Here is a 122,143-nt window from a genome sequence, read left to right as displayed (position 1 = left end):
GAAATAAAGCCTGATTTGCGTGTTCAAAACAGGTGACAAAATGGGTGTATTAACCATATCTTTTATTTTCTGTATTTTGATGCTTTGACATCTGGGGCCTTGCTGTCTCTGGAGAGTCTGCCTTTCCCAGGACAGCAAGTTCCTAGAGATAGTAAGTAACTTGCTCTTGAGCAAATATAAACCAATTGATGCATAGCCTGTCCCCCAACTCTTATACTCTAAGCCACTACCCACCTGCCCTAATCTCCCAGGGCCAGAGACCAGACAACTGCAGATAGCTCCTGCACCCTGAGCCTGCTGAAATGATTTAGACTAGTCAGTCTCAGCCTGTTTACCCTGCCTTACCTGTTCCTTCCTATGGAAACCACAGGTCCTTGCTCATGGTTGTTCCCTCTCCTTCTACCTTCTTACTGAGCCCAGTGCTTCCCCAGTGTGGCCCACAAAATGGTGTGGCATTCCTCCCACCTCTTGGGGATTGTGATGAACAAATTGTCTTTTCAGTGGCAGTCACTTTCTGATCCAATGGTCTTACATTACCTCAACTTTTCTATTAATACACTATATTTTAAACAATGGTGATAGTGAGTATAGACAACTCTTTTAGGGCATTTTGCTGTAAAGAGGAAAAGAAAAATGGGAAAACTAGAGGGGAATATGGGATCAAGATATTACAATATGTCTGCATGTTGATAGTAATGATCTTACAAAAGTAAAAAAAGTAATGATTGAGGAGGAGAGTGGAATCCAGTGCAGAAATGAAGTAGCTGATCTCAGACAGGTGTGTGGATAGTTCATTTATTTTAACAGGAAGGAAGACAGAGTGCAGATGCAGGTAGATACATAGAGTTGGTGGTCAAAGAGGTGACTATTCTCTTCTGTTTGCTTTTATCTTCTTGGTAAAATGAGAAGCAAGCCCATCAGCTGGGACTGGGGAGACAGGTGTAGATGTGCAGAGACAGGAGATGTGGCCTGGAGAATGGAAAAGAAAATTTATTAGGATGAGGTAGTCAGATTGCCAAGCAGCAGCAAGGGCCCATTTGAGGTTCAAGATCATAAGTTTTAGGTGACAAGAGTTTGTGTGTTTTTCACAAGGAAGTTATATGGAATAAACAGAGTTTTCATAGACTTGTTATTTTAGAACACTTTTAGATTTACAGAAAAATTATAAGATAGTACAGAGATTTCCCATATAACCCACACCCAGATTCCCCTATTAATAACAGCTTATATTAGCACGGCACATTTGTCACAATTAATGACCAATCGTCGTCGGCAGCCGTCCGTCTTGAGAGACGATGGTGTAGCTTCTTAAGAGTCTATCTGCACCACCGAGAATGGTTGTGCAGTCCGACTCGGGAGTGACACGGTATCTGTCTCCTCCCGTGTTGAATCGACATCTTGCGATGACGCTGAAGCTACAGAGCCTGGGCAGGGTAATATGGAGGGTCTGCTGTTGCCCATGCAGTAGACCCCCCCTCTCTTCGCAGCTGAAGGGTCCAAGGGAAAGACGGAGTCAATACAGCTTGGCTTCAGGTGCGCCGCAGGAGTTGCCGGTGTTGACAACGTCAAACCGCCTTAGGGACTCCGGCTCCGGATTTTCTGTCGGGGTTTACTCCCTTAGCCTTTCCCCTGAAGAGGTATGCCGCAAGGCAGCGGAGGTTTTTTGGAGTCAGAGTTTTCCTTCTCTGATGTACCCTGACTGGAAGATCGAACCAGCGACACTTAGCTCGCAGGCCGACGCTCAATCCACTGAGCTAAACCAGCCAGGGCAGTTAATGACCAATATTGGTACATTATTAACAATAGTCCTTACTTTACTCAGCTGTCCTTAGTTTTCATGTGATCTCTTTTACCTGTTCCATTATTCCATTCGGAATACATTACATTTAGTTGTCATGTCTCCTTAGGCTCCTCTTGCCTTTGGCATTTTTTCAGATTCTTCTTGTTTTTGATGACCTTGACAATTTTGAGGAGTATCTGTCAAGTATTTTATGGACTGTCCTCATTTGGGGTTTGTCTGATGTTTTTCTCACGATTAGACTGTGGTTATAGGTTTTTGGAAGGAAGACCACAGAAGTAAAGTTCCATTTTCATCACCATATCAAGGGTGCACAATATCAGCATGATTTAGTCCTCTTGACATTGACCTTGATTATCTGGCTGAGGTAGTGTTTGTCAATGTTTTCTGCAGTAAAGCCACTATTTTTACCCCTTTTTCTATACTGTATCCTTTTGGAAAGGAGTCAGTATGTGCAGCCCATACTTAAGGGGCAGGGAGTTATGTCGCTTTTTATATAAAATATTTGGGTTATTCTGCACAAAGATGTGTCTATTCTCCCTCATTTATTTATATATTCAATCATTTATATAAGTATGCAGTCATGGATATTTACTTTATAATCCAATACTACTTTATCTTGTTGCTCAAATTGTTCCAATTTGGCCATTGGAAACTTTCAATTGGCTACTGTGTTCCTTTGACACAGCACTGGCATTATGGGAGTTTTTAATTGCTATTTTTGAGCACTTCCTTATTTTCGACACTAAGATGTTTTAGGCTCATTTTATATATTTCTTGCTCCCATCCAGAATCAGCCATTTATCCAGTGCTATTCATTTTTTAAATTTATTTTTTATCTTTTTAACTTTAAAATATTACAAACATAAATATACAGTTTAGTGAATTATTATAAGGAACACACCCTTCCAGTGTTGTGCTGGAGCTGGTTCACACAGTCTCCTAAGAATTGTTTGTTCAGTCTCTTCCCAACCTCACATGCAATGACATCATGTTGGTAGCTTGAAATTGGCCATGGTGGTAGTATTTACATGATGGAAATCAGGAAATGCTATAAGTCAGGACTTTCTTTTCCCCCTAGAGAGCCAGTTGCTAAATAACAGCAAACCACTGCTTGTAACCATCATCCAAGTCAAGAATAAAACCACAAGTTAATAAATAAAACTTTGCCAGCCACCCCAGTAACCCCTCCATGTATCTGAACAGAGCCCTCTCTCACCAAAAGTAACCCCTATCCTGACTTTTATAGTAACCACTTCCCTGTGTTTTTTAAAATGATTTTATTATCCATGTGTCCACCCCTATATACTATGGTTATTATCATACATTATTTTTACCCTGGTATTTATTTTTAAGGCCTTTAATCTACAGACTTCCTCTCCATCTCTGTTTTTTGAAGAACAGTTTCTCTGTTGAAGCATGTGGGCCATTTTTTTCTGCAGGCTTTCTGCACTCTGGAGCTTACTGATTGCATACTCATGCAATCAAGTTGTATGGAAGTCTGACAACCAAGGAATTAAAGAAGTCACATTCATCCAGACAGGTGGGAAGGGGGGAGTCGCGAAGATGCAGGGAGAGGCACAGAGGTTTGGAGACATGGAAACACCTCATGGGCAGTCATAGCTCCCACGTGGTGGATAAAAATCAGGAGGGATACCTCGGAGCGAGGGATCCCAGCCCCACACCAGATGACGCAGCCAGGGTTCCAGTGCCAGGAAAAGAAGTCCCCATAACTTCTGACTGTAACAGCCAGTGGAGATTGGGGTAGAAGAAGAAACTTGGGAGAGTCCTCTTAAAGGTCCTGCTATGGACTCAGGATTTATGCAGACTCACTCCCTCTGAGCTTCAGCACTGGGGAAGCAGCTGGAAGGGCATTAGTGGCATATAGGGAGAAACTGAAGTGTCTGGCATGAGGGCAGGTGCGGGGCAACAGCTTCTTCCCGAACAAAACTCCAGAGGCCAGGCAGCAGCATTGTCCCCTTTCTGAACCCTCCCCCCCACAGAGCCACAGAGTGGCAACACCATATCGGAGACTCCATCAACCTGGTTCACACAGGTTGCCCCGACATGGCGTTACCTAAGGCTCTACCCCATCCTGCTTACCGGTGTGCCTTTTACAACAGGTTATGCTACTAAGACAGGGAGTCAGAGCAGCTCTACCTAATACATAGAATCAAACACAGAGAGGCATCCAAAATGAGGAGACAAAGAAATATGGCCCAAATGAAAGAAGAGAACAAAACTCCAGAAAAAGAACCAAACGAAATGGAGATAGGCAACAATCAGATGCAGAGTTCAAAACTGGTTAGCAGGATGTTCAGAGAACTCACTGAGTATGGCAACAGCATAAGAAAAGACTCAGGCAGAAATAAAGGTTACACTAAGTGAAATAAAAAAAAACTTACAGGAAAACAACAGTGGAGTGAGTGAAGCCGAGAATCAAATCAGCGATTTGGAACATAAGGAGGAAAAAGATATTCAATCAGAACAGTAAGAAGAAAAAAAGAATCCAAGAAAAACCAAGGATAAACTAAGAAGCCTCAGGGACAACTTCAAACATACCAACATTCTAATCACAGGAGTGCTGGAAGGAGAAGAAGAGCAAGAAATTGAAAACTTATTTGAAAAAAAAAATAATGAAAGAAAACTTCCTTAATTCGATGAAGGAAATAAACATAGAAGCCCAGGAAGCACAGAGTCCCAAACAAGCTATACCCAAAGAGGACCACACCAACACACATTGTAATTAAAATGCCAAAATTTAAAGATAGAGAATCTTAAAAGTAGCAAGAGAAAAGCAGATACTTACCTACAAAGGAGTTCCCATAAGATTATCAGCTGATTTCTCAAAAGAAACTTTGCAGGCAAGAAGGGACTGGCAAGAAGTATTCAAAGTGATGAAAAGAAAGAACCTACAACCAAGATTACTCTACCCAGCAAAGCTATCACTTAGAATGGGAGGGCAGATAAAGTACGTCTCAAACAAGGAATTCATCATCATCAAGCCATTAATACATGAAATGTTAAAGGAACTTATTTAAGAAAAAGAAGATCAAAGCTATGATCATTAAAATGGCAATAAGTTCACAAATATCAACAACTGAATCTAAAAAACAAACTAAGCAAACAAGTAGAACAGAAACAGAATCATAGATACGGAGATCATCTGGAGGGTTATCAGTTGGGAGAGGGAAGGGGGAGAATGGGGGAGAAGGTACAGGGATTAAGAAGTACAAATGGGCGCCCTGGCTGCTGTGGCTCAGTGGATTGAGCGTCGACCTGCGAGCCAAGTGTCGCTGGTTCGATTCCCAGTCAGGGCACGTGACTAGGTTGCACGTAAGGTCCCCAGTCAGGGCCACAAGTGAGAGGCAACCACACAGTGATGTTTCTCTCCCTCTCTTTCACCTTTCCCCTCTCTCTAAAAATAAAATAAATAAATAATTAATTAATTAATTAATTAAAAAAAAAGAAGTACAAATGGGTAGGTACAGAATAGACAGGGGGATGTAAAGTACAGCATAGGAAATGGAGTAGCCAAAGAACTTATATGCATGACCCAAGTACATGAATAATGGTAGGGGAGACTGCCAGAGGGAATGGAGGATATCAGGTGGAGGGGGCAAAGGGAGAAAAACTGGGACAAGTGTAATAGCATAATCAATAACATATATTTAAAAATAATCCATCTGTCAAAGAGGAAATCTCAAAGGAAGTTTAAAAAACAACACTGAACTGATATGAATGTAGCATATCAAAATTTATGGGACACAGCTAAAGCAGTGTTTAAAAAGGAAACTTATAACACAAAATACTCACATTAGCAAAGAAAAACACCTCTGATGAATAGTTTACATTCCCACCTCAAGGATTTAGAAAAAGAAGAGCAAAATAAAACCAAAAGAAGCTTAAGGGAGAAAATATAGAGCTTGGAAAACAATGAAATTATATTAGAAAAGCAGTAGGGAAAAAACATTGAAACAAAATCTAGTTCTTTGAAAAGGTCAACAAAGGGGAAGGGACTAGTCAAAGAACACGCATGAATGACCCATGGACATGGATAACTATAGGGACTGACTGGGAGTGGGGATGGGCTGGGTGGAGGAAGGCAAAGGGGGAAAATTGGGACAACTGTAATAGAATAACAAAAAATTAAAAGATAATAAAAAAGAAAAGATCAATAAAATTGACAAACCTCTAGCAAGACTGACATATAAAAGGGAAGACAAATTACCAATATCAAGATTGAAACAAGTAATATTACTACAGACCCTGCAAACATAAAAAGATAATAAGAGATACTACAAACAACTCTCTTTTACATGTTTGCCAAATTAGATGAAATAGACCAATTCCTCAAAAAGCAGAAACTATTCAAATTCACCCAATATGAAATGCATAATTTGTATTATTTTATAATTACTAAGAAAATTGAATTCTTATTTTCAAAACTCTCCTAAAAGAAATCTTGAGGCCTGGAGATTCTTCCAAAGTTTTAAAGAAACATTAGAAACAATTCTACATAATTTATTCCAGAAAATAGAAGAGGAGGGAATACTTTGCAATTCATTTAATGAAGTTAAGTATCACTTTGATACCAAAACCAAAGAGAGTACATGAAAGCAAACTACAGACCAATATCCCTTATGAACACTGATGCAAAAATCATTGACAAAATATTAATAAATAGAATTCAACAAAACATGAAAATTGTACAAGTGATGTTTATTCAAGAAATGCAAAGCTAGTCAGTATCTGAAAATTAATGTAATCCACCATATTAACAGGATGAATAAGAAGTTACATCAGCATATCGACTAATTCAGAACAAAATGTTTTAAAGATTCAACACTCATCCATGATAAAACTCTTTATGAACTAAAAATAGAGGGGTAACTTCCTCGACTTAATAAAGGGTATTTCTAAAAATCTATACTTAATGCTCTTCTTTTTGTTTGTGCATTTATTTTATTATTTTTAGAGAGAGGGGAAAGGAGAGAGGGAGAGAAACATCACTGTGTGTTTGCCTCTCACTCGCGCCCCCAACTGGGGACCTGACGTGCAACCTAGTCATGTGCCCTGACTGGGAATTGAACCAGCGACATTTGGCTCGCAGGCCAATGCCCAATCCACAGAGCCACAGCAGCCAGGGTTTAATGCTATTCTTAATGCTGAAAGGCTGAAGGTATTTCCCCTAAGATTGGGAATCAGGCAAGGATGTCTGCTCTCACCACTTTTATTCAACATAGTTCTGCAAGTTCTAGCCAGTGTAATAAGGTAAGAAAAGAAAAGGAAAAGTCATAGACAACAGAAAGGAGGAGATAAAACTATTCCTATTTGCTGATGACATTCTTATTCTCTATGAGAAAATATCTCCAAATCTACAGTAAAATAAAATATACCCAGAACTAATAAGTGAATTCAGCAAGGCCACAGGATACAAGATGAACATACAAAAATCACTTGTATTTTTATATACCATCAATGAACACATGCACATCCAAACTAAAAATAGAATCCCATTTACAATCACTCAAAAGAAGAAAGAGAGAGAGGGAGAAGGAAGGAAGTAAGGAAGGAAAGAAAGGAGGGAGGGGAGAGAAAAAATGAAGGAAAGAGAGAGAGAAAGAAAGAGGGAGGGAGGGGGGAGAAAGAGAGAGAGAGAGAGAGAGAGAGAGAGAGAGAGAGAACGAAAGAAAGGAAAAGACATGTAAATCTAACAAAACAGCAACAGAACTTGTATTTTGAAAACTACAAAACATTGATTAAAGCAATGAAAGAGGATCTAAATAAATGGAAAGACATACTATGTTCATTGATTAGAAGATAATATTGTAAAGATGTCAATTCTCCCCAAATTGATATTCAGGTTTAACACAATTTCTATCAAATTCTCAGAAAGATCTTTTTGTAGGTATAAAAAATGTTTTAAAATTTATATGGAAATGCAAAGGAACCAGAAGAGCTAAAGCAATTTTTAAAAAGAAGAATGAAATGGGAGGAACCTGTCTACTCCATTTTAAGACTGATTATATAGCTATAGTAATCAAGACTGAAGTATTGGTGGAGGATAGAGAATGCAGAAATAGATCCACAAAGATATACCAAACTAATTTTTGACAAATATTTAAAATCTGCTCAAAAGAGGAAAGATAACATTTTCAATAAATGATTGTTGGAGCAACTGAACACCTACAGGCAAAATCCCACACCAAACAAACAGAACAACACCCTTTTCCTAAGTCTCACAGTTTATATAAAAATTAACCCAAAATGCATCAAGGACTTGAATTTAAAACATAAAGCTGGAAGATTTTTAGGGAAAGACATATGACAAATCCTTAAGATCTAAAGTTATGCCAAAAATTCTTTGACTGAATACCAAAAGCATGATCCATAAAGGGAAACACTGTTAAATTGGACTTCATAAAAATTCAAAACTTTTTCTTCGCAAACGACCCTGCCAGGAGGATGAAAATACAAGCCACAGGGTGGGAGAAAACCTCTGCAAACCACACATTCTACAAAGGACTAGTATCTGGCATATATCAAGAACTCCCAAAACTCAGCAGTTAAAAAATCCAACCAATTTAAAAATAGCCAAAAGAGAAGAGGTATTTCTCCTTAGAGGATATGCAGATTACAAATAATCACAAACAAAAATGTGCCATTAGGGAAATTAACTATCATTAGGAGTATTCACTGTCTCTCACACCCCATTTTGCTTTCCTCCACAGCATTTATCATCATGATATGCATCATATATTTATTTGTGTACTTATTATCTGTCTCCATCCAGTAAAATGTAATCTCCATATGGTTGGTGTCTATGTTCTGTTCATTGCTTTTTCACTCTGGCCATGATTTTGCCTGGCAGGTGGTAAGCACTCAGTAAATGAATGCATGCTCTTGTAAGTTTAGATGGAATTCAGCTGATTTTTATCCGTGGAGTGCTGGTCTTTTGGCAAATAATAGAATTTTAATCACTTTTCCATTTTTTTTTCTATGGTATTTGATTTAGTCCCATTTCCTACTGCTTGAGTCTTGGTAATTAATATTTTGTTAGGAAGCCATCCATTTTCTCTACATTTTCAAAATAATTTCAATAGATTTAGACATAGTAGTCTCATAATTCTTTTACTCTTTTATCTATCTCTTTTTTTAATTAGCAAGGGTCACCAAGGGTTTATCTACCTAATTGAGTTTTTTATTGTGGCACAGCATTAATTTTTCTAAGTTTTACTCACTGAATTCACCTTTAACATATTTTATCGATTTTTACGTTCTTCTAATTTATTTTATTTTCTTCTTTTCTAATCTCTTATGTTGTACTAGTTAGGATGAAGGCTAAACTGCTGTAGCAAGGGGCTCCTAAAATCTCCTTGTGATTTCTCTTTCATGGGACAGCCCTGGGTGGGTAGGTAGTCTGCTCCACACAGTCATTCAGGAACACAAGCAAGAGGGGAAACTGCCATTCTCTGGGGGTGCGGGGGGGGGGTAAGCACACTGTATCATGAGGGGCAGTCCTGTCTGTTCCTTGTTTTTGTAAAGAAAGTTTTTTTTTTTATAAATGCAAATATATTTAATTAGTTTGGAAATATCTTTAGACGCAATTCATAGTAAATAATATTGTTTCAGATTGCTAATTTTAAAGGAATCACTATCAGTATCTTTTCGTAATTTTTGCCCTCTCAATCTTTTCATGGGTGGATATGCCAAGTATTTCATTGTCATGTAATTTCAAGTGTATGATAATATTTACTTTTCTTTAATATTTCTAATATATGTTATGTTTCATCCAGTAACATGTTTTCAACAGCATATATATATATATATATATATATATATATATATGCGCTAAAACAACTATTTGTCACTTAAAATATGTTGTTAATCTCTAAAACATGGCCAACACATATAGAAGTTACTAAATATCTCAAGAGAATTTTGGCTGCTTTTCCTTTTGGAAGCATCACATAAAATTTCATCATTCAATTAACACAAAAAAATCTATTCTGCTAGAACCATGGACCAAAGTTCTCAGATCTACCCCCTCAAATGTGTTGTATTTGAGTTTGATTCATAAAATGTTTTTCTTTCTGCCATCTAAGTCTCCTCATTTTATCAGTCATAGTTTTTAAAATTAATGGTATTAATATTAAAGACAAAAGTTAAATGCCTTACCATATTCTTTATACTGGACAATTTATATTATTTTAAAAAATAGAGACAATATGGGAGAAAGATACATATTTATAAATTCAGTGCCCTTTAAGTTTATCATACTAGTTTCCATGGGTTCATTTGTAATCCACTTGGCAGTGCAAAAGTACTGAAGTAGAGATGGGCCAATTGGAATGAAGAAAATGTACTTTAAACACGTTTTTGGTATTCACATAAAAGGGAATGTCTTAGTTAGGCTACCACAGCAATTATTCACCTAATCGTGTTTAAGTTTACAAGATTCACAATAAACGACATGAAGAAAAACCAATGGCTCCGTTTGGAAAAAAGCACAATCTGATTTGAGAGAATCCGTTTGGAATGATGAGAGCAGGGTGTAAGGGGGTAAGGGAGGGAAGGAGTGTGCTCATTTGACCTGGCCAGGGACTCTTTAGGACTGGCAGCTCTTGATCAATACACTGATTTTGAGCCGTTTGGCAAGGGTGCTTCTTAAGTGAAGTGCTCCAGGAAGCTGCTCTGCATCCCATCTTCATGACAAGCTTCCTGCTGCCAGCGTTTTCATGCCAGTTTTGTCCTCTGCACTTGAATGACATTTTCCCCCTAAGTTTTCTCTCTTAATCCTTCTGTGACCACACACCCACCACACACAGATGTCTCTCGCACTGAGCATCTTTTCAACTGAAGTAGGTTCCTGCCTAGATGAGTATTTCTGCTTTATATCTTTGTTTACTGGACTTCCATGCAGTTTGGTTTTTTGGAACTTCTGGTTGTTTCTGGTTTTGAGGTGTTGTATTCCTTCTTAGTTGGGGAGGGAGACACAGTGTGTCTGTCTATGCCTCCATCTTGGCCGGAAGTTGTAAAGAAAGTTTTATTGCAACGTAGCCACCCTAATTTATTTACACCTGCCTATGGCTGCTTTTGAGCTATAGTGGCAGAATTGAGTAGCTATGACAGAAACCAGATGGCCCACAAAATCTAAATTATTCTCTCTCTGGCCTTTTTCAGAAAAAGTTGACAATTCTCTAAGGTTGTATTCTGTGTGTATAATCAAAACTGGGTCACCACTGTACCCTTGATCCAACTGAGGGGGTAGGGAAAGAAAATGGGGAGAATGCATGCCCCACCACCACCACCACGTGCCCAGATAGATGTGGCACATAACACCTCCACTCATTTATTCTTGCTGAGAACTTAGTCACATGGCCACATCTAACTCCAAGGGAACCTGGGGACTGTATTGTAGATGGGCACCACCTAGACATTCCGTGTGCCCACTACTACTCTTACTGAGGTAAAAGGAAAGAGTAGATTTTGAAGGACAGTTACCAGTTCTTCCCAGATATAAACACAAAGTTTTTACTTTTTAATTTTCTGTCTTTCTCCTTTAATAATGAAGAATTTTCAAGTGATAATTATTTTCCAGTACAACTTAAACTTTAAATCAGAAGTTTTGATATGACATTCTCCTTTACACAGCCTTTTTTAGGTATTTTGTAATTTCAGCTTTGATTTCTTTGTAAGTCCAATGAATATTTAAGATTATGTTTCTTAGTTTTCAAGTGGTTACATAATTAGTAAAATCATATTTTATTATTTATTTATAATTTTATTAAGAGAATGTGAATCTAAAATTTAATTTTAAAAAATGTGTTTATATTTTCTTTATGGCCAGATGCATAAAGATTTTGAACATACCTGTGTGTATGTATTCCTTTTATAAATGATGAAGTTTTATTTGATATATATGTTAAGTAAAATTATATTATTTGATTTGATTTTGTGTCCTTTTTATTTTTGCCTTTTATTTCTAATTCTGAAAATGTTTTTTAAATGTTTTAATCTTAAATCTGTGTCCTGATATTAATAATGCCAATTGTCATGCCTTGTTTTTTGTGAGGATGAAGAAAGATAATGGCTGGGGAAGTGATTGTAAACCATAAATAACTGTACATCTGAGTGGTATTAATCTATCTGCTACTGGACTAATCTAAATTGGTGCTGTTTGAATTGTATATTACTGGGAGAATCAGCTCTACCTTATCTATCTTTTTATCTTTTTATCTAACCATCCTGACCAATCATTCTCACCAATCTAATCCTTAATCAGTGAATGGGCTATTTTTACTATTCCTTGCCAATACAAGGAAGAATATTTATACCATTACTATTTTGGAACCTATAAATTATTGAACAAAAAATGTTCACTTTATATTTATTGTTCTACTATTGTTAACTAAAACTAAATAGAGTTTTAAGAAAATCAGCTACCATGAAATATCAAGTAAGAAATACTCAAGTAAGGGCTTAAAGGCAGGAAGCCAGTATTTTAAAATTGTTCTTAAGTCACAACAAAGTTATAATCACAAGAAGTCACATAACAAAACATCTCTGAGCACAAGTTCCACTGGTGTCCATACAGTTGTTTTTATCTTGTCTGCCTCCACTACTTTCTGTCATCAATCTATGCCCTCCTTAGTTTCTTTATATACTTCTGGATTTTCAAAAAGGAAGATCCATTTATTTTGAATCTCACTTTATCCCTTGGGTTTAAGTGTATTTCTTGTTAACATTATATATCAGTTTGAAGATTCTACTGGGACAATATGATTTTTATAGGAGAATGTAACCCATTTATTTCATTTGCATTTAAAACTGATGTTTTAACTTCATGCTTATGTTTAGTATACGCTTACTTGGTATTTGCTTGTACCTAATTTCCTCATTTCTTTGCAGATTTTATGAAACCGATGATTATTTTTTCCACTTATTAGTATGGAACTTCTGTTTCAGTTTTCATTCAACTAGTTTTACTTAGCCTTTCTTTTCCCAACAGTCCTAATCAAACTCATATATCACCACTATTATGTGAAAAGCTTTAGCAGTTTCTCTTTTTTTATTTATTGATTTGAGAGAGAGAGAGAAAAACATTGATTTGTTGTTCTACTTATTGATGTGTTTATTGGCTGCTTATTTTACATGCCCTGACCAGGGACGGAACCTGCACCCTTGGCGTATGGCGACAGTGCTCTAACCAACCAAGCTGCTGAGCCAGGGTGAAAATATCTTCTTTTTAAAAAAGTCTTATTTTAGGGATTCATACAATTCCCATTTAATGTAATAACTGGATAAAATTTAAGTTCTCCACTTATTTTAACATTTACTATTTATCTTTCTTCTTTTTTCTTTTTTCCTTTCCTTACTCCTACTAACCTGGTCAGCTTTCTCATTGTTTCCCTCTTTCCCTCATTAGTTTCGGAGTTCTATTGTCCTTTTCAGTGCTCCTGTTACCATCCTAATCTTGAGATCATAATTTAAAAATGCTTACCTTATTATATTAGAGTAAAATAATAAACATATTCCCTTCCCTTAGGAGGCTTCCTCTCCTCACCTTCTCCCGCCAACAAAACCCACAGAACGCTTTCTGTTCTCCTCCCTCCCCCATAACTCCCAAGCTTTGCTGAAACAGTTGAAAACATTTAGTTACAGCCAAAATGAGCCTTCTTTTTCAAGGACACTAAACTTATATTACAAGTTACAAGTCGTAGTCTCATCATCTGTTCACCACTCTTTTCTCTCCTTTCTTCTCCTGCTCTAGTGTGAATGTTAGTGAGTTAAGAGGACTTCTTCAAGTATTTTCCTCAGATAGGTTACAAAGGTCTTATATTTTCTGAATTCTTGCACATCAAAAGAAAGCTGGAGATTGTGTCTAGCTAGTGAAGGAAGTGTCAAAATCTTCCAAAAGTGTTTAACTGGCTGTTCTCTCTAGGCCAAGAATTCCAGTATAAAATGTGGTGGTAGAAATGGGCTCCCTAATCTCAATGATGATAAATGGTCAAGGCCAGATGGCACTTTAAGTGGTGCATTTACAATAGCAGATGGCTGTAAAGACAGTAATCAGAAATACGGGTATCTTGGTCTGGGTTAATTATTTATACAGTTCTTAAGTATGAACTAGATGAGCCAAGTAAGGCCTTTATTTTAATTTCTATAATAGGTGTCCTAGTGTGGTGAACAAGTGCCTGACTTGAACCATTAACAGTAAAAGATCTGATTCCCAAGCCCAGTAATCCTTGAAGGAAAAGGAAGGAAACTGCCAGTCAATATGGTACAGTGATGTTCTGCTTTGATGTACTGTCTCTGCCCTAAACACATAATAATAACAGCTACAATAGGAAAAAGACATGATCTGACTCACAAACAAAATAACCATCTCTAGAAACCACATACAGTACAGAAATGCAAAGTGGCGAGTGTGGCTGAAGCCGCATGTTATCTGGCTTTTGGATTTAGCAGCTGGTAGTGGCTACAAGTCATTTAGATTCTAGGTAAGTGGAGACTAAATTTAAAGTGCTATACTTAGATGGGGCAGTAAAAGCAGGTTCCTGCTTGAAGTCGGAATCTAAAGAGGAGATACCTCCTCCTCCATATAAACTGCTGCTGCCCACCATCTAAGGATATGGGTTTATAGAAGTGGGCACTTACAGGGATAGGAGAACACAAATCACCTTTGGGGCCAGGAACTGAATCAAGTTCAAGGACTGAACTGTGATATAGCCAATTAATCACCATGTGGCAGGAGCCCAGCAAGACATTATAAGAACTATTCTGGCCCTGACCAGTGTGGCTTGGTTGGTTGGAGCATTGTCCTATGCATCAAAAGGTTGTGGGTTCGATCCCTGGTCAAGGTACATAACTGGGTTGTGGGTTCAATTCCCAGATGAGGCGTGTATGGAGGCAACTGATTGATGATTCTCTCTCACAGTGATGTCTCTCTCTCCCCCCCTCTCTCCTTTTCTCTTCTTTCTTCTCTTTCTAAAATCAATATATGTATCCTCAGGTGAGGATTAAAAAAGAACTGTTATGGGCCAGGAACCATAGGGAAGGGGGACCTGGATGGAGACAACTGCAAAGCTGACAGACAGTGAGGGGCAAAAAACAGGGAGACGTAGAGAAAAACAAATACACCTCCAGTAGCTAATTCATAATGAGACTTAATCAAAAATTTAAAACACAGGAATTAACCTCATACCAACAAAGAAAGAATTGAAATTATGTTTATAGAACAGTGTAACAAAGACTAAATGTAGTTCATGATCAACGAGTTAATTATTCTGATTGCATTAAAAACCATAGTGGCTTAAAACAACAGTTACAACACACATTTGTTTTCCCCATAAAATCTGCAGTTGGGCAGGGCTCTGAGGGGCCAGCCTTCAGCTGGAGAGCTGGGCACTGGCATCACCCACTCTCCTGCCAGACACCGAGGTGTGAATAACCAAACCATTGGGAGCTGGAATCACTGGAGCTCCTCTTATTTCTCTCAATTTCTTTATGTGGTCTTTTCTGCATGGCAGCTTCTAGGCAGCCAGACTTCTAAAAGCCAGATCAGGACATCCAGAGTGTGTGTCTTAAGAAAGAGACTGAACGAAGGGAAGGCTGTCTCATTTTGATGGCTTAGCCTCCCAGCAGCATTTATGCTTCATTCTATTTCTTAGAAGTCAGTCACTAAAGTCTGTCCATTGTCAAGGGAAGGGGAACTAGATCTCATCATTTCATGGAGGAATTGTTAAAGATTTTGTGGCCATATTTTAAATCTGCCACAATCTGCTCTCTAGCCTCAAATTATTTACTTTTCTCCAACAGGCAAATTACATACATCCTTCCCAAGGTCCTTAAAAGTTTCACTTATTACAGCATCAGACTCAGGTTTGAGGTCCAGAATCTTGTCATATAAATTTGGTTGAGATGTAGGGGCAGGGAGGCTCCATGGGAATAGTATCTCAAATGTATCTCCTTGGTACAGTTCCTCAAGACAGCTCCTATCAATCTGAGACCTGAAAATTAAAGAGACTAATGATCTGCACACCAAACATTCAACATCTAATGGTGGAACAGGCACAGAATAACTGCTACATGAGCAATACTCTCATTCATAAATTGGAAAAATAGGATGTACACAGGGATCTGTGGTCTATACAACACTGAAATCCAGCTAGGCACATATTTCCTTGATTAAAGCTCAGCATTCTGTCTGGGATGATTCACCATAGCGCTTGATTACTTCTGGGTTCTTGGGTCTGTCTTCTGAGTTAGCCTTCCTGTTCCATAAAATGTAGCCATTGTGGCAGCTGAGGAGTTTTTGAAGCCTATTTCTTCCCAAAGAATTTGGAGGGTAAAAAGTCTTCTTCATTTTGTACTGCCTCTGTCCCTTTAAGACTTTTTTTTAAAGTATATTTTATTGATTATGTTGTTATAATAGTTCCAATTTTTTCCCCCTTTGCTCCCCTCTGCCCAGTACCCACCTTCCCTCCAGCAATCCCAACCCCTTAGTTCATGTCCATGGGTCATGCATATATAAGTTCTTTGGCTTCACCCTTTCCTATATTATTCTTAACATCCCTCTGTCTGTTTTGTACCAACCGATTAGGCTTCTTAATCCCTGCAACATTTCCCCATTTCTACTCCTCCTCTTTTCTATTCTGGTTTGCTTAGTTGGATTTTGTTTTTATTTTTTAGATTTACTTGTTGATAGTTGTGAGTTTGTTGTCATTATAGCGTTCATAGTTTTGATCTTCTTTTTCTTAAGTCCCTTTGACATTTCATATAATAATGGCTTGGTGATGATGAACTCCTTTAGCTTCACCTTGTCTCCGAAGCACTTCATCTGCCCTTCCATTCCAAATGATAGCTTTCCTGGATAGAGTAATCTAGTTGTAGGTTGCTTTTCATCACATTGAATATTGCTTGCCAGTCCCTTCCTGCCTGCAAAGTGTCTTCTTAGAAATCAGCTGATAGTCCTATAGGCAGCCCCCTGTAGGCAACTCTCCACCTCTCTCTTGCTGCCCCTAGGACTCTGTCTTTATCTTTAACCTTTGGCATCTCAATCATGATGCGTTCTGGTGTGGTCCCCTCTGGGTCCAGCTCGCCTGGGACTCTCCTTGCTTCCCAGACCTGTATGTCCATCTCCTTCACAAAATTTGGGTAGTTTTTCCCATTTTTTTCAGTTCTTGCTTTCTCATTCTGCATTGGTTGACTGTTTTTTTTCTTCTTCCTTACGTTCCAAATCATTGATTTGAACCCTGGTTTCCTTCCCTTCACCATTGGTTTTGTGTGGAATTTTCTTTGTTTCATTTAGCATAGCCTTCACTTCTCTTATGCGTCTGCCATACTCAAGCATATCTGTCAAGCCTGTGAGTATCTTTATCACCAGTGTTTGGAATTCTGCAACTGTTAGGTTGTCTATCTCCTCATCTGTTAGGCTGGCTATCTCCTCGTCAATTAGTTCTCCCACTGGAACCTTGATCCGTTTCCCCCTTTGGGCCATACTTCTCTGTCTCCTCATTCTGACAAGCTCCTGTGTTTGTTTGCCTCCGTGTCCCAGGTAGAGCTGTCGCTCCTGTTAGGTTGTAAGGGGCAGAACCTTAGGGATTGGTCAGTACAGGGTGACCTGTTACACCACTTTGTGGCGCTGTATGTGGGGGAGGGGTCCAAGGGGGAACAATGCCACGTGCCTAGCACTTGCCCCTCTTCTAAGCACCTCTCCCACTTCCACAACGGACTAGCGCCCCTCCAGCTGCTGCCCTGGCCGTCGTTCCCAGAGTGGGTGGGTCTGCGGATGCTCTAGGACTGTGGGAGCCTTTTAAACAAGCTGACTCTGCTGAAAGACCAACAGTTTCCGCCTCCGCCCCAACCCCCACTGGTCTGCACAGTCAGAAGCAATGAGGCTTAATTTTCCCTGGTGCTGGGACCCTGAGTTTTGCAGTCTGGTGAGGAGCTGGAAATGCTCCCCAGGTGTCCCTCCTGACTTTTTAAAATGTGTAACTGCTTGCCGCTGACCCACTGCTGCTGCCACTGCCACCACTGCTGCCGCCACCACACCACATTCTCTCCGCCCTGGCTCTGCCTCTCCTACCTGTCTGAATGAGTATTTCTTCTTTATTTCTTGGTTTGCTGGATTCCACGCAGCTTGATTTTCTGGAACTTCTGGTTCTTTCTAGTTTTGAGGTAGTTGTATTCCTTCTTAGTTGTGGAGGGAGATGCAGTGTGTCTGTCTATGCCTCCATCTCGGCTGGAAGTCCCAGACTATTTTGATACAATTCCTTTAAAAATTTATGGATATCTTATGAATCAATTGATAAATTTCCACTCACAGAAATCTCATTGACTGGGCTTCAAGTGAGGCTGTTGACAGACAACAAGATTCTTAGAAGCCCGAGTATTTAATAGAAAGGATCTATAAGACATGCACATAAGTCCCTTTTTCATTTTGTACTGCCTCTGTCCCTTTCATTCCATACTGATACAATTCCTTAAAAACATCATATGTTTTTTATGAATCAATTTACAAACCCACTCCATTAAAAAAAAATATCCAGGATATATTGCTAATTGAAAAGGCAAAATGTAGAATGATATATATCATATCTGTAATACACCTTTTGTGTAAAAAAGGAGAGGTAAGAAAATATACTCATTGGCTTATTTATGGCAAAAGAAAGAAAGAAAAGAAACTTAGGAATAGACCAGAAACTAATGAGATTGCCTATGGAGGCTAATGGGTGGAAAGCCTGAGGATATGGGAATAAGATAGAAGTGATAAAAGAGGGACTTTTCTTTGATTTACTTTTTAAAATATATTTTGAATTTTAGAACCATGTTAATGTTTCATACATTTAAAGAAAACATTAACAAGGGTGAGAAAAATAATAATAAAGGAACAGGAACAAATGAACCTAGCTATATTTTAAATGGATAACAAAACCACACTGAAAGGAGATAGGGATAATTTGAACATAACATTTTGGCTATATACTCTTAGGATAAAGATTAAAAGCAAACAAGCAAACCTGTAAACAATATTGTGCTCTAAGTTAGTAGTTTAGGTTAGCAATTTTGAAACTACTTTATGTAATTTTATAACTGGGTTAAGTAAATATATTGCGGATAAAGAAAGTTAGGTTCCTCACTATTAAAGATGGGGTTAATATATGAAAATGGGGGAAGGGTATACTGAACTCAAGTTGTTAGATTGAAATTTTTGGACACATGAGTGTAAACTAATGAAGACAAAGACATACATACATACTTTTTCTCATATATCCATAAGAAAACATCAGGTCAATGTCTTTCATGAACACAGAAAAATAATCCCTAACAAAATAGCAGCAACTCAAATACAGTAATATATATAAAAGGATAATACCTGCCAATCAAGTCGGGTTCATCCTAGGAATGCAAGGCTGGTTCATCATTCAGAATCAATCAACACAGAACTTCCAGCCAAGGTGGAGGCCTAGACAGACACAGTGCACCTCCCTCCACAACTAAGCAGGAATACAACTACCTCGAAACTAGAGACAATCAGAAGTTCCAGAAAACAGAGCTACATGGAAGTCCAATACGCAAAGAAATAAAGAAGAAATACTCATCCAGACAGGTAGGAGGGGTGGAGCTGAGGCAGAGAGGATGCAGTGTGGTGGCGGCAGCTACAGCAGCGACAGGCTGGTGGAAAGTCGGAGGAAAATGCAGTCACATTTTTTAAAAAGTCGGAGGGACACCTGGGAGCACTCTGAACCCTAGACCAGACCACGCAACTCACAGTCCCAGTGCCGGAGAAAATAAGGCCTCATTGCTTCTGACTGTGCAAACCAGTGGGGGTTGGGGCGGAGGAAGAAACTGCCAGTCCCTCAGCAGAGTCTGCGTGTTTAAAGGGCCAGCATGGTCCTAAAATGTCTGTAGACCCACCCACTCTGGGAACAATGCCCAGGGCAACAGCTAGAGAGGCGCCAGTCACATATGGAAGTGGGAGAAGTGCTTGGAAGAGGGGTGAGTGCTGAGCATTCGGCATTGTTCCCTCTCCCACGTACAGTGCCACAAGGTGGTGAAAAGGGTCACCCACACTGACAAGTACTTAAGGCTCCGCCCATTCCAATGTAACAGGAGCGACAGCTCTACCTAAGACATAGAGGCAAAGAAACACAGGAGTCTGTCAAGATAAGGAGACAGAGAAGTATGGCCCAAAAGAGGGAACAGATCAAGGTTCCAGTGGGAGAACTAATTGACGAGGAGATAGCCAGCCTAACAGATGAGGAGATATCAAACCTAACAGATACAGAGTTCAAAACACTGGTGATAAAGATGCTCACAGGCTTGACATATATGCTTGAGTACCGCAGACGTATAAGGGAAGAAGTGAAGGCTATGCTAAATGAAACGAAGGAAAAATCCATACAAAACCAATGGTGAAGGGAAGGAAACCAGGGTTCAAATCAATGATTTGGAACATGAGGAAGAAAAAAACAGTCAACCAGTAGAGAGTGAGGAAACAAGAATTGAAAAAAATGAGAGGCTTAGGAACCTCTTGGACAACTTTAAACATGCTAACATCTGAAACTAGGGGTGCCAGAAGGAGAAGAGGAAGAGCAAGAAACCCAAAACTTACATGAAAAAATACTGAAGGAAAACTTCCCCAATTTGGTGAAGGAAACGGACATACAAGTCCAGGAAGCACAGAGAGTCCCAAATAAGCTAGACCCAAAGAGGACCACACCAAGATGAATGCCAAAGGTGAAAGATAAAGAATCTTAAAAGCAGCAAGAGAAAAGCAGAGAGTTACCTACAAAGGGGTGCCTATAAGACTATCAGCTGGTTTCTCAAAAGAAACTTTGCAGGCAAGAAAGGACTGGCAAGAAGTATTTAAGGTGATGAAAAGCAAGGACCTACCACCAAGATTACTCTATCCAGCAAAGCTATCATTTAGAATGGAAGGGTAGATATAGTGCTTCCCAGACAAGGTGAAGCTAGAGTTCATCATCTCCAATCCATTATTATATGAAATGTTAAACGGACTTAAGGAAAAGATCAAAACTATGAACACTAAAATGACAACAAACTCACAACTATCAACAACTGAATCTAAAAAATAAAAACAAAATCCAACTAAACAAACCAGAATACGAATGGAATCATAGGTACGGAGATCATGTGGTGGGTTATCAGCTGGGAGGGGCAAGGGGGAGAAATGGGGAAATGGTGTAGGAATTAAGAAGCGTAATTGTTTGGTACAAAATAGATAGGGGGAAGTTAAGAATAATATAGGAAAGGGTGAAGCCAAAGAACTTATATGCACGACCCATGGACATGAACTAAGGGGGCTGGGATTGCTGGAGGGAAGGTGGGTACTGGGCAGAGGGGATCAAAGGGAAAAAAATTGGGGCAACTGTAACAATATAATCAATAAAATGTACTTCAAAAATAAAAAATAAATAAAATAATAAAAAAAATAAACCAGTCCAAAATCATTCAACATAATTCACCATGTCAGCAGACTAAATAGAAAAGAAACATATGATCATATCAGTAAATGCAGAAAAAGCATTTAGTAAAATTTAGCATCTATTCATGATTTTTTAAAAATTCATAAAAACTAGTAATAGAAAGGAACAGTCTTAATAAAAGGCATTTCTAAAAAACCTAAAATTAACATCATACTTAATTGTGAGAGACTGAATATTTTCTCTTTAAGATCCAGAACAGGACGAAAATGTTCCTAATTACCATTTCTATTCAATATCACACTGGAAGTCCTATCGATCTAGTAAGACAAGAAAAAAAGTAAAAGCATGCAGACTAAAAAACAAGAAACAAAAAACTGACAGGTTCGAAGATGGCGGAGGAGTGCAGGGAGGCTGTACTTTCTTGCTCCCAAGACCTGTCTGTAGTTTGGACAGAACATCTCAGTTAACATCTGGATACTGGCAGGAGTTGAGCCTTGGAACAGCTGGATCAGAAAAAACCATCTGGGAGCTACCTGTTTGGTGAGAATAGCGTAGGAGAAAGGGATGAGACGGGATCTCTGACTGGGTTGGCTTCCTGAGCTGTGGCTGGAAGTACACAAAGACTTTTTAGTGACCACAGGTTTCCCCAGAGAGGAATCGGAAGGAGAGCAGGGCTCTGCTCGCTGGGAGAGCCAGGAGTGGGCCAGGTGGCAACTGGTGCTGAGAGGCAAGAAACAGCGTACTGCTGTGTATGTATGGATGTGTTTTTCTTTTTTCTTTTTCTCTCTTGTTTTTTGTGGAAAGGGGAGGACAGGTTAGGGGTAGGACTAGATTCTTGAGGAGTGCAGGCACAGAAGTGCACTCGCCAACTTCCCAACCCTCCCCCTGGGTCCAGCAAGCACACACAGGGAGGGAACCCCCCACCCCCATCCGCTGGCCCAGGTGCGCAACCAACTCACTGGCCCGCCGAGACCAGGTGCCCCTTGGGCCTGCCCCAACAGGCACAAAATCAACGCACCAGCCACCAGGCACAGATGCCCACCTCCGCTGTGTTCAGGTGCCTGCGGCCTGACCCCAATGGGCACAAAATCAACTCGCTGGGCACGCAGGCCACCGTGCACAGGTACCCCTGGCCCACCCCAATAGGCGCCAAACTAACGCTCTGGCCACTTGTCCAGGTGCTACTTGTGCATGCCCCAGTGGGCGCAAGAACAGCGGGCGGGCCGCAGCTCACAGACACCCACCTCTGCCGCACACAGTTGTCTGGGCCTCGCCCCAAGCGGCGAAAAACCAACTCCCCCGGGCGGGGTTCAGCAGGCGCTAGGCTTGCACACTGGCCACTGCGCGCAAGCACCCTGGCCCTCTACAATAGGTGCTAAATGAACATGCCAGCCACTGCACACAGGTGCCACCCAGGCATGACCCAGCTGGCGCGAGACTAATAGGCCCAACGCCACACCGCCGCCGTCGCTGCGCCCAGGCACCTCTGGCCCGCCCCAATAGGTGTCAAACCAAAGCGCTGGCCGCTGCACCAAGGTGCCACCCGGGCTCGCCCCAGTGGGCACAAGACCAGCGGGCTGGCCACCACACCTAGGCGCCCACCACCAGTGCACGCAGGTGTCCATGGCCCAGTCCCAATGGACACAAAACCAACTCGCCAGCTGCGACACACATGCACAGGCACCACCTGGACCCGCCCCAATGGGTGTGAAACCAACGCGCCACCCACCCCAATAGGCCCACAACAAACCCGCCCACCAACAAGTAGAGGCCTTAACTCCCTCCTCCGGAACAGGAGAGCAACCAGTCTGCCTTAGACCCATCGTCCCAGTGCGCAAAGGGTCAACCTGCCCCTGGCCTTCATGAGGGAATGCATTCGCCTCTGGCTGAGAACAAAGGACAGAGAAATGAACTAGAGGCAGTTTGTAATAAGTTTCGGGTGCTGGCTCTTGAGAAAGAGCTGGGAGAGCAGTGGACAAGGTCCCAGTACAGAAGCATCCCAAGTGCTACGGGAGAAATCACAAGCACACTGCTCCCCTCCAAGTGGTGTCAACTGGAGACAGCAGCTCAACAACTGTATACAAGAAGTTCACACCATAGAAGCAGAAAATAAAAGCAGATCAATCTAAGAAGCAGAAACAAGACCAGTGCCCAAAATGGGGAGGCAGAATACCACCCCACCATACAGAAACAACACTCCACCAAAAAGAAAGGAGGAATTCCCAGAAGGAGGGATCAATAACATAGAAGCAAGCAAGCTATCAGACATGGGACTCAAAACAATAGTAATGGGGAAGCTGAATGAACTTGACAAACTCAAAGAAAACTATAACAAACTCAAGGAGAACTATAAAGAGCTCCAGGGAAGCTATAAGGAACTTACTGAGAAGTACACCAGAATAAAAAAGGACACGGAAACTATCAACAAGAACCAGAAAGAAATGAAGAATACAATTTCTGAACTGAAGAATGCAGTAGAATCAATCAAAAGCAGGCTAAATGAAGCAGAGGACTGGATCAGTGAGTTAGAGGACAATGTAGAAAAAAATTCTCAACAATGCAACAAAATGAAAAAAGACTTAAAAAGAGTGAAGAGGGTTTAAGAGATCTGCAGGACAACATGAGAGGAAACAACATTCGAATCATAGGGATAAAAGAAGGAGAAGAAGAGGAGCAAGGGATAGAAAACCTTATTGAAAAAGTAATGACAGAAAATTTTCCTAACTTGATGAAAGGAAAAGTCATGCAAGTCCAGGAAGCAGAGAGAGAGTCCCAATGAAGATGAACCCAAAAAGGCCTACTCCAAGGCACATCATAATTAAAATGGCAACATTCAAAGACAAAGAGAGAATCCTAAAAGCAGCAAGAGAAAAACAGCAAATAACATACAAGGGAGCTCTGATAAGGCCATCAACTGATTTCTCAACAGAAACATTAGAAGCCAGAAGGGAATGGCAAAATGTATTTCATGAAATGAAAAACAAAGGCCTACAACCAAGAATACGCTACCCAGCAAGGCTCTCCTTCAAAATGGAAGGTGAAATAAGTAGTTTTCCAAACAAAGGAAGACTAAAAGAATACATCTCAACCAAACCAGCATTGCAAGAGATGCTAAAGGGAATGTTGTAAGAAAAAGAAGAAAAAGAGAGAGGGAGAAGAACACAGGAACAAAGGGAAATGAATAAATACCTATCAATAATAACCTTAAATGTAAATGGATTAAATGGTTCAATCAAAAGATGTAAGGTAGCGGAATGGATATGAAAATATGACTCACATATATGCTGTCTACAAGAGATACACCTCAAAACAAAAGATTTACACAGACTGAAAGTGAAGGGATGGAAAAAAGTATTCCAAGCAAATGGACTTGACAAAAAAGCTGGGGTACCAATACTTATATCAGAGAAAACAGATTTCACAGCAAAGGCCATAAAAAGAGACAAAGAAGGACATTTCATAATACTTAAGGGAACAATCCATCAAGAAGATATAACCCTGGTAAACATATATGCACCCAACATAGGTGCACCCAAATATATAAGGAAAATATTGAAAGACTACAAAAAATATATCAACAGCAACACACTCATAGTAGGGAACTTTAATGCCCCATTGTCAACAATGGACAGATCTTTGAAGCAAAGAAACACCAGGGATATTGAGGCATTGAACAACCCTCTAGACAAAATGGACTTAATTGATATATATATAAAACCTTTCACCCCAAAGAAGCAAAATACACATTCTTTTCAAACGCACATGGGACATTTTCAAAGATAGACCACATGGTAGGACGCAAAACAAGTCTCAACAAATTCAAGAAAATTGAAATTATATCAAGCATCTTCTCAGATCACAATGCCCTGAAACTAGAAATCAACCTCAAGGAAAAAACTCAGCTTTTTTTGTCAAGTCTATTTGCTTGGGATACTTTTTTCCATCCCTTCACTTTCAGTCTGTGTAAGTCTTTTGTTTTGAGGTGTGTCTCTTGTAGACAGCATATATGTGAGTCATGTTTTCATATCTATTCCGCTACCCTATATCTTTTTTGTTTGTTTATGGGGAAATTGCATTATTTTTTTTAAAAAATAATTTATTTATTTATTTGTTTATTTATTTATTTTTAGAGAGAGGGGAAAGAAAGAGAGGGAGAGATACATCACTGTGTGGTTGCCTCTCACTTGTGCCCCCAACTGGGGACCTGATGTGCAACCTAGTCATGTGCCCTGACTGGGAATCGAACCAGTGACACTTAGTTCGCAGGCTGATGCTCAAGCCGCTGAGCCATAGCGGTTAGGGCTTATCTTATGTCTTTTGATTGGAGCATTTAATCCATTTATATTTAAGGTTATTACTGACAGGTAGTTATTCATTTCCTTTTGTACCTTTGTTCCTCTCCCTCTCTCTTTTTCTTCTTTTTCTTGAAGCATTCCCTTTAGCATCTCTTGCAATGCTGGTTTGGTTGAGATGTATTCTTTTAGTCTTCCTTTGTCTGGGAAACTCCTTATTTCACCTTTCGTTTTGAAGGAGAGTCTTGTTGGGTAGAGTAGTCTTGGTTGTAGGCCTTTGTTTTTCATTGCTTGAAATAAAAATATGGAACTCTTCAGAAATTTGCATGTCTTCCCTGTGCAGGGGCCTTGCTAAGCTTCTCTGTATCGTTCCAATTTTAGTATATGTGCTGCCAAAGAGAGCATTGGAATATGAAATTTTAAAAAATGCTATTTACAATACCACCCCAAAGAAGTACTGGCAAAATGTGTGCAAGATTTGTATGCAGAAAACTATAAAACAGTAATGAAAGAGGTCAAAGAAGATCTAGATGATTGAAGAGGTATATCCTGTTCATGAATTAGAAGACTCAATATTTGAAGGAATTTAGTTCTTCCCAATCTGATTTGTATACTCAACACAATCTTAATCAAAATCCAGGCAAATCTTTTATTAGATATCAACAAGCTGATTCTAATAGGTACAATCTATAAAATGTATGAAAAACAAAAGAAATAGACAACCCAAGTCTGAAAAAAGAAAAATATACTGGGAAGACTCACATTTCCTGATTTCAAAACTACTGCAGTAATTATGACAGTGTGATACTGATGAAAAGACAGACAGATGGATCAACAGCACACAATAGAGAGGGCAGAAATAAACAAGTGGTGCTGGAAGTGGATGGTAACATGCAAAAAAAACAAAAATAAAACAAAAGGATCTCAACACATAGCTCACACCTTACACAAAAATTAACGTACATGTAAATCATCATACTACACAGTTTAGAAAAAATGTAGGGGAAGGAGTGTAGGACCTTAAGTTTGATGAGTTTTTAGGTACAACTCCAAAAGTGCAATATAAACTGGACTTTACAAAAATTGAAAACGTGTACTCTTTGAAAGACAGTTAAGATAATTAAAAGACAAGCCACAGATTAGGAGAAAATATTGGGTTGGCCAAAATGTTTGTTTGGTTTTTTCCATCTTATGGCTCTAGTAGCACGTAGTGGTCTTTAACTTCATTTGAAACAATTTTGTTATTATATTTTGACAGCTGTCATATACGTATACATTTAAAAAAACTTATCAAAATCAGTGAATGTTTGTATAGTCGTTTTAATATTGAAGATGGAAGAAAATAAGCAACATTTTTGGCATATTATGCTTTATTATTTCAAGAAAGGTAAAAATGAAACTGAAATGCAAAGCAAGATTTGTGAAGTGTATGGAGAAGGTACTGTGACTGATCAAACATGTCAAAGTGGTTTGTGAAGTTTTGTGCTGAAGATTTCTCACTGGATGATGCTCCATGGTCAGATAGATCAGTTGAAGTTGATAGTGATCAAATTGAGACATTAATTAAGAATAAACAACATTCTACCATGAAGAAGATGGCCAACATACTCAAAATATCCCAATCAATAAAGTTATTGGTGAAAATGAAAAAGGGGTATTTTATTTTACAGAAAATATGAAACAGACTTTTGGCCAACCCAATATGTGCAAATCATATATTTGATACAGGATTCATATCCAGAATAGATAATGAACTTTTAAAACTCAAAATAAAATGTCCAGCGAGAGCTCTACCTAAGACACAGAGGCAGACACACATAGGAGACTCTGGCCAAGATGGAGGCCTAGACTGACACACTCTGTCTCCCTCCACAACTAAGAAGGAATACAATTACCACAAACCCAGAAATAACCAGAAGTTCCAGAAAAATAAATGGAAGTCCAACGTGTAAAGTTATAAAGAAGTGGTGCTCATCCAGATGGGTAGGAGGGATAAAGCCAGGGTGGAGAGGTCAAGTTGTGCTGGCAGCGGCAGCTGCAGTGACAGCAGTGGGACGGTGGTAAGCACAGACACCTGTACTTAAGGGAAGGCAAGAACCGCTTGGGGAGCACCCCCGGCTGCAGACCAAACCCATCAGCTTGTGATTCCAATGCCAGGGAAGGCAGACGCCCATTGCCTTGGACTGTGAGGTCCAGAGGGGTGGGGATGAAGCAGGAGGCTCCCAGTCTCTCAGTGGTGAGTGAACGGAAGGAATCCATCTTGGACCCCTGCCCCCACCGAAAACACCACAGCGTGGTGAGAAGGGTTGCCCGGTTGTGATGAGTACAGAGGGCTCTGCCCCCTATAGCACAGGAGGTGTGACAGCCCTGCCCAGGAAGCAAAGGTAAACACAAAACCATCAGGTAGACACAGATCATGATAGAGATCCCAGTGACACAAGCTGACCAGACAGCAAATCTCTAATCTAATGCCTCAGCAGATAGGAAATCTCTCTGAGGCACAGTTCAGAGCTTTGGTTATATGAATGCTTATAGACCTGACAGCAGATCTTAAACAAGACAGTGAAGGAATGAAGGCTAGCCCTGATGAAACGAATGGAACACATACGAAACTAGTGGTGAGGGAAAGAAAACCAGGGATCAAATCAACAAATCAGAACATAGGGAAGGAACAAATAGTCAACCAGTGCAGAAAGAGGAAAGGAAAAGGGAGGACAATGAGAAGCTCAGAAACCTATGGGACAGCTATAAGCGGGCCAACATCCGAATCATAGGGTTGCCAGAAGGTGAAGAAGAACAACTAGAGATTGAAAAATTATGTGAAAAAATAATGAAGCAGAACCTTCCAAACTTGGGGAAGGAAATAGACTTACAAGTCCAGGAAGCATAGTGAGTTCCAAAACAACTGGACCCAGGGAGAACCACACCAAGACACATTATAATCAAAATGTCAAAAATTAAGGATAAAGAGAGAATCTTAAAAGCAGCAAGAGAGAATTACATACAAAGGGGTCCCAATAAGACCATCAGCTGATTTCTCAAAAGAAACTCTGCAGGCAAGAAGGGTCTGGCAAGAAATATTCAAAGTAATGAAAAGCAAAAACCTACAACCACGAATACTCTATCCAGCAAAGCTGTCATTCAGAATAGAAGAGCAGGGAAAGTGCTTCCAGGACAAAGTAAAACTGAAGGAGTTCATCAGAGCCAAACCACTGTTATATGAAATGTTAAAGGGACTTGTTTAGGAGAAAGAAGATCAAAACTATGAACATTAAAATGAAAACTATATCACAACCACCAACAACAGAAGCTAGGAAATTGAAACAAAGGCAAACTGAGTAGGCAACGAGAGTGGGAAGAGAATTATAGGTATGGGGAACATTATAGGTGGAAGTCAGCAGGGAGGGGGAAGGGGGAACGGGAGGGAGATGATGCAGGAATTAAGAAGCATAGTAGGAGGGAGTGGAGTAAAGAGGAAGATGTTGAGAAGAACTATATGCACAATCAATGGGCATGGACTAAGTGGGGGGGGGACAACTGAAGGGAGCGGGGTCACTGGGTGAGGGGAACAAAGAGAAAAGGAATTGGGACAATAACAGCATAATCAATAAAGCATATTAAAATAATAAAAGAAAATGTCCAATTTAAAAAACAGGCAAATGATTTGAACTGACATTTACTAAAGATGATACATAGTTGGCACATAAGCTCATGAAAAGATTCTGTCAACATAAGAAACACCCAAATCTGTAAAGAATTTTTATGAGTTTGTTTGAGCCAAACTGACAACAATTGCTGGGGAGCGAAATCTCAATGGATTATGAAAATGCTCCAGGAAATAGCAGTTTTACCACTTATTTTATATATCAAAATCAAAAGGGAAGATATAAGGGGGTTACATGAAATCTGTTGGTGATACAGTAGGGAGGATAGAGAAAGCAAAGAGGGTAAAATCTCTGAGACTGGATAAAAAGTAAAATGGATAGACACATACTTCTTTTACATTTGTGGGAATAGGATAGTTAACAGTTAACAATGAACACAATACAATAACAATGAGGGGTTGTGTGGTCTGTGCCCTGGTGCAGTTATTGTGCCCTGAAATGGTATGGAAAAGGGAAATTATCCTGACATTCCAAAGGTATGTCATAGTAGATGCAAAAAGACAACAGACAGGCTCAATTAAGGTAAAGATTGACCTTTTTGTGCTTCCTTTAGGTATCTGAGTTTGTAAGGCCTGTCATGCAGGCCTCCCCTGAGTTTCTTAGGTGTAGTATATGGCCCCTTTTGGTCCACAATTCTCAACATCATTGTCATTGGGAATGTAAATGAGGACGATGAGATGCCAGCTAATATCAAAACACTGAGAGGCTGTGGGGTCACATGAACTCTTGTTCATTAATCACTGAAGTGAAAAATATGACAGTTATTTTGGAAGTCAGTGTGAAAGTTTATTATAAAATTAATCATAGATGTATGATACAATATAGTTATTGCACAGAAACTTTGCTATGTGGACAAATTACACAGAAAGAAAAAATAAAAACAAAAAAAACCTTCATGATGCAGGGAAATGCCATAACAGCAAACCAAGGAAACATACCCATAAAATTGAGGAAACTTTCCTAAGATTTTACAGATTTCATAGCTAACAGATTTCAGAGCTTGTTCAGATGCAGGTATTGTAAACCAAGGCAAATAAAATTCACTTGCCAAGTTTATTACACCCCCAAGGGCAACAGATAAAACTCTGTAGTCTTATTGATTAAAAAAACCAGATGGCAGAGTGTAGAGGAAAAACAGTAGCTGGAAAGTGAAAGGGAAGAATCCCAGAAAGGAGAGAGCCAGAGAACAGGAGCCAAATTCTGTGTAATCTTTGCCTAAATATGTGTTGGGCAGCCCAGTTTAGGCTAAATGGATGTCTGTATCACCTGCAGCCCACCATAACGGAGACAGGCTTAAACAAACAAAAAAAGAAACAAATGCAATACTCTTTAGAGAAACATAACAAAATCACGAAATTACTAAAAATACAAAGAAATAGTAACATGTGAATGCCATAAACAAGAGAAACGGTGATCAATAGAGGCTTCACCTGTGAAGGAACAGTCCCTAGAATTAGAAAAGTGTTAGAAGACAACACTCAGAAACATAAAAGTAAATATGCTCACTGAATGAACAAACAGAAAATTTCAGCAGAGACAAAGATATTATAAAAAAGAGCCAAGTGACAATTCTAGAACTTAAAAATATAGTATTGAAATAAAACATTTCAGTAGATGTTCATACAGAGTTATGAAGAATTATAAATGCTAAACTATGTATGCAAAATACTGGAGCTGTCTGGGTAGTGTGGTAGATGTGTGGGTGGAGGAGGTAAAAAGACCCTTTTGTGAGGAATAGGGAATAGGAGGTGAGCAGGGAAGAATTAATGTGTTGTGGGAGTGTCTCAGTGGTAGAAAATAGTTGTTACTGGGGCTGGAGTGGGTCTGCCTCAGGCCACGCTATAGTGCATGGTTTCTTGACTTCATGCAGGGAAGATTTCACAATGTGAGTCCAAGTGATTTTAAGAATACGTTTATTGAAGCTGGGGATGTGAAACAAATGAAGGACGTAGGGTAGAAGAAGCACCAAGAGGAAGCCTAGGCAGTGTTCTGCTTGGTTCCTTAGAAATGTTATATGAATGAAGTGAGCCATGACGGGGCTGCTGTTAGCTCACTGGAATGTCACAGAAAAAGGGGGCATTGGAGACAGGGTCAGGGAGTAAGCCCAGGATGGGCTGCTGCTGCCCACTGCTCCTCTGGTTGCAAGTCTCATGGAAACTATTAGAGTTTAGGAGGAAGTAAAAAGTTCATGCTTGAGAAGGGGAATGAGCATGCTCTAGAGCAAGCCTGTACCAGATCTTTGTCTTGAGGGTTTAAATCTTTCTTCTGCAGGTGAGAATCAAAGGGGAGGGTTTCAGTAGACTATTCATTAGCTTTCCAGGTGTGTTCTTAATATGTTGATGAATCAAAATGAGTGAATAGGGCAGTTTGGGATTATTCTTTGGTTTGCTGTACTGTTTGATTTCTATCTTAGGTCTATCTTGATCTAATTGGGTTTTTGTTATTAATTCCCCTGACTTCATTCATCCTTGTGTTTAGGTGGCACAATTGGCATTAATTGGGTCTCTGTCCTATATCTTCCCAACCAGAATAATTTAAGCTACATATTCTCTGGTTAGGGAGAAGTATAAACCATTTGTTCTCAAATGTCTTTGGTTAGGGAAGATAAGGTCTTGCGATTCACTAGCTGGCTGTAAGTTGTTCAAATCATTTGGCTTTGTATTTTCTTGTCTCACTTTCCCATTCCACTTGCCCAGGAATTTGCCTAAATTCTTACTATCCTGCCTCAATTTTTGTCTACAAATAAAAACGGGAATTGTGTGTGATTGATTCATAAAGCAGAGAAAATAAGACAGTAATGATTAATGAAATGAAAACCTACAAAGGAACACTGAAATTAACAAGAGGAAGAAGTGGAATTAATAACAATCCTAACAGGTTCACAGTCTAAATATAAGTGAACTAAATCAACTCATTAAAAGACAAAGACTATTAGATTCAATGAAAAATTAAAAGCCAACTGTAAGCTATCATGCACACACAAAATTAAAGCAAGCAAAGAAATGTTGATAACATCACCAATGGACTGTATGGATTTTGATATATCAATTAGGTGAGGCTATTGTAAGAGGATGAAAGGGAGGGCTGCCTGCTCCAAGTTGTTTCCTGGGAGAAAACACGCATCATAAAAGAACTACAACATGCAAATGCTATGGCAAAAAAAAAAAAAAAGTGAAAATCTACAGGAAATGGATGATTTCCTGGCAATTCTAACTACCAAAGCTGATCCAAGAATGACTGGAGCACTTAAGTGAGCAATTGCCCAAGTGAAGATCAGAAGGCCAATAGAAACTGACCAGAGGAGGGTTACCCACTCTTTACAGAGCAGCATTGAATTTCTGAAAGTCAAACTATTCTAGAATGGGGGAAAGATGAGTCCCCATTCTCTTCCTGAGGCAGGATAGTAAGAAGCCAGGAAAGTTCCTTGGCAAATGGAAAAGGGAAACAGATGGACAGCTGATTCAAACTGGCTTCAACTAGCACCAACTCACTTGCCTCCTTCTCCTTTGCACAACCACTCCCTTAAGCATTAAGCCCTCAAGACAATGAGATTCTGATCAGCATCACATAACCTTAGGAACAAAGCCCTGGGTCTGTTGATTACAGAGGCTGAGTCCAACTAGAGATAACATCTAGGCCTCAGTTGTGTTTCAGCTCCAGGTTCAGAAAAGCAGCAAAACTAGCTGTAGTGATGCCATGGCTGGCATGAGGACCAGACACAATGACCATAACCCCCTACCCTAGTGCCAACCATTCAGATGAACAAGCATATTTAAGAACACACCTGGAAACTTGATGAATATTCTATTGAGATCCTCCCCTGAGACTTCCATTAAAATTTCTGCCTTTCGAAAACAGATAAAAACCCTATGACAAAGAACCCAGTGTGCTCTCTCTCTAGACTCTAGAGTATGCCCTTGCCTTCTTTCTTCAGACGTGTACCTTTGCTTTCTTTCTTCTAAGCTCTAGGGTCCTTCTTTTGCCTCTGCAACTATTGTTTCCTGAGTCCATGCAGCCCAGTTGGCTCACTTCTGCCTCGGAGGCTTTCTCTAAAGGGCTAAGGCAACTGAGCAGCCCACTCGAATATTCTCTTCGAGTGTACTTCCATTTTGCATGCTGAATATACTTACTTTTGCGTTAAGAGTTCTTAACTCTGAATTCTTTCTTTGCTGAACTCAAGGACTGAGAGCCCACATACCAGTAACACTCCTACCTATCTTCCTGAAGTCAGAATAACTGGAATCAAAAAGCTAATAAATTCGGTAAAAAGGAAAATACGTACCAATAAAAGTTTAACAAAACATTAGCAAATGGAATCCAGTAAAGTATGAATGAGTAAGCAGGGATTATTCTTAGAATTCAAAGGTATTTCAATGTAAGATGAAAATGTATCAGTAAACTAAAGGAGAAAACACATATGGGCATAGCATGTTGAAAAGGCATTTCTTAGTTTTTAGTAAACTTATTAATTCTTAAATGGAATAAAGATGACTGTTCTGCTTGGAGGGTTCCTATAACAGGAGGGGGCTCATATGGGTGCCACACTGATGCTGCCCCCTAGTTGGGTTAAGTCCACTGCCAGCTGGGGGACTTTGCACCCCTCTTTCTGCAGCCAAGTGCAGCAAAGACCTACATGGCCAGGGAAGCTCACTGAATATGTCTAAGAAAGTTAGTGGGGACAGGCTGTTCTAGGGGCTAGGTGGAGGGAAGTGTGAATTCCCTGGAAGAGGAAGCGTACATGTGCTGGAAGCCTGCCATCATGTATAGAGGAAATGCATGAATGCTCCCAGACTGAGTTCTCGCTCTGTACTCCTGCAAGGCCTAAAGTGCACCTCCAAGTCCTCAGATTCCTTACAGGGAAGATCTTAGGGATGGAGACTGGAGGGAGAAAATGGGGGGCAGGGAGAGACCACCCAGCCATGCCCACGCACACCTGGACACTTCTGAGCAGTGTGGGCTGCCTCTATTAGTTCTGGCTCTTCCTAATAGTAAACCCCATTATTTTCATGCCAGTATTTACAGAATATAAAGTTCTTTTTTTTTTTTTTTTTACTGATTTTAGAGTGGTCAGGGAGAAACATCAATTTTTTTTGTTCCACTTATTTATGCATTCATTGGTTGATTCTTATATGTGCCCCAACCAGGGATCAAACCTTGGTGCATCGTGATGATGCTCTAACCAACTGAGCTACCAGGCCAGTGCCTATAATATTCTTGAGGAATAGATTAGTCTATTGGAGAAATGCCTCGAGTGCCCTCAAACTATCAGTAAATATCTTAAATATTGAATCACTTAAGGCTATTGTTAACACCAGAAATGAGAAAGCAATGCATGTCACCATTATTATTTAATATTTTCTTTAAGATTTTAGTAAGTGTAAGAACATTAAGTGAATGGCATGGATATTATATAATACATAAAAGTATCTTTTTTGATGATGGTATGAAGGTACACTTTTGTAAGGCCAAGAGGAAATAGAAGAAAAAATCAACCAATAAGAATAATTGTGCAACTTTAGTTAAGTAGATAGAATAAATGTTAAAATAAATCAACTGCTTTCTCATGTTCTTGCAAGAAAATCCTAGATGTGAAAGATGTGAAACAGGAAAACAAACTTTAAGTTACATGGAAAATTTTAATAAGAAAGACTGAGGATCAATATTAATAATTGTAATATTAAAAGACATTAAACAAAATCTTAAAAAATGGAAAGGTCTTCCATGTTCTTGGATGCAATGATTTATCTATTATGTTACTTCTCTCAAAATTAATACCTAACCTTGGCTGGCATGGCTCAGTGGATTGAATGTCGGCCTGCGAACTGAAAGTTCACTGGTTCGATTCCCGGTCGGGGCACATGCCTGGGTTGCAAGCCATGTCCCTGGTTCGGGGTGTGTGAGAGACAGCTTTTAGGTGTTTCTCTTGCATATTGATGTTTCTCTTCCTTTCTTCCCCTCTCTCTATACAATAAATAAAATTTAAATAAGAAAATAAATCAAAATAATCCTTAAAAAAAAAAAGAAAAAAATTAACACCTAAATATAATGTGATTTCCAATGAGAATTGAGTTACAAAAAACAGGGTTCTTTTTCATAATTGAGTAAAGTATTCTTAAAGTTATGTGGAACAAATGCATAGGAAAATAGCTAAGAGGAGAAACAAGATGGCGGAGGAGTAAGTGGAAGCTACACTAACTTCCTTCCAGAACTAGTCTGGATTTACAACGTAATTTTGGAGAAATCATCTGGAATAACCAACTGAACACCAGCTGGAGAGAAGTCTTATAACCACGGAGAGACAGAAAAGGCCGCTACATCACAACGTGACCGGTAGGAAGTGCGGAGACGCGGAAGGGCTGGCTGGCGTCACACGGGTAGCAGCTGAAGGGACTGAGAAACAGCTCAGCAGCCTGGGATTCCCCCTGAGAAGGGCAGGGTCTAAACCCCCAGCTGGGCTCCCCAGCCTACAGCAACAGAGTGGAAAGTAAAATAGTATCCAGCTGAGAAAAGCGAAAAGCCACAGGGTTTCTTGCTAGCCGGAGAGAAACAGCTGGAGAAAAAGAGCTCTTAAGCGGATCACATATAAAAATATTCTGCCCCCACTTACCCTGGGCACAAGCAGAGGGAAGACAGAGAGGACTGGAAATGCTTGGGGAGAGTTTGGTGTGGTGGCTTTGAGGGGAGAGCTGGGGAAGCGGCCGGCCGGGTCCCAGTGCTGACTCATCCCCACACTGCAGGCAGACCATTCCCGGCCAAGTGGCGTCAGCCTGAGGGGAAGCAAAAGCCCTGCCTACAGGAATTAAGCTGCCACACCCATGATCCTTAAACCTGACAGCTAATCACAGATTGAATAGATTAACGACTAAAGGAGACAGACAAAGGCAGTAGATCCCTGGAAGTCTCCAACAGGCTGCCTAGGCCCAGACTGGTACAGGATCTGACGCCACCAGGGGCAGATCCAGGAAGTGCAGATCATTCTAAGAAGCACCAACAAACAATAGGAGTCACAAAAATGGGGAGACAGAGAAACAACCCCCCATCGAAAGGAAAGGTAGAGTCCCCAGAAAGAGTGCTAAATGAAATAGAGGGGAGCCAACTATCAGATATGGAATTGAAAGCATGGATTATGGAGAAGCTCAATGAGCTCAGCGGAAACTACAAAGAACTCCAGAAAAACTACAGTGAACTCCAGAAGAACTATAAGGAACTTACTGAGAATTATACCAGCATCAAAAAGGACATGGAAGCTATCAATAAGAGCCAGGAGGAAATGAAGAATACGATCTCTGAATTGAAAACACAGTAGAAGGAATTAAAAACAGGCTAGAGGAAGCAGAAGATCGGATCAGCGAGCTGGAGGACAATGTAGACAAAAACTCACAGACAGTGCAACAAAATGAAAAAAGACTGAACAAGACTGAAGAGGCTCTAAGACACCTGCAGGACAACATGAAACGTAATAATATCCGTATCATAGGAATTCCAGAAGGAGAAGAAGAAGAGCAAGGAATAGAAAACCTCTTTGAAAAACTAATGACAGAAAACTTCCCTAACATGAAGAGAGAAAGAATCATGCAAGTCCAGGAAGCACAGAGGGTCCCAATGAAGATGAACCCCAACAGGCCCACTTCAAGACACATCATAATTAAAATGTCAACATTCAAAGACAAAGAGAGAATCCTAAAAGCAGCAAGAGAGAAACAACTAATAACATACAAGGGAGCTCCAATAAGGCTATCCTCAGATTTCTCAGCAGAAACACTACAAGCCAGAAGGGAATGGCAAAAAATATTCCAAGCAATGAAAAACAAAGGCCTACAACCAAGAATACTCTACCCAGCAAGGCTCTCATTCAAAATGGAAGGTGAAATAAGGAATTTCCAAGACAAAAGAAGGCTAAAAGAATACATCTCCACCAAACCAGCACTGCAAGAGATGCTAAAGGGTCTGCTTTAAGAAGACGAAGAAACAGAGAGAGACAGAGAGGAACACGAGTACAAAGGGGGGAAATGACAATGAATAAGTACTGAAAGAAAGAAGGAACTTCTACCATTTGCAACAACATGATTGGAACTAGAGAGAATTATGCTTAGCGAAATAAGCCAGGCAACAAAAGAAAATTACCTTATGCTATCACCTGTTACAGGAAACTAATGAACAACACAAACAAATGAGCAAAATTGAACCAGAGGTATGTAAACAAGGAATAAACTAACAGTAACAAAGGAGGAGATGGGAGGGAGAGAAGGGGTAAGAAGGGGAAGGGTCTAGTCAAAGAACATGTATAAATGACCCATGGACATGGACAACTGGGTGGAGACTGAATGTGGAAGAAGTGGGGGGCAGAGTGCAGGGAAGCAAGAGGGGGAAAAATGTGAGACAACTGTAATGGAAAAACAAACAGAAAATTTTTTAGTGGGGGGAAAAAATAAAAATATAAAGAATAGAAATGCAAGTTCAGTGAATATTAGAAGGACAAGGATTTTCCTTCACACGGTATATTTTTCTCCCTATCTGATCCCTCCAGAGTTTGGAATTCTAAAGAAGTAAGTAATGACCTAACTTTCTTTGCATAAAACTAATAAGACCAGTTGTTAATAGAAGTTTTTTTTTTTTTTTTTTTTTTAACTAAGACTTTGAATGGAATGTCATGCCTAAAGGAGACACGTTGGGCTTTGGTTGTTACCAAAAAGCCCTGAGCAACTGGGACTGACTTTCAAAGGTAATAAAAGTCCACGAGATAAAAGGCCTGGTACCTTGGATGGATGAGCGGTCCATAGCAATCTTTCCAGGGAAGGAATGAAGGTTGTTTTCCTGAAAGATGGCTAGAAGGGACCTTAAGGCACAATGGAAAACCAGGAGGACCTGGAAAAGACAGGTGTTTACAGGCAAGGCTGAATGCCAGGTATGTGGATCTGCTTCTGTGCCTTGAAGGGGAGACTGAAGGTCACCCTAAATGTTCCTTGGGTAAGTTCCAGCAAAGCAGAACTAAAGACCATAAGTGATCATTTGCTGCTCTTGTGTTTATGCAAGTGAACAGGATAAATTAAAAATGGACTTAATGCAGTACCTTTAATGACAAGGAGGGTAATCTTAGGGAGAAAAATCACGATTCAAAGAAGATCACAATGCCCAGTGGTAGACTATAAAGTAGTGCAACTAACCGTCTTTAAAGTTTCTTTTCATTTAAAATTTGTTTTCATTTGAAAGTTAAACTATGTCTGTGGTATTATCAAAGATGTTTAATTTACAGGCAAGAAGAATGTCAAATGCCTTGCAACTGGATGTCTTTCCGATAAGACAGTCCTACAGATTTAGAGACTTGTATGTGGGTTATGTTACATAAATTAACGTGTTTTCTGTTTTCAAAGGGCATAAGCCTACGATCTCATTACCTGAGTGATTGTCTGTACATATAGGCCTCACTTAATCCTGTCTGCATTGCTGCCTCCTGAGACTCAATGGTTTGGCTGAACTAAGTGGCTGGGTTGATGAAGAACGGGGTGGTCTGTGGGCTTCACTTTAAAACTGGTTTCTCTTTTCTATCCTAATGGCTTGGACAGAAAGAGCCCAGAGGCCTGAGAGGGGGGAAACCTAAAATATTTCCCTCAGTCCAAACTAAATATAATGGGCAAAAGGGTTTTGGACAGGTGAGATGTACCTGGCACACCTTCCTCCAAAGAAGCCCTTCTTTTCCCTAATGTGGGACATTGAAAAATTAATACCTGTCTTTTGTCATCTAGTGGTTACGGATTGAATGATGTCCTTTAACCCTGTTGCCCCCAGAATACAACAAGGATGCCAGCCTGTTAAACCAAGCATGCCGTTGTCCAGAGACAGCCAAACAACCTGGAGTCTGCACGATCCTTCCCCATGTGGGAAGGCCACCCTCCCCTCCACACCCCTACTCTTATTAGGGATTTCTTGACCCACGGGTAGGTAAGACGACGACCATGCCCAGCTTGAAGCAGCTAGAGGAGCTCGAGACCTTCGTCCATTGTCCTTTATAAGACTGTAAAGGGTCTTAAGTCTGAGAGGGAGGGATTGTTATTTTTTATTGTTAAAATATTTAACTAATTAATTAATTATTTTTAAAAAAGAATTAGAAGAATATATGAAAGGGTGAGGCAGGAGAGCTTGGATGTACGACCCATGGGCATGGACTTGGGGAGGGGATTGTTGGGGAAGGGGGGTGCTGGGTGGAGGGGAGCAAAGGGGAAAAAATTGGAACTATTGTAACAATATAATCAATAAAATATACTTAAAAAAAAATAGCTAAGAAAACCATGAAAAAGAACACTAGAGGGGAGATTTGCCATACTCATTACCACAACCTACCCTAAAGTCACCTTAAGCAAATCAATATAATATTCATGTCCTAATGGATAAATAATTAGTGAAACAGGGAAACTAGACTTAGATCCCAATTAACACAAGAATTCAATATATGGCAACTGTGGAAGTTCATTGAAGATAGTCTGTAGTGTGATACCAGCACAACCATCTACTTTCCCAGAAGAAATGAAAATTTTACAGCATCACACCTGATGAGAAAATAAATAGACTGAAGTTTAAATACAAAAATTGAAACAATAAAAATCTTATGAGAAAATCTGGGAAGACAGGGTGATACAAATAGTCTTCAACCCAGTGATTCTACTCCTGAGACTTTAACCCATATAATAGAGCCAGGAAATCAAGAACCATAGAAGAAAATTTACTCATGTATGACTACAATTTAAAACTTTAACAATGGTATTTATGATATCTTTTGATACAAAAGGCATAAAAAAAAATATCACTGGGAAAAGCTTATAATGCAGATGACAAATGATAAATTTCTGTATTATACAAAGAAAACTTACAGATTGACTGAAAAAAAAACATCTAGTGAAAATGAGCAAAGGTTGTATAAACAGGCAAGTCACAGAAGAGAAAAAAAAAGCAATTGGTCACAATATAAATGAAAAGATGTTCAGATTAACTAGTAAATCAGGGAACTACCAATTAAAGTCACAATTGAAATAGCTCTTTACACCCTGGCGAATGTGGCTCAGTTGGTTGGACTGTCATCCTGTAACCAAAAGTTGTGCGTTTCATTCCTGGTCAGGACACATACCTAGGTTATGGGATCGATTGCTGGTCGGGATGCGTGTGATCCTCAGACTGGGCATGTACAGGAGGCAACCAATTGATGTTACTTTCTCACATTGATGTTTTTCTCTCTCCCTTTTCCTCCCTTTAAAAAAAAATGAAAAAAATATCCTTGGGTGAAGATTAAAAAAAAAAAAAAGAAATGAACTAGCTCTTTATTCCCACTCCTGACATGCAAAACTGAAAAGAAATGTAATGCATATTACTTACTAATGTGGGGATGTGGGGGATAGTGTTTTTAAATATTGCTGTAGGAATGTGAAGTGTTATGGAAAATGAATACTAAACATTCTTGTAAAGCAGTCTGGCAATATCCCTTAAAATTAAAATTTCAAATACTCTTCAACCTAGGAATTCTGCTTCTGAGACTCTGTCCCATAGATAAATTAATAAGCACCTATGATCATGGATGCTTCCTAAAGCATTGTTCACAGTGGTCAAGATCCGGAAACAAAAAGATTGCCCATTGCTAGCATTCTTATTAAATGTTTGGGCAAATACATTTAAATATGCTTGTAATCAATGATTACTGTTAACATATTAGATACAATTAATACATTTTGGTGAGTTGTGTTAGTAATATTTGTTTGGAAAATTTTGCTTAATACACTTTATAAATTATATATTTAACTGTGAACTTGCACCAATAATAATATTCATTGCTCTTACGCCCCCCAAATCCCTTGGATATTTCAAGATCCTAATGATGAAGTGACAATATGATAGTAACATACATCTGGAAAATAAACTCATATAAAGAGAAACTTAGAGAATATATAAATATGCTCACCTTTGCCAACAATTAAGAAAAAAAATGTAAATTGGTGTTACTCTTTTGGAGGGTAATCAGTCAAGATTGCTTAGAATTTGAGGATTCGTGAAAAATCAAGATTCTGTCATGTCTTTTGAATTATCTTACTATTAGGGGGGTATTTTATTTTATTTTGTTCGTAACTTGATATATTATCAATTTTTATGTCTCATGAAAGTTTCAAGTATACCTATTAAACATTCATGGGTTCCTCATTTCCATACATGCTATGTGCTTTACCACAGCTTCCATTCCCATGGTGCCTGTGCTGCTGCCCACACACACTGTCTTGAGGTTGTTCCTGACATTCACACCCTGGGTTTGGTCCTGTACATGTCTCTCAAAGTTATACTTACTTACACCAAACAGTTCGAGTCTATAAGCCAGAATCCTATCATCATCTTTGCTGCAGCCGAATGGACACAGGGAGGGAGGGTTATGGAGAAATGCAGTAGCTCCCTCTCCAGCTCTTCCTCCAGTTTTTATCATGAGTGTAATCTCTCACTACCACAGCATCTCCATTTCACCCATTCAGACTGAGTCCTCATGCTCTGAAGGTGGCACTGGTGGGGAATGAGTGGAGACTGGGGTGTGGTTTGGTGGGCAGAGCTGTCCATCTTTGACACCCAATCCCATAATACTGGAAGCAAACAAGGAGGTGCGGTTTCTTAGCAGCGTCCTAAATATAGTTTGGATCATTCTGACCAGGAGCAGGGAACCTGCTTACTTTCACTCCTTGGGAATTCTCTCCAACAGAATGTAACCGCCATGAGAATAGGAACTTTGTCTTGTTCAATATTGTATGCACAGCACTTGGAATAATGCCTGGTACGTAGTAGGTGCCCAGTCAATGTTTCTAGAATGAAGGGGAAAAAAAGAATGGATCCTGTTTGTAAGGGAATCATACTTGGGCAGGGAGTGCTGAGCCAGATTTGCACCAAATCCAGTACCCCAAATCAGACTTGCTGTACTTGATTCCAACCTGCAATGTATTTATTCTTGATGCCTGCATGGTAGTCACTATTGCCTTCTGTCTTCTTCCTAACAGCGATATTTGGAGGTCTCCCCAGGTTTCCTTAAAAGTTGAGCTTCTCTAATATTGTTTTTGCTTTAAATTGCTCCAAATCTCACTCCATAGCACCTTGTTATATAGCTTCAGGTTAAAGTCTCTAATGTTATTTTACTACTCTTTTCATGGGGCGCTATGTGTGATCAGAATTTAGTGTGTCAGCCTTAACCATTTTTATGATTACCAAATACCCATGGAGGACATCTGCATTACATTAGGATTTATCTCTTTCATACAGTCACTAGCAAATGGTCAATACTTTAGATTTAACCACACATTATTAGCATTATCTTCTGCTTTCTTGAGATGTCTATCTTTGCTTGGTTTTTTTTTTTTTTTGTCATTTTTTAAAATAAAAAAATACGACTTACTTTCTGAATCCTTACATGTCAGAATGCCCATTTTGCTTGAACTTGTTTCACAACTTGATTGGATATGGCTCCATTGACTTCTCTCATTCAGAGAGTGTTTCAGGTATGTCTGAGTTCAGTTCTGATTCTCTTTCAAATTGTAGGCATTTTTGTTTTTCATTTATCCTCATTATTCCTGCAAATTTTCTCAACCAAGATTGTGGCTTAGCCAAATTTTCCTTGTATTTCTAAGTTATTGTTTCATGTATTTTGCTCCTGGGATGTGCGAGAGAAACTGGGGACCTGGCCTGTAAACCCAGGCACATGTCCTGGCCCAGAATCAAACCAGTGACCTTTCAGTTTGCAGGCTGGTGCTCCATCCACTAAGCCGCACCAGCTGGGCTATTTTCATTGTCTCGATGGCAAGAACTTTTTTTGGTAGTCCTGTCTGGCAAGTACCGAACCACTTTTGAGCTCAGGAAAAACTTATTTTGGGAGTATTGTCTTCCCAACTCTCAACCCCCTACTTTCTTCTCCTATTCTGGATGCCTGCATATTGGAAATCCTAAAACTGTAGTGGTAAATTTTGGAGTCAAATAACCTGGTATAAATCCCATTACTTCTAGCAAGTCACAATCTCTGAGTCTTAGTTTCTTCATCTGTACAGTGACAAGGGAGGCAGACACAGGATTTTTGTTATATTCCTAGAATTTGTAATGTTAAAGCATAAGACTTAAAAAAAAATTCTGTGTGTAGGATTGCATATTAAATTATGCCTCTCCCTTCAAATAGGGCTGGTTCCAGTGGGAAAACTTCAGACACCTGAAAGCAAAAAGAGCTTAGGACCTGGGCACTGGTCTTAGCTGTATGGCCTGGACAGCAGCCTTAATTTCCTGGACTCACTTGTAAAAGAGGAGGGGTAGCTTCAAAGGTCTCTTTTAATTGTAAAGTTTGGTCTTTATGTTTTTAAAGGATAAGTTGATTTTTACTGTCTCTGTAGAATAAGCAAACAAGGTCCCTTTCAGTGGCTTTTTAAAGAAAGTCCTTACCGGAGGGTGAATTCATTGACTTTAGAGAGACAGGAAGAGAGGGAGGGAGGGACGGGGGGGGGAGAGAGAGAGAGAGAGAGAGAGAGAGAGAGAGAGAGAATGAGAGAGAGAGAGAGAGAGAGAGAGAGAATGAGAGAGAGAAATCAGTTGGTTGCATCTCATATGAGCCCTAACTGGGGATTAAACCTGCAACCTTAGTACGTGCCCTGACTGGGGATTGAACTCGCAACCTTTTGGGGTATGGGACGACGTTCCCACCAATTTAGCCACCTGGCCAGGGCTTCGGTAGCTTTTTATTCACTGGCCTAATTGCTAAGGAGGAAAGGAATATTTAAATTTAAATATGATTTAAGGAGACTTCAAAATAATGATTTCCGTTATGAGAATTAATCATAGTACTTGATTAAATAAAATCTTAAGAACCCTACCTAATAATGCCTGTATCTAAATAGTTATACAGCTTGTAGAAACTTTAGACAGAGCTAAAGACTCTGTGGTTAGAGCGCTCTTGAAGCACAGTTATAAGAATTAGAATTCTCAAAATTTTCTCTAGTCCCAGTCCATTGTAGTGAAAACACTTTGTTCTATAAAATAAAGAAAACCCAAGTGTTAAAATTATTTACAAAATTTTCTAGTCAGATTTTTAAAGAGAATTTTTTTAAAAAATGGGTCCTAAGTATTAAGATGGTGCAGAAAGATAGGAGCTATCATTGCCCTTCAGCCACCAAATAGGTCTTGATTATCTGCCATGTGCAGGGAACTACGCGGACAAATGCTTAGAAGAGTTTAATATGTATTTTATATATTAATACATTAATATATAATATCTATATCCTTGAAATATATATTAACACATTAATTATATATAATATAGAATAATATACATTCCTGAAATATATAATATATAAATGAATATATAATATGTATTTCCCTGAAAAGACCTAATAAGCTGTAATAAATGTTCATAGGCAAAATAAATTCCCTTTCAGTGGGTGAGACCAGAGAAGGGCTATCATTAAAAGAGGGTAAGATTTTGGTTATGTGGAATTCACAGGCAGGAACAGAGAAAGAAAGCAGTTAGATGAAGAACAAGACAACTGAAGACCAAATGATGGATAAGAACAAGGTACAGTGATTAACTTCCTATGAAAATGATAAAGGAAGAGGAAATAGGCACAGTTAGGAATGGAAGAGGGCAGAGGCAAACAAACACGGGAGCCTGTCAAGATGAGGAGAGAACTTCCGGCCAAGATGGAGGCCTAGACTGACATGCTCCATCTCCCTCCACAACTAAGAAGGAATACAACTACTGCGAAACCAGAAATAATCAGAAGTTCCAGAAAATAATGCTACATGGAAGCAGAACATATGAAGTTACAAGAAGTGGTGCTTGTCCAGATGGGTAGGTGGCAAAGCCAGAGCGGAGAGGTCTGCTGGCGGTGGCAGCGGTGGCAGCAGCGGCAGCAGGACAGTGGTAAGCACAGACACCTGTATTTAAGAGGGGAGGCGAGAAGCACCTGGGGAACAACCCCGGCTGCAGACCAAACCCATCAGCTCACGATTCCAATGCTGGGGAAGGCAGACCCCCATTGCCTCAGACTGTGAGGGCCAGAAGGCGTGGGGACAGAAGAGGAGGTTCCTGGTCTCTTAGCGGAGAGTGAACAGCAGGAATCCATCTTGGACCCCTGCCCCCATGCAAAACGCCACAGTGTGGTGAGAAGGGTTGCCCGGTTGTGACGAGTGCAGAGGGCTCGCCCCTTATAGCATAGGAGGTGTGACAGCCCTGCCCAGGAAGCAAAGGTAAACACAAAACTGTCAGGTAGACACAGATCATGATAGAGATCCCAGTGCTGCAGCTGACCAGACAGCAAATCTCTAATCTAATGCCTCAGCAGATAGGAAATCTCTCTGAGGCACAGTTCAGAGCTTCGGTTATATGAATGCTTTCAGACCTAACAGCAGATTTTAAACAGGACGGGGAAGGAATGAAGGCTAGCCCTGAGGAAACGAATGAAAACACATACGAAACTAGTGGTGAGGGAAAGAAAACCAGGGATCAAATCAACGAATTGGAACATAGGGAAGGAACAGTCAACCAGTGCAGAAAGAGGAAAGGAAAAGGGAGGAAAATGAGGAGAGGCTCAGAAACCTATGGGACAGCTATAAGCGGGCCAACATCCGAATCATAGGGTTGCCAGAAGGTGAAGAAGAACAACTAGAGATTGAAAAATTATGTGAAAAAATAATGAAGCAGAACCTTCCAAACTTGGGGAAGGAAATAGACTTACAAGTCTAGGAAGCATAGTGAGTTCCAAAACAACTGGACCCAGGGAGAACCACACCAAGACACATTATAATCAAAATGTCAAAAATTAAGGATAAAGAGAGAATCTTAAAAGCAGCAAGAGAGAATTACATACAAAGGGGTCCCAATAAGACCATCAGCTGATTTCTCAAAAGAAACACTTCAGGCAAGAAGGGACTGACAAGAAATATTCAAAGTAATGAAAAGCAAAAACCTACAACCACAATTACTCTATCCAGCGAAGCTGTCATTCAGAATAGAAGGGCAGAGAAAGTGCTTCCAGGACAAAGTAAAACTGAAGGAGTTCATCAGAGCCAAACCACTGTTATATGAAATGTTAAAGGGACTTGTTTAGGAGAAAGAAGACCAAAACTATGAACATTAAAATGAAAACTGTATCACAATAACCAACAACAGAAGCTAGGGAATCAAAATATAGGCAAACTAAGTAGGCAACGTGAGTGGGAAGAGAATTATAGGTATGGGGAACATTTTGGGCGGAGGTCAGCCGAGGGGGGGAAGGGGGAAAGGGAGGGAGATGGTACAGGAATTAAGAAGCATAGTAGGAGGGAGTGGAGTAAAGAGGAAGATGTTGAGAAGAACTATATGCACAACCAATGGGCATGGACTAAGGGGGGGGGGCAACTGGAGGGAAGGGGGTCACTGGGTGGAGGGGAACAAAGGGAAAAAAAATTGGGACAACTGTAACAGCATAATCAATAAAGCATACTGTATGCTTTAAAAAAAAAGAATGTAGGAGAATTTCAGGGTCCTTCAAATCATTGACTTGTACTAACTTGAAGCTCTCAGTAAAGGTACAATTTAGGAATAAATATTGAGACATTACATAAACAAATTTATGACCAAAAATACAACACTAAGTAGTAACACTTTACTACAGCAAAAGATAATTTAACTATGAAGTAGTGGGATGTGTTGAACTCTTCTGCCTGAAGTCTTTAAACAAAATGGTCTTCAAGACACTTAGAAGGGTGTATACTAATCACCATTCATTCTGGGGTGGGAAAACCTGACATACCTTAAAGTCTTGAATGGGGCGTGGCTTAGGCTATTAACCTACTTACACAATGAACATTTCTAGAGCATGAAAATCTGGTTACAGAAGTCGTCGTAGAATTGTCATCAGGTGTGTATGAATACTAATAACAGATTAGTTATATATTTCTAGAAACAGAGCAGTTTACCAACATCATTCCATTTAGATTACCAACTGGACTGCCAAAACTTTGGAAGGGGCCCCAGGAAAACGATGACAGTTTTAAAATTACAAGTAGAATAAACCAAAAGTTAACCCTTTCCAAAAATGCTAATGTCATAAAACAGAAAACTTCCCTAACTTATGTGAGGGACCATTACACTTCTGACCCTCATCCCTTCAGAACCCCCGGGTCTTCACTGAGGTTTAATTATAAATGGACTATATACCTATTTTACAAAAAGATTCAATTTACTCATTTCCACTTGTGCATTTATAAAACACATTGGTTTATATTTCAAGTATGCCTCTATTGTGTAAAGCAAGATTTTCCTGTTTAATTTTTTTAAAAAGAAAACTTGTTCATTAGAAAAGAAAACCCAATTCCATCTGCAATTATGGCAGCCAGAACGGTACAGAAAAGGAGACTCTGAGTACTCTTTTATGGAAACAATCTCCATTAGCACTGTGATCTTTCTCCTTTTTTTCTCTAAAGCAGTCAGAACCTAGGAATTTATGTTCTTTCCCATAAGTGTATCAGGGAAAAATATTTCCACTTACTTCAGGGTAAAACCAGCACCTCTAAATAATGACAGTTGAAACTAGCTGTATTAGTCAGAGTTCTTCAGAGGAACCAAACCAGTGGGATGTGTATATAGGTGGGGCAAAAGTACGCTTACAGCTGTGACTATGCAAAACAGTTTATTGTTTTATTATTTATTATTGTATTCCTTTCCATATAAACTGTAAACCTACTTTTACCCCACTCTGTGTATAGAAAGATTTAAGAAATTGGCTCCCATGATCATGGCGGTTGACAAGTCCAAAATTTGCAGGGCAGGCCAGCAGAGACCCATGGTACAGTTGATGTTGCAGCTTGTCCAAAGGCAGTTCCCTCTTGCTTGGGAGAACTCAATCTTTTCTCTTAAGGCCTTCTAACTGATTGGATGAGGCCCACCCACGCTATGGAGGGTACTCTCTTTTAATTAAAGTCAACTGATTATAAATGTTAATTACATCTAAAAAACATCTTCACAGCAACATCTAGACTGGTGTTTGACTAGACGTCTAGTCTGAGTACTATGGCCTAGCCACATTGATGCATAAAATTTTAACCGTTACACTGGCTAAGAGTCAAATATCTTCAGAGTAGAAAACTTTATTGATGTCTGTGTTGAATAAAATGCAGGTGAGTTAAGACATCCTGGGTTTTTAGTTTTAGGCTAAAATTGCCAACATTTCACCACCTTTGATCTACAAAAAGGGTAACTGGGTATGGCTCAATGTAACATTGAAGCTTGTCTGCAGTCGCATTGATGCTGCCATCTTCACTAGGATGCTTGATCAGGAAACAACCTCTGATAAAGCTGGCTTCTTTGGAACACCCCTAAGACTTAGCACAAGAGTGGTGCCTTTGTTTAAGAAATGTTTGTTAAACAAGTATTTGTTTGATTAAGGAGAAGTTAGAGCAAAACTCAAGCTGTCTGTAGAGACTAAACTTTCTCCTCCCGTTAATGCTAAACCATCAGTATAAACTTTTCGTTCTTGACAGTAACACAAATGAAGGCCTTTTAGCCCCCCCAGGTCTATGGTGCAATTAGCAAACTGCATTTCTAATTAATTTCCATAAGGAAGATAATATATTAAAGTGAATTAATCCCACACTTTTTCAGATTATGTCAGTTCTTGACATATTTTTTTTAATGAATTTAAATAAAAACGATTGTGTTAGTTTTTAATTTGCTGGAATGAAGCATGTGAAAAAAGGAACTGCCAATATTAGAATTACCGTTCATTTTCTTTACCTCTCTGAATTAAAACAGGAAAGCCATTAAGGAAGAATTTTCCTTATTATACTGAAAGTGATGCTATGAGATACATAAAAGTTTTTTCTATGACTGGTTCCTAGATAAGTTATTAATTGAATTTTCAGAGTTAATATCTCTTTGAAGCTGCATTTCTGACTGTTTAACTTAGGAGTTTTAGGTGAAGCATGCGTGTGTTTGTTGTTTTGGTCTAGACGGGTTGTCAAGGGATGGTTTTTGGCAATACTTTAGACAAAAAGCCCAGGGGAACTTCTAAAAGGATAATTTAAAGTACTGACAGACAATAAGTGTTAAAGGGTAACACTTAAGATTGGCATTTATCTCAATGCCAACTTTATCTCACACAAACAAGAAATGTTATCAATTTATACTTTCTGATAGCCCTTTTGGGTTCTTTTTTTGAATTCTCACCTGGATCAAAGTTTTGATGCATCATGTTTTGACTTTTTATTTACAATTTCTATCCTTCCTTTAAACGTACAAAAGTTTTTAGAAAAACAAAAACAAAAAAGAAACCCCGGAACTTTACATTTCATTTCAATAACTAACCGTTATCTTAGAGGCAGCTATTAGAAACTGGTATAATACTTATCAAATGAAAAAATATTTAAAATTCAAAGTGAAGGAAAAAAAAGTTATACCAAATAGGAATTTATCATCTATTAAAATTTCAGGAAGATCTACATTATCTAAAGGCATTCTATAATTTTATTCATATATTTTGTGGAGTTCACATATCTTTTCTTACAGCAAACATAACACTGTAGGCCACAAAAAGCTGCAGTACTATTGTTTAATTAGCAGCAAATTAATATTTTATATCTGGGTAACTGGACAATAAATAGCCTGCTTCTTTGGATGTGGATGTTTAAAATGTAGTATCACTGCAGCTTCAAAATGTGACTGCTATTTTACAGAGCTTATACACACACAAAAAATATGATCTTTTTCTATATTTTATACAAATACAACAGTAGTTTGTGAATACATTTTAAGTACATGATATACATGATAAGCCACTTGTATTCTCAATATCACAGAATAGCAATTTTAAATGCAATAAAAATATACAAAATTCATCCTGGAATGCAGGGTTTTTTTTCTATTGACTCAAAACTTTAGCATTAATTAGAACATTTTTAGAATACTAGTCCAAACACTTTTTCCTTTGCTAAAAGGACAATTTCAGCAGTCCAGCTTACGTTCAGGCACGATGCAATCCATTTCCCAATGGATTCCAGTTTTTGTTAAATTCAAAGGGCCGTTAGTAACATACAGCACGTTCTTCACTCTACACAATATTATAAAGCCCACTTTTCTTTCTGAGTTACAGTCACCTTGTGGACAAAAGCTGGGTTTGTTCTGGTAACATTTGCATGTCCAAGATTTCCTTTTGCAAGTACACATGAATACATTGTGGTGGGTGGTGTAAAAGTTTGTTAATGACAAATTAAGTCACAGTATAAAAATATATTGTACACCTTTACACCTAATGAAGTCCTTTTTTCCTATGGATAAAAAAATTCAACTGCATGAGACAGAGACGTTTGTAGCACCATGAAGAGTTGTATCCCAAGTTACATTAGCAGCATGATCCAACACAAAACTGAAGGAGTGTTTTTGAGAAGATAAACATTCATTCTGGTTCATCTGTACCACTGACGTTTATATAGTGAAGTGTTTTATACATTAGCAATAGTTCTGTCATTTCTAGAGCTAGATAACTTTATCAAAAGACACTGCCTTCCATCCTCAGAGGGTTGATAGCATTGTAGGAGGGTATAAGGGTGATCTAAGTGTGCCCTTTTGTTGGCAGTATCATCTTGTTTTATGTGATCAAAAAGGAGCTCTTATGGGTCTTTAGCACAAGACTACACAACACAACTCATGTGGATCTATGTAATCATAACAAGCTATCTGTGTAGTTGATATGACTGCTGACACAGTGGGAAAAATAAGAGAAAGTCAACTTAGCCACTCATTTGTGAGAGAGAACAGTCTGCCATTACTAATGAACAATACTCAATATTTAAAAGATCTCCTCCAATGCCACATGGATCTCAATAGGCTAGAAGCAACTTGGGTGAACTGGTATTTTTACATACTGGGAAGACAGTGTGTTTTGAGACACGTAAACCTTGTAAAAAAATAAACCATTGTAAAACCTTATGAAAAGACACACACTGATTCTGTGCAATATAGCAAATTGATAAGAAAACACTGTAAAAATGTACCTGTTTAAAATATCGTCTACCATTTTTGAACACAAAGCATTATATATCAAAGGCCTACATATATATCATCTAATGGCACTTGAAACAAATCATAATAAGTCTTAAAATAAAAGGCATAACCTATAAGAAAGTTTCTGTAAAGGTTTAGATTGTTTGAAAGTGCTATATCTTGTAATATGTGTAGTATAGAGGTTGACCAAGCTCTATATTAAAAAAAAAAAAAAATTGGCCTATATATGTGTATTGCTTACTAGATAAATGATCCTGAAAATATGTACTCTTTAACATTCATTATTAGCTTAATAAAGCAATCAGCTCTGGCTCACATTTCAGTCAGTATATGGTTTTTAAAAACCGCTACTGTCCAAATTAACACAATGTATCGCTATATTCCACAAATGACTAATGATAATAAAGCACAAGCAACAAATAGGCAAAAATACATAGTTTGGAAGAAAACACTAGATGAAACTTAATAGTTGCACAAAGAGTGGTGCAGGATCAGCCAGGACAACTGAAGTTTTGAAGAACGGAACTTGGTGATAGGGTTTTAAAATGCAAATTTTAACAGTGACCAATAACTAAATATAAAAGTGATATTTGCATATATAAATGGAATAATTGCTTACTGTGCCAAGATCCTTCCACAATCCTGCTTCCATGTCTTGTGATCTAATTTATACACACATGAGGAAGTTCAAACTGAATGAGGTTCAATATCTTGTCTGAGGTCCAAATTCTAAACTGAAATATTTTACTTAATGATAATACCTTTAAAAATTTTAAGTTATTATTATTATTATTATTACCAAGCAAAGGCACTACTAGAAATTTTAAGGATGACGACTCTGGCCACTAGAGAACAAAAATAGCATTGGCAATAATTATTTTTAATCATATCCAGTTGACATAAAAACAGATGTCAAATTTTTTTCTAGGAAAAAAGGAGCCAATTCTGTGTTACATACTTGTTAAACCATTGTGCAATTAAAATAAATGAGTCTGCCTCATCTTTAATAGAAATTCTCTCCAAAAAGTTTTAGTGACCACTACAGTCAATTAAAAAACAAATTAGCTCAATTCCCTCTTACTTGGAAATGTTCTTTTAAGTCTGTGGGGCAGCAACAGGCAAAGAGGTGTACGTATTAAAATTAAGACTCCACAATTTTAACACTGGCACCCTGAAAGATATGCCTCCATGTATCTGAATTCCATGCAGGGCGAGAATTAGGCTAAAAAAATATATACATATATGACGCCATTCCCCATTTCTAAAAAGCTTTATTTAATAAATCCTGGTATTCCTTTTTAAATTTTTTATTAGCAGTGAAATACAGCCTACTAAGGCCAACTCAGTTCATTAATTTGACTTCTCCTTTAACAAATTTTATATAAAGTAGTGTTTCTACACTTGTATTTGCGATTTCTATTTAAAAATAGGTTTTCTATTTGTGCTCTGTCACCAAATTCATTTTTCCATTTTTAAAAATGGTCATTAAAGCAATATTGAACACTAATCATTCAACTAATGATTTCGGTAAGCAATCTGTTTCATAGAAACCAAAGGAAGCAGTTATAAAGCAGAGCTAAAAGCCTACTTTCAGAGCAATATTCTCCTAATCAAAAGCTTAGGAGCAGTTTGAAAAAATTTAAAATGTATTTCCTTATTAACATATATAATTTTAATGCCTTTGGAACACTTTTATAAAATGTAATTTTTAATAATAAAATTTAAATATAAGTATAAAACTACTGCTCCTAGGATTAAAAAAATAGGAGCATGATAAAATATCAGGAGCCAAAGTTCCTTAAGAGAGCAACTTTGATTCTATGAAGTGCGATATATGTGTGTGTGTACAGATATAATATATAGAGTGAAACCCCCATTTACATTATTACAATTTACATTCCTCCACAAATTATACTCCCGAATATTTTAAATAATGCATTATATTCAGTAATCTGCACTCATTTTTAGAAATTCTTGGTAAACATTGCAATCCGCAGTAATAATTGGCCCTAGAAAAAGGAAAAGAAGCTTCCATACAGGGCTGAGTGCTCAAAAATTTTTTCTTTTTCTTTTTAAAGAGATATATACTCTTCTATAGCCCCTCAACCCCTACCCCTTCATCTGCCCCAACTGAGAGGCTCCCAAATAAGGTGTTAACAAGTGCTTAATAGATATGTTTTTTAAGTTTGATGTCCCTACTGATAATTAGAAAAATATAATAACTTGACGTTTCAGAAGATTATGGTGGTTATCTAACATGAGGAAAGCCCATAACTATTTATTTAGTGAACAGAATATTCTTGATTATTTTCACATTAACTAAGATAGTGCTTTTTCTACTTTACTTTTTCCCCCTCTACAAATTCAACTTATTCATTTGCAACATTCCCTGCATTTCCCAGAGATGAGTAAAAGTGGGTTTTACTGTATATGTTTTTAGTTGCTTAAAACTTTGTGGTCATTCCTCAAATAGTTTTCTAACGTATTCCACTTTAAGTTCTTCATCTGAAAACAGCAAGGAAAGACAAATTAACACCGAATAAGAAAGATATCAAGGGGCAAAACTTGTTTCCTGCTCTTGGCTCTTAAGGGAAAGAAAATCTTACCAAATTTAGCTACAAGTGTTGTAAGCAATAGGCTTTTACTTTACTCCTAAGTAGTCTAGTTTCCAATTCTGGAAACAGGGGGCATGACCCCTAGACAAGTCCCCAAGTTGAAAGGTATGCTTCATATCTTCCTGCTTAGGATGTCTATCATACCATTAAGCTGAGACAGTTCACTCTGGCGTAAATACACCTAACACCTGTGTTCCACGATGGCTCTAGATTCTGGACTAACTGTGGACTAACAATGAAAATAAAATTGCTGGCTGCATTTGACCCACACTTTGGCCTTGAAAGGTGGAAAATATTAAAGAGAGCTATCTACATACTGACTCTAAAGACTCCAATGCCATAAACATTAATATTAAATGGAAAAAGGGCAAGTTAAGAAGTTTGAAATGTGGCAAAATATCTATGTACTAATTTAAGGCCAACTATTGAGTAACGTGGAATGCCATGTCACCTTACTAGGAGTCTTTTTGCTATAAATACTGATGCTCTGTGTTTAAGTTTTGTTTTCCTTATATGTGCACAATAGAGATAAGAAATATTTGAGCCAGACAATAGCAAGTCTTCAAAATATACTGACTTGAAGTTATTTTACATCTAAGAACCATTTGTTATCTCCCCAAACTGGATTCTTAATTCATTTGAAATATCTGATTATGAATCCATTTAGAGGCTAGTAAAAATTTTTAAAACTTTTGAGTTATTCATATACATTTAGAAAATTTACATTTTGTTGCAAAACTTTTTTTAATGAGCCAAATGTCAAAAGGCAGAGCCATTAGTAATGGAAAAAAAGAAAAATTTTAAGATCAAAAGGTAACTTGAATGTGGGATTTGTAAGACTTTACTAATAATAATGGCTTTCCTATATGAAAAATAATCTTAAAATATGACAATTGGCAGTGAATTAGGACGAAATACCCAGGTAAACATAGCTGAATGCAAATGGTTTCAAAGCTAGTTTCTATTTTATACTGGCTTAGTGAAAATTGGTACTATACAAAAGCAGAAACTTTTATACTGTCTAAAAGTAGGCACTAAAATAAAAAGTCATCTAAGGCAGGGCTACACATACATTTCTGTAATAAATCCATGGCCTGGAAACCTACTGAAAAGCTTGATGGAATCGTGGTAGGGTGGTGCTTGTGCTTAAACTACTGGTGAAAGCTGCTGACAGTGAGTGAAGAGACCCAAGGCCTATAGTGTTTGCAGGATCCTGAAGATCCTGTGTCTGTGAGGGGAGCTGAGACATAGAAGAATGTGCTTCTTCTTGGGAATAGCTCATTCCGAGGCTCCCCACTGATATAGGGTTATAGGGAGGACCATTTAATGGTATGAAATTAAACAACTGAGAAAAATCCAATGCTGGTGTGTTTAGAGGGTCACTGATAGAAATAGAGCTTTTTGACAGGGAGAGGTCCCCTGCACCATCATCAAGTGACCCCATCTGAGAATCTAACCCTAGTTTAGATGATGATGCTTGAGAATCCTGGGAGGAAGAGGGCACGCCACCTTGTAGCTCCATCAAATAACTCTCAATTTCCCCCTTTAATGGCTGTTCTTTTTCAGGAATGGAAATTGCATATGAGGTAGAACTGAATGGGTATTTGAAGGACAGGTGGTGAGAAGGATGAACAGCATCCATGTCTATTGGGCACGTCATTCCCAAAGGTAAAGTTGTGATCATTTGGTGGGCAGATCCCGAGCTCTGCATGGACTGAAATGGAGTGTTATAGAGGTTCAACTGCAAAGTGTTTGTGAATGGCTTTGATAACAGTTCACTGGAAGGTAAGGACATCACTGGAAGGAGCTCATCTTTTATAGGCACAGAAACATTACAGGTAAATGGATCCAGAAAATCCACTGGTTCTGTTTTGACCTTCAGAAGTTCTTGATTGTGACTCTTCTTCATATGTCGAGTCAGGTGATCCTTTCGGCCAAATCTCTGTGCACAATACTGACAGAGGAAGTCCTTTCTTCCAGTGTGCACCACCATATGTCTCCGGACGTCTTTCCGGGTGTAGAACCGGCGGTCGCAATGCTCGCACTGGTGCTTTTTTTCTTTAATTCCACCAGATGACTTGCCTGCGTGAGACTTAAGGTGCTCCAGCAGCACTCCTGTGCTTTCGAAAGTCTGCAAACAGACCTTGCAGGTAAGGTCACCACTTGTTGCAGCATGCAAGGCCAAGTGACGTTTGAACCCAAGCTTGGTGTTGTAGTTCTTGCCACACTCTTCACACTTAAACGTCTCTTTGTTAGGGTCATGTGTATGTAGGTGATTCTTCAGGTGATCTTTTCGGTGAAACATTTTCTCACAATAATTACACTTGTGGGTTTTCTCAGGAGAATGAGTAGCCATGTGCCTTTAAACATAGACATATTCTGTAAGTATCATGACAAAAATGGCATGTATTCACTTTTCATATGGAAGCTAAACTACTATGCTAAAACAGAATTTCCCTAATAATGGACAGTTTTAAACTTAATATATACTACAAGGATAGTTAATATACCTAAATACTGCAGAACTTGAGTCATTTATGTTGCCACTTTAATTTTCACTGGCTGGTTTTCAGCTATTATTACAAAAGCAAATGAGCAAAACTGAATATACTCACGTAAACGTCCATACCTTTTCTTCTAATTTCTTTGTACAAATGGAAATTCTACTCTCATTAAGCATTTCATTTCTAAAAACCCAAAGACACTACTAACACATAAAAATATGTGATTCAGAATACTAAAACTAGCTCATGTCTAATCTACTTAACATTTCCTTTCAGCAAATCAGCTAAAAAATGTGTATACAAATATATACGTTTACAATGGCTTCACACAGCCAACATCATAGCAAATATAATCTGAAAGACAAATAGAGTTTAATACCTTTGTAATTTGTACTTAGAAACAAAGGCTTTGGTGCAGTCTTGTTGTATGCACTTGTAGGGCCTCTCTCCTGTGTGAGAGTAGGAGTGAACCTTTAATTTCTCAACACTGTTAAAGGCCTTGTCACACAGTTGGCAAGGAAAGTTTTTTCTTGGTTTGGTTTCACCACGCTTACGTTTCCCTGAAGGGACTTTCTGGGTATCTCTTACTTCTGACAAATCACCAGGAATGACAGTGGCCATCGCAGCCTAAACCAGGCCTTCTTGTTGGACACTTGGGAACTGCCCAACTCCACTAAATGATTTAGCTTTAGGTGGCTTCTCAAGTTTCATGTGGTCGTAAAAGAAAGCAAAAAGGGACTGGAAAAAAAAATAAGAAACAACTAGTTTGTAACTAAATTTAATTTTTAAAAATTTTATTTGCTATGTGATGCTTTTGAATTAAAAAAGAAACCATAAAATGGATTCAGCTGGTCTAATGTAATATCTGTAGGCTTCTTTATATTTGTCAAAATATATATTAATGCATTGCTCAGAATGAACAGTTCACACACATCTCTTGAAATTCCACCTGACAAATGCTGTACTTAGGAAAAGCAGTAGCGATTTCAGAAGCTCTCAGGAAGCATCAAAACATGACACTAAAAAAAGTAAAAACAAACAAAAACTTCAGACCTTTTAGCCAATAATTCTCATATTAGAAATGTACCTTAGGGAAGTATACAGTCTCAGAAAAAAGATTTATTTATAAAGATCTTTACTACACCATTATTTATACTACAGACCGCTAGAAACAACCCAAATTCCCCAAAATAAGAAAAATTTATATAATAAACTGAGAATTTCAGGTAATAGAATAGGATGCAACTACTGCAAATGTTATGTTAGAAAAGCAGGATACAAAATACATACAGTATAATTACTTTTTTTAAATAAAAAAATATGTATATAGCTAAAAAAAGACTAGGATCTATATAAAAATGTTAAAGGTAGTTGCCTCTGAATACTGAAGTTATGGATCACATGTATTCTCTTCTTTGTAACTTTCCATGTTTTCCAAATTATCTATAATGCATATATGCCCTTTTATAAAGGGAAGGTATTTTTAATAAAAACAAAAGTACTTTTCATAATACTTATGGAAACAAAGTATTATATAATAAAAAAATTACACAAATCTACAAGGCCCTTAAGTATTTTCCCAATGGGACATGGTTATAACAGATCCCTCCACTGGTGGTGTTTATAGTTTTCCCTGTTTTTAGTGTCTCATTTGTGACTTTATACCATTACAGAATAAACAGAACTGTGAATTATGAAAAAAAACGAACAAACAAAAAACCACCCAAAAACATAACACTAAAAGTGGCATTATTAAGCTTCAAATCTTACAAGGGACCAAAGAACATAAATCTGAGAACATAAAAATGTTTCCACTAATACCTTAATGTCTAAAAATCATTTTAATTTGCCTAAGTCAACTTTACTCACACTCTTTGTTACAGAAAAATAAAATATAACTAAGCAATTGAAAACTCTTTTAGGCATCTTGTGAACCATTTAGTTCATGGAAGACACAGTTAATGAATGCATAGACACCAGAGGCCTGAAAGAGTTGAATGTGTCACCCAAAGTGAAAATTTACTCTTTATACCAGTGTCACCACACACAGAAGAATTTCTGAGTCAAGAGAAGAAATGACTTATCTTCATAACGAATATGCATTCTTGAAATGGTAGTCTTTTGATGTTATGTTATTAGGTGAGGATCATGGCTCCTTGTCATTTGGTAGGTAGAAGGATTTGGTTGAAGTAATTTTCCTCACCATTTTTCATTTTTCACATCATAGAAAATGATTCTGTTCCTTGGGCAGACTCAGGTTTTGGAGGGACCAGAGTCATCAGGCCTCCCCAAGAGCTGAGGGGTCAGTCTTTCACACACCTGTAACCTGTGTGCAGCACACCAGTGGGACTTTTGGCTTAGAGCACAGTACTTATGCAAGGATACATCAGTATGGAGGTGTTTCAGGTTGTAAAAACATGTGTCAGAGTTTCAATTCATTAATTGGTGCATTGAGAAAGAAATGAACATATTGTATGAAACAGAGTGTGTCTATTTAAACAAAATTTTTAAACCGATTGAAAGCTTTGAATATTTGTGGATGAGAGACAGTAAATATTATCAACTATTTTTCACAGTAACAAACCAACCCCCAAAGATTCAACTGACGTAAGTTAAATGATTCTTTAAGATTCACGAATTCTTGTGTAGCAATGTACTTTTAAGAGACACAGAAATGATAATACCTACAAAGTCTTTTAAAAAGATGTGATTTTTAAATTGAAAACTGAATGTGGCTAAATAACTGTTATCAACTACTAATGAACTGGATTTTTTATCCTGCTGTCTATTCAGAAAAAAATAAAGAAAATCAATTTCTTTATATCACTTGTCTTTGACATGAGACTAACACTTCACAAGCTAGAGGTGTGACACTGACTTTCGCAGATTCCAGTTACATTTTTGGAGAGGCTTTAAATTTAACCTGCATTTTTGTAAAACTAAGTGTATATTACAATAGATCCTATTGTGTTTTAATGTAAAGGTGTCACTAAACAGGCAAAATAGAGTAATTATCCACTCATGTGACTAAAATGTAAAGCATATGGGTAAGTTAATCAGTGTATGGTTCATATATCCTTTCTTCATCAGTAGGCAGACACAGGCAAGGCCTTTTTTTTATGCTATTCAGGTTGTCTAAATCTCCACTGCAGTTGATAGTGACATAAACAGAGGGGAGGGGAATAACGGGAGAAAGAAGGGGAAGGGTCTGGTCAAGGAACAAATGTAAAGGACCCATGGACATGGACAACAGGGTGGGGACTGACTGTTATTAATGCTAACTCAGTATGTGCCCTCTGGTTTAAGATGGAGTTTGGAATCTCAAGGACTTGTTCTTTTCCTGGTATAATTTCATTCAGGAGACACCTCTCTGAGAGATATCTAAACGGTTATTCTGTTGTAGCCAGTAACAACACTGTAAAATGGTATAAAGCACTCTCACAAAGCAGGGAGAAAAGCAATTTTGACTGTTTTATTTCCTAACATGATGCTTTTGTGCACCTATTCAGAACATTGTATGAAACAAATTTATACATTTTTCAACTATAAAACCAACAGAGAATGCAAAGAATCTAAATCCCTGTATATAACTAATATCTGAAATTATTTCAAAGACTGGTCATATTTGCCATTGTGTTATGAGATCCAACCATAATGGGCAGAGAATTCCAGCTGAGAAAAATGATAACTTCTAAGTTATTGAAAAACTTACAAAACATATACCATGAAACAAAATACAAACATTTGATTATATAAGAATACTCAATATGGAGTAACAAATAAATTCTGTTTTCTTTGGATGTACATACTGAGCAATGAGGAATTGCAGATTTCAAATATTACACTTTTCTAAGACCAGCTGAAATTTTTTCATGGCTAATAATATCTTTTTATCTCAATTTTTTATCTCAATATATTACAAAACTCAAATTAGGTATTGGTGCATTTAAAAGATAAATATAAAGTTGTGAGCTCAACATCAAATAAAAGTCCACATTCATAATATGCATATCAATCAAATACTATAAAGATACATGCAAAGAACTGTAGTGAATTCTGATCAATGCATACCTGATGACAGATGAAAAAGCCTCAGACCTTGATCTTAGCCAGTCCCACTGACTCTTCGTGGAAGAGAACGAAATCCAGTCCTTCCCATTTTGGCCAATCTATGAAACAAAAAATAAGAATGGACTACACTCTAAATGGAACCAGTATGTAAATGTTGGAAAATAAAGGATAAAAGAATTTCAATTTCATGGCACATGCTTACATTCCATACCCTGCTGACAAGTCATGCATTAATTTTCACCAATTGCATATATATTAGTTCTAAGCACATTTACATAACCAAATAAATGCAGAAACAAAAAGTAAAATAGTATTACCTATATAAATGGCATTTTGTGATGCTGAATGACTCCCCACTTTTTCCCAAATTTAACTTTTTAAATCTAACTTGTCTACTGAGAAATATGGATATTAAGAGTTACTAGTTACTATTTGTAAGTCAAAAAGATCAAAATTTCATTACGCTTAATATTATGGAAGAGACCAACTCAGCTCTCCCTTAAGAGAGTGTGCATGTGGAATGTCATCAAAGAACAGCAGCCTCCTGATGACAACACCTTGCATGCCCACACTGCACACGCTGATGCAACTTGGGCTCGTTACCTGCAATACCTGCCAATTTATCTCTCAGAATGCTGCAAGGATTGCTGAAATGCAGCAATAACGCTGTGGTTTTTAGATTTCAAAGCATGCAAGGGAAGTTAAATATAGGTTTACTATAGGGGAAGGGGGAGGTCAGGAGAAAAAGTCATTTGGTTTTAAGAGATCATTGTTGAAAAATCTTATAATATCTTAAAAATGCCTATTAGTAGCATGATCTTCAGAAGACTAAGACCATGTGTAGAAAAAAAACTGTAAATTTTTGACTGTGCAAATGAATGTGAAAGAAATAATGGTCAAAGGCACAGGGCACAGAGAGCCTAGTAAACTGATTATTTTCAAGATGAACATTTAGAATCATGATTATAAGAACTTGAGAAGGACAATACAATTCAAATAGATGAAATATAGTAAGAAAATGATTTACCAATGACAGAATAAATGAAAATAATTTTACTTAATCTTCTAAACACAAATCTAATTAATTTCTCCTGAAATCAAATTTTCTAAGAATTTGATGATGTGTAAATAAAATATTTAATAGAGGACATTCAAGCATCATTACAAAAATACTAAGGGTATATTTGAAAGCAGCATTATTCTCATAGTTTAAAAAGACAAGAAAAATAAAAATTTAGACTAATAAAAGATATTTTAAAAGTTAAAGAAAAAGCTCCATTCTTTTGTAAAGCACAGGGCATGCATAAAAGAGCTGAATTCTGCAAATTAAAACTGCGAAATAATAAAATTAACTTTGTAAATACTTACTTGCCCAGGGCACATACTGAGTTTATGGTACAGTAATTAAGAATGAGTCTATTTTGTGTATTCTGATATTTTAATAATAGAAATACCTTACAAGTGTAGAGCGTTTCCATCTCTATTACCTCCCTGGAATTCAATGGATCTGAGAGCTGGACACATTTATCATCACTGCCATTTTAAGGTGAAAGGCCCAGAGAAGCCGAACATCTTGATAGCACATATGTGGTCAAGCATACTCATATGTGGTCAAAAGGGACTTATGCCCTAAAACTCTTATTTCACTCGTATTCTATTGCTTTCTAGAAGGGCAGGTTGGCAAACCAATTTGCAAGTAGATAAATCCTGTCATTACATTTAAAAAACAAGAATAGGAGGTAGTCCCTATTTTCTCTATTAGAGCTGCCAAAGGGAAATAAATTAAAGATTTAAAAAGTTTCTTTTAATAAAGACAGTTTGCAAAGTTAATTTTAAATAATTTAAGTAACAGTTAAAAGAACTAGTATAACTGTTTAATGCGTAGTTATTTGGAAAGGAAAAATCTAAAACCAAAGTTGACTAGTAAACAACAAATTATATGTATTTTTTCTCCTTTTCCTGACCAATGTAAATTTTGTTGCATCTCAAGTACGATCATAAAAATTTTATTTATGCTTACTTAGTGTTCACTGGCATTTATAAAAATGTTTGAGTCCAAATATTTCAAGTTTAAAATTATGCATCTTGATTTGAAATATTACAAGTCCAAATTACTCCTGTTCCATATTTTACAGTCTGAAATCATGAGTAAAACTATTATTTTCATTAATTTTATCACAAAAAATAATTCCAATATCACTGTATAATTTCCCTAAATTCCACCTACTTTGAGTTCTTATGAGTGACCAGATAATTTCAAAGGACTGCTAATTATTTTCCCAAACAAAAGAAACCAGAAGCTGGTTAGAGTTCATTATTATTTGTCCTGGTATAATAAACAAGAAAAATACAGTTTGCATTTATGTAATCCTATAACTAGAAGTCAACTAAAATTATTTGTGTATTCTCTTTTATATGATTAAAAAAACCTGAAAGGCAAATAGTGACTACTATTTTGAAAAGTCTGCAACAAAATTTGTACTCCTGTTTTTCTTTTTTACATATCAAACATTGGTTACTACGCTGTTCAAATGTTTAAAGTCCTGTTTAAATTATGAAACAAGGTAAAAATTATAGATATAACCATTTCAAGTTGTCCTAAGATGGAAGAGCACTTCAGAATATCCTTCTAGCTCTTGCTGATACCAGCACAGACATTTTATCCTAGGGCAACTTTGCATACATAAAAATAATAATTAAATGGGATATTGTGTATGTACAGGTTTATCTTCCATGTTTTACATTTTAAAACAGTGACTCACAGAAAAATAACAAGCAAAAATGAATCCTACATCAGGGTCTACTAAAAGAACTCCTATGAGGATGCTGGCAAAGGAACAGACCTGTATTGAAGCTGTTTCTATACTTAAAATGCCACAGTTCTGATAAGTCATTTTTCTACCAGTTGTGAATTTTTACAACACTTACCTGCATCAATAGTTTTTTCATATTTAAGTTAAAAGTCAAACAAATACTTTGCTAATTAAGGGCAAACGTTATCCATAATTAAGGCTCTATTCTTCTTTATGCTAGTCATAAAACACCATTAGTTAACAATTCATAAAATGTCAACATTTGCTTCAAACATGTTTTTCATATTGCAAAAGCAAACTTACCAGTAGTTAATACTTTAATTTACGTATGTAAGACATAATAGAGCCCTGAATAGTGTAAAAGAAATTATTAACAAGATAATATAATTGAACACAGTCAATTTTGAAGTTAGGGCAACAGCATACTTAAAGTATTTTTGATCCTGTGTGATAATGTGCAATTTTTTACAGTATGTGTATTCAATTTCTGTAGAATTGTAAAATCACTTATTAAAGAATAATAAAAGGAAAAATATCTTGCAATTATAAAAAAAATCTTAAGACAGAATTAAAAATAGATTGTAGGCAGCATTGGGGTAGGAGCTGTGTCAGATTCATTCACTGCTGTTCCCATAAAAGTAAGTTCTGGTGACTGAACTGAAAATTAAAGGAGGGCAAGTGCTTTCTAGCAAGAAAAGGAGCTATATAGCCTTGCTCAATCGCTACAGTAGATATAGTAGGTAAAAAAATAATACAGTATGGATGCAGTTTGGTTCAGCAAACTAAATGCCATTAGAAAGGCATTTTTGAAACTTAACTTTGTAAAGTCTTAGATTAAAACATCAGTAATTGCAATAAAAGCTGTTTAGTACTTGTTTCAGAAAACAAGCCTTCTCTGATTGATCTTATTGCCAAGGAATCAGTTAGTACAAGTAGATAATATCAATATGGTTCCCATTCCTAATAAAAATTTCTAAAGTGCAAACATGCCTGTACCTGTATCCATGCCTGGCATGGAGCATGAAGGATAGCTAAATGGTTAGATGGGGCTGCTGATGCCTCAAGAGAAGAGGAAGGAGCAGGAGTGCCCATTGCAAAGCAGGAGACGTGGCAAAGAGCTGGGTCTGCCCCTGACCTGCCAAAGTTTTAAGTAGGTCCCAAGTAACTCATCTTATACCAGGAACACTAAAAATTCAGCACTTAGTTACTTATAGTAGATGTCATAGTTAACTAAGATTAATTAAAAACAAGAATGCCTTCTTTGTATTACTGAATTTGATATTTTCAACTTTTAAGCAATTCATTAAAATGCAGTTCTAGAATAATTTTTGAAATTAACAATTAAAATTTAGCCTTAACTGATACTTAAAAAGCCTTATATTTAATATACAAATAAGAAGCAAACAGAATAGTGAAGGAATACAGCAGAACTATTTGGTTTTACGAACCAATAGGAAAAAGTCAATGAATTCCAAAGCAGAACCAACAAAATCCAACGTCAGTTCTCTTATCTGTACAATTAGGACGTTCCTTTTTGGGTCACTTTCAACCTGGGTATGGTGGTTTATTTTGTTTTTTAGAGTAACCAGAGAGAATGAATACACGCTGATAATGAGAGAATACTCAAATAATTTTTATTTTCCAATTCAGAAATATTCTCCTTCATTAATTATTTTATGCAGCGAAAAGGTTCAGGGTAAAAAGTTTTCTTCTCTTTTAGAAACTCTCTTTTAATGATCCATAACTTAGAAATTAGCATTCTGTTTTAACTACTACATTGGGGATTTTTCCCCCTTTGGTTGTATATTCTTATCAAAATAAAAAACTAAAAACTACAGATGAGTGGTACACTGGGGTATTTTCATTTTCTTCACATAGGGCATTTAGTATTTGCAAACAGGAAATGAAAGAATTGTGCAAAAGGGAAGCAATGATGCCTAAGAGAGCAATAAATCACAATTATATCTGAATACAAAGAAAGATTGCTTAATGAAAAATTAAACCATTTTTAGTGGTTTTCCTGGTCTTTTTTTTTTTTTTTTGTATTAAGGATTTCCAAAATATTAGTGCTCTGTCTAGGATTATAAAGTAGGTAGCTTACAAGTCAGCTCAATCTGAAAATTGCAGTTTCCAAATTGCAAAAAGTTGTTTTTATTTCTAGTACTACTGACCCCTTCAATTCCTGGGGCTACAATAAAAATGTTTGACACCAACTATAAACATGTTCACACTGAAGGACTCTAAACATTTAGAGGACATGCCTCCATTCACTTATGGTTAACTGTCTAATGCTATTAAAATTACAAATACAAGCCCTGGCCGAGTAGCTCAGTTGGTTAGAGCATCACCCTGATATGCCATGGTTGTGGGTTCAATTCCTGGTGAGGGCACATACAAAAATCAACCAATGAATATATAAACAAGTGGAACAACAAACTGATGTTTCTCTCTCTCCTTTCCTCACTCTCAAATCAATTAATAAAAAAATTTTTTTAAATTACAAATACAGCATAATCCAGGTTTCATGTTTGAACTCTCTTAAGCACTCATACTGAATTTGTCTATAAATCCAAATGGAAAGGCAGAATAATACACATTAAGGCAAGAAGGATTACCTTAACTATAAAAGCTCACGCAGAGAATTAGTTTTAAGCCATCTCAAAGTAAAGTGCACTTTAAAAACAGGCTTGTGCTATGGTATATAAAGTATAAATGTTAAGCGTGTGTGCAAAATCTTGAGTAGTACTAAGTGATCTAATGAAAACAGAACCCACATCCAGGTAAGGGTTCATATATGCCATGACCATCCTCCCTAAGTTATGCCCATGTGGCTGCCCAAAACAAAACCACTATGGCAACAACCACTTCTATTTATTCCCATGTAATTCAAGGTAAACAGGGCCAGTTCTAGGCAAAATTGTGAAGTCATGGTTGGCTACTCCCTCCTCCACGTGCAGAGGACCCATGCACTCCTCAAGCTGTCACAATCAGAAGAGACTTGATAATTATACTCCTTGAGCAAGAATGAACTTCAGAACTTTACCTCTCTGAGACTTTTACCCCTAAAATATGGACTGTAAAGCTCTTCTTGAAATTCTCTTGTGTCTCCTGCAGGAACACAAGTTCATCTACAGGGAGACTATTATTCATCCTTATACTCCCAGCCCCTGGTCAGGGCCCTACTACACAGTAGACATTTGATAGCTATCTGTTGTACATAACTATAGTGCCTTTAAAGAATTTCAGGAATCAAAACAAGCAGGTAAACATGTTTTGGGGTTTCTGGAATCTCAAATTGATTTAATGCAAGCTCAAACCCCACAGAATGAAATTGTTAGTTTGTTTTGACAGAAGGGTGGAAATTCAGGGGAGCATCACAACGACCTGGGAGTCTGTCCTGTTTCTGTCAATGGGTGTCGAAAACTAGGAAGACAGGCCTGCAGGCATCCTGAGGGGAATGGAGACACTCCTGGGCAGCACTCAGTTGCCTGCCATCTTCCAGAACATTTGTGTTTTCAAATGTTCTGTTCCAGAGCTCCTTAAGCACATGTCACCTGTACTGATAACAATTTACCATTTGGAAATAGCCAATGAAGTTTTATGGGAAGGGAAAAGAAACAAGGTAAAATTCAAAATCTTTAACGAGAATGTACTTCATGTGAAATTAAAATGTAAGGATGATGTTGAAAATATCAGAGAAAATCTTTGACTGATTACAGATACAAGAGAGATCAAAAGAGAAAAGCTATGTAAAAGTAGTTGGCTAAGTAAAAGCCATGGGAAAAAAAATCTTTTCCTAGCTGACAAAAAAACAGCTTTGTTAAAAAACAAGTTCAAAAACTACAATGAAGTAGAAAAAGAAAAAAAGCTATATAACCTGGAACACTAAAAATCCATTAACATCTTTTCACATATGTAAAAACTACTTGTAATATACAAATGACCCAAACATTGGTTGACATTTTATTTATTGATATCTGTATATTCGTAATATACAAATGACCAAAAAAGTTTATGCTAACTTGATTTTATCTCCACAGAATGCTGTGATTAGTTTTAGCCAGATTAATTAATGTACTTTTTATTTGATTATAAAGCTCTGTCCATGTAGACTGGGAGGCCCTGCCTGCTGCCAGTACAGTTGGAGCACATCCTCTGGTACCTGAAACAGCCATCTCTGTTTGTACCAGTCTTCCCATCCTAGGGCTGAGGGTGCTCTAAATCTCAATCCTATGTCTAAGTTCCAGCTGAGAGACTTACCTGAAGCGAAATCCATCTGTACCTGATTTCCAAGTATCGCTCGCTACACCTTCATTCTGTGCCACTGAGCTGCATCTACAGGTTGGGAAATCTACAGGCCTGTGTATTGTGCTCTTTCTAACAAGGGCTAACAAATTGCTGTTGACCCATAGAGTTCCTTGTTCTAGCATCTGCCCCATCCCAGCAAGCAGAGTTAGCCTCCTTCCCCACCTGCTTAAGAGTTAAACAGATCTTTCCCAGTAGACAGAAAGAGAGATATTGTAGTAACACGGGATAGTCTATTACTCTGAGCAGGACTAGGAGGAAGGAAAGCTTAAGAGTTCATCTGTGGACTATTTGAATAAGTAAGCTCTTACATCAGCTATGCATTTTGTGCAGATTAAGGAAGACTAGTCCTTGTCAGTATTCCAATACTTCCATTAGAACATAATTATTAATGAAGTCCTACTGAACACAATATGTATCGACAGACCTTAAAGTAGTAAGTGGCATGCTTATTATGTGGCATGCTTTTCAAAGCTTTTAATATTTTATCTTATATTATTTACAAACTGGAGTGACTGATCACTTTGAAAGTCATGCCATATAATGATAAAAGCCACCTACCTGAGCCCCTGCTCCAAACTCTAGCAAGGTAAACTTATTAATAGACCATGACAGAATGAAGCATTCTGGGTGCCAAATACGGCCATTGCAGCACCAAGAGGCAACCTAAAAAGAAAAGAAGAGTTAGTTTGAAATTCCAAAAGTCAGACCCAACCTGGTCAATGGCATATGAACCAAACTGTTTTTCATTCATTATCATTTATTCATATCTTTATATTTTACCTTTATTGAAAAATCTATCTCAAATTTCATTAGAAACAAAGGTGAAACCAAATATTTATAGTACATACATTGAAAAATGAAAAGTAAATCAATATCCTTAGATTAATGTATTTACGCCCTGAATCACGATTAAGTTATCTACATTGTTCATATTTTTATTTGGTAAAATATTAATCCAAGTTTACTGTTATTTCTCAAAATTGCTATTTTCTTCATTTATATTCTAAAAACATTCCCCTTCTTTGTAACACACTTTTCAGAAAAACCTTTTGAGTTGTAGATTCTCAGTCTGAACAAGAGCTGAGGGAGAAATCCTGCCTGAAGCGTGTGTCCCTCAAGCCATCTGTCCCCAGGGAAGGGTGCAAACTGTGAGTACCCTAAGTAGAGGCATAAAGACATGGACATTTGTTCAGCCCCAACTTACTCTTTACGAGGAGACTATTTTATAATGAATTACAGGTGGCAAATCCATCTTCAACCACATGTACACACACACAAAAAAAAAAACTAAAATGTATTCTGAAGTACTCAAAAGTTTTGTATTATCTTCAGCTTTGTTCTGTTGGTACAGGTAGTAAAGACCTACCTCTAGGGCAATAACCAAGAGAGAAAAGGGTTGCCAGGCATCCTACACAGAAATCATCTGCTTCATTTCCCAAGGCTAGAGAGAGTCAGTGCTCAATTATATGTGGCTACCATTTTATTAAGATAAATAGCTGACAGTGATGTAATAAATTTTACCACCCCTATTATATATGGCACCAATGTGAATTACTGGGGATGCAAATAGACATGGCCCCAGTTTCCTAGGTGCATACAAGCTTGTTGCAGCTGCAGGACAGATGCCTAGTTTCAAGTTAAGCAATATGAATGTTAAATAAAATAAAAGCTGCGACAAGGCAGTGATAGAGTGACAAGTCAATAGCAAAAACAATATTATATGGTATAAATAAGCACTATAGAAGGTCAGGAGAGGAAAATAATAATATGGATTTTTGGTGACCTTTTCCTGGAAAAATATGTAATAAAGTAAAGGAGGAAAAAAGAATGTGGGGTACATGCCAGTAAATCTTCAAAATGAAAAGTTAAAATTTCAAATTACTACAGATTCAAAGATGACCTCTGGCTGGAGGGTAGCACAGATTATAGCCATTGTAAGGATTCAAATGAGAAAGGTGCACCAAAGCCCAAATGTCCAGGACATTGTACAATCACGTACCAATGATGAGAAGTGGAGCAATTGTGAAACACTGCATGGGTCAAAAGTACCAAGAAAAAGTATTTGGGGAATGGGGAGAGTGAGAAAGGGGGGAGTACAGGGAGTGTCTGTTCAAATGAGATATAGGAGATAGGTGCTGGAGTAGTTCAAAGCAGAGCCAAAAGCCAGCAAAATCAAGCATTTCCTAGAAAACCACTGATATGCCTGACAGTTTTAACAGAGATCAGAGGAAGGTAGACAAAGATAGGTGTATAGCTTATTCTACAAAATGATTCAAACCAAATTACTAGTTAACTCATGTTGGAGCCTAATGACCATCATTATAAAAAGAAACCAGTTACTTTAAAGGGTGGAGGGCTAGAGGCAGAGCTTCAAGGAAATGAAAGAAAAAAGTGGCAAAAGCCACAAAAAGATAAAGCTGCCAAGAGTTATAGAACCACCCTGCAATTCTTGCATAGAATTCACCACTTAGGCATGAAGACACCAAACTTCAGCAAGAAAGAGTGTGGTAGGTAGGATGGGTGGGAGTGAGAGAATGGGAGGAGAGGGGGAAATATCTAAATGAGGACTTTAGTTGAGTGAAAGGGAAATGACTTCCAGCAAGACAATGCTTTTTTTCAAAGAGCTTTGTACTGAAAGATAAGAAAAAAGGTAGTGTGGTGGCTAAAGGGGAATTCAGGATGCCAAGTGGGAAAGACAAATGAACACTTTGGTGCTGAGGATAAAGAGGCAAGGAAGAAAACGGAGCATTCTGGGAGGCAAGGCAAAATGGGAGAGAAGGAAGAGGTTTTCATCTTACATTAGAAAAGGGGCTTCTTTATGACCTCAGAGGGAGGTGTATTCATTCTGGTGTTTTTGGTAAAAGAGGCAAAGGATGCAAGGAGTCTGTTTAACTTCATCAGACCAAGTAAAAAGGTCAAAAAGGTCATGACCTTTTTACTGGTAAGGATGCTCGAGGAACGAGGCACTTGGCCGGGCAACAGGAGGAAAGATCAGAAGGCCATGTGGAGAACAAGAGAGGGATGTCCAGAGGTATCCTGGAGGGTTTCACAAAAACTAAAACTTGCAATAAGAAATAAATTTCTTAATTATTTCTGGTGGGAGGTAAACTATTAAAACTTTTCTGGAATACAGTATAAAAACAATGTAATCAAAGCCTTTCAAGGTTCATGTGTGTTGACCTGATAACTGATTTCTAAAAATTTAAGCCAAAAAGAGGATGAGAAACAAATATTTAAGTATAAGTGTGTTTGAAATATATCTTAATAATAAAATTGATAATGTCTAATAAAAGGGGTAAAGTATGTTAACCATGTAGCCATTCAAAATAAAGGCATGTAATTAAATGACATGAGAAACACTGATATAATTGTAAATTTAAAAAATCTAGAACATAGACTATACCATGATTCTGATTTTGTAAAGTACATACTTAGAACTACCCTCCCTCCACCAATAACTTAAATGTACCCGGGTAAGTTATAAATAAAAAAAAAATTAGCACGATATAGGCTTCATACTCATCTGTATTTTACAAATGTCTTAACCTTTATAATTAGAAAAACTTACTAAAAAAATAGTTTTTCAATAAACAGTGCTAGAAAAGTTTGTGGTCCATTAAAAAAAGAAAAAAAAAGGAACTTAGATCCATACTTCACACCATATAAAAACTTAACACTAAGTGAATCACAGACACAAATGTAAAACCTAAAATTATAAAAATTCTAGAAGAAAACATAGACAAATATCTTGAGACATTAAGTCAAAATTTCCTTGGCACAACCCATAAAACAACAAATTGATAAACTGAATTTCATTAAAATTTCAAACTGCTCTTCCAAAAACAATTTTAATAGAATGAAAAATTACAAGCCACTAGAAGAAAATCTTTGCAAGGCATATATCTGATACAGAACTTGTAACCAGAGTATATAAAGAACTTCCAAAACTCAACAATAAGAAAACCCAATTAAAAAATGGGCAAAATATTTGGATAGACACCTCAAGATAAATGGATGGCAAATAAGCACATGAAAAGATGCTCAACATCATTGGTCATCAGGAAAACGTAAATTAATACCACAATAAGAAACTACTATCTACTCACTAGAATGATTAAAGTAAAAAGACCATCTGGCTGCATCAAGTGCTGGTGAAGATATGAAGCTAACAGAATCATACACCACTGATGAGAAGGTAAAAACAGTACAATCACTTTAGAAAACAGTTTGGTGGCTTCTTAAGTTAAACAGGGACTATCATATGACAGCCATTTCACATCTATTATTTACCCAAGATATAAAAACCTATATACAAGGACTTGTACATAAATATTCATAGCAACTTTATTTGTAATTGTCAAAAATATTCATCAATGTGTAAATGGATCAGCAAATTTTAGTAGAATCATAAAATAAAGTACTCATCAGCAATAAAAAGGAATGAACTTTTGGTACATACAGGAACACAGATAAACCTTAAAATAATTATGCTGAATGAAAGGTCAGACAAAAAGAATTCACATTTTATGATTCCACTTACATAAAATTCTAGGAAATGCAAACTAATCTGTAGGAACAGGAAGAAGCTCAGTGTTTATCTGGGGCTGGGGAAGGGATCACTCATAAAAACATGAGCAAACTGCTGTGAGTGACAGATATATTTACTATGCTGGTTACAGTGATGGTTTCAGGAATGTAGACATATATCACACTTGGTAAATTGTACACTTTAATTGTGTGCAGTTTATAAAAAGGCAAAGTTTTCATATTGAGAAAAACTTAAAATCAATAAAAACGAGAAAGAAATCTTCATAAGAATTTATTTACATTTGAAAAAAAAATCCCCAAACCCAAAACCCAAAACCAGAAACCAAAAAACCAAAACCACTTTCTGTGAATTGATAAACTAAAATCCTTTATAAGGGCAATGACTCCAAATGACTAAAATCTGATGAGGAATACCGGCTTAAATGTAGGAGCCACATTCAATCCTTACTAGAAAGGATACATATCTAGGCAGTTTTTAGAGCCACATTCTCAGCTGTTGCCCCTGGAGGAATCCAGTGCAGTTCACCTGTTGTTTTACAGACTGGCACATCTACTACATGATTTAAAGGCTCCAGGAATACACTCTAACTGGAACTGAGACCTACAAATAATAAATTGTTCTGGAATAAGTTCCATTTATCAAATACCACAGGAAGTACCCACTTAAGTATCTTAATTCAGCCTCTGTATAGACCTTTTAAATATGCTAATTAGTGGTAGCCTTAAAAAGAAGTGTCATGCTAATTAGTAGGCTGCCTTTGATTAATTAAAAAAACAAAACAAAATAACACTCCAGCCAAGATAACAAAAGAAAGAGTGTTAGCCAAGCATGGGCAGGTATATTAGGTAGAGGGAGTCAAAAAGTATATGGTGTATCTGAGTAACTTTAGGCAATCTGCTATTTTTAAAGCCAAAAGTGAGAGACAGAGTTGAGCTATGAGGCTGGAAGATGGGTGCAGGAGCCTTGTATAAGCCATTTCACCAAGGGCTGACAAATTTTCTGATAATTTACAAATTATCCTAAATGTTGGGTGCCTGTACCATTTGCTCCCCTCACTCCCACCTCCAGCCATGTTTTTAGATTATTCAATAAACAACCTGTCTTTGTGTGCTTTTGTTGATTTCTGAAGCAGAATTAAGTGGTGATCTGCTTTCAATTTGTATTTAGGTTAACATTTTTAAAAAGAAATTTGACCTTCCTCAATTATAAACTCAGGCCTTTGCAGTGTTTGCTGACTGTAATTAACAAAAAAGGGGTTTGAATCCACCAATGTGAAGTCTCAGGGTCCTCTCTCTTGAAGCTCCAGCCAGGACCTAGGGCAGCTCCTTTTCCACAGCAGCACACACCCTCTGGTTTGCTTCCCCACCCCAACTTCAGTAAGGAGATGTGTCACAGAGAGAAGGTCTTTCCATAATGCTAACCAGTACAGTTCTGGCAATTGTCTTTACCCTGCTCCTCTAAAACTCTAACTTAGAGGGCCTCTAAATACAAATCCTTACACTGCTTCAGAGCTGAGTACGGGGGAGCACCTGTGCACAGGCAAAGGCTTTGTTTTTGGGAATTAGAACTGAGTTTGAATCCTGCCTGACCCTTACAATCAGTGTAACTTTGAACAGTTTGACTTCTCTTCAGCATTTTCTTCTGCAGAATGGGAATAAATACATTCCTTGCATTACTGAAAGAATAGACATGGTGATGTACATAAAATCTCTAGCATAGTTCTATTGTGTTTAGTGCGTTACTCAAAAAGTGCTGCCCCCAAATGGCCTAATGTGTACTTGAAAATAAGTTTTTAAAGCACAGGCTTTTATTTCAATATACAGACTCATAACCAACAAAACAAACAATGTGATTATTCTATATGAAGAAGATTATGCAGAGTCATACGTAATGTGGGATTTATATTGAAAGTGGTATTTGGTGAAGAAGTATACTTCTGATGTTCTCACCTCTGTGACATAGACGGGGCGTACCTGAAATTTTCTGCTGATCATGGTCACAGATAATATAAAACTGACCTATGTGGAGCCAGAAGTCATTTTGCATGTTGAATTTAATGGTAATTTGGGAAATATGTGATTATTGAGCATCCAGGGATAGAATGGCTTCTGCTTTTGGCTTAAATGTAGTAAAAGATTATAATGCACTTGTGAAAATCTTAAGATTACTAAAATCAGATAAAACAAGTACCAATTTTTTAAAAAGTACTCTACTGAAGTACATAGTACACCAAAATTCCACACTATGTATTGTACAATGTGGCAATGCCTCTTTCACATAGCCTCTCAAGTTAATCCCCCACCTCAATCCTGAAACTGAATCAAGGGTTGGCATGAAGGGAGGGGAACTGAACCTTGTCTTGCAGAGTCAGGCTGGAGAAGGATTAAGTATAGAGGAAAGGTACAGCGGAGAGATGGGGAGCCAATAGTGGAAAAATATGAGTATTCAATTAAGACTCATACCACAAAGGGGTTGCTCTAATAGACAGTAATTTCTCATAGATTTTAAACAAGCAATGTGTGATTTTTGAGGTTTCTAAATGATCATATATGTACTATTTTTACATACTTGCTTAACCCTTGCAGAAGAAAAGCTTCTAAACACTAAATGTAATTTTAACTAAGTAATTTATATTAGGTCCACACTGTCAAACAGTTATGATTAGCAATAACAGTGTCTGTCAAATTCATCCACAGGTACTTGCCACAACACTGGATTTACTTGTTTTATTTTGCTTTAAAATGTTTTACTGGCATTGATCTTCATCATAAGGTAAAGAATGATACAGAGACCTTAATATGTATTTTTCCATGTATTTACCTATGCGATACTGGACATGGTTTTTGGCCTTTCTGAACCTCAACATCTTTAACTGTAAAAAGAACACAGTTATTCTTGATTACGTGGGATAACTGAGAAGTTAGGTAGAAGGTCACAGAAAATCATGGCTGAAACAAAATTAGTTGCAGCAATACACTGGTGGTTCTTTTGCTTTTTAAACTGAAACCCTTTTGGATAATATAAAAGTATGGGTCAATCCATGCCACAGGACAGGGGAAAAGTGACTTCAAGAGTAACAAAAACAGCGAAGAAACCTGTGGGTCTGTCTCCATGATCTTAAGTTGTGTCCCATTGAAGGCTACAGAATAAGCTCCATCAGAGCAGAGATATGCCTTTTATTATCCATTTCTGTATTCTTAATATCTAGAATAGTGGAAATGCACAAAGGAAATACTCAGATATTTGTTGAATGAGCAGACGGAGGAAGAGAGAGGGGAGGGAAGTCTCCTTTCTGTTGGTGAAATGGATCTGTGGAAGAAACAGCTGCCCAACCTCCTTGATTACTTTTGCAAATATTAGGAATTGACTGAATACTTTAAATTTGGAAAGTCTCTTGGATTTCCCTTGAGTATTCAGCAATTAAGAACACCTTGTTCTTTCTTTTCATGGCCCACCCTCGCAGACGGCAGGACTCTGCAGTCACTGTGCCATCTTGTGGTCATATCTAGAAAGTTCGTCTTCCTTGATATATCGCTATAATCCCCCCTACCTGTACAGAGGCTTGTGGAATGGGCTATAAAACAAACTTTCAGATAAATAAATCTACTATTTAATTTAACTATCAAGGCATCATGGAAAACACACAGATAATCAGTCACCAGCTGTACCATCAAAAGTGTGTGCAATCTAGAGGGGGAGGTATCCCAAAAGGATATGTATAATTTATAATTATTGGTAACACAAAAGAGAAGGTAGAAAAAACAATAAAATAAAATTAGGAGCAATGGGGACTCAGAGGAAAAAAATAAGATTTTTTCAAGCTTTGGAAATGAGAATTTGGGAAAGAAGAGCCAGCTGAACGAAGTAGAAGGGGTAGGATGTATACTGGTCAATGAGGCTGGAAGGTAGGGGTGCAACACAGAAAGGAGCAGCCCAGAAAGGGCAGGGCCCACAGAGTGTGGGGACAGCAGGAGGAACAATTATTAATTCCTTGCCTGGAGTCCTAGTGCCTTAAGGAAAGGAGTGAGAAAGGAGGCTGTAGAAAGGCAAGACATGAGCATACTAGGACAATGTGAAAGAGCCTCTGCTTTAGGAAGCTGAAAAGCAGAGGGAAAAGGCAGTTTTGTCTGCAATCTTGCCTGGTATTTAACAGGGGTCATATGGATTAGCTGTGTGTCCTTGGGTAAATGACTTACCTTTTTCAGATGGTGTTTCCTCAGTTGAAAAGTGAGATAATTAAACCCTGCAGGGTTGGCTGTGAGGAATAACTGTTACTGTATATAAAACACATACCACAGTGATAAGTAAATTGTTCAAAAGATTAAAAAACAACCATGGAGATCTCTGAACACTAAATATTTGATATTAAGGAACCACTGTTCTTTTGGAGTGTGATAACTGCATTGTGATTATACTTTTAAAGAGTCTGTACATTCTGGAAATATATACCAAAATAAACAAATGATGTGAAATAATTTGCATCAGAATAGTCTGCAGGAGAATAGATAGGCATTGGTGTGGGGACATTATATAACACTGGCTGCAGAGGAGATAACTGTTGAAACTGATTATGGGTATATGAGGATTCATTCTGCTATTCCTACTACATTGGTACATCTTTGAAATATTCTATAATAAAAAGTCTAAAAAAAAAAGAAATATTGAAAGGCAGCACTACTTACCCTAAACAGTAAACCTAGGTGATATACTACAAACTGTGTGGTGCTTAATAAAAACTGGTTGATAACAACAAAGTCAGAAATTGTTTACACGTAGTTTATGATGCTTAAAAGTTCTGTGAACTAAGGAATGCAGGTGATCATTTCTGAAGCCCTAACCCGGCCACAAAGGTCACAGGCCAATCACTGATCCATGCTACTTGACTGAAGCCAAGTAGTTACTTCTTCAGGTATGAGAAGATGTGAAAGTAACACAGTAACAAGTATCTTCGGTAGCCATGGACTGACAATCATATAAACTATGTTTTAGAAATAAATCTTCTAGGAGATGGTTTATAACACCTAGGCTTTCAAGCAATCATTTAGCATACAATGATTGAGAAATTTTTTACCTCTAAGAAGGGTGGATGATAAATTAGTGTAGCAAGATCAGGGTGTGTTAGGCCCTGGCCAAGTAGCTCAGTTGGTTAGAGTGGTGATTTTCATCCCGTGTGCTGCAAGAATTTTTAAAACATGCAATACCTGACTATTTAGCCAGGGACACTGACCTCTTTAACCTTAGACTGTCAAAAAATTACAACAGCCTACAGAACAATGGCTGTATAGTTTAATGAATCAAAATTATACCTATCTCGCCCTGGCTGGTGTGGAGGGGAGGAAAATTGTCCTGTAAACCAAAATGTTGCAGGTCTGATTGCCTGTCAAGTGTCAGGTTACATGCCTAGGCTGTGAGTTGGGTTCCCAGTCAGGGCACTTAGGAGTGGCAACCCATAGAGGTTTCTCTCTGACATGAATATTTCTCTCCTTCTGTCTCTTCCTTCCTTCCCTTCTCTCTAAAATCAGTAACCATGTCCTCAAGTGAGGATAAAAAATAAATAAATAAAACCTACTTTTTTGTCAGATCGGCAATATATATATATTTTTTGCTGTGCCACAGAATTTCAGTAACTAGTTTGTGTGTGCCATGGATGAAAAAAGTTGAAAATCGCTGAATAAAGCATTGTCCCGATATGCCAAGCTTGCATGTTTGATTCCTGGTCAGGGCATGTACAAGAATCAACCAATGAATGCACAACAACAAATCAATGTTTCTCTCTCTCTTTCTCTCTCAAAAAAAAAAAAAAATCAATAAAAAATTAAAAAATATAAAGATCAGGCTATCAGGCTGTGACAAGGAGGATGAATGTGATATTAATGGAGGAAAGGCACACAGCACAGTGGAAGGACCCAGGATCATGCAGCAAGAAAATTTCCCAAGGCATCAAAGGAAAGCATTTGCTGAACTTACTGAGAAAAGAGGGAGAGTGAGAGACCAAGACCAAGCCAGCCAAAACTGGTGAGGTTTGGGAAAGGAGATAAAGACATGAAGGTCTGGAGGAGAAAGGGGATGCCTTGGAGGGAGGAGGCAAAGTTAAACAAAGGCTTTGAACCATTTTGGCTTGGAGAATCTTGAGTATCTACACTGAATGAAGAAAAGGAGCCAATGGGTGAACACATTTCCATATTTCATAGCATAGGAAAAGAAATGGCACCTTAGGCAGGAGCACTGAGCTTCTCAGCAACTACAAAAAAAAGGGGTTAGGGTGCAAATAAGGTTGGTGGTCAAGGAACAGACTGCTGACAGGGCATATCTGATACTCAATTTTCTCAGTGAACTTGGGGAAAACTTACCTAATGTCTATTACAGATCCTAAGTAGAATCACTATTAGACCATTAGCTATTAATAGATTAGTATTATTAGAATAGAAATATTACATATTCCTATTCTAGTAAATATAAAATATTAATAACTATTACTCTATTAATAAACAATTAGACTTTTTAAGAAATTCTAGTTCTATGAGAGTATTATTAGTTAGAATTTCAAAGTGTGGACAGGACTGTTTAAAAAGCAAAAACCATATGAGCACTTATGTGAACCAGGTTCTCTGCTGAAAATTTTTTTCATGTGTCATCTCATTTAATACTTAGTTACCTAACTTCTCTGAGCCTCATTTTTTTCCCCTCTGTTACGGGCGGATAAGCACAGTACCTGCCTGATAGAGTTAGCTGCCAGGAGGATTAGAGGAGTCACAGAGTAAGCCCTTCATAATGTCAGGTGACACTGCTGTTACAGAGAGGTAAAATACCTTCCCAATTCACAGGGTAATAGCACCCTGCAGAAGCTAAGCAGCTTCCTTGGGTCGCCAGTGATGGAGAGAGAGCAGCACTAGTTTAGGAACATGCAGGAAACAAGTGGCCAGAGAGGTGAGTAATAGGGTGGTGGTGGAGCCATGGAACAGGCACCAGCTTCAAGGTCTAGGCGTGGCTTAAGGTGTCTGGAAGTTCATTACCAGTAGCTAGAAGAAGTGTGTGCAGGTCCCCTGGCCTGAAGCATTCTCAGCCCAATTCCAAGAAAGTAAGGGGGCCTGGAGCTCAGAGAGCCTGGCTTCCTGTGGGAGCACAGGACACAGTGCCAGTGGGAGGGAGCCAGCCCCCACAAAGCTCTGGGTAGGCGACAGGACAGCACCAAAGGCTGTCCTTTCACTATTACAGCTCAGAGGGTTTAAGCCTCACAAAACTTCCCCAGTGCTTGCTGGGTGAAGGTGAAGGGCGATATCAAGATAAATAAGACCTAGTCCCATGAATGGGGGAGAAGACTGCCCCAACTATAAGTCAAAGCAGGCTGTGTGCTCAGCGCTAGAAGACAGGCACTAAAACAGGGCTCTAGGGGACAGAACCCCTGAGGTAGGCCTGAAAGAATGCTGTCTGGGGAGCAGTGGGTACAGAGAATCCCAAGCTCAGGAGCCAAGGGCAGGGTGGGCTCAGTATTAGTACTTTGGGTAACAACCTATAGTGCCAGTGAACCACATGATTCATAACTGTGCTCTCAAAATGTTTGTGATTAACATGTACATTATACTCAGAAAAAAAAATTTTATGTGAATATGTGATGACTTTTAGTATTTTAATTAGGGAAAAAGACATTAAGTATAAGCTTCTGTCTGGGATCTGTGACTTGAGGGGAGACAAGTTTAAGGGACCTTCAGTGGTCAGGCCACCACTTCCATTAAAGATTCTCTGTGAAAATCCAGTGGAGGCATCAGGACAGGGAACCACACCTCACCGGGACTGAGAAGCACTGTGAGTGCTTCCCCACCCCATTCCCTGGTGTGGTAGTGCAAACACCAAGGGTGTGGCTGAGCTGCAAGTCTCCTCTCCCTGCCCAGTGTGCTGTCCTTTGCTTGGCCCGTCTCTCCTCTCTGTGGACCTCCCTCCCGCCCTCCCTCTGCATGTCTGTGTATCTCTGTCACCCACCCCATCTGGTTGTGTGTGTACATGCATGTGTGCAACTCCCTTCTGAATTTTTCTGTCTGTTGTCTTGCTTTTGTAATTGGGGGTGTGTGCATCTCTCTCCCTTTTCCCTGGTGTGTGTGTGTTTTCTAATTGGGGGTGTGTGCATCTCTCTCCCTTTTCCCTGGTGTGTGTGTGTGTTCTAATTGGGGGTGTATGCATCTCTCTCCCTTCTCCCTGGTGTGTGGGTGGGTAGGTGGGTGGATGGTGTGTGTGTGTGTGTGTGTGTGTGTGTGTGTGTGTGTGTGTGTGTGTGTGTGTCCATCCTTCTCTTCCTGCGTGTGTGTGTCCTTCTCTTTGTGTATGGGAGTCTGTGTCTCTCCTGCTGAGGATATGTGTATGTAGCGTCTCCCCCAACTGGGAGGTGTCTCTCCCACCCTCTGGATGCCTGTGTGTCTAGCTCCTTCTGGGAATGAGTGTGCTTCTCTCTCCCCAATTTAGTGCACCTAGTGTCAATGTGTCTCTTCTTCCCCAACCCGAGTGCTAGCAAGTGTGTCTCCTTTCACATCCTGGTGTGAGTGTGACTGTCCCCCTACCTTCTGGGCATTTTCCCCCATCCCCATCCTGGAATCTGTTTCTCTTTTCCACCTCTCACCTTCTTCTACCTTCTAGATGTTTTTCACTGTCTCCCCCACAGCCCACCGGTGGGAGCAAGTAAGAACCCTCCCCATTTCTATGTCTTCCCCCAGGCAGGGGAGAGACCAGCACACAGTTGCCAGTGTGTCTTTCCTTCCCCCCTCTAGGTATGAACTGGGTGTGCTGCTCTCTCTCCTCCCTTGTGTATCTTTCTCCTGCTCTCTCTCCTGAAATAGAAACACTCACTTACACACACATACATACAGAGACACAGTCTCCTGGCATGCATGTCTCCCATGCCCTCAATGTTTAGGTCTGTGTGTCTGTGTTTCTCTGTGTGTAAGTCTGGGTCTCCCTTGGCTCTGGGTGCTCTAGGTGTGTGTACATTCTCTCCCCCCACACACATGGCTATCTATGCCTGTCTTTCTTTGGGGCATGGGAATTATCTCCACAGCAGCCCTGCAAGGCTTGCTGTGAGTGAGGGTCAGACTGCCTGGTGGTGCTGAGGGGATCTGTCTATACATGTTGGGGAGGGCTCAGACCATGAAAGGAGGCGGGCATGGGGTACGTGGGGGGCACGAGGATAAGACAAACCACCTCCCTACCTCCCAGCTTTGCTGTCTTGCACTTCACAGTTACCAGGAGACTGGATGTGATTCCTGAGGACGCAACCCAAAGCCTCTTCCTGTTGACCTCTCTATGGGTCTCAGTGCTGCCTGCCATTCCTCTCCTTGACACTCTCCTGGGGCACCCTCTTGGACAGCTAATCACACAGCCCCTAAACCCCTAACTTCCGCCAGCTTCCCTCTACTACAGGTGACCCTCCAGTCTGCCCCTGAGAACAGAGCACTCCTCCCCAGAAATATACTGTGGGCCTGGTTCCAGAGAGAGAAAGAAGGGAGACCAGGGATCAGCCCAGGGAGAAAGCTGAACACAGGATGGGAGCAGCGCCCAAGAGCAGTGAATGGAGATGGCTGTGCAAGCACAAAGGTGTCACCCCAACCCAGAAGCAGGCAGGCTGGGGACATGCCTGGGACACACCCAGCCACAGAGCTCCAAAGGAGAAGGGGAGGGAGAGGTGAAGAAGGTATGAGTAGGGAGGTCACTAGTCAGGGAGCTGCACTCTCAAGGTGCAATACCTGAGGGAGGGGATGACTTCACCCTTTAACCACATGAAAAGGGCACAGAAGAGGATGAGGCTTGAGATGACAGCCAGTCTGCAAAAGGGCAGCTCATACTGTGCTCAAGAATTCTAACCATGGTCTGTCTCGAAGAGGGCACACGATGGTCCAACAGTGCAGCTCTCTGGCTTCGTGCCTCACCTTGCTCCGTCTGCCAGGTTGGGCTTCTCCTCTGACAGAGTCTCCTGCCTAAAAGTGAGTCCCCTAGGTTGTTCTTGGTTTGCTCTCTCTCAACATTTTAGGCCTCTACACCTGCTATTTTCACTGGGTGTGAGGCAAGGATTTTTAAAACATGCAATACCCTACTATTTAGTCAGGGGCCCTGACCTCTTTTTCCTTAGATCAGCAGTCCCCAACCTTTTTGGCATGAGGGACCGGTTTTGTGGAAGACAATTCTTCCACAGACAGAGGGTGGGGGGAGATGGTTTTGGGATGATTCAAGCGCATTACATTCAAGCTCACCTCCTGCTGTGCGGCCTGGTTCCTAACAAGCCCAGACCAGTATTGGTCCTCAGCATGGAGGCTGGGGACCCCTGCCTTAGACTGTCAAATAAAAAAATGACAACAGTCAACACAACAACAGCCATCTGGGGTGAATGAGTCAAAATCATACCTATTTTTTTGTCAAGATTGGCAAAAAATATTTTTGGTGTGCTGCAGATTTTTAGTAATTAAGTTTGTGTGTGCCATGAGATGAAAAGGGTTGAAAATAGCTACTCTACACAAAGGTTCCTTTATCAAAAGTTCTTCCCTGACCACAGTTTCTAAAGGCCCCTTGTCCATGAGGACCCCAAGACTTTTCATCCTTGTATTTTTTATTTCCTCCAAACCACCTGCCATGAGATAAGAGAACTGTTTACTGTCTGTCTCCTCTGTTCACTGACGGCAGGATCTGACTTTGTGTCTGGCATGGTATCTGACCCCAGACAGGCAGTCTGAATAAGAGATGGAAGACGGAAAGGTGTGCTGTACACAGAGGTGGAGACGTTTGTGTACACAGAAAAACAGGCATGGAGGCCCAGCAGAGTGGTAAGGACTGAGGCTTTCCAAGAACAGAGCTGCAAGGCAAAGAGACCACGAGAGGTAGCAGTGCTCAGGAAAAGAGTACTTTGAGAGAGGAGAGGTGGTGGACCAGGGAACCCTACAAGCCCTGGGAAATACCAAAATGCTGGTCATTAGGGACAGGCGTGAGAACGGCACAATCAAAGGCAAAGGAGGTGCTGGAGAATAGCAGGGCCAGAAGAGCAGGAAAGGCATCAAGTACTGCAGACAGGCCTAGTAGAAAAATGGAAAAGATGCCACTGGGGCTACAGATGAATGTTCTTTTCGAACAGAATACAGGGAGGGGCAGGACGGGTTAAAGAGGAGATGAAGGCAACAGACTGGACACAGACTACTCTTTTAGGGAGTCTGTACTGAGGGGAAGAAAGATATTTGAGGAGGGGTGGGATGAAGGCAAAGGCCTTCTATAGTATTCGTTTTTGACAAGGGAAGATTTAAGCATACTTTGCAGACAGAGAGTAAGAGATGGGAGATACCAGGATGGGAGGGGCGAGCAGGCCGGAGTAACCAGGTTGGCTCACGCAACCCTGATGATGCATGCCTTTCAAGACCAAGGGACCAGCATCCGCAACCAGACCAACTCTCCCAGAGATGCTACCACGTGCCGAGGATCAGTGAGTGATAAGAGAACTGAACAAAGGGACTGAGAATGGAGACACAGCTCAAACAGTGGCTTTATATCACTGAACACCCAGCTTTGAATCTCAGTGGGTCCCTCTCTCCACAGCATGAAAACCCTTCAGTCTGGTAATCAAGATCCAATACCTCCTGGCCCCAGCCTCCTTTTCTAGCCTCATCTACCATCACTCTGCTCACTCCTGACACCCTACCCTCCAGCTACAGAAGAGGACCCAGCATGTGCCACATGACAACTACAGTCATCCTTTTCCTGTTCTTAGCTTTCCCCTCCCATTCCCTGCTCTAGGACCACCTTCCTCTGTGAATCAGCTTCATCTGTTGGTATAAACTGTGCCTTCCTCTGTGTCCACTTTATTTAGGTCGCCACAATAAAAGTACTAAAACCTGCAATCCAAGCTCAAACTGGATGTAGAAAAGGCAATTGTGTTACCATGGTCCTGAAAGAATGATAAGCCCTTAATAAGAGTACTTAAGTCAGAGTTGCTAATTTTAGGGATGTTGAGAGTTTAAGATGCCAATGGTCCATCCAGGTGGCTATGTCAAAAAACTCCCCGAAAAGGTACAGTAAATCTTTATTAAATATTGGTGACAGGTTCTGTGACTCTTTAAGTGAAACAACAAATAAGAAAATCAATTTTATCATATACTAGTTAATATCAACAAGAGTTAAGTTCCTACAGCAACTCATCAATGTTATAATGAAATGACATTGAACAAAACGATGTTATTCAAGGACCTGCTGTATACAGGCCTTGAATTTGACAGTGAGAAGGGGCCTGGTGATAAAATCTGGATTATGTGCACAGCAGTGAACTACCACTTCAAATGTGGATTATACTAACATTTCTGTACCTCTAGTTTCATACCCATGGGCTCGATTTTTTCTTAATTGCTCGAAAAGCTACAGTGCCTTTCCATAGCAGAGTCCAGACCCCTCAGGATGTCAATCAAGGTGGCTCACAATCAGGCCTCAGCATACCTTTCTAGTCTTACCTTGACTGCTCCCTAACAAACCATCCTCTCCAGTCAGACTGGTCTTCTTGATGGCCATGGACAATAAGTACATTTCTGCCTCTGCTGAAACCATTCATTTCACCTGAATATCCTCACTTCTTTCTGCCTATTCTTAATTAAAGCCTTGTTCAAAGTCCACCTCAAGCTCCACCTCTTCTTCAATTGAATACCTTTAGTTTTTATAGTGTTGAATATTCATTTGGCATTTAAAAATAAATGGCTTTGTGATTTCTTTTATATACTAACCCATCATCCAAAAGGGGAGGAAAAGATAAAGAAAAAGTAGAAAGCAAATATAAGTACCCTAAGTGGGGCAGAAAGTTTTCTTCCCACTTCTAGCTCCAAGTTGGACTAAGAATAAAGAAACTTCAAAAAGAAGATAGTTTGATACGGGACTTGAAAGACAGCTAAGAAGTGGACAGGAATGTGAGAAGAGCATTGCACATTGACTCGATAAAGTCAAAGGGATGGCCACAGTCAAGTGTGGGATGTCTCTAAATCCCTTAAACCTATGGAGATTAGTACATGAATAACAAAATATAGAGATTTTTAGATTTAATTTGGAATTTTGGAGTAATTGGAATGATGCCATGTACTGTACTGAATTCTTTCAATTCTCCTCAGTAGCAAGATCATCAGTGATGTTTTATCTTCAAAGCCTAACACATCTAAAATGAAACAAATATTTTCAATTGTCACAATACAGAATTATAGTTTATCCAACTAGAACCATGAAAACTTCAAAAAGAGATGCTAGTTTTCTGAAATTAGGTGGCTTGGCTATGTGTTTTAAAGCAAAAGTTGATTTACAAAACCATATCTATTTAAGATAATTAAATCCTATAAAACAAAGCTTAGGTCTGTATCTTTAAAAATCTCCTTTCTCTTAGTAAGTGTATAAAATTTCCCCCAATTCCTATGTATATCTGATAAATAAGTAGACATGCAGCACCTCCTAACTTGAGTTGGTGTTAACTTTATGACTGAAAAGTTTTATCTTTACAACAAATTGATTTTTTAAATAAATGTTAACTTCAACACGGATAAAATTTAGGTTTATACTAACAAATTAATGTATACTAAGTAGCTTGTACTGCCTGTCCATTCTAAAGATTTACTTATAAAAAAGTGAAAGAATTCCAGTTTCTGAAGTCATTATTCCTTGCATACACATTATGCTTCCACTTCCTATCTCATAGTATTACTGTGAACATTTAATAAAATAATATAGGTAAGAAGCAAAGACTGCTATCCAGACAAAGCATTTTATGGCTAACACTTAGAATCAATATTCAAAATATTTTGTGTGATATAATTTGGGGTGATCTAATTTGAAAGTCATGTTGGCCAATGATTCAGGGACTAATTTAACCAATCAAGTTAAGTTTCTTTTTCTTTTAAATGGAAACAGTCTCTTTTTTGTGCTTATTTTTGGTTTTGCTTTTATAGAGAGAACTTTTAACTAAAACTTGGCTAAAACAAAAAAATCTTATAATATCTCTCATATTTTTAAAGGACCCAAACCTCCACTTTCTTATTTGATCAATGTCAAGCTATATTTAAAATACTAGTCCAATTCCACCTAATTTTAGTGAAGGGGCAGATGAAATCCATAAAGGTATTTTACCTTTTGAAAATCCCAAATTTCATTCTAGGTTGCTGAATACCATACTTCTGAACTGTGTAACTTTAAAAAAATCTTGATTTAGTACAGCATTAGCCACAGAAGCACAGTATACCAAAATATCTTTTAAATTTATTGTAATATGTACACTTACTTTCCAGAAGGGGTTTTTGATGTAATTGCTTGATAAAAGCACAGAAATTAGTGCATTCCATGTTTAGGCACTGCCATACACAGGGTGGCAGCACTGAGAACAAAATGCGTGCAAACAGCAGAACACTTGGAATGGCCAATGCAGGCATACAAGTGTGCCTGGAATCTGATTATGAAAACACTTCTCTTAGACACACGGGTATTTTGGTTTTAATTAAGAAATTCCTTTTAATTCTGGCAGAAGTATTGTGCATTTGAAAAAAGCTCTCATGAGTCAGCCTCTGAATGTGATCAATTGCACTTCTCTCAAAACCAATTGCTTTCTCTCCTCCTCTTCCCTGATTGATAAAACGTGAACTGAGCATCATTAAATTTAAGCAGTACCCCAGAGCCAATGTTTAAGTAGAGCAATTGGATCTATAGTATATATTTTAAGATAACCCAAGCTATAATTAAAAGTTCTTCAAGATAGGAATTTTTTAAAGAATAACATGATCTTGGGAACAAAAATGTTCTTATTAAATAAAAGCAGTTAAAATTTTATACCTATCTTAATTAGGTTATAATGTATGAAAAGGAATGGCTTTTAAGGAAAATATCTGTAAAACTACTTAAAACAAATTTTAAAATATCCCTAAGACTATTAAATACTTAATGATTAAAAGTTTCAAATGCAATGGATATTCATTCAATTGATAAAACAGTACTAACCCATTCACCACCATTTTTATCTGAAAATTAACTAAAATAATTGAATGTATTATTTTTGAAGTAATTTTGCCCATGTAGTTGAAAAATATATTTTCATTAATTGTCAAAGAACAGATGTTTAGGAACTTCTACAAACTGCTAGAGTTTTATATGTATTCACTTTGTGTACAAACTTCTAGGCATACAAAAATAGATTCAGGTAGAAAGACAAATTTCAACTAAAATTTCCTGTATTTCAGCAGTATATCAAGTTATCCAGTTAAATATTTAAAACTTCCATTCTATGTATAAATAAATCTGTTACTTGATAGTTTACTTTCATTTTGATTTGGGTAACTAATTATGATAATGTTTTACATGTAATATCTTTTTTAATGTAACATATGCCAAATTATAGCTAAGATATATGCCTTATACTTTTTGTCTTCAAAGTAAACTAAAGCAAATTACATTAAAAGCTAAACCTGATACTTGTCTTTTACACAAGGCATGGTTAAATCAGTTATATGTCTGCATGACAGAAGCACTGAGGATGCTCAAGTTTTATGAAGCAGAAAAGCAGAAAGTATCACCAACTGCATTCATAGACACTTTCCTTCTTTGAAACATTTTAAACTCTTCCAAATAAGAAATAAAGTGGCTGCTTCCACCTCTCCTAATCTAATGAACCTACTTATTTTATTATGTCTAATTCTATTCTAGTGCTAAAACCCTATGTATTTGAATAGTGATTTTCAAATAAAATACTATTAATATTAGAAAAGAAACATAACTGAGATTGAAATTTTACTCAATTAAATTACCTCAGAAAATAACAAATAAAAAAACACATGAAAAACATTTTCTCCGATTTATTTAGATAATAATTTTAAAAGTACAAGGAAAGCAAATTCATGTTTGAGATGTAGCTTATCATCAGATACACTGGTCATATTAATATTTATTTTTAAGGTCATAATAGATCTTATCCAAATATATGAAGTGACAACTCTCCTATAAACTGTAAATTTAGAACAAATTTAGTTTTAAAGTAAAGGAGCTAGTTTCTCTTCTTTGGAATGGAACAGTTAGAGAAATTATATTTAGGAAATTAAAAAAAGTAGGTTAAGAAAGGGATTGTATTCTTATATAAAACAGTATTTTCATTCCATTGCCTAAAGTTGATAAAAATAAAAGTTACTATTATAAGCCCTGTACAGTATGATGAAAAGTGATGTGGGGCTCTACGCAATTCCAGTATTAAGACAATATAAGAAAATAAAATCAAGTTGAGAAAACCTAGCAGACTAAAATTCAAATATGCTATTTTGAACCTGCACATTTGAATTACCTTAAGATTTGAGGTTCAAGTTCTTAAAATTCTTTTGATCAAGAACAACTGAATCAATTTTTTACTAATGTATCCTCAATTGAACAAAATTATAACATTTTCTAATTTTGTCTTTTAGCCAAAAGAGACAAATTCCTCATTCTCTAATTGATTTCTAATTTACCAGTCTCCAAAAAATATATCTCAAAAATAAAGGCTCTAATGTCTATTGATTGAAAAGATATAATTTAAAAAAAAGTCAAATGACAGCTCTTTAGTTGTAGCATTTAATCTGTTAATGAATGTTCCCATACTCAGAAACTGAAAGACAGAATATCATAAATAATTAATACCCACATGTGTAATTTCAATATTGGTTTGAGACAATAATTCTAATATTTCATAACTGAAAGTCTAAAATGAGTTTCTTACTCTAAAAAAAAAAAAAGTTTAAGACTCTGCAATGGCAAATCATTAACAATCTGTAGAGGATTCAGTCTCCCTTTAAGAAAAGATACCTCCTCTTCCCTCAAAATATTTTCTAATTAAAGGAAAATTCTACTCTTCAATATAATGGTATAAAAGATCTAGATTCTCCTTCAGAATATCAATTGCTAATTAATAAACGAGAAGGGAAATTTCCTTCATCATCACCATACACCTAAAAACATTCCAGAAATCCAGAACTTTATTGGTGAATGTTTTTATCTTTACCTTGTGAAAAGTTTTTTTAAATGTTAAGTCTGAAAGAAATGATTTTAATTTGCCCAAGGGAAAAAAAAAATAAAAGCACAAAGTAAAATGCTCTTAGACTAAGGTTTTAAAATGTATTTCATTAACTTAAGAAGTTTTAAACTTTCTGATGAAGAATGAAGAAAATAATTTTCAAATAGTTTCTAAGATTTTTCAGAATACTTCATCTAGGCATACATTTAAAATAATTTTAAAAATCTTTTAAAAAATAGCAGAAAATTATTTTTCCTTATTTAAAAATTAAGAATGCCAAGTAACCACTACAAAGCATTCTTAGAATGCATTTTAGTTTAATTCAAATCTAAGATGATATAGAGGAAAGGCTTTGGGGGAATCGATTTTTAAAAGGTTATCATAAAGTGAGCAATTTGCATCAAATTGGGGGGGTAATTTATTATTTTTGCTTTTTAGTTATTCTTTAACCAAATAAGTCACATTTAAAATGTAACATGATTTTTATTTGAGTCTGAAATTCACATCCACCTAGTTCTTTTACATCAATTTTGGGCACTTTAGCCATACTTAAGCTCCTATATATACTTTCATTACATAAAACTCTTACTTTTAAAAGGCATCAACATTTTTTTTTGGCTTTCTAACACCTTCACACTTCTAGGTTTTCTATATTTTTAGATATTGTTTTTACTTTAAAAAATGTAAGAAAAATTTCAAGAGAATTGCTTATCTTATTAACCCTAAGAGATAATTTCCTAAATTCACTCCTACACACACACACACACATTTCTGAGGTAGTCATCTCAAATTCCCAGCACACACTGTGGTTAGTTTAATACCGTGATCCTGCAGTAACTCTGTTTACAAGACATCCTGGGACTTTTAAATACTAACAATTTTCATGCAGTATTACACCACTTCACTTTTTAAAAATGAGATATTATTTCTGTTCTATAAAAAAATGGGTTTTTGTTTTCTCATAAAATTAATAAAAAAGAGCAAAAACCTGTGCACCTTAATAACAACAAACACAAAATAAGAAAACAAAAATATCAAAGCACCCTTGGCAGTTCTGCATCACCGTATCCTTGTCAATACCATCCTGGAAAGAGGAGGCAGGGACAGGTATACACACTGAGTAGAATGCAAACCTCTGGGCATCAGGCCAAACGATTCAAAAGTAAAAACCAAATTATGCCTCTGTAATAACTTCTACTAGGCTTTCATTCATGTATATTTCTTATAATTTCAAATGTTAGTAACTATACACCAATGCTTTTATAAAATGTGATCTAGAAAATTTCATTTAATTTCTCAAAATTATATTTAAAGATTAAATTTGTTAATGACATATTAAAGTTGTCCTGTTATAAAATAAAAAAGTAGTGACACAGTGGATGTCAGGTTCAGGCATTTCCAAAAAAAAAAAAAAAAAATTGAAGTAATATAATAGATACAAAGAGTAAAAATTGGTTACCCTCAAAGTGGTCTTATCGTAAAATGGAAAAGAATTCCCATGCATGAACTCTAAGTCATAGTTAACTTTAAAGTTCATCAATCCAATGTATTATTCTGCCCTCACATTTAACTTATTTTGTAAATTCTTTTCCAAGGCTACCTAAATACTTACTAATTGGTTAAATATGCTGCCTACATTAATTCCTCTTACAATTAAAAAAATATTAAAGGTCCACTTTTGTTTCTTTGCTATGTATGATATATTTTCAAAGTACTCTATCCAAAGTTTCATAAAAGGTGTTTGTCAGGTTCTTAAAACATTTAAAAGATGGCTCAAGGACAATTTATAGCCCTTTTACCTTTAACATATTCCTATCTTGGAATTTGTAGAACAGATTCAGTTGTTCTTTCCTTCTTTTGAAACTCTTCCCTTATTCAAACAACTTAACTAAAGAATCTAAGATCTTATCAATATAAAGAGAATAAAAATTATTTTTTCTTACACATTTGGAAACACATCAGAAAGAACAAGTATTCCATGCAATAGAAGTAAAGTTATTCAGTAAAACTTTTTTCTTTTTTCTTGAGTGTGTGTGTGTGCATGTGTGCGGGCGTAACAGGTAATTTTTCATATATCTTACTTTTACAAAGAGTAGTATTGTAAATAAAAAGATTAATACACTCCTAGATGAAACCAATATTTTGATTACACAGCTCAAGAGGCAAATGATTACTGAAACAAAACCTCAAAGATAATTATAGATATGTTTTAGTTATCTGGCTTTTCAAATCTCAAAGACAAGCAAATTACATTTAATTTACCAAATAACAAATTTAATCCCGAGAAAGAAAATTTCCAGAATGCCAAAACAAAATGTATACAGTAACAACAAGTATTCTGTTAAAAGTGAAGGAAACCCTCCATCTTTGTATAACATTAAATCACAGAGTATCCACAAAAATTTAAAACTATATTGATAAAGGCAAATTCACTTATTTAGCTATAAATTTCTGTTTATTAAAATATTTTGTTATAATATACAGATATAGAATTTTATCAGTATTAGTCCAAATTTATAAATCATTTCCCATAGGAGCTAAATTCCTTATAAAATTTCATATAGCAAAATTAGGCATATTAATTTCAAATAACCTCAATGTATGATGTTTCTCTAATTCTAAATGATGTAAAGATTTTGAGCATACAATATCCTTAGATTATTTCTGTAAACTGGTATAATTTATTTGTAGCTTCAGAAAAAGGATGTTCAACAGGCAGATTTCTAAGGCATTATAAAGCTCAATACAACAAATTCAAATTAGATATTGTGCTGTGCCCTATCTAAAGACTCTCTAAGGAATTACAGATTTTATGTTTGTGCATTGAGAGTGCATTTTCTAATTCAGACAAGTAACTAGTTATGTCAAACCCAAACCTGAAGAAAGTCTTGTACCACCCTTACTGAGAGAAAAAAATACCACAATACCAGCACTTTCATTTAGGTTTACAATAACCATAACTTGCGTGTCCAAACAACCTGACTAATTCAATAGTCTAAAATAATTGGAAGAAATACCTTTCCTTCACATTTACAGAAATTGAATTTATTGATATTATTTGGTCTGTCAAAGAGACAACTATTCAAGATTTAAAAGACTCATTCATTGTAAATACATAGCCTAATTCTGACCACTTAGAGTCAATGTAACTGTCTTGAGCCAAAATACAATAAAAATGTAAGATAAACTTCAAAGGTTTTGTAACTATTAACAGAATTCTGAGATCTCTGGACAGAAGACTATTTGGGAGAGGAAGAAAGTTTCTCTCCTGCACTGATAGCTTAATCACTTTCCAATCAATTTTGATTTAACATGGGATTAATTTTTAATGAGTCCTTATAAAGTTGTAATTGCTTCCAAAATCAGAAACCATGATGATGTATTTAAACACTACACTGATGTAATGTTGTTTAAGAGGTATTTACAGAAAGGTGCAGATAAGACCTCAGTTGTGAACACAAGTTAACATACAATGGACTCCAAAATAATACTCTGTTTGTACAGTATGGCAAGAAGAAACAGTCTGAATAAGAAGTCTAAAAATCCAGCCTTATTTTTAATCCATTTCTATAAATCATAAAAACAAAGAAAAATAGGCATTTATTCTAGAAATTCCATATACCTGTGGAAAACAGAACACAAGTAATTTCTATTCAAGATTAACTTTAATCCCAAACAGAATACAGGTAACAATTTACATATTTTAAAATTTGAAAATACTGTAGAAATCTAACTCATTAGAGGGAACAGTAGTTTGTGCTCAGTGAAGATTTTTGTTGTTGTTGTTAAATAACAAATTAACTTAAAAAATGCAAACTGATAGGTCTCAGGATTTAAACATCTTGTAAATTCAAGGCACAGAGTTACAGCACATGTATAGGATGGGCTTTAAAAATGGGTATACGTAAACTTTTCCATGGTATTGGTTTATGTGCTTTTTAAAAAATTTCCTTAAAGAAATGCTTACTGTTTACAGTGTTAAACAATTTCTATCACTCTGCCTACAGTTTTCAACCAGAAGTCCTCATTGTACCTTAAGCCAAACTGAATATTAGGTATTTTACAGCATTTTACAAAATGGCTGTAAATTCACATTATGGGCATACACAGCTCTTTGATCTCACTGCACAGAATTCATAACTGTTCAATAATGCTATACCATTACACCACACACCTTAAAACTATTTCCATTTTTCCACAATTCCTTCCAAAATCAGCTTCCAAAGCAAAGCAATGTAACATGAAAAGTTCCTGGGAGGGCTTGTCACACAAAAGAACAATTTGGAAACAAACGAATCTATACAATATCTATCTTCTGTTGAGTTTGTTTATCCCTCCCTTCCCTCCATCACTCCTAAAGGTGGGCGCACTTGAGTAATAGAAAGAAGGCTCTTCCATCACCACACATCCTCCCAGCACCTCTCCTCTTGGTCCTCATACAGTGATTCTGTGTAGGTGATGAAAACCATAGGAAAAGAGAAGCTGTCCCTTTAAAATGCCGTGCTCTGTCCCATATCCCACGTGGAACCAACATCAGCAGCACTTTCCCATTAACTTCAATGTGATGCAAGAGGCACCATGCTTTTATATACATAAAACCAGAAAACCTCAGCTTAACCTTCTTAACTGAGGATGAACAGGTGAAGCAAACGTGTCAGTAAGGGAGAAGCCAAGCTACTCGCCACCCCTCCCCAAAAGATGCTCCAGTCTCGCACTCCAGCCTCTCAGTGCAACATCACCTCACTACCCCCTCCTCTGTAGAGCCTAGTTTAAAGAAAGGAGGGAGCCACTAACAAAACCTGAAGCATAAATGCGACGAAAATGCAATCTAAAGCCAGAAAGGTTTATTCTTCCAATCACACATATTAACTCTCTTAAGAAAAATGGCATCACTTTTTTTTCCCACCAAACTCCCCCCCCAAACCGCAGAGATCATTAAAAGAGAGTAATAAAATAGCAAATATAGTGTTTATCGTATCTCAGATCAGTCCCCATTACCAATAAGTTTAGCAGTTTCTGCACTACCATCACCCCCCTCCCTCCCCCTCCTTCTCTTGCATCGGATTTTCACGTTTTCTCATTGTCGGTTGAGTTATAAAAGGCTTTTGCCCTTCGAAAGTTTTAAAAAATAAATAAATATTAACTCCTTGGTCCCTGCAAAGTCAAAATGGACTTCAGGGGAAAGGCGGTTCATACTTCTACCTTTAGCGAGAAAAGGGGGAGCATCCCGGATTTTTAGGGATTTTTTGCGATTTTTTAAAAATTTTTATTTGGTTATATGCCTGAGTTCTCCCTCCATTTTGGTTGTTTATGATACTGACAACAAGCTGTCCCTGCTCTGTGCAGATCTCCTGCTTTCATTTAGCACCCCCTCCCCCTACCCCCCCCCGCCCTCGCAGCCACACATCCAGGGTTCACACCTCCCTGAAGACCCCGCACCCGGACCCCGACTCGCCCACCTGAGGAAAGGGCAAAAACAAATTCATTTCTCCAAAAAAGAAAAACCTCTTTTGAAAAAGGGGCAAAGTTACCCCAAGTCACTCAAAGTGCCCCCCAAATATTGCCGACTGCGGGTTTCCGCCAGGCCCTTTGGGAAGCGACCTTCCCCCGGGATGTTTTGGTGGAAAATGCGGAGAGTTTACTCTCAAAACTGAATTTATATTAATTTTTCCCTTATTTTTCGGGTCTCTAATGTCTTCCGCTCTCGCTGCTGCCGCTGCCGCTGTCACAATATTCACAGCACCAGAGAGGAGGAGGAGGAGGAGGAGGAAAACTTTTCAAACTTTCCAGACCCTGAATAAAGGTTTTTTTTTTTTTTTTTTCCTTTTTTTCCCACCGACCTCACCTTTGGGTCTCCAGCCGCATCGCCCCCTGCCCTGTCAGAAGCGACTTCGGGAGTCCTCACACCCTCAATTAATTATTTTATTTTATTTTTATTATTATTTTTCTCTCTGGGGTCCTGAGCAGGGGCTGAGAGTAGCACAAACTTTTCCTCCTCCTGCCGCCGCCGCTGCTCCTCTGCCCCCTCGGCTAGTCCCATAATTTAAATAACCCTGATATTTCTCCCGCTAAACGCTTCTCCGCCGCCCCGGATCCCGGGAGAACTCACCGCGGGGCTTTAACATCCTCCCTCCGGCCCGTCCGCCACCTTTACACCGCCCGCGGAATTTCTAATAATTTTTTTCTCATATTTCGGGCTGGACGCGGCGGGCCTGGAAATTGTTTCCTTACGCCTCTTTCCAGCAGCCATTGTAGTGTATGCGCTGCCCCTGCAGCCCAACTTGCAGCTGCCGCTGCCGCCGCCGCCGCCGCTGCCGCCGACGTCGCGCCCACCACCGCCTCCCCGGGCCTGCTCGGCCACCGCCCCCACCTCCCGCCGGCCCGCCCCTGGCCCCCGCCCGCCTCTGTGTTCGTCCCCCTCGCGCGCGCTCCGCCCTAGGTCTGGCCACTAGACACCGCCGCCGCCAGGGATGGGCATGTCGATTGGCGAATAGTACCGCCGATCAAGCAGAAGTGTTAAGAGGCGGGCCGCGGCGCGGGGGGCGCGGTGGGGCGGGGGAGGGCGGGGCTCGCCCTCGGCCCCGCCCACTCCTCCTCCTTTGGCTCCCCTGCCACTAGCTGGGGGCGGGCGCGAGACCCGCCCGCCCCCACCGCGCAGGGCCCAGATGGGCTGTCAGTCTGGCGGCGGCGCGTGCCGATTGGACTGGCGGCCGCCGGGGAGCGGGGGCAGCATGTTGGGGTGCGCGCTACTTAAGGTCCAGCTGCGTGAGCTATTGACGTGTTTGGAGCTGGAGACTGCCGCGTCTGTGGTGGAGTGGCACCTCGAGGTGAGTGGTCCCTCGCCCGTCCTTTCGTGGAGACTGCAGGGAACGGGGAAGAGAGGGCTGCACCTGAGTCGCCACGGGCCTAAGTACACTTCCACGCGAAGCTGTTTCCACCAGGCCTTGCCGCACTACGGGCCCCTTCCCTTTGCTTCTCCCCGCGTTACGGGTCTGTTCGGTCCCGGGCAAGGAAGTTGACCCGTGCACGGGCAACCCCGGTTGTTTCTTCATCCACCTTCCCAGCCTTTGACGCGCAATTGCCTGCACCTACACCTAGTTTCCTGCGTTTTCCTCGCCCCGTGCTCCCCTGGGCACCGTCGACGGTTAAAGCAAAGTGTGTTCACCTGTGCCCGCCGTCCACCGTTAGACTGACAGGCAGCATCGCGGAAGGCAGCAAGGTCCCTGTCTTTCATCTCTCCGGTTTCTCCGTTCGATTCCCCCGCCTCCCTCCGGTATGCCACCCTGACTTCCTGACTCTGTCTCTGCACCCAGAAGTAGGTGAAGGACTTATGTTTTTACACGACATTTTTCAGCTTCCCAATAATTGCAATCTGGGTTTTGTTAGAACCACAGAGCCTGCGTGGCTCTGACCAGCCTGGGAACACGGCCATAAGGCCCCTTCCCCCTTCCCTTTCAGAGCCACTTTTTAAAGCAGTGTGCTCTTTAGAGAAGATTTTAGAGTTGTTTCTCAAATGTGCTTGCGCGACCCCTCCTACAACTCTGGTTTTCTTCCTGGCAAGTAGAGCTTCCTAACTTTTGTTTAGTACCTTCAGAAAGTAAGTAGATGAGGTCTCTCTAGCAGAACACTTGATCTTGACCATCAGCCCCACTTCTCACTGTAAATTGACATTTCCAGTTTATACATGAGGAATTTATGCAAAGAAAGTGACATTAAGATGTCCAATCTTAGATTGACTTGTATTTAGAATTCACAGTGGAAAGGAAAGGAAATGTGAATAAACTCATGCTGCAAACCTAATTCGGGTATATGTGATGTTATGTAGATGTTATTTTTAAAGAATTCCTGACTAATAATGAGAATAAAATGCAGGGTAGGAGGCTTTCATGTAAGGCATGAAACCTGGAACCTGAGTTTTGTCTGTGTCTGATCGTTGTTGAGATTATATTCAAGGAATATGAACAGCTAAGCAGAGTTCTGTGTTCTCACATAATAGGATAGATGTAAAAAGCAAGGCTGTGCTATTAGCACCATCATCTCTCTAGGAAGTCAAGCCTGCAAAAGAATTGTGCTCAGTAGAGGAAGACACTTCTAAATATATGTGAACAGCATCTTGAATATCCTTTTTGCCAAGATGTTTCGGTTAACTAGGTATATTCATGTATTGTTCAATAAAAATTATAAAATAAAAGGATTACTTAATGGGTACAAAAAGTTAAAGGACCCCAGAAACACTAAACTTTTTTCCATCCTTTTTTGCAAAGGTTGGTCTCTTTTAGCCTAGACAACATGATCCTTCCCATAACAGAAGAACTCAAACTAATTAGGTGACTCTTGATTGAGAATACCTCCACTTTTTGGGAGCATTTGTGGTGTTTGATTATTTTTCTAGAATGTACTTTTTTTTTTTAACCATGACATATTTTTTGATGGTCTCCTCTTGGGCAAGGAAAACAGAAACCATTTCATACAAATATTCTGACCTCTCTCTGGTTATGCCGACATAGTTTTTTATTCTGTGGCATTTTGTAGGTCATACTTTATTATTTGTTGGCTTTTCCTTCAACCTTTAAGTGGAAGATGATTAAGCTAGAACAGGATTCAGGAAATATTTGTGGGTGGCTTATGCATGGTTTACAATATATTGAAACAAAGATTCACTTTGAAATATTTGTTTACTATTTTTAAACTCTTTTCCTTTAGTTCCTATGATGTCTTTGAAGATAATAGGCATACCAATTATAATTGAACTCCATTGTAGAGAGCAGTTGTCCTGGAATATAGTTGGCATACCTATTATATGACTTAACTCGGATTCACTACTTGGCTCTTAGGGAACTATTATCATCTTTAATCAATAAAGACTTCTGCAGGCTGTATCTATAAGGCTTGAGTTGAAAGATTAATAAATGACATAGCATTCACTGATTCTTTCAACCCAGAGGTATCAGTTAAATAGATAACATTGGAAATAAAGTTTCAACTTTTCAAAAAACTTTGAAATGTCAACTAAGCAATAACTTTGTTTTTTGGTATATTGGCCACCCCAGTGCTGGCCACAGAGTAAGCATTCATGTTTAGTAGTTAATGGATGTTTTGCTAAAGTTAGGTTGTACTAAATTTATTCCACACTTATTTTGTATGCTAAATGATGTATTATAAGGAAGTAACTGTTAGAGTGCATGCTGTGTTCTTAGGTTTTGTTAGTATAATTAACTGCTTAATCTTTGGAAGTAAGAATAAACTAAAACCGAATTATAGCTGAACTATCTTTCATTTTGGACATTATAATCACATTTCAGTAGATGCATTTAAATGGACTTTGTACTGAGTCACCATGGCAATGCAAAGGAAAAACATATCTAAATCTTTATTTTCAAAATACAGAGGCTACATGAAGTTCCACTAGATGATCATTATCCCAGAATTAATTTTCAATTACTTAAGGGGCACATGAGATTTATTTTGTGACATCCACTGTATAACTCTTTTCCCCAACATCTACTACCTTCAGTAAGAAGACTATTAGGATGCCACTGGTGACACGGAGACTGAGAGATCCTGACATAAATCCTTGCTTGTTGGTAAGGTGGTTTGCTTTTAATTTTCATGAATGTTAAGTTGGAAAAACAGGCTTTTCCTGATTTTGTGGAAATCTGCCTTGTGTAGTTCTTTTTTAAAAATGTTTTTTCTCAGTTTGCTTTATAATTTTAATGGGATTTTTTAAAATATAGAAGTTTTACATTTCCTACTCAGAAATCCAGTAAATACACATTTAGATCTTCTTTTACTATTTTCACTTATTAATTTAAATTAATTTAGTTATTTTTTATTAAAGTATAATTGACATATATTAGTTTCAGGTGTACAGCATGGTGATTTGACATTTGTATACCTTATGATGTGATCACCACAATAAGTCTAATGTATCTATATGTTACCATAAGGTATTACTGATGACATTCCTTGTGTTGTATATTACATTCATTTATTTTATTACTGGAAGTTTGTACCTTCACCTTTTTCACCCATCCTCCCCCTCCCCCTTTCTTCTGGCAACCATTAATTTGTTCTCTGTACCTACCAATCTGTTTGTTTTCTGCCATTCTTTTTAAAGTTATTTTTGTACAAAAAAAAAATTGCCAACCAGCATGTCCTTATTTCACCAGAGCATTTTTAGATATGCATAATTTAGCTAACAAAGATTTATCTCTTTTAAGTTTTCCTTATTTATATAATATGCAAGCATTTACTTTTCACTATACTATTGAACAGATATATGTAACACTGACGAAAAATTTTAGTCCAAACACAGGAAGCTGGGAAGTATGATATTTTAAAATTATCACTGAAATTTATGTTTTTATAGCAATAATTTCACCATGTCCTTGCACCTGGCTGAGGCTAAGGGGCTGATATAGAATTAGTCTCTTTAAAATTTAAAGGTTTTCAAAAAGGTATATATACAATATTTTGTTGGTTAATAAACTTTATTGACATTTATTTGGTATGAGTGGCAATACTTTTTTGTCACCCTTGAATAATATAATCATCAGACTAATGCTATAAAATGATATTTCCTGATCCTGTTATACAGATTTTCCAACTATACACATTCATTAATTATTTGCATTGGAAATATAGATTTGTTCTGTATATTAGATGTTTTCAACTGCTTTATTAAATTTCTTTAGACAGAATATGTTTCTTAGATCTATGAAGCAAACTTTAGTTAGAGCTTTTCTTTAGGTGGTGACCTGTCAGAATCATACCTTTCACTTTGAAGTTTCTTATCCAATCTACTTCCAGTTCAGACAGCTTAAATTTAATTCCCAAATGGCAGCTACCCTCCTTTGAACTCATAGCCCTGTGCTGCTCACTTTAGTTTTGAAGTGATATTAATGATATCTATTAAAATTGCTTGCACAGTAGTATATTTACTTGTGTAATGAAATGAATGATAGCCAAAAGTACATTGAGGTGAATGGTGTTAATTTAAGTTGCCTTGATGTAGACCAATTATTAGCAATTTACTTAGGATCTCAAAACTAGCATTAACACCAGACATTCAAATCAAAGTCAGAACTTGGAAAAACAGGGCAGCTGTACTCTTTTAAGTCATGAGACGGTTTTGATTCTAGCTGTGCAGCACTGATTTTCAGTACATTGCACCTTGCCACAGCTTCTTTGTTAAATGGTTACTGGGTTAAATGATCTGTCAGGGCCTTGGCTCAAATTCCTGTGATTAGATATTCAGAAAACTGACCCAGACAATACAAAGGAAGATGTCTGCCCTGAGAATGAATGCTTGGGATAGTTGGAAAGATAATTCAGTTTTTGTTCGTTAAATGTTCATTAAAATGAACAAAAAGGAACTGTTTCATATTAGCTGCTTTGTGGGATAACAACCTCAGAAGTTTTTTGGGGTTTTTTTCTTTTTTTTAGATGCCATTTCACCTCTTAAATGGTGCCTATTTTACATATTTAAGGAATCTGATGCTTCTGCCAGATGTATGGATGAAAATAACTATGACAGGGAAAGGTGTTCCACTTACTTCTTGAAGTACAAAAACTGCCGGAAATTCTGGGTAAGTCTAGCGTGGTTGGATGAGATAGTCTCACTCTTAGGCTTGAAACTGAAGCCTGAAATTAATCAATATCCACAATCCTTTTTGGGGGATGGCTGTAGGGAAACTTAACTTTAAAAAAAAATTTTTTTAATTTAAAGATTTTATTTTTTATGCTATCACAGTTGTCCCAATTTTCCCCCCTTTGTTCACCTCCCAACACCCCCTACTCCCACAGGCAATCCCCACACCATTGTCCATTGTCCACAGTTCATTGACTAATTCCTTCACCTTCTTTCAACCAGTCCCCACCTCCCCATTGGAAAGTTAACTTTTTGACTTTATCCTCGGGGTGTTATTTTAGTCCTCAATAATCCTTGAGAGCTTGTAGTTGCCTCATCCTACTCCAAGGCATAAAGATGCAGTTTTAATAATATAGGTGGGTCTTCTTAGGTGTGTAAGCTGCAGCCCTAAAATAATAACCTTACTATAATTTTATTTTTCTTGGAGATGAACAGAATGGATAACTTGTCATAATGCATATTAGTCTAGCATTTCTGCCTCCTCTTCCACTACCACCCAGGATAGTTTAAATGGTCCCATTTTTCTTGAGACATTGGTATGTAATTTCTATTTCTTTGAGCCCTGCAGTTAGCTACTTTATTTCTCTAAATTCATTGGTTTCATTGATAGACAGTACTCTTGTGCTTGTAGTTAAACAGCATGTCCCCATCCTAATTGCTGTTAATGTATTCCTGTGGGAATAATCACTTCTATTTAATTGCTAATAGTTTGAAAACTTTATCTGAAGTCCTACAGTTAGTTTTTTTTTTTTTTAAACTTGGTTTTTAGAATTTCCTTCTTGAGAAAGCAGTAGCAAATTACTAGAAATGATTAGCATTTAATACATGGCTGATTTTTGTTTCTTCTTTTTTTTAATACCTACATGCAGAATTCTGTCATGATGCAGAGAAGACAGAATGGAGTGAAGCCACCTATGCCTGCAGCAGCAGAAAGAGACGAGATCTTGGGAGCAATGGGAAAGATGCCCTATTGAATATTTGCATTAAAATTGTTTATTTAACTTAAAAGCAGATAAATATTTTTAATAAATCATTACTGTAATCTTTTAAGACCTTCCAAGTTTTACCCAGACAGATCTTTTATACTACAAGGGGAAACAAAATTTAAGTTAACCCTGTGTTTTTTGTGTTTGCTCTCAGTACCACGATGATAGTATGCCACTGCTGAATGTGCTGTGTCAGTTTATATTACTTCCTGGAGTTAAGGGAGTGTTAGGAAAGGCTACATGAGAAGTTGAGCTTTTCCTCTGCATTTCAGAAGAAGTAACGTATGAACAAGTAAAGACTTGATGGGGGTAAAGGGAAGGCAGTATTTAATGTGAGCAATAACAGGAGGGAAGGAAAGCTTGAGACAAATTCAGAGAATTCGCTGTCAGCTGTTCCACCTAGAGTTTAAGATGGGTGGAGGAGTAATGGCAGAAAAGATGTGTAGGTGTGTGGTGGGCCTCAAATCCAAGGCTCATTACTAAGCTCTCTATCCTGCACTCACTTATCTTTGTTTAAATTAGGTTAGTACATTCACTAGGCAAGGAACAGGGGTGCAGGAAGGTTGCCTTAAGTAAAAAGCATGCAAAAAAAACAAGTTGTCTTTAAGGAAAAGCATGGTTAAAGGATTCTGTGATTAAAATCCAGAAGTATTGGGTAACCTTTGAAGACACAGTATTCTTGAACTATGATAATGGGAGGTAAAAGTGCTTCTCTTAGAAGTAGGACTTCTATTTTCAGGATGAGATGGGTGTGGAAGTTGTATGGGGTTCATCTGGTGAACGCAACACTGGGATGACACTAGAGCTCAATTCACTTTATGATATAGAAACAATATTCAGTATGATGATGGGCGGATTGTGTAGCAACTCTCATACACACCATCTTTTAAAATCCAGTTTGTTTCACTTAAGGACTAGTTTTATAAAAGACATTTAATGATAATAAATCAACAAAAATAGTTTGTGTTTCTTTCATCTGGTCCATGATCATTGAGTATAATTTTAATCACTACTGACAACAAACTATCCATCTCATTTGTCTTAGTCCAAACCCCAGCTCAGATGTTTTTAAGACACAGGACCTTGACTGTTAAATATGATTCTATTTGGATAAAACATGATTTCATTTTGAGTAAAATTATTTGAATTTCTGGATTGTTTCAGACATTCTTTGATTTGTATCCATTGCTCTAAAAATGATGGATTAAAATAGAACCCTACAAGAAACTAATACATTGCTGTGTAAGAAGCATTTCAATACTTATAACCATGCTTACGAGTTTGGAATTTTAATGTCACCTCTTTAAATGTTCATAGTATCAACATTCATCCTGTAGCTATTTGTCCTGGCATAGCTCTTTTTAAAAATAGCAACTGCATTGAGATATAATTCATACATAAATCTCTTAAAGTGTACAACACTAAAATGGCTTTTAATATATTGACAACGTTGTTCAACCTTCACCTCAATTAGTTTTAGAACACATTTATCACCCCAGAAAGAAACCCTGTGTATATTAGCACATGTTCTCCATTTCCTCCTAACACCGTTTTTCCTCCCCACCTCCCCAAAACTTAGGCAACTAAGTTCTTTTCTCTAGAACTGCCTGTTTATATAAATAGAACCATATACTTTGTAGCCTTCTGTGACTGGCTTCTTTCCTTTAGCCTCATGTTCTCAAGGTCCTTTCATGTTGTATGCATCAGTACTTTATTCCTTTTTATTACTGAGTAACATTCCATCGCACAGATATTCCACGTTTTATTTATTGATTTATCAGTTGAGTTTGAGTTGTTTCCAACATGGAAACAACTAGTGCTAATATGGGTCATGCCGTTTCTTTAACATTTGTGTACAAGTTTTGGTGCGGGCATTCATTTCTTATTGGATATATGTCTGGGAGTTTGTTGGCTCCTATGGTATCTATATGTAATCTTTTGAGGAACTGACAAAGTATTTTCCAAAGTGGCAGTGCCATTTTACAATTTGAGAGTTCCACTTTCTCCACATACTCATTAACACCTTTTATCTGTCTTTGATTACAACCATCCTAGTAGATGTAAACTGATGTAAACTGGTATCTCATTGTGGTCTTGATTTGCATTTCCTTGATAGCTAATGATGTACATGTTTTCATGTGCATGTTTGCCACTTGTCCATATTTTCTGGAGAAATATCCTTTGCCCATTTTAAAACTGGGTTCTTTTGTATCTATTATTGAGTTGAAGGAGTTCCTTATGAATACTAGACACAAGTCTTTTATCAGATACATGGTTTGCAGGTTTTTTCCTCCCATTCTGTGGATTGTATCTTCACTTTTTGATGTCTTTTGAAACACAAAAGTTTTTAATTTTGACGAAGTCCCATTTATTTTTTTCTTTTGTTTTTGGTGTCACATCTAAGAAAGCATTGCCTAGTTCAAGGTTAGAAAGATTTATACCTGTGTTTTCTCCTAACGGTTTTGTGGTTTTAGCTCTTACATTTAGGTCTTTGATTTGAATTTATTTTATATACGGTATGAAGTAGGAGTCCAAGTTCATTCCTCTGTTTGTGACTATCCAGTTGTCCCAGCACCTTTAGTTGAAAAGACTGCTTTCCTTCATTGAATTGTCTTGTCACTCTTGTTGCAAATCAACTGATTGCATTTGTGAGAGTTTATTTCTGGACTTTCAGTTCTGTTTCATTGATGGTTATGTCTGTCCTTATGCCAACACCACTCTGTCTTGATTACTGTACCTTTGTAGTAATGCAGAACTCTTTCATGATTGGCTTCTATAAATGTTTCTATGAGCTGCTTTTAATGACAAACTGTTTGGGTTTTTTTGATCAGCAAACCGTTAACAAGTAATCTTAATATGGCTCCACCCAGGCATAGCTGTTAAATTATAATTTAGTCTACAGTAATTCCCTAATTCCTTATTTGCATCTTTACACATACCCTGATAACTTCACACTCTTCTTATAATCAGGTTGTTCAAGATCTCATTACATCACTTTGGAGGGGCAAAGACCCAGTGGTTTTCCTTAAAACCACTGTTAAATTTGCCACTATTGTATTTCTTGCTTCAAGAATATACCTCAGGAGAGGTTAGGCTAATTAACCTAATAAATTAATTGTGTCAGGATGTTAGTGAGTACTGTAAGAAATTTTAGAGTTAGGCAAGCCTTTGATATCAACCACCAACTAACAAAATGGGTAGAAGGCATTTTACTGATTTCGTGTACATCTCACTCTTGTAGAAAGCATCTCATAGATTCCCTATGTGATGGGGGAGTGTGGCCCAATGTGCAGCATGTGAAAGCAATCCTTTTGAGAATCACTATATCCCTAGGAAAGCTGGATGATATAAATATTATTCATGATTCTATCCATAACCTCTGGTATGCTTTTATTGTGTAATAAATTCTTAACAAATGTGTACGTGTTTGGGGAGGAATAGCTTTTAAAATTGGACACATTGAGAAACATTCAGGTTCAAACAATGCAAAAGGGTATACATTGTAAATAAATTTGCCCAGAAGCAGCCAATTTTGAGTTTTAAAGGTTTTTCATTCATATACAAACATACCTGTATATTTATTCGCTGGTTTTGCACAAAAGCACCATCACAGTACAGGAACGGGATGTACCTTGCTTTTTTTCACTTAGTGATATCGATTGGAATAATTCTTCACTTATGATTATAGATTGATTACATTCTTTCAATGGCTGGGGTTCTCAATTGCTTAGAGATATCATTGAACAAGTCTCCCGCTGATGGGTTTGCTATTAGATACAAAATTGCCCCAAGCATCTTTGTGTATGGCTCTTTGCTCCTGTTTTTCTCTAAATGACAAATTTCCAAGTGCAGTTTTAAGGTGAACGGTTTTGGCATTTGCAATTTTGTAGATACTGAAAAATTACCCCATCCCCAAGGAGCACACACTTTTACTCCCATTACCAAAGCCTATGTGTCCTTTCACACCCTCAGTCCTACTGGGGTACTTGAAAACTTTCATCCTTAAAATTGACGAGTGAAAAAGGGAATGGGTATTTTTATTTCCCTCGGCCATTTTTTTAGATTGTTGGTGTGAATAATCTGGGAAACTCTTGGTATATTAAGGAAATTACCTTTTTGTCAGAATTATTGTTTGTATTTTTTTGGTTTGTCTTTGTGCAGTGTTTTACATTTTAATGTAATTAAGTGGATCAATCTTTTTGTGCTTTCTGGTGCTTAATAAGTCTTAAATGAATTCAAGTACAAGTACTGCTATTACAGTTCAGGTCTGCTCAACAAATATTTGCCAAGTGCCTATAATGTGCAAAGTGCTAGGCTAACTGGTGTGAAGGAGCATGGATGAATAAGTCACCATCTGGCTCTGAAAGAACTTCCCCTATGCTGCATAGGAGAATGAAATGAGCACCACAGGAAGACCAAGAGCAAACTGCTAAGTGGATAAGTAGCCTTAATTAACACAAAGGGACACATACACAAGGTGTATTTGAGGACTAGCCCCTACTAACAAATCAAAGTATGTGAAAGGAGGTCTCAGGAGAAAGAAAATCTAGACAGGTAGAATACATTCACATTATGAAGGGCCTTTAAAGTTTATTCTAAACAGTGGGGAAAGCTTTGAAGAATTTTAAGATGGAGAGGCTCAAATCCAATTTGTGTTTAGAAGGATTAACTTTCTGGAGGCATTGATAGGTTATTATAATGATATGGATCATTGCAACTGATTAAAGTGTTTTCCCCATATATTCTTGCCCTACTCCAAGCCTTTATACTGCAGCCAGGTGAATTTTTTTAAAGCAAATACACATTAATTAAAACAATTTCAAGAGGATTCAAGATGGCGGAGGAGTAAGTGGAAGCTACATTAACGTCCTCCCAGGACCAGTCTGGACTTACAACTAAATTGTAGAGAAATCATCCAGAATAACCAACTGAACACTAGCTGGAGAGAAGCCTTAAAACCATAGACAGAAAAAAACCACTTCATCACAACGTGATTGGTAGGGAATGTGGAGGAGGCGCAAGAGGGCTGGCTGGACTCCCATGGGCAGCAGCTGAAGTACCAGATGAATATTTCAGCAGCTGGGGGGTTCCCCCTGAGAAGTGTGGGGAACTTCCAGTACTATGTTGAATAAGAGAGGTGAAAGTGGACATCCCTCTCTTATTCCAAATCTTAAGGGGAACGTTTGTAGTTTTTGTCCTTTGAGTATGATGCTGGCAGTGGGTTTATCCTATATGGCCTTTATTATGTTCAGGTATATTCCCTCTAATCCCACTTTGCTAAGAGTTTTTATGATAAATGGGTGTTGGATTTTATCAAATGCTTTTTCTGCATCTATTGATATGATCATGTGGTTTTTATCCTTCATTTTGTTTATGTGGTAAATCACATTTATTGATTTGGGAATGTTGTACCAACCTTGCATTCCCAGAATAAATCCCACTTGATTATGGTGTATGATCATTTTGTTGCATTGCTGTATTCAGTTTGCTAATATTTTGTTGAGGATTTTAGCATCTATGTTCATCAGGATTATTGGCCTGTGATTTTCTTTCTTTGTAGTGTCTTTATCTGGTTTTGGAATTAGGATAAGGCTGGCCTCATAAAATGAGTTAGGGAGACTTTCCTCCTCTTGAATTTTGTGAAATAGTTTGAGGAGTTTGAGAAGAGGTGTTAGTTCTTCTCAAAATGTTTGATAAAATTCACCTGTGAAGCCATCTGGTCCAGGGCTGTTGTTTGTTGGGAGTTTTTTGGTTACTGCTTCAATTTCACTAGGTATAATCTGTCTGTCAAGATTCTCTGATTTTTCCTGATTTAGTTTTGGAAGATTGTATGTTTCTTGGAATTTATCCATTTCTTTCAAGTTGCTAGCTTTGTTGACTTATAGTTTTTCATAATATTTTCTTATAATTCTTGGTATTTCTTTGGTGTCAGCTGTTATTTCTCCTCTTTCATTTCTGATTTTAATTATTTGGTTTCCTCTTTTTTTCTTGATAAGTCTGGTTAAATGTTTGTCAATCTTGTTTATCTTTTCAAAGAACCAGCTCTTGGATTTATTTACCTTTTGTATCATTTTTTTAGACCCTATTTCATTTATTTCTGCACTAATCTTTATTATTTCCTTTCTTCTCACTCTGGGTTTTGTCTGTTGTTTTTTTTTCAAGTTCTTTTAAGTTGAAGTTAGATAATTTATTTGAGCTTTTTCTTTTCTTTCTTTCTTTTTTTTTTTTTTGAGATACTGAAGGCCTATAATGCTATGAATTTCCAACTTAGGACTGCTTTCCCAGTGTCCCGCAGATTTTGGATTGTTGTGTCCCCATTTTCATTTGTTGCAAGTTTTCTTTTAATTTCTTCCTTGATCTCATTGTTGACCCATTCATTGTTTAATAACATGTTATTTAGTCTCCATGTCTTCATGTGTTTTTCAGTGCTCTTGTAGTTGATTCCTAGTTTCATAACACTGTGGTCAGAGAAGATGCTTGATATGATTTTAATCTTAATTTTATTGAGACTTGTTCTGTGTCTTAACATGTGATCTATCCTAGAAAATGTTCCATGTGCACTTGAAAAGTCTGTATATTCTGCTGCTTTGCAGTGAAATGGTCTCAAGATTTCAAGAAATCCCTCTGATCTAGTGTGTCACTTAAGGCCGCTATCTCCTTGTTGATTTTCTGCCTGGAAGATCTATCCATTGAAGTGAATGGGGTGTTAAGATCCCTGGCTATGACTGTATTTCTTTCTATCTCTCCCTTTAGGTGCATCAAGATTTGCTTTACATATTTTGGTACTCCTATATTGGGTGCATAAATGTTTACTAGGGTTATATCCTCTTGTTGGATTATTCCCTTTATCATTATGTTGTGTCCTTCTTTGTCTCTTACTATAGTCTTGGTTTTAAAGTCTATTTTGTTGGATATAAGTTCTGCTACCCCAGCTCTTTTATGTTTTCCATTTGCATGAAATATCTTTTTCCAACCCTTTACTTTTAGTCTGTGCATATCTTTTGTTCTGAGGTGAGTCTCTTGGAGACAACATGTATACGGGTCTTGTTTTCTTATCATTCATCTACCATCTGTCTTTTGGTTGGAGCATTTAAGCCATTTACATTTAATGTGGTATTGATGGAGACATACGTAGTGCCATTTTATTGTTCGATTATTTTTCCTGTTTTTCTTTTCTTTCTCTCTTTTTTTCTTCTTTTTCTTACAGTAAGCCCTTTATTATTTGTTGCAGCGCTGGTTTGGTGTTAAAAACTCCTTTAGCTTTTTCTTGTCTGGGAGACTCCTTATTTCCCCTTGAATTTTAAATGATAGCCTTGGTTGGGTAAAGTAGTCCTTGCTTTTCAACACCCTGAATATTTCATGCCACCCCCTTCTGGACTGAAATGTTTTTGTTGAGTAATCAGATGCCAGTCTAATTGGTGCTCCTTTGTATGTAACTACCTACTTTTCTGTTGTGGCTTTTAGGATTCTCTCCTTGTCTTTAAACCTTGTCGTTTTAATTATGATATGTCTCAGTGTAGGCCTCTCTGGGATCAATTTGTTTGGGACTCTGAGCTTCCTGGACTTGTGTGTCTTTTTCTTTCACCAGATGAAGGAAGTTTTCAGTCATCCTTTCTTCAGATAGGTTCTCAATCCCTTGCTTGCTCTCTTTTCCTTCTGGTATTTCCATGATGTGGATGTTGTTCTGCATCATGTTGTCCAAAATGCTTCTTAAGCTCTCCTCATTTTTTAAAATTCCTTTTTCTTTTTCCTGCTCTGCCTGGGTGTTTTTTCTACCTTGTCTTCCAAAACACTTATTCGATCCTCTCCTTCATCTAACCTACAGTTCAGTCCTTTCTTGTATTATTTATTTCAGATATTACATTCTCTATTTCTGACTGGCCCTTTCTAGTGGTTTCTATGTCTCTGTTCATGCTGTTGAGTATCCTTATAATCATTACTTTAAAACCACTATCTGATAAATTACTTGCCTTCATTTCATCAAGTTCTTCTGGAGAATTCTCTTGTTCTTTCATTTGGGGTCTGTTACTTTGTCTTCCCATTTTGGCTACTTCTTTGTATTTTCCACCTTAGTTGTTAAACTAATGAGCTTTTAAACAAAGCAGTTGTTAATCTAATCAAGTTGTAATCAGCTGCAGGCATCAGAGTAGAAGAAGAAATAAAAGGCATTTAATTTGGAAAGGAAGAAGTAAAACTGTCCTTATTTGCAGAAAATTTGATACTGTACATAGAGAACCCCAAAGATTCCACCAAGAAACTACTAGAACTGATAAATTCAGCAAAGTAGCAGGATACAAAATTAACATCCAGAAATCATTTGTATTTTTATATGCTAATAAAAAACTAACAGAAAGGGAAATTAAGGAAACAATCCTATTCACAGTTGCTTCAAAAAGAATAAAATACGTAGGGATAAACCTAACCAAGGATGTAAAATGACCTGTGCACAGAAAATTATAAGACATGGAAGAAAGAAATAGAAGATAAAAATATGTGGAAGCACATACTGTGTTCATTCACGATGGGAAGAATTAACATCAATAAATTGTCCAGACTATCCAAAAACAATCTATAGATTCAACACAATTTCTATCAAGATTCCAATGACGTATTACACAGAACAAGAACAAATATTTCAAAAATTTGTATGTACCCACAAAAGGCCCCACATAGCAACAGAAACCCTGAGGAAGAAGAACAAAGTTGGAGGAATCATGCTACCTAATATCAAACTATAGTAATAAGGCCATAGTAATCAAACATCATGGTACTGGCATAAAAACAGACAATAGATCAATGGAACAGAATAGAGGACCCAGAAATAAACCCATACCTTTATAGTCAATATTAAACAGAGGAAGCAAGCACATACAGTGGGCCAGATATAGTTTATTCAATAAATGATGTGCAGAAAATTGGACAGATATATGCAGAAAAGTGAAACTAGACCACCTCATTACACCATGCACAAGAATAAATTCAAAATAGATCAAAGACTTAAAAGTTAGACGCATAACCGTAAAAATTGTAGGAGAAAATAAAGGCAGCAAAATCTCAGACATTGCCTACAGAAATTTTTTATCAGGTATATCTCCTCAGGCAAGGGGGAAAAAAGAAAAAATAAAGAAATGGGATTACATCAAACTAAAAAGATTTTGTATAGCAAAGGAAATCAGCAACAAAATAAAAAGACAACTCACAGAATGGGAGAACATATTCACCGATACATCTAATAAGGGGTTAATATACAAAATACCTAAAGTACTTTAAAAACTCAACACCAAAAAAACCCCAAACGACCCAATTCAAAAATGGGCAAAGGACCTGAATAGACACTTCTCCAAAGAGTACATACAGATTGCCAACAGACATGAAAAAATATGAAAAAATGCTCAATGTCACTGATCATCAGAGAAATGCAAGTTAAAACCACAATGACACTTCTGGTCAAGATGGAGGCATAGGTAGAAAAGCTTTGCCTCCTCACTCAACCATAGAAAGAATTATAACCAGATCTCAAAACCAAATAACACCTGGAACTGTCAGAAAATCCAGCTATATGGAAGTCTGACAACCAAGTATTTAAAGAAGCCACATTGATCTAGACAGGTAGGAGGGGTGGAGTTGTGGAGATGGGGCAGAATGGTGGTGTGGTATGGAGAGAAGGTGATAACAGCAGAACAGATGATCTCATATTCATGTGTGGTAGATAAAAATTGGGAGGGATAGCTTGGGAACTAGCATCCCAGCCCCAGGCCAGACTGCACAGCCCAGTGTTCCAGCACTGGGATAAACACCAATTACCACTCTAAAAACCAGTGAGGGTTGGGGAAGTGGGAGCTGGATATTCACTGTAAAAGGCCTTCATGAGCTTAGAATGTATGCAAACCCCATGGCAGCAGCTGGAATGGCACCAATCATGTATGGGAGGTGGGTGAAGTGACTGAAAGTGGGGTGAGTGCCAAGAAAGCCTTCAAAAGCCAGGCCAGTGGCATTGTCTTCTCTTCAAGCCCTCACCCTAAACAACCACAAAGTGGTGAAGCAGGTGGCCCCACCCTGCCAACTAATTCTCCACCCCACACAATTTATAAGTGCCTTTTCTACATAGGCCATGCTGCTGAGATAGGGAGTCAAAGCGGCTCTAACCAATACACAGAAACAAATACAGGGGTGCTGCCAAATTGAAGAGATAAAAAATATGGCCTAAATAAAAGAACAGAACAAAACCCCAGTAAAATAACTAAATAAAATGGAGCTAGCCAACCTTTCTGATATGGAGTTCAAAACACTGGTAATCAGGATGCTCAGAGAACTCATTGAGTATGGCCACAAAATAAAGGAAGAAATGAAGGATACACTAAGTGAAATAAATAAAAATATACAGGGACCAACAGTGAAGGGAAGGAAGCTGGGATTCAAATTAGCAATTTGAAACAAAGGAAGAAATAAGCAACCAGAACAGAAAGAAGAAACAAGAATTTTTAAAAATGAAGAGAAGCTAAGGAACCTCTGGGACAACTTTAAAGGTACCAATTTCTGAACTATAGGGATGCCAGAAGGAGAAGAGGAAGAGTAGGAAATTGAAAACTTATTTGAAGAAATAATGAAAGAAAACTGCAGATTTGGTGAAGGAAATAGATATACAAGTCCAGGAAGCACAGAGAGTCCCAAACAAGTTGAACTCAAAGAGGACCACACCAAGACACATCATAATTAAAATGCCAAAGGCTAAAGAGAGAATCTTAAAAGCAGCAAGTAAAAAGCAGATAGTTACCTAGAAAGGAGTTCCCATAAGACTGTCAGCTGATTTCTCAAAAGGAATTTTGCTGGCAAGAAGGAGCTGGCAAGAATATTCAAATTGATTAAAAGCAAGGACCTACAACCAAGATTACTCTATCCAGCAAAGCTATCATTTAGAATGGAAGGGCAGATAAAGTGTTTTCCAGACAAATTAAAGCTAAAGAAATTCATCATCACCAAGCCACTATTACATGAAATGTTAAGGGACTTATTTAAGAAAATAAAAACTATGAACATTAAAATAACAACAAACTTGCAACTATCTACAACTGGATCTAAAAACAAAAACAAACTAAGCAAAGAACCAAAACACAAACAGAATCATAGATATGGAGATCATATGCAGGGTTATCAGCTGGGAGGGGGAAGGGTAAGAATGGGTGGAAAACGTACAGGTATTAAAAAGCATAATTGGTAGGTACAAAATAGACAGGGGGGTGTTAACAGTATAGGAAATGGAGAAGACAAAGAACTTACATGCAGGACCCATGGACATGAACTAAGTGGGGGGATTGCTATAGGGAAGAGGGGTACCAGGCGGAGGGGACAAAGGAGAAAAAATTGGGACAACTGTAGTAGCATAATCAATAAAATATTTTTAAAAATACAATGAGATACCATCTCACACCTGTCAGAATGGCTATCATCAATAAATTAACAAACAACAACTGCTGGCAAGGGTATGGAGAAAGGGGAACCCTCTACACTGTTGGTGGGAATGTAGACTAGTGTAGTCACTGTGGAAAGCAGTGCGGAGATACCTCAAAAAATTAAAAGTGGATCTGCCTTTTGACCCAGCAACCCCACTTCTGGGAATATACCTGAAGGAACTCAAAACACTAATTCAAAAACATATAAGCACCCCTATGTTCATTGCAGCATACTTACAGTCACTAAAATATGGGAAGCAACGCAAGTGTCCATTGATAGATGAGTGAATAAAACAACTATGAGTCATTTACACAATGAAATTCTACTCAGCTGTAAAAAAGAAGAAAATATTGCCCTTTGCAACAGTATGGATGGACCTAGAGAACATTATGCTAAGTGAAATAAGCCAGTCAGAGAAATAAAAATACCATATGATTTCACTCATATGTGGAATCTAATGAACAAACTGAACTAACAAGCAAAACTGAGACAGACTCATAAATGGAGAGCAGATGACAGCTAGTGCTGGGGTGAAGGGGAGGTGAGGGAGTGGAGGGATTGAGTAAAAAGGAAAAAAAGACTCATGGACACAGACAACGGTGAAGTGATTACTGAGGGATGAGGGTATAAGGGGACTAAATTGTAATGAAATTAAAATACAGTAAATATTAAATAAAAAAATAAAAATACAGTGATTTCCCTACTTAAATTCTCAAGACATACCCATTACTAAGGATAACATCCAAATTCCTTCCCTTGATGTACAGGGTCCTCTGTGAGCTGGGGACTTTTCCAAAGGGTGCAGGCTTGAGGAAGTTGGGAAGGGGTTTGGTTTGGGATAAACTAGACCCACGCTCTGTCCACAAGGATCTTAGATTTCAGTAAGGGAGAGAGACATGAAAATATCTGATTATGTCTATCCCTTCTAATTAGTGTCTCTTGCCACACTCACCATTCCCTAAACATACCCTTTCTTTTCAACCTCGATGGCTGTCCCTCAAGTGCTGCAGTTAAAATCTCAGCTCACATATAATCTCTGAAGCCTTTTCAGTATCCCCAGTCAGAATAATCTCACCTCTTCTTCATTCCCCTTTGAATCTACTGTGGCATAGTTCGGTATGTAATTGGATGTGGTAAAATTAGGCAAATAAAGCTACCTAAACATTCTTTTCATTTCACCTCGGGTTTTTTTTTTTTTAAGATTTTATTTATTTGTTTTTAGAGAGAGGGGAAAGGAGAAAGAGAGAGAGAGAAACACCAATGTGGTTGCCTCTCATGCGCCCCCACCTGGGGACATGGTGTGCAACCCAGATGTGTGTCCTGACTGGGAATCGAACCAGCTACACTTGATTCACAGGCCGCACCTCTGCTTTAATGTTGCTTAAGCTTTAATGAATGCTTTATTTTGAAAAGGAAACTAAAAAAGGTGCACTGATTTTGTATTTCAATTATAAACACAATAGTAATTTTTACTGACAGGTTTCAATATTATAAACAGTTCCTGTTGTCATTGTGCCAGACAACACCTGACAGCCTTGAGGCTGTAGAGTGTGGGAGATCTGAAGCCAGGCTACCTGCAGCCTTCAGATTCTGGAAGCCAGTTCACTTTCTTCCAGGGCTGCTGGGCTTTTCTTCTGACAAGTGGATGGAGCTGTTGCACAATAAAATGCAAAGTCTGTTTCTGAATACTTTCTTCTAGGAAAACTTAAATTACATTTTAAAATGTTTGCCTACAAAAGGGTGGGCCCAGTTTTTCATTTTTATCACTATTTTACAGATCACAAATAAATAGGCTTGAAACTAACTTTGATTCCTCCACCAGTCCTAGCAGTCCTCCTAAAGAAACTAATGTATAAAGTAAGGGTAATTTTAGAGCATAGTACTTTGGTATTGGCAGGATGAGGGAAAGCGGGTAAGTTGCAAAAGAGTTTAGGAAAAGGGAAGAGGGGAGAGCTGATAGACAATGGTGAGAAAAAAGAAGACAGTGATTCAATGGGTGCTGGCTGCTGGTCATGGAGTGCAGTGAGCACTGAAGAATAAAAGATCATTCACCATGGAAATAAAGGTGCCAATGCCAGAACCTAAACCAAAAAAATCCTACCTAGCACACAGAAGTGAAACATGACATGATGTGGAAATAGCATTGCATTTGGAATCAGAATATCTGGGGTTGAGTTCTGGCTCTGTTACTTATTGTCTATATGGTTTGAGTAAATTGCTTAACCCTTTAGAGCCTTTCTTACTGTGAAATACGTACTTGTAAAAGTGCCATAACTATCCTATAAGTGGTTGTGAAACCCAAAGAAGGTTTCACGGGTTTTGTACAAGTAGTTTTTATTAATATTTGAAATGTATATACATAAATAGATATTGAACTTATTTGTGATACGTGAAAGCTGCAGTTAATTCTTGGTCTATTCTGGTAAAGCTACAATATCAACCACTACAACATTTTCACTTGACCCTCTCCCTTAAAATCCCCCCAAACTACCCCTCTGCTAAAAAAAGTTACAAAAAGCCAAATTGGTATTTTATTTCACTTTTGTACTTTTATAGTTTTAGTATAATTTGGTTCAGAATGTTGTCTACTTATAACTTCATTCTCACTCATATCCCACTGCTCTCCTGGTTCCTTCATATATACCTGAAGTCTCCAATAAGCAAGAACATGTACCAAAAAATTTCATGTGTGTGGGGGGGTAGATAAAAAGAATCAGAAATATTTCCAAGTCACACAGAAGAAATAATATTACCCATGAATATTCAGGGTATGATGTGCGTAAATAAAACTGAACGTTGGCTAAATTGTCTGTCTACGCATGAACAGAAGCCCTGTTTTTTCTCTTCTCTTCAAAAGCTGCCCTTCATTCTCTTCAGGAACCACCTCTAGCCTCTTCTCATCCCCACTGCAATCTGTGTGTTTCAGTTCCACCTCACTTACTCCAAATCCCAAAGTAACTCTTCAACCTCACACATGGCTTCTCCTCTTCTTACCTTCCCTGTGCCTTAGTGCCCATTATAGCTCTAGCTGACTCTGTTCATGATTATTTGTTGGTGCCTACCGTTTGTCCCTGCATTGTATACACAGTTTGTTCCTGCCATGTTTTCCACTAATTTGCAAAAGCAGAGACCATTATGGTAATTCATGTTTGCACAGCACCTTGCAGTTTACAAGTCATCAAAAACATGGTAGTATTTAAAACTCACTCCAATCCTGTGAAGTTGCTATTCTTCTGGGCTCCCAGTAGCAAGACACACTCATGCAGCCTAAGGAACCTGAAATTGAGTGTGGTTGCCACATTGCCTCCCCAATTCACTCCCATTTTCCCTGTAGTGACTACCTCCTCGGTGTCTTTCATTTCCTTTACAGCTCCTAACTGTGACTATTATTCAAACTACAATTCATTTCACCATTTAGTATTTGTTAAGCCTGTACACAAATAAAAGGTTTCTGTAGGGGATGTATAAGCGAATGAGAGAATTTACACTCTAGGAGAGAATTTACAAATAACCAGCACCATTGACTGATGCTCTATCAAACCTTTTTAATGAATCTAACAAGGCTTTCAAAATGCTTGATTCTGTGCACCCTGCCAACCTTGTCTCTGTTTTCTGCTGTTGAAGTAATAGTGAGACATGACATGAGTGAGAAATGGTTGTGCTCTCTGTCGTAAAAAATAAGAATAAAGCAAAAGGCTTGGGTGATCAGCAGAGTAGATTTTTTCTTAGATAAAAGGGTTGATTTTGTCATTTTGTTGTGCTGAAGTGTTTCCTGACATATACATAAATTCTTTAAACACTTGGAGAGTTGTGGATTGAATTGGGGGTGTTTTCAATTTATAGTTCATATACTTGGCAACTAGAGTGTCATCTTTTCTCCCTGTTTCTTTCACTTGAAATGTGTATGTCATCTTGTAGAACAGCATTCCAAACCTTTGACAGCTTCTGTATATAATTCCCACTTTTAAAGAATGTCTTTCACAACCCCAATAGACTATATTTCTCTACCTCTTTGGGAAAACATAACCAACCAGAGGCAACAACCACCAAGCCCAGACTGGTTAGTTGTTCTGCAGCCCTGTTAACCAGAGGGTGCACTTCTCTAGCCCTCCATAGTCTTAGGATCCCCCATAGCTAGCACAAGAATATTGAGAGTGGTGTTTGTGTCAGTTACTTACATTTCTTTAAAAATTCCTTTACTTATTTATAATCTGAGTATATGAGAGAAAATATGAAAAGCTGAGAAAATAAGGTATAGTGTGAGAGGTGTGTAGTTTGATGGTTGAAGGTATGAGATCTGTTTTGGACTGGCTAGGTTTATATCCTGACTTCTTTCTAACTGTCGGCTTTGGATAACTTACTTAGATGTGAATGTCTCAAGTTCTGCAACTAAAATGCTAGCCTCAGAGGGTGGTTATGGGCATGGGGTAGAATGATGTCTATAAAGAGCTTAACATAGTGACTGGACCATAGGAAGCAGCAATAAATATTAGCTATTTTTATTCTCTTTTCCTATCTTTTGAGGATAAGAAAAAGTAAAAAGATACTCATGAAATATCCATTCAAATAATTTTGAAAATCAGGGATTTTATACTTTGGTTTTTATTTGTTGTAATAATAGAGCAGTACTACCTATTTCTATGTTGTTGAACTCCTCATCTCTGAAAATAGCATCCTAGTCTTGAGTAAGAATTCTTTAGGGCTGAGTGATTATAAGATTAATTATAGTAATTTCACTATCTGGTTATTGCTAAGGGAGAGGGTCAGCTGCATAAGATTGTATGGTTTGGCAACTCAATAATCTTCAAGAGGATAGTAGCATGTCTACAAAGATAGCAGGAGCATTATGTTAATTGGAATAGAGAACTTTCTCCTGAAATGCCTATGACTCTGAGGTTCTGAATACTTCTCTAAGTAATGAAACAAATGATGGAATGATTTTACTTGGAAAGGATGAATGACCAAAAGAAAGAATGCATTAAATATTGAAACATGGGTCACTTTGAAGAATATAGGTCAGAGTAAACAAAAGAAATAAGTATTTAGATTAAATAAAAGCTCTGTAATAAGGAATGTGGGAGGAAGTTAAAGAAAGAGAATAAATAAAAAGACATAGAAAAGTTTAAAATTTTGCCAAAGTTTTTCACCTCGAGATGAATAAAGTAAGTAAGGAAAAAATTTAGCAGTCAGTAGGGTATACATTAGAGTATCTATCTACCTTTCAGCATTCATTCATTTGTGCAGCAAATATTTACTGAGCACCTACTATGTGCTACACAGTTCTTGGAATTTGAGATTCACTACCAAACAAAATAGGGAAAGATCTCTGACCTCATGAGACATATAATTATATATAGAGACTGACACTTTTCAATAAGTACAATAAATGAGCTAGATAGCATGTTATAAAGTTATAGGGCTGAGAACAAAAATACCCTTAAGGCAAGAGAAGAGGTGCTGAGGGTCAGGTGAAATGGGACATCAGGTCGGGCAAGGGAAAAATCATGGATATATTGAGTATGGAAAAGGTTAGGGGCAGTAAAACTTATTCCTTCCTGGATTTAGTTGTGGATATTACATGGGTGACTTTGTTTCTTGCTATCCTGTCTGTCTTTGCTTTACTAATGAATGTCTCCTGGGATTTAGAATGAGGAATTAAAAGAGGTCATATGAGTGTCATTGTGAGAGCATTTAAACAACTCAGAAATTATATTTATCGAGTTAATGAGAATGCACTAGTAAAAAGTAGAGCTGCTAAAGTTTTCCAGGGTCCAGACAGCAAAAGACAGTAAGGCAGGAAAATGGGTACGTTCAATGAACTTTAAAGCCACAATGAGGAAATGCTCTTGCAATACATAAAATGAACAAAAACTGTGCATGAAGTTTTGGAGTTCAAAAACACTTTCAATTTTGAATCCATAGGATGCTGAACAAATTTAAGGAAATATCCTTTCTCATGGGAGAGTCTAAGATCCTTAGTGAAAAATTCAATTAGTTGTTTGCTGAGATAATGTTAAGCACCTAGATGATTGCCTCAGTTTCTCATTCTCCTCCAGAACATTGCACTTTGTGTCCATGATCAAGGTCAGAGCTGTGATCAGAGGGCTGATATAAAATGATGAAATAATAATTTGAGATTGGAGCAAGGTAATCTCAGGTAAAAGAAATACTTTTAGGAAACCTGTTGTTTATTGTCTGGACTGCCAGAAACTAAGATATGCTATACACATTGTTTACTAGATCTTCATCTCTGACAGTGGCAAGCAACCCTAATGTATACATGTCTCAGTAACTGGAGGGTCCATCTAAGCCACAGGGAGAATTTGCCAACCTCTGATCTACTGCAATACATTTATGCCATACTGGGGTACTACTCTCCAATTCCCACCCTGGACTAGAGAGCTGGTTCGTGAGGAATGGAGGAGCCAGGGCCAGTATGGCAAATTCTGAGACCTTCCCAGTGCCGCTTCCAGTATGATCACACTAAAGTCGTTGTATTGGAGGACATAGGATGAACAATAATTCTCTGTACTTTTTAATCCCTTCACCAGAATTGTCATGGTGATGTTAAGTACAGCATAGGGAATGTAGTCAATACTATTCTAATAACTATGTATGGTGTCAGATGGGTGCAAGATTTATCAGGATGATCACTTAGTAAGTTATGTAATGTCTCATCACTGGGGTGTACACCTGAAACTAATATAAGAATGTATGTCAACTGTAATCGAAAAAATGGTTAAGAAAAAAAAATTCTCTGAACCACCATCTAGTTACGCAAGGTTTCTCCTGTGATGCTTCAGGTTGGAGCTTGAACTCTCACAGAATAATAATATATGTCTTTCAAAAGATGCTGACGGCAGTGATGTAACCCCAAAGGAACTGAATGACCTAGACAAAATCACCTCTACACCCTAGATATCACACCCACAGGAGAAGTTGCTCAAGTCAAAATAATTCACAGTATTCCACTCAAATTAAAACAATGGAGCCAACTGAAAAGTGTAATAGGAACTGTAAAAAAACCAAAGGAAGAGAGAAGGGAGTCTTGTTTGCTTCTACTCTCAACACCAACAGGCAAACACAGGACACATAAGTGAAAAATAGGCACCTGACTTTTTTGCAATTTTTTTCAAGTTTGAGGGATTCTTTTGCAGCAGATTTTCTGGATATCAGAAAGGGGATTACAGGAGGTGTAAGGGACGAGTGTAAGACAGAAAGAAGCAGACAGAGTCAGGGGCACAGGAAGCATATTTAATTTTAATTGGAACCTAAACATTTTACAGAGACTGTCAGAATTTGTTGGCATGGCTCTATAACTCTGCTACTGGTTGCAATTGTTTCATAATGTAACATTATGAGAAAATGTTCCACAAAATTGTGTTTTTCCCCTTTGGTTTTCCTTGCTTCACTGCAAAATGTTAAGAAAAAGTTTACTCTGTGGTTTATACTAAACAAATTCAGTTCAGCATCCAGGTATTATTGCTCAATCAGCCAACTTAAGTACTTATTTTTAAAAGTGTATTTTTGACTTTAAATCCATTGTGGTTTATCATGTCAGTATATATTTTGGCATGCGCACAGCTCTGAGAATGCCTGGTAAAATTCCTTAAAGGAGTATGTGAAGGCTCCGGCAGTAGAAGCAGTGACTCCTTGTTTCCCGAGAAGATAGGTCTGTGTTCGAAGACCTTAAAGCTGATTCAGAATTGCCTGCTCCTCCTATGTGAGAGCCAGATTCAGGCTGATGGGGTAAATGTACCAACAAAAGAAGTTATTTTTCAGTTAGTACAAAATCCAAGAATCAGTGTTTGTGTGGGTGGATGAGCTCAGATTTTGAAATAAGAACTTAAATTTGTACAATAACTTCAGCTATAATTCAATCCAAGTTTTTCCTCATCTGATCTCCAGTAACAACCTTGGAAGACAGGCAGGGCAGCTACTATTTCCACAGACGAGGAGACAGATGAAAAAATACTCAGCAATGGCCCAGGACTACAATATTCTCCTCAAGCAACTAGATGGAGGAGCACTTAACATATAAATGTTTGGTTTTGTTTCAACTTAAAGTCTGGTGCACAGGTATTATATCATACTACCTCTGGAGGCTAAATTGTCTTCAGGTAAATCCTTTAAATACTCATAATATTAGACCAGTGAAAATTTTTATATTTTCAAAAATATTGGCAGGAATTATTGTTGTTGTTATTAATATCCAAACTATTAAAGTATCACAAGAACAACTTTTAATAAATCAAACAGAACAGCTTTGGAGGGGAACAAATATTTTCTCATCTAGAATCTTGCTAGATGCCATGCATACCCAGTTCATCCAGAACATTCTTTCAAAGGTCCTAGTACTATTGAGAGAAGATGTGTATTTGTAATGTAGCTCCAGTCAAAGATGGAAACATTAATTCTGCCAAGAACATTTTCAGAGAGATATTCCAATATTAATAATTATATGTTGTCTCCCAAATAAAGCAATATTGCTACCACTGCTGTTGCTACTTTTCCATTAATAATAACAATAAATAATATTTTTTAAATGCTTACTACTCACCAAGCACTGTGCCTTGCACTTTCTGTGGATGCACTGATTTTCTTTCTCATGACAACCTTCATCCTCATACTAGGGAAGAAAAACTTGTGACTTGAGGTTAAATAATTTGGCTGTAGTCACATACCATATTTTTCACACTATAAGATGCACCTGACCATAAGACACACCTAGGTTTAGAGGAGGAGAACAAGAAAAAAATATTCTGAACCATATGGTGTACAAATATTTAATAAAATATAACAGAATAATATTTCAGCCATGTAAAGTGAAGAACAGTCAATAGCAGTATTAAGAACCATCATCATCGTTATTAACAAATGAGGAGAGACTTTAAGGTTCAAGTACTCTTCTAGTTTTCTGGGAACCCCAAGACCTTATCATCGCTAGTGTCA

The 122,143-nt window shown here is 37.8% G+C and overlaps 2 protein-coding genes, 1 long non-coding RNA gene and 1 other non-coding gene across 8 annotated transcripts; 1 reads left to right on the top strand and 3 right to left on the bottom strand.

The window, feature by feature from the left end:
• Positions 1-801: 801 nt before the first annotated feature.
• LOC150004404 (uncharacterized) lies at positions 802-95,326 on the bottom strand. Its single transcript, XR_016512292.1, has 4 exons — positions 95,214-95,326; positions 60,427-60,524; positions 40,332-40,451; positions 802-969 (listed from the first exon to the last, which is right to left on the bottom strand). It is a non-coding gene; the product is annotated as an uncharacterized LOC150004404 (long non-coding RNA).
• LOC150004406 (U6 spliceosomal RNA) lies at positions 25,846-25,952 on the bottom strand. Its single transcript, XR_016512470.1, has one exon. It is a non-coding gene; the product is annotated as a U6 spliceosomal RNA (small nuclear RNA).
• Positions 54,910-57,086, bottom strand: PLAG1 (PLAG1 zinc finger). Its single transcript, XM_090282852.1, has 2 exons — positions 56,735-57,086; positions 54,910-56,211 (listed from the first exon to the last, which is right to left on the bottom strand). The coding sequence occupies exons 1-2, from the start codon at positions 56,974-56,976 to the stop codon at positions 54,954-54,956; spliced, it is 1,500 nt and encodes a 499-aa protein (XP_090138978.1). The 5' UTR covers positions 56,977-57,086; the 3' UTR covers positions 54,910-54,953.
• Positions 95,327-95,783: 457 nt separating the features above from the next.
• On the top strand, positions 95,784-101,804 carry CHCHD7 (coiled-coil-helix-coiled-coil-helix domain containing 7). 5 transcript variants are annotated; one of them, XM_090282851.1, is made up of 4 exons: positions 95,784-95,932; positions 98,588-98,688; positions 100,594-100,692; positions 101,624-101,804. In XM_090282851.1, the coding sequence occupies exons 1-4, from the start codon at positions 95,836-95,838 to the stop codon at positions 101,726-101,728; spliced, it is 402 nt and encodes a 133-aa protein (XP_090138977.1). In that variant the 5' UTR covers positions 95,784-95,835; the 3' UTR covers positions 101,729-101,804. The 5 variants fall into 5 exon arrangements, with proteins under 5 accessions (XP_090138977.1, XP_090138973.1, XP_090138975.1 ...); XM_090282847.1 differs by having other exon boundaries at positions 95,867-95,931; positions 98,619-98,688; XM_090282849.1 differs by having other exon boundaries at positions 95,867-95,931; positions 98,619-98,688; positions 100,550-100,692; positions 101,624-101,762.
• The last annotated feature ends 20,339 nt before the right edge of the window (positions 101,805-122,143 follow it).

Source organism: Furipterus horrens, unplaced genomic scaffold (assembly GCF_987537825.1).
Source record: "Furipterus horrens unplaced genomic scaffold, mFurHor1.1.pri manual_scaffold_7, whole genome shotgun sequence".
In the NCBI taxonomy this organism is placed as follows: Eukaryota; Metazoa; Chordata; class Mammalia; order Chiroptera; family Furipteridae; genus Furipterus; species Furipterus horrens.
Note: the sequence above shows the minus strand (reverse complement) of the source record. Positions and strands in the feature narration are given on the sequence as shown.

Coding starts and splice junctions, on each gene's coding strand:
- CHCHD7 (XM_090282851.1), top strand. CDS start 95,836: ATGTTGGGGTGCGCGCTACTTAAGGTCCAGCTGCGTGAGCTATTGACG. Junction 98,689..100,593: donor ACATAAATCCTTGCTTGTTG/GTAAGGTGGTTT, acceptor TACATATTTAAG/GAATCTGATGCTTCTGCCAG. Junction 100,693..101,623: donor AAAACTGCCGGAAATTCTGG/GTAAGTCTAGCG, acceptor ACCTACATGCAG/AATTCTGTCATGATGCAGAG.
- PLAG1 (XM_090282852.1), bottom strand. CDS start 56,976: ATGGCCACTGTCATTCCTGGTGATTTGTCAGAAGTAAGAGATACCCAG. Junction 56,212..56,734: donor TCTAAGTACAAATTACAAAG/GTATTAAACTCT, acceptor CTATGTTTAAAG/GCACATGGCTACTCATTCTC.